General features: G+C 43.2%; 3 protein-coding genes across 4 annotated transcripts; 1 reads left to right on the top strand and 2 right to left on the bottom strand.

Annotated features, from left to right (window-relative positions):
* Positions 1-8,420: 8,420 nt before the first annotated feature.
* Positions 8,421-98,788, bottom strand: LOC120029072 (multidrug resistance-associated protein 5-like). The gene is made up of 28 exons (XM_038974377.1): positions 98,623-98,788; positions 62,586-62,731; positions 59,882-60,037; positions 59,333-59,477; positions 54,386-54,619; positions 52,431-52,604; positions 44,688-44,835; positions 32,254-32,402; positions 31,635-31,742; positions 30,650-30,976; positions 28,502-28,573; positions 27,168-27,292; positions 26,771-26,843; positions 24,994-25,197; positions 24,611-24,754; positions 24,324-24,420; positions 23,337-23,521; positions 21,972-22,118; positions 21,661-21,790; positions 16,918-17,200; positions 12,595-12,781; positions 11,059-11,148; positions 10,605-10,794; positions 10,091-10,250; positions 9,820-9,898; positions 9,503-9,616; positions 9,179-9,343; positions 8,421-8,787 (listed from the first exon to the last, which is right to left on the bottom strand). Exons 1-28 carry the CDS (start codon positions 98,740-98,742, stop codon positions 8,686-8,688), a joined length of 4,254 nt encoding a protein of 1,417 aa, XP_038830305.1. The 5' UTR covers positions 98,743-98,788; the 3' UTR covers positions 8,421-8,685.
* Positions 98,789-105,121: 6,333 nt separating this feature from the next.
* Positions 105,122-109,694, bottom strand: LOC120028598 (60S ribosomal protein L35a). 2 transcript variants are annotated; one of them, XM_038973807.1, is made up of 5 exons: positions 109,658-109,694; positions 109,079-109,118; positions 108,600-108,752; positions 105,990-106,134; positions 105,122-105,189 (listed from the first exon to the last, which is right to left on the bottom strand). In XM_038973807.1, the coding sequence occupies exons 2-5, from the start codon at positions 109,087-109,089 to the stop codon at positions 105,166-105,168; spliced, it is 333 nt and encodes a 110-aa protein (XP_038829735.1). In that variant the 5' UTR covers positions 109,090-109,118; positions 109,658-109,694; the 3' UTR covers positions 105,122-105,165. The 2 variants fall into 2 exon arrangements, with proteins under 2 accessions (XP_038829735.1, XP_038829736.1); XM_038973808.1 differs by lacking the exon at positions 109,658-109,694 and adding an exon at positions 109,460-109,651.
* A 5,222-nt stretch (positions 109,695-114,916) lies between these two features.
* On the top strand, positions 114,917-124,877 carry LOC120029114 (transport and Golgi organization protein 1 homolog). The gene is made up of 6 exons (XM_038974427.1): positions 114,917-114,932; positions 115,209-115,381; positions 120,840-120,896; positions 121,482-123,648; positions 123,930-123,995; positions 124,086-124,877. Exons 1-6 carry the CDS (start codon positions 114,917-114,919, stop codon positions 124,271-124,273), a joined length of 2,667 nt encoding a protein of 888 aa, XP_038830355.1. The 3' UTR covers positions 124,274-124,877.
* The last annotated feature ends 2,853 nt before the right edge of the window (positions 124,878-127,730 follow it).

The following is a 127,730-nucleotide window of genomic DNA, read 5'->3' as shown; positions in this document are numbered from 1 at the left end:
ACTATAGACGTCTTAGTGATTCCAGGGAGTAAGCTATACTCTAAGGTCAATGGAGAGGGGTGTTGACCGGGTAGGGAGAGTAGGTGTGGATTGATTAGAGACAGGTACTCTTCTGATAACATTCACCGTCTTTTTGATATTATTGATAAAGTAAACACACAGAAGACCCCTGTCCTGCTGGATGCTGAGAAGGCGTTCGACAGGATGGAGTGGAGCTTTCTGTTCTCAATCTTAGAAAAGTTCAATATAGGCCCAAACTTTATTAAATGGATTAAGTCCCTATACTCTCATCCAACTGCGATGGTGACTACTAACGGTCTGAACTCTGACAGATTCCCTTTGGGACGGGGCACAAGACAAGGGTGCTCGCTGTCCCCCTTGCTCTAGTTGTTGGGGGCGGAGCCTTTGGCAGAGTTGCTAAGGAGCCATCAAGTATTATGGGTGTTTCTGCAGGCGGCCTGCAGCACAAGATTTCACTCTACGCGGACAATGTCTTGCTCTACATATCCAACCCTGAGAAATCCCTTCCATTTTAGACACAATTGCTCAATATGGCAAGTTTTCAGGATATAAGACCAATTTTAACAAATCCACTGTTTGCCCTCTCAATCTTACACTCACCAGCTCTATGAAGACACTCTGTCCGTTCCAATGGAAGACACAGGGGTTACAATACCTTGGGATCTTCGTAACTCCAGATCTGAATTGCCTTTTCAAGGAAAATGATCTACCACTCCTGGAACAAATCAAGAACAATCTCCAAACCTGGATCTCCCTCCCAATTAGCTAAGTCGAAAGAATTAATGTCATCCGTATGAACATCCTCCCTAGATTGAACTATTTATATCAGATGCTCCCATGCTATCTCCCAGTTTCCTTTTTCAAAACAACTAACCAAGCATCACCAAATTTATATGGAAAATAATATGGGAAAAGGACCTTTTGACTATCAGTGATGAGTTATGGGCGTAGGTTTGCGACAGGGTATACTGCTCCTCTACTAATGTAAAAATGAAAGAATCTAATTACAAATTTTTGTACAAATTTAATTACACCCCAATGAGACTCCTTAGAATGAAAACAGACATTTATCCTAACTGTAAAAGATGTACCTCTGAAAGTGGAACCTATATGCATGTATTTTGGAGTTGTAGAGAGATTGCTAGATTTTGGCAATCTATACATACTGCTGCACAAAAAATACTAGATGTACAGTTTGATATGACCCCGTGTATCTATCTTCTTATTGCCCAGCAGGACTTTGTTCTTGATCCTGACAGGGAAAATGTGTTTATGACTATTACATACTTTGCTAAGAAATGTATTCTTCTATTGTGGGCCTCTAATACCTCTCCTACATTTAAAATGTGGATTGACCAGATTATTGACTTTCCTTCCTCTTGAAAAGCTCACTTATGACCTCCACAAGAGACAGCCCAAGTTTGATAGACTCTGGTCCTCACTACTCAACTATATTTCAAATTGGACAGAGTGAATGGGGTGATTAGGGAAATGAGCAGATACATGTTGTGTAAGGTGCTGTAAAAACAAATGATTTGCTCGTCGTCTCAGCTAAGGCTGGAAATAGCTAATAAGAACATTGATAGTGCTGCTGCAAGGTTATAAAAAAAATAAGTATTTTTTATTATTATTATTTTTTAATGTACGGATAGCCAGGGAGGACCACGTGATAAGAGCATTAATTTGACAATGTTCCTGTCCTGCTGAGCATTCAAAATGTAATGAGTACTTTCGGTTGTCAGGGAAAATGTACGGAGTAAAAAGTACCATATTTGCTTTAAGTATGTAGGGAAGTAAAAGTAGTCAAAAATATAAATAGTTAAGTACAGATACCCAAAAAACTACTAAGTACTTTACACCACTGACTATATGATTGCGATGTAACCAATTAGATCCCAGGAATCTCCAACTGCATTTAACCGTTCTGATTAGCAAGGAGACAACATAACCAACAAATCAAGTTACAGTTGAAGTCGGAAGTTTACATACACTTAGGTTGGAGTCATTAAAAGTTGTTTTAATGTTGTAAAACTTCAACCACTCCACAAATTTCTTGATAACAAACTATAGTTTTGGCAAGTCGGTTAGGACATCTACTTTGTGCATGACACAAGTCATTTTTCCAACAATTGTTAACAGACAGAATATTTCACTTATAATTCACTGTATCACAATTCCAGTGGGTCAGAAGTTTACATACACTAAGTTGACTGTGCCTTTAAACAGCGTGGAAAATTCCAGAAAATGATGTCATGGCTTTAGAAGCTTCTGATAGGCTAATTGACATAATTTTGAGTCAATTGGAGGTGTACCTGTGGATGTATTTCAAGGCCTACCTTCAAACTCCGTGCCTCTTTGCTTGAAATCATGGGAAAATCCAAATAAATCAGCCAAGACCTCATAAAACAAAATTGTAGACCTCCACAAGTCTAGTTCATCCTTGGGAGCAATTATTGGTACAGAAATCTTTGTTTGCAATTACAGAGATCATACGTTTCCTGTAGTTCTTGACCAGGTTTGTGCACACTGCAGCAGGGATTTTGGCCCACTCCTCCATACAGACCTTCTCCAGATCCTTCAGGTTTCGGGGCTGTCGCTGGGCAATACGGACTTATAAATATACGTATGATCTCTGTAATTGCAAAGAAAGATTTCTGTACCAAATATTAAGTTCTGCTTTTCTGATGTATCAAATACTTATGTCATGCAATAAAATGCAAATTAATTACTTAAAAATCATACAATGTGATTTTCTGGATTTTTGTTTTAGATTCCGTCTCTCACAGTTGAAGTGTACCTATGATAAAAATTACAGACCTCTACATGCTTTGTAAGTAGGAAAACCTGCAAAATCGGCAGTGTATCAAATACTTGTTCTCCCCACTGTATATATATATATATATATTTATATATATATACACACACACACACATACATACATATATACATGTATATATATAAAAATACATATATATTTTTTTTTAATTGACTGCCTGATTGGTTGGGGCATTATTCAATCTGGCAGGGCCGGTGACCCACCAGACCCAGCTGTGTCTTCGCCTCTGATTGTATAACATGTGTTTCATGTTCTCCTTTGAGAACAATCATAGCCTACCACCCCCTCTCCCACATCCCCCTTTTTTCACTTTCATTGCCAAGATCTTCTGTTTGTGTTTAAGTTAGTATTGCCAATTGTAATATTCAAATGTAAGTTGTTCTTCCAATTAAGCATGTTGCTGCCACTTGAAAAAATAAATTCTCCCTTTCTCCCTCACCCATCAACAACACTGACAAAGAACACACAGGTAAACCTGAAATAGTTTTATGACAGAATATTTCAAAGCGATCCCTTTCCACCTCATCCTACCCTGCTAACAAGGCAATAGTTGTCATGCTAAGGCTATAAAAAGTAATAGAGAAAGACACAGACTTGCCGAAGGTGATTCCTAATTACAGTATTATAGCATCACCTCAATACTGCAAAGACAGGATGCAGAGGTTCCCTACTTGCTACACCTAGTGCAGGAGTGTTATAATCTGTGTGGTTCTGGTCCAAACAGTGTCAATGAGTGGACCGACGACACACAATAAGATTCACTGGGTCAGGGCAAAGAGAATGCAATCTTGTTCAAATCACAGAGACCTAGTGCTCCACAAGCATCTTTTATGTTGCCATAATAATAACGTATGTAGAACAGTCGCAGGACCTCCCCTCCCCACCAGCAGATGGCACTGGCGACCCCCTGTAGCTTTACCATCAGTGTAAAGGAGCTGTGACAAACACCAACAACAAACTGAAGTTAACGGCAAGCAATATAATCATGGTAATAAAGTCTGAAATGTACTAAAGGAAGTAAGTGAGTTAAGAGGGACTACTAGGCTGTAGACATGAGGCCTTTAAGCAGGTGTGATATCCTCTACCTTTAAGCAGGGTTCTTTCTATCTTTAAGCAGGTGTGATACCCTCTACCTTTAAGCAGGGTTCTTTCTATCTTTAAGCAGGTGTGATATCCTCTATCTTTAAGCAGGTGTGATACCCTCTACCTTTAAGCAGGTGTGATACCCTCTACCTTTAAGCAGGTGTGATACCCTCTACCTTTAAGCAGGTGTGATATCCTCTACCTTTAAGCAGGCGCGATACCCTCTACCTTTAAGCAGGTGTGATACCCTCTACCTTTAAGCAGGTGTGATACCCTCTACCTTTAAGCAGGTGTGATACCCTCTACCTTTAAGCAGGTGTGATACCCTCTACCTTTAAGCAGGTGTGATACCCTCTACCTTTAAGCAGGTGTGATACCCTCTACCTTTAAGCAGGTGTGATACCCTCTACCTTTAAGCAGGTGTGATACCCTCTACCTTTAAGCAGGGTTCTTTCTATCTTTAAGCAGGCGTGATACCCTCTACCTTTAAGCAGGTGTGATACCCTCTACCTTTAAGCAGGTGTGATACCCTCTACCTTTAAGCAGGTGTGATACCCTCTACCTTTAAGCAGGTGTGATACCCTCTACCTTTAAGCAGGGTTCTTTCTATCTTTAAGCAGGTGTGATACCCTCTACCTTTAAGCAGGTGTGATACCCTCTACCTTTAAGCAGGCGTGATACCCTCTACCTTTAAGCAGGCGTGATACCCTCTACCTTTAAGCAGGGTTCTTTCTACCTTTAAGCAGGTGTGATACCCTCTACCTTTAAGCAGGCGTGATACCCTCTACCTTTAAGCAGGTGTGATACCCTCTACCTTTAAGCAGGCGTGATACCCTCTACCTTTAAGCAGGGTTCTTTCTACCTTTAAGCAGGTGTGATACCCTCTACCTTTAAGCAGGCGTGATACCCTCTACCTTTAAGCAGGTGTGATACCCTCTACCTTTAAGCAGGTGTGATACCCTCTACCTTTAAGCAGGTGTGATACCCTCTACCTTTAAGCAGGTGTGATATCCTCTACCTTTAAGCAGGTGTGATACCCTTTACCTTTAAGCAGGGTTCTTTCTATCTTTAAGCAGGTGTGATATCCTCTACCTTTTAAGCAGGGTTCTTTCTATCTTTAAGCAGGTGTGATATCCTCTACCTTTAAGCAGGTGTGATACCCTCTACCTTTAAGCAGGGTTCTTTCTACCTTTAAGCAGGTGTGATATCCTCTATCTTTAAGCAGGTGTGATATCCTCTACCTTTAAGCAGGGTTCTTTCTATCTTTAAGCAGGGTTCTTTCTATCTTTAAGCAGGTGTGATACCCTCTACCTTTAAGCAGGTGTGATACCCTCTACCTTTAAGCAGGTGTGATATCCTCTACCTTTAAGCAGGTGTGATACCCTCTACCTTTAAGCAGGTGTGATACCCTCTACCTTTAAGCAGGGTTCTTTCTATCTTTAAGCAGGCGTGATACCCTCTATCTTTAAGCAGGTGTGATACCCTCTACCTTTAAGCAGGTGTGATACCCTCTACCTTTAAGCAGGGTTCTTTCTATCTTTAAGCAGGGTTCTTTCTATCTTTAAGCAGGTGTGATACCCTCTACCTTTAAGCAGGTGTGATACCCTCTACCTTTAAGCAGGTGTGATACCCTCTACCTTTAAGCAGGTGTGATACCCTCTACCTTTAAGCAGGTGTGATACCCTCTACCTTTAAGCAGGTGTGATACCCTCTACCTTTAAGCAGGGTTCTTTCTATCTTTAAGCAGGTGTGATACCCTCTACCTTTAAGCAGGTGTGATACCCTCTACCTTTAAGCAGGTGTGATACCCTCTACCTTTAAGCAGGCGTGATACCCTCTACCTTTAAGCAGGCGTGATACCCTCTACCTTTAAGCAGGGTTCTTTCTACCTTTAAGCAGGCGTGATACCCTCTACCTTTAAGCAGGTGTGATACCCTCTACCTTTAAGCAGGCGTGATACCCTCTACCTTTAAGCAGGCGTGATACCCTCTACCTTTAAGCAGGGTTCTTTCTACCTTTAAGCAGGTGTGATACCCTCTACCTTTAAGCAGGTGTGATACCCTCTACCTTTAAGCAGGCGTGATATCCTCTACCTTTAAGCAGGCGTGATACCCTCTACCTTTAAGCAGGTGTGATACCCTTTACCTTTAAGCAGGGTTCTTTCTATCTTTAAGCAGGGTTCTTTCTATCTTTAAGCAGGTGTGATATCCTCTACCTTTAAGCAGGGTTCTTTCTACCTTTAAGCAGGGTTCTTTCTATCTTTAAGCAGGTGTGATATCCTCTATCTTTAAGCAGGTGTGATACCCTCTACCTTTAAGCAGGGTTCTTTCTATCTTTAAGCAGGTGTGATATCCTCTACCTTTAAGCAGGGTTCTTTCTATCTTTAAGCAGGTGTGATATCCTCTACCTTTAAGCAGGTGTGATACCCTCTACCTTTAAGCAGGGTTCTTTCTACCTTTAAGCAGGTGTGATATCCTCTACCTTTAAGCAGGTGTGATACCCTCTACCTTTAAGCATGGTTCTTTCTACCTTTAAGCAGGTGTGATACCCTCCACCTTTAAGCAGGCGTGATACCCTCTACCTTTAAGCAGGCGTGATACCCTCTACCTTTAAGCAGGCGTGATACCCTCTACCTTTAAGCAGGGTTCTTTCTACCTTTAAGCAGGTGTGATACCCTCTACCTTTAAGCAGGCGTGATACCCTTTACCTTTAACCAGGGTTCGTTCTACCTTTAAGCAGGTGTGATACCCTTTACCTTTAAGCAGGCGCGATACCCTCTACCTTTAAGCAGGGGTGATACCCTCTACCTTTAAGCAGGTGTGATACCCTCTACCTTTAAGCAGGTGTGATACCCTCTACCTTTAAGCAGGTGTGATACCCTCTACCTTTAAGCAGGTGTGATATCCTCTACCTTTAAGCAGTGTTCTTTCTACCTTTAAGCAGGGGTGATACCCTCTACCTTTAAGCAGGGTTCTTTCTACCTTTAAGCAGGGGTGATACCCTCTACCTTTAAGCAGGGTTCTTTCTACCTTTAAGCAGGCGTGATACCCTCTACCTTTAAGCAGGGTTCTTTCTACCTTTAAGCAGGTGTGATACCCTCTACCTTTAAGCAGGTGTGATTCCCTCTACCTTTAAGCAGGTGTGATACCCTCTACCTTTAAGCAGGTGTGATACCCTCTAACTTTAAGCAGGTGTGATATCCTCTACCTTTAAGCAGTGTTCTTTCTACCTTTAAGCAGGTGTGATATCCTCTACCTTTAAGCAGGTGTGATATCCTCTACCTTTAAGCAGGGTTCTTTCTACCTTTAAGCAGGTGTGATACCCTCTACCTTTAAGCAGGGTTCTTTCTATCTTTAAGCAGGCGTGATACCCTCTACCTTTAAGCAGGGTTCTTTCTATCTTTAAGCAGGCGTGATACCCTCTACCTTTAAGCAGGGTTCTTTCTATCTTTAAGCAGGTGTGATACCCTCTACCTTTAAGCATGGTTCTTTCTATCTTTAAGCAGGTGTGATATCCTCTACCTTTAAGCAGGTGTGATACCCTCTACCTTTAAGCAGGGTTCTTTCTATCTTTAAGCAGGTGTGATACCCTCTACCTTTAAGCAGGTGTGATACCCTCTACCTTTAAGCAGGGTTCTTTCTACCTTTAAGCAGGTGTGATACCCTCTACCTTTAAGCATGGTTCTAAGCAGGGTTCTTTCTACCTTTAAGCAGGATTCTTTCTACCTTTAAGCAGGTGTGATACCCTCTACCTTTAAGCAGGGTTCAATTCTATCTTTAAGCAGGTGTGATATCCTCTACCTTTAAGCAGGTGTGATACCCTCTACCTTTAAGCAGGCTTGATATCCTCCATCTTTAAGCAGGTGTGATACCCTCTACCTTTAAGCAGGCTTGATATCCTCCATCTTTAAGCAGGCTTGATACCCTCTATCTTTAAGCAGGCTTGATACCCTCTATCTTTAAGCAGGCTTGATACCCTCTACCTTTAAGCAGGTGTGATACCCTCTACCTTTAAGCAGGTGTGATACCCTCTACCTTTAAGCAGGTGTGATACCCTCTACCTTTAAGCAGGGTTCTTTCTACCTTTAAGCAGGGTTCTTTCTATCTTTAAGCACGCCCTTTTGATTGCCCAGTGAAAACGCTAAGGACAAGCAGCACCAATTCCCCACAGATCCACCACTTGTGCCAGGGTTTAAGGGCTCATGGGTTCAAGTCACAAGACAAAGGATTACAGATGTTTCAAGTCGCAAATAATCAACAGCAAAGTTAAACTGCAATGATGGTAACAAATGAGTGAATATACAATGATACATTTTGTACAACTACGTACAGAGTCAGTAGAAAATAAAGTATATTTTACCACTGTAAATATATGTATATATAGATATATCCTATAAAACAGACCAGTTATGCTATGAATATAGCTACATGTAAAGCTTTATTTCTTATATATTACTAAAGACAGTACAGTATCAGTGGTTCCCTGACCATTCCAGCTGAAATGGCTTCTGACCAAGCATCTCCTCAGGGCAGCCCTTGCCTTATACCAAGGACCTGATGCAACCGTAGAATTATAATTCCATGGTCCGATGCGGCACCCCTCCACAGGCTGAGCGGTAAGCTCAGGGTGGGTACGAGGAGGAGGGGGGTGAGACCACGGAGGGAGCTGTCGGATGGCTGGACCCCTTTGGGAGCGTCCTCCCCTCTCCTCATCTCCAGGGCATGTCTGTGCCTCCTGTGTCGATTTTAGCCTTTCACAGAGATCTTGTTCTCCACGGCAGCAAGCATGGAACAGAATCGAGAGTTCTCATTGGTCAGCAGTTTGGACGGCTCATCAAACTCCACCACCTAAATGAAATGGAGGATGGGGAAAACAAAAAAAAAACAAGTCTTTAGGGATTCCTTGGAGCATAGATTTGGGGGAGTATCACTACATAAATGACGATTTAGTCAGACCTAAAAGCCTTCCAAGCCCATTAGCCAGTTGTAGAGACAGGAAATGTGAAAGTATGTAACCTCACGTTCCGCCTCCGTATGACCGACCCGGGATGCAAACCCTTGTTTAAAACAACTCTCTGTGACCACAAAGCAGCTTCCTGCCCTACCAAAACCGTGGCTTAGGTTGAGCTACAGGGCAACACAGCTTCAGGACTCACTAGCTAGCTAGTTCTGCTACATAGTACTAATCTTTCGTAAAAGGCGAGCAAATGTACAGTAGATGAGCTTGTGTTGTGTGTACCTGTCCCTGGTTGAGCACCATAATGCGGTCACAGTTGAGTACGGTGTGCAGCCGGTGGGCTATGGTCAGGGTGGTGCAGTCCTGAAAGGCATTGCGGATTGTCTCCTGGATCAGAGAATCCGTCTCCGAGTCCATTGCTGCCGTTGCCTCGTCCAAGATCAGGACCTGAGAGGGGAGGGGTCACCGAGAGCTAAGTCAGAAAGGTGCTGTGACCATAGAAGATTAAAGTTATCCTTCTACCCACAAGGTTGGCTACCTGGAATACCATTGGACGTCAACACACATGAAAATTACAATTCTCTCAATTCCCATTTTGTAGGGTACCTTGCACTGTCTGAGCAGGACTCTAGCAACACAGAGCAGCTGTCTCTCTCCCACGGAGAAGTTCTCTCCGTTCTCCACCACCTCTGACTCCAGCTTCAGGGGCAGCTGAGACACCTGGATGGATGGATGGAGAGAGGAAGAGAGAGAGAGTACTGAATCAAAGACAGGAAATTGAACATGGGTCTAATTTCTCAGTCCTGTGTTACCAATGCCGTTGTGAGCCTCTGTGCCTCTAACTCTATCCCACAAGCATCTTTCTAAAAACCAGTCATCTAGTGTAGTCTCTTACTCTGGACGCCCGAGTCCCGGATACTCACACACTCCTTCATGTGTGTCCGCTCCAGAGCGTCCCAGATCAGCTCCTCTGCGTATTGGTTAAAGGGGTCCAGGTTTGACCTGGGGGTGGATAGAGGACAAGGACAACTTCAAGACAATGCATCGGCAGTCACCAGATTACATTTGGACGAAAGGGAAAACCCCATGTGCCAACTCAGCAAGACCACACAACCACATCCGGAACGACCAGGCTCGTGACAGTGTTCGTTTACAGTCACAATAGTACAGTGAGAGTTTGAGTGGCGTGCCCACCTGACTGTGCCGCTGAACAGCACAGGCTCCTGAGGGATAATGGACAGCTTGCTGCGGAGGTCGGCCAGGCCGATGTCACAGATGTTGATGCCGTCTATCTTGATGGAGCCGCCACAGGGCTCCACCAGACGGAACAGAACTACCCCCAGAGAAGACTTCCCTGTGGACAGAGCAGGACAGGGAGGACATACTCTGTAGAATTAGAATGATGTAACAGTCACAAGCCATAAAACACATCCGGAGCTAGCCACCTCAGCTCAGGAATATCCTTCGAGAGACCAGAATGGCATTGACTTGAATGGCATTGTCTGTTCTAGTCATTCAAGTCATTTGCATACTTTCAGTGATTTTAAATTACATTTAAAAAGATAAATGTTTCAATAGGAATGAAGTGAAATTGACCTTGTTCCTGGATATAAAACAGATGATATGATATTATATGGGTAGGATTTTCAGATACATGATCAAACAGGGCACTGCTTCGAGAGATGCTTCCCTGACTGTTTCCACTGACCTGAGCCCGTCCGGCCCACTATGCCAATCTTCTCCTTGGGCCGGATGGTGCAGGACAAGTTCTTGAGAACCAGTGGCAAATTGTCTCTGTACCTCATCTCAGTCCCATCAAACACCACCTCACCCTCCTGGGGCCAGTCTGGTGGGGGCGCCTTGTTCTTGATGCGGGCCGGGGCCTCCAGCGCTAGAGACTGGGGGAAAGCAGGGGAGACCGCTCTGGGGTTCATCATAATAATAAAACTGCACTTCAATTGTTTAGCACCTTTCAAACACATACATTGCAGCCCAAAATGCTTAAAATGTGCAGTTAAAGTAACTCTGAAAAACGTCTAGGACATCTGTCTTCTTAGGGTTTCCTAGTTTTAGAATGATGAAAACACGCTGTAGGTCACGGTGGTAGCGAGACAACATATGCAGTGAGAGTGTGCAGTGCCATGTATTAGTAGTGCAGTAACCTCAATGTAGTGGTGAATTCTCTCCACAGAAGTGAAGCGAGCCTCAGTTTCAGAGGCTAGTCTGACTGTGAACTGGAACAGCCCTGTGAGCTGAAAGAGAGTGAGGGAGAGTGAGAGAGAGAGGGATAAGACATTATTTTAATGGGTTCTAAACTTGAAATATGAAATATCCTTTTTCATGTTACTGAGGGAGAGAAGGGAAATGCAGAACATTTACGTTCCATCAGAACATGTTATTGTTAGACATTAGGTATCCTATGGAAAGGAGAAGGGCCACAGTCTGGTACAAGTCAACAGGACAGCCAGGAGTTGGGTGAGGAATGTGGGCCGAGGTCAAGTCAGATGAAGTGAGAAAGAACAGACATCACTAAAGAAGTCTAGCAACAGAGTTGTAGTGGCTGTCCAGATGTGTACGGAGAAGACTCAGCATAGGAGGAAGGTTTAAATACCAGTGCTTGTGTAAATATGGCTGTCTTATGCAGCTGTGTGACCCAGTGGGTGAATAAACTTGGTTTGAGCTTTACTAGTCGTCCGTGAGTTTAGTTACAACCTAACAATTTATACAATTATATGTATTAATGTCATCTATAATGCTGTAACCATGTCCTCTTTTAATCAAGTTTCTAATAGTATCTAGATGTTTTGTCATTCAATAATGGATCCAGACAGCTCTGTTTAGATATATAACAACCAACCAAGGGAAAGATGAGTGACCGAAACAGAGGATAGAGGAAGTAAGAGAGAGTAAAGGGGGGACAGACTAGGGGAGTAATACTGCTAAGTGAAGAGAAAGTGACAGAAACAGAGGAGAAGGTAGAGGAAGTAACAGAGAGTAAAGGGGGGACAGACTAGGGGAGTAATACTGCTAAGTGAAGAGAAAGTGACAGAAACAGAGGAGAAGATAGAGGAAGTAACAGAGAGTAAAGGGGGGACAGACTAGGGGAGTAATACTGCTAAGTGACGAGAAACGTAAGGGGAAGAAGGCAGAGGAGAGCTGTGGTGGTAAGAGAAAAGCATGTATTTTATAATATATCTGCCACTTAAGCAGACACTTTTATCGTGAACCATTTACAGTACAGTGAGTGTACTGCATACTGTAAGTAAATGTGATCCCTGCGGGAATGGAACCTAAAACCTAGTCATTGCTGGCACCAAGCTCTTACCAACTGAGTCACACCATGTGTGTAAAAAACATAGGGGCAAATCCTAACAACAACTTTGAATGTTCACTTAGTCATCCATTGACATCGATGCATAAATAGGTGAAAATTAGTAAGATGTATCCTCAACCTGAAAGTCGTCTATGGGCCAGGAGAAACTATAATCCATGGTCCGGTTTTCTTAAAAACAGCCACTACAAACTTGTGCTGTTGCACAAGTGTGATAGGGGCATCAGTGCAATGTAAAAAAGAAAAGGCCATGACATTTACAGATGCCCCCATGATTCCTCATGGATTTTTAGCAAGCTAACCCATTTAAGTAGAAGTTAAGATTCCCCCCCGTAGCGAGGAATTTCTTCAAAGTAGAGGCACTGACCTGCACAGCGTAGGAGATGGCCAGGCCGGCATAGGCCGGGGGGATCTGGCCATGCATGAGGACTATCATGAGCGCTGTGATGCTGATCAGAGACACACTGATGACGTCCAGCCGCACGGCCAGCCAGCGCATGGCACAGCTGAACAGGTAGAAAGGAGCCTGGTTCTGATCCAGGAGCTCCTGATACCTGGAGACCACAACAGACGGGAAGCTTGAGGAAAAAGTACAACTTTTGAATCCTTGGTTTCTTGCTTTAGCCATCAACGAACTAGGATACTTGAAAGGGGCTATATGGAACTTTGTCTCTGGGGGTGCTCCCCTAAATGGACAGAATAGACAGACATGACCTCACTGTAAAGAAAGTTAATGCCTTCCCACACTCATGAACAAAGGTATGTTGCTTGCCTATAACTGAGGATTTGTGTGATTTCATGAGATAATACATGGATTAATATGACATCATATATAAACCATAGAGGCAACATTCAAGCGAACATATGACGTAAACAATTATAGACTACACTTCCATAGTGCATCTTTAACGAGACTGATCCGAGGGGTTTGGAGGAGCACATTTTCCAGTACAGATCTGGGATTAGCTTCCCCTCACCGCATACTAAACTTAAAGGGATAGTTTGGGATTTTGGCAATGAAGCCCTTTATCTACTTCCAAATAGTCAGATGAACTCGTGGATACCATTTTTATGTCTCTACGTCCAGTATGAAACAGAGATGGGACCAAGTCACAATTTTGCTAGTCCTAAGCAAGTCTCAAGTCTTAACCTTCGAGTCTCGATTCAAGTCCCAAGTAATAATGGGCAAGTCTCAAGTAAAGTCCCAAGTTCCACAGCTCAAGTCAAGTCAAGTCAAAAGTCCATAATACTGAGTTTCCAGTCCTCAAGTCAATGGTTTTATGCAAATGTAAATGCAATTCTTTACACTACTAGTACACTACATAAACTTGAGTCAAAGATCATATTATACATGTATTTTATTACTAAACTCAGCAAAAAAAGAAACGTCCTCTCACTGTCAAATGTGTTTATTTTCAGCAAACTTAACATGTGTAAATATTTGTATGAACATAACAAGATTCAACAACTGAGACAAACTGAACAAGTTCCACAGATATGTGACTAACAGAAGTTGAATAACGTGTCTCTGAACAAATGGGGGGGTGTCAAAATCAAAAGTATCAGTCAGTATCTGGTGTGGCCACCAGCTGCATTAAGTACTGCAGTGCATCTCCTCCTCATGGACTGCACCAGATTTGCCAGTTCTTGCTGTGAGATGTTACCCCACTCTTCCACCAAGGCACCTGCAAGTTCCCGGATATTTCTGGGGGGGAATGGCCCTAGCCCTCACCCTCCAAACCAACAGGTCCCAGACGTACTCAATGGGATTGAGATCCGGGCTCTTCGCTGGCCATGGCAGAACACTGACATTCCTGTCTTGCAGGAAATCACGCACAGAACGAGCAGTATGGCTGGTGGTATTGTCAGGCTGGAGGGTCATGTTAGGATGAGCCTGCAGAAAGGGTACCACATGAGGGAGGAGGATGTCTTCCCTGTAACGCACAGCGTTGAGATTGCCTGCAATAACAACAAGCTCAGTCCGATGATGCTGTGACACACCGCCCCAGACCATGATGGACCCACTACCTCCGAATTGATCCCGCTCCAGAGTACAGGCCTCGGTGTAACGCTCATTCCTTCGACGATAAACACGAATCCGACCATCACCCCTGGTGAGACAAAACCGCGACTCGACAGTGAAGAGCACTTTTTGCCAGTCCTGTCTGGTCCAGCGACGGTGGGTTTGTGCCCATAGGCGACGTTGTTGCCGGTGATGTCTGGTGAGGACCTGCCTTACAACAGGCCTACAAGCCCTCAGCCCAGCCTCTCTCAGCCTATTGCGGACAGTCTGAGCACTGATGGAGGGATTGTGCTTTCCTGGTGTAACTCGGGCAGTTGTTGTTGCCATCCTGTACCTGTCCCGCAGGTGTGATGTTCGGATGTACCGATCCTGTGCAGGTGTTGTTACACGTGGTCTACCACTGCGAGGACGATCAGCTGTCTGTCCTGTCACACTGTAGCACTGTCTTAGGCATCTCACAGTACGGACATTGCAATTTATTGCCCTGGCCACATCTGCAGTCCTCATGCCTCCTTGCAGCATGCCTAAGGCACGTTCACGCAGATGAGCAGGGACCCCGGGCATCTTTCTTTTGGTGTTTTTCAGAGTCAGTAGAAAGGCCTCTTTAGTGTCCTTAGTTTTCATAACTGTGACCTTAATTGCCTACCGTCTGTAAGCTGTTAGTGTCTTAATGACCGTTCCACAGGTGCATGTTCATTAATTGTTTATGGGTCATTGAACAAGCATGGGAAACCGTGTTTAAACCCTTTACAATGAAGATCTGTGAAGTTATTTGGATTTTTACGAATTATCTTGGATTATCTAAGGACTTTTATGCTACATTATCATCATTCATTCCCTCGCTATTGCAATGTATCGCTTTTGCAAAATATCAAAATTGGCCAAGAGTCTATCACCCATTTGTGAGGTATGGGGCCGCGGTATAATTCCCCCATGGCTGAACACACGCTCCACATTATGCTGGCATTGCAAAAGGCTGGAGAATATCGCCAACTCTTTCAGTAGTTTCCACACTCTCAATGAAAATATAAATTCCTTATGCCCCCTTTTCCAGCATCCGACAACTTCAGGTAGTTGCAATGAAGCACTGCTCTCACCTGCCTCAGACTGCGTTTTTACCCAAAGTAGTGTTGATGGTCTCCTGTTCTTCAACTTCCAGGTTATTCCATATGTCTGGATCCTCTAGGTGGTAATCATCATGGAAAGCCTCTTCCTCTTCACTTGGGAAGCACACTGAACACCTATTTCATGTTAGCTGCAATGTCACATAATGTCATCAACTTATGTTTGATCCCATACTAGTCACAGATGCCTGCAAACTGCTCGCATATTCGCTCCCATGTGTGTGATCCTCTAAAGCGGTTACCACCCAGCAGATTGCACTTTCGGTCCAGTGGGCGGTGACTCCAAGGAATTCTCTCCTCTTTCTGTCAGACCATATGTCTACTATGACAAAGATGCGGTCAGCTTGTGTCATCTGGTCTTTGAGTTGTGCTTCCCTGTCGGGCAACCAGGTTGTCAATCTTGGAGGTTATGGCTCTGCAACACACTCGGGAGTATTTGCTATCAACCACTGACAAAAAGTGATGAAAGCTCGTGTTCAACGATAGACAGGGGCATGTTACAATCCATAATCAGGTCTGACATTATGGAATTGGTGATAGCTTTCTGCTGTGGATGGTTTGTGTTGTACAGATTTGGAAAATGTGAGGCTGCTGATCATCTCGCTCTTCTGGTATTCATCAAAGCTATAAAATACGATTAAAAAAATAAATTTAAACATTTTCCTATATGATGGAGATGACAAAATCTCGATGTCACCATATTTTTTGTTTGAATTCATGAATGCGCATATTTAAGGAACCTGCTATTATACAGTCTGTAATTATCTATTTATTTAGATACATTTCCGTTTAAAAATGTTTTAATAGTAGGCCTACATAGGGATGTTAAAAACTCCGTACCCAAATGGTAGGGGGGAACCATTGCAAGCTAGTAAGTTCGAGAACATTACCTCACTTTAGCTAGAAATGTCCAATTAGAGTCGAGTGTTGTTGTCCCCACCCCACTCCCGCCCACTGGATGCGAGTTGCGGTCTGTGGAGGTTGGTTGGCTAATAACAGAAGGTGTTGCAAGAGGAGAGGAGGTGAGAGGATGAGAGGATGGTGATGCCCTTTTGGGATGGGGAAATCTAAACAAGTCTCCCTCATCTCTTGACTCATACAGCTCAAGTTACATCCCAAGTCATAGACGCTCAAGTCAAAGTCGAGTGGCAAATGCATATTCTTTCCGCCAAGTCAAGTCGCAAAATTTGCGACTCGAGTAGTACTTGAGTCCAAGTCACGTGACCCGACATCTCTGGTATGAAGGAAGTTAGTTTAGCGAACCAACGTGAACTAGCATTAGCGCTATCAATGCTAGCTGTACCCAAAGACTTCCAGTTTTTTGCACTAAGCTAGTTAGCATTGGCTTGTGAAACTACCTCAAACTTCATACTGGACGCAGAGACATAAAAATGGTATCCACATCATCTCACTCTGGGGAAGTTGATAAAGGGCATCATTGCCAAAATCCCAAAGTATCCCTTTAGACATTGATCTTGGGTCAGTTTGACATTTTCCCCACTAATGGTTAGAGGCAACTTCACCCTACACCTCAACGGCTCACCTGTCCAGGAACTCGTGGCCCCTGTTGTAGGCGTGGATGGTGGAGAGGCCCTGGATGCTGGAGGTGATGTGCGAGACGAAGGGCGACTGGGTGACGTTGTCTAGGCGCTTGAGCTCGCGGATGAACACGCGCGACACCATGTAGAGCATGGTGAAGAGCAGCACCAGGGGGCCCACAGCCACTAAGAACCAGGGGAAGATGCTGCCGATCACGCCCAGACAGAAGAAGACCAGGATGACATTCTGGATGAACATCTCTACCTGGAACGGCAGCCGTGTGTCCACTGGGAGGGAGGAAGAGGGGCGAGAGAGAAAAAAACATAGTTCAGTGACTATTACTTATTCCACTTGTGTAATCACCAAAAATGCTCAACTTTATTGCTATCATTACAGTTACAAAGACATTATGAAATTGCTCTGTACGGAACAACATTGTTGTTACAGTGCTTAGTGTAACACACAAGTACAAAAGCAGCTTCATGTTAAAAGGATATTTCAGTATTTTGGCAATGAAGACCTTTCTCTACTTCCCCAGAGTCAGATTAACTCATGGATATAATTTTTATGTCTCTGAGTTCAGTTTGAAGGAAGTTGCCAATTAGCGAAAATTATATTGCTAACTAGCGTTAGCGCAATGACTGGCAGTTTATGGGACCGTCCTGTAGACCAGGGGACTTCAAACTTTTCTTGCCCAGGGACAAAATAAATAAATAAAATGTCTTATCTTATCATGATAATGGCAAGGAGAAGTAAATGAACAGATGTGGTAGATTTTCATTATTCTGACCTCCCCACATTATAATTGGAAGAGGAAGTGTAAACTCTAACATAGCCTATTAGCTAGAAAGTTAACTCCAAACACATTTTCCCTAAGAGCGACTGTTAGCCATATGTCCAAGTCAAGAAAGCTTAACAGCAGCCAGCGGCACTTGTGCAAAAGTAGCCTATTCACGGGTGCTTTTTCAAAGCCTATGTCAGATATTTCAGTGAGTGTAATTGGGTCTTTCCACCAATTCGGTGCCTTTTGAGATGTGTACGTTTGTATGTATTTTTTATTTCCCACCTGATTTTAACATTCTCATAAAAAGCACATGTTCAACTTAATAAAAAGCATGTTTTCTCATCAAGAGGTTAAATAAAAAAATTACTATAGTAAGTGCCTATTAAGTACCAAATAAAGTAACATGGTTGACCGTAACAGGGTTGACGATTTCATCTTAAATCAGCCATCGATCCCCTTGTGAATGAGGAAATGGAAGCCTGTGGTGTGCAACAGGGACGGGCAATTGAATGCAAGCTTCACAAAAAACTATTTCAATTCTTAAAACATTTCTAACCTGTCTATCAAGGAGTAACAGGATTGACGTGTTAAGCTCGACCCACTCAGTTTTCCACCACCACCACAAAAAAAATGAAAAAACACCAGCTCCCTGCTTGATTTGACTATTAGACGTTCAATGTTTCATTTGAAAAACAATATTTATTTTTAAACCATATTAAAATGACAGTTCACGTAACAGGGTTGACCTTAAAATGAGGGACAGGGTTGACTTTTTTACCTTAAAATGAATCACTAGTCACATGAAATTCATAATAATCTTCAGAAATTACTTTGTCAAAGTAACTAAATAAATAGGGCTTTACAATGGTGGTGACAACTTGGGAGAAATATTGGGGTTAAGTGGGTTAAAATCTTTCTGGAAGTCACAGAGGGCGCACAGACGTATCATGTCAAAATGCTGAATTTTGGCACTTTAGCAGCTTCATTAAATAGTACCCGCAAAACACCAGTCTCAACGTCAACAGTGAAGAGGCGATTCCGGGATGCTGGCCTTCTAGGCAGAGTTCCTCTGTCCAGTGTCTGTTATTTTGCCCATCTTTTATTGTTAATGGCCAGTCTGAGATATGGCTTTTTCTTTGCAACTCTGCCTAGAAGGCCAGCATCCCGGAGACGCCTCTTCACTGTTGACGTTGAGACTGGTGTTTTGTGGGTACTATTTAATGAAGCTGTCAGTTGAGGACTTGTGAGGCGTCTGTTTCTCAAACTAGACACTCTAATGGACTTGTGAGGCTTCTTGCACAGTTGTGCACCGGGGCCTCCCACTCCTCTTTCTATTCTGGTTAGAGACCGTTTGCTCTGTTCTGTGAAGGGAGTAGTACACCGTGTTGTACGAGATTTTCAGTTTCTTGGCAATTTCTCGCATGGAATAGCCTTCATTTCTCAGAACAAGAATAGACTGACCAGTTTCAGAAGAAACTATTTGTTTCTGGCCATTTTGAGACTTATCGAACCCACAAATGCTGACGCTCCAGATACTCAACTAGTCCAAATGAGGCCAGTTTTAATGCTTCTTTAATCAGAACGACAGTTTTCAGCTGTGCTAACATAATTGTAAAAATGTTTTCTAATGATCAATTAGCCTTGTAAAATGATCAACTTGGATTAGCTAACACACCGTGCCGTTGGATTGCTGATAATGGGCCTCTGCACGCCTATGTAGATATTCCATAAAAAAATCTGCCGTTTCCAGCTACAATAGTTATTTATGGACAAAAAAATGTGCTTTTCTTTCAAAATCAAAGACATTTCTAAGTGACCCCAAACTTTTGAACGGTAGTGTGAATATATATACACACACACTACATTCGGAAAGTATTCAGACCCCTTGACCCCTTGACTCCACATTTTGTTACATTACAGACTTTTTCTAAAATGGATTAAATCGTTTTTTCCCCTCATCAATCAACACACAACACCACATAATGACAAAGGAAAAACAGTTGGTTTTTTTGGGCAAGTTTATAAAATAAAACTACTGAAATATCACATTTACATAAGTATTCAGACCCTTTACTCAGCACCTTTGGCAGCAATTTCAGCCGTGAGTCTTCTTGGGTATGACGCTACAAACTTCTCTGTAGATCCTCTCAAGCTCCGTCAGGTTCGACGGGGAGCATCGCTGCACAGCTATTTTCAGGTCTCTCCAGAGATGTTCAATCGGGTTCAAGTCCGGGCTCTGGCTGGGCAACTCAAGGACATTCAGAGACTTGTTCCGAAGCCACTCCTGTATTGTGTTGGCTGTGTGCTTAGGGTCGTTGTCCTCTTGGAAGTTGAACCCAGTCTGAGGTCCTGAGCGCTCTGCAGCAGATTTTCATCAAGGATCTCTGTACTTTGCTCCGTTCATCTTTCCCTCAATTCTGACTAGTCTCCCAGTCTCTGCCACTGAAAAACATCCCCACAGCATGATGCTGCCACCACCATGCTTCACCGTAGGGATGGTGCCAGATTTCCTCCAGACGAGACGCATGGCATTTAGGCTAAAGAGTTCAATCTTGGTTTCATCAGACCAGAGAATATTGTTTATTTTGGCAAACTCCAAGCGGGCTGTCGTGTGGCTTCCATCTGGTCACTCTACCATAAAGGCCTCACTGGTCGAGTGTTGCAGAGATGGTTGTCCTTCTGTAAGGTTCTCCCATCTCCACAGAGGAACGCTGGAGGTCTGTCAGAGTGACCATAGGGTTCTTGGTAACCTCCCTGACCAAGGCCTTTCTCCCCCGATTGCTCAGCTCGGCTGGGTGGCCAGCTCTAGGACGAGTCTTGGTGGTTACAAACTTCTTCCATTTAAGAATGATGTGGGCCACTGTGTTCTTGGGGACCTTTAATGCTGCAGAAATGTTTTGGTACCCTTCCACAGATCTGTTCCTCGACACAATCCTGTCTCGGAGCTCTCTATTCCTTTGACCTCATTGCTAGGTTTTTGCTCTAACATGCACTGTCAACTGTGTATTTAATATTTTCACACTTGAGTTCTAAAGGTCGCCACAGCATGAGTTGTTTTATGCACATGATTTCAGAAGGCACTCACTGTTCCAGAATGTGATTGTTATGTAACAGGACAGTTAACACACACGCTGCCAGCTAATTATCGATTGGCTGCTTCAACTGGTCAATTTGTAATTATTTTCTAACAAGTTGTATTTTCTAACAACAATTTGTTCCGCCTCATTAATTCACATAGAAGTAGCCCATTTCAGTGTTGCGGACAATTTATGTTTGAGGCTTTACTGAACCGAGCAAACTTCCCTCTTGGAGAGGGAAGAGTGTGCAAAGCTGTCATCAAGGCAAAGGGTGGCTACTTTGAAGAATCTCAAATATAAAATACATTTTGATTTGTTTAAAACTTTTTTTGGTTACGACTTGATTCCATATGTGCTATTTCATAGTTTATGTCTTCACTATTATTCTACAATGTAGAAAATAATAACAAATAAAGAAAAACCCTTGAATGAGTAGGTGTGTCCAAACTTTTGACTGGTACTGTATATATATTTTATTTTCCGCAGACCCCCTGCAGTAGCCCCGGTTGAATAACCCTGCTGTAGACTTCCAGTCATTGAGCTAACACTAGTTAGTATTGGCTCAAGTAACTACCTCTAACTTCCGTTATATTGGACACAGAGACATAAAAATGGTAAACCACAAGTCCATCTGACTGCCAAAATCCCGAATTATCCCTTTAAGTGTAATCCTTTTTAATTTGCTGTTTGTAGATTCGTACAGTACAACAGGGTTGTGTTCATTAGGCAATGTGCCAGAAAGCAGTTTGAAACGTTTTGTAACGGAAAACGAAAATGAGTGACCTCCAGGTAGTCCCTTCCTGTTTCAGTCGGTTTTCTTCCATTTGATGCCTAATGAACACAACCCAGGTACATGTGTCAGAGGACTGCTCCAGTTGGTCCATACCCTCGTCCATGTCTTTAGAGAAGCGGTTGAGGATACGTCCAGTGGGCGTGGTGTCAAAGAACTTCATGGGGCTGCGGAGAATCTTCCGGAAGAGCTCCTCGTGAAGCCTGGACGAAGCCTGCAAAGTGCCCTGAGGGTACAATAATAGTAGTCACTTTATTTTGGGATTTTTACTTCATACATTATCTATTTTAGTTTAGTAGTTTAGTTTATTAAGATTCACCCATCAGTCCATTGGAGAAATCTCCCTGGGGTCATACGCAAACACATAGTACCAGACAAAACACACATACAACAATCTGATCTTTTACCTTGACAAATATGATGCCGCGCAGCAGTTTTAGCAGCAGCATGACACCCATAGACGAGGCGTAGACTCCAGCGTAGCGCTGCATCAGGGGGTTGTCCCTCATGCTTTCACTCACAACCGAACTGTTCCCCACCAACACCGTGGTATTCTACACACAGGACAGCATATTCAATACTCAGAACACTCAGATATGGCAGTATTCTGGGGGGTGGTCGCTGGTTCAAATCCCAGGTCGGTCAGTAAAGGTGAGACGACCTGGCGACAAGAAGGCTAATGGTTTTTGACCCCAGGTATCTTCTGATGTCGTGCCTTTGTGCAAGGAGCTTAATAACTCCTTAAAGCACTCGATGACAAGATGCTTCAAGGAGCATCTGGAAAATAACTATATGAAACAAATTAATTGTTGTAACTGAGCTTTTCTCTCCGGAAGGTGAATGCATGGGGAGGGGCTGTGAGAGGCCTTGGGAAGTCCTTGGAAGAGCAGTTTGTCTACTGACCCTTATGTTGCCCATCAAGTGTGCATGCTGCTATTCGGTTCAAAGGGCAAGGGAAACAGTCAGTCTCCTCAGAAATACACATACGGATATACTAAACCTTACCCCCCCTCACACGCGCACAGACATATTGACATCAAGGTCACATGTACACATTTAATATTTAAGTACACCTCTCCCCTTACACCTGCTCTCACCACTGATTAGTTGATTAGTGTCTGTCCATATCTCAACACACCAACACTAGTGTGGGAAAACTGACCCATTCAGTTAATAGTGTTGGGGAGTTTAGTGACTACTATTCCCAAGTTATTGTTGTTACAGTTTCTAACAAAGGCACATTTACTTCTTCTCCAAAGAGAAGTTCAGTTTGTATGTCTGGCAGCTTTCAGGACATCCAGAATGTTGACCTAATCCCTCCAAAAGTTTAGGCCTAAACAAAGCCTAAAAAAACGAATCTCAGTAAGTAAATAAGGCTGTCTCTTGGAGATTTGATTTTGAGAAAGAAAATGACAATTCCAATTCATCTCCTGAATTGACTGAATAGATAAGAGATTGACCCACAACCCTGGGCATTGGGGCAAAGTGTGATCAGGAACAGACTTTCACATCACTACCGTGTCTGCATATTGATTTAAAATCTAAACTAAAAAAAGACGGATCAACGGCAACACCGTTGTAAACAGTAACGTTTATTTTCCAAATCAACAGTTACGTTAACATTCTCCAACTCCAATGCCCAGGGTATATGAAATGGATGAATTGAAATCCAAAAAGTGCCATTCCCTTTCGAGGCAGACTTTTCTACTCTCAAATCCAATTCGCTTCCAGAATCGACCAGTACAATGAAACCTGTCACCTGTGCCACTCACCCCGCTGCCCTGCTTGATCCAGTAGCTGAGCCACCAGTTGCTGAAGGCCGTGCTGCCCACGTTGAGGACGAAGAGGGCCAGGATTAGGAGGAAGGCCAGCGCTCCACCCGAGGCCTGGATGTAGACGCCGTACACAGACCAGGGGACCGAGCCCCCCCTGCGCTCCTCCACCTGCATCAGCTGGCCTGGGGGACGAGGAGAGAGGAAGGTTGAGGTTGAGGTTTAGTAAGGGACAGAGGCTGTGCTGGGTGTAATCTAATTCCCAGACACTTCCGCCCACCTAGCAGCTGGGGACGAGGTTATTTTCTATTAGCACTGAACTCTGGGAAAAGTAGTTAATACCGGTACTAATTGTGGAAAGAATTATGAACTTCACTCATAATATGTTCATGAGAGGACCGCAATAATTTACATTCTTGTGTATTGTGTATCCTTGTGAGTTGTGTATAAAATGCCGTCACGTGTGTTATAAGTGTGATGGTTATTTTAGTAAACTTTGCTCATGGCTTTTTGAGGACTGTTTTGCAGACATGTTACTTTATCCTCGGTCTCAATACTCTTTAACAGTCTCCTTTTCTATCAAAGCACTAGAAGATATAAAGGATGGATAACATTCCACCACATGGCTCTCATTCATCAAGTGCTTTATGGTTATGACTGAGGGAAAGGAGCTGAGGACAATTACATTTACCTTTATTTGACCTTTATTTGACCTTTATTTGACCTTTATTTGACCTTTATTTGACGAGGCAAGTCAGTTAAGGACAAATTCTCATTTACAATGACGGCCTACACCGGCCAAACCCGGACGACGTTGGGCCAATTGTGCGGCGCCATATGGGACTCCCAATCACGGCCGGTTGTGATACAGTCTGGAATCGAACCAGGGTCTGTAGTGACGCCTCAAGCACTGCAATGCTGTGCCACTCGGGAGCCCCAATAGTCCGCATGCACGCACATTCTGTAGCTAGTACAATTGTTCCATACCGCTGTCTTTGCTAACAGGCTTGTCCTTCTTTATAGATCCAGACTTCGTGTTCTCTGGGGGTTTCTTTAGGGAGTTCCGAGACTTCTTAGTTGGCACCTTTTGAGGAACAGTGACATGTTATATGCTAACCACAATACAACCACAATATAGACCACACTCAATTTACATGACATATGCAAACTACATTTAAACAAGACATCAATGATGGACATCTGAAATAAATTGTACTCGAAAACATATTTTTTTAGCTTAACTGTCTATACACACACACACCTGTCCCGCTCACCTCTATGAAGGACGTCTCTCCCAGCTGTAGGTTGTTGAACATGGCTGCGTAGTCTCTATTGAGACGCATCAGGTCCTCATGGCTGCCCTGCTCCGTGATGCTGCCCTCCCTCATGAAGATGACATCATCGCAGTCCACCAGGTACTACACACACAGTGAGATTTAATTCCCCCTCCCTGGAGCCCAACCTAGCAATGAGAAAATGCTGTTGTGCAGGAAATTTGGCATTCACCCAGGTCCTACCAAACAAATGTTATAACAAATAATTGCTTCTTAAGGTTAATAAAATACCTTCTGTAGCTTATCTAAACCTTATGCACATGTATCTTATGTAGATCTTATGTAGTGCTTTGCAAACCATATAAAATGTATAAAGTATTCACCTGCAGCTGGTGAGTGACAAAGATGATCGTCTTGTGGCGGAGCTGCTTTTTGATGGCGTTGTTGAAGATGTGGTTGCCCACGTGGGCATCCAGTGCGCTGAGCGGGTCGTCCAGGATGTAGATGGCTCGGTCACTGTACAGGGCACGTGCCAAGCTGATCCGCTGGCGCTGCCCGCCACTCAGGTTGGCGCCACGCTCTCCGATCTGAAGAGACATAATGGACTCATTGATTGATTAATATAATAACAATACATATGAAGGTGCAGGGGCAGATTAGGCATTTGGCAATTCTGGCAAATGCCAGATGGGCTGGACCATTTTTTAGTTGAGTAGGCTGGATGATTTTTTTTTTTTTTTTATACAAATAAAAATGAATAAAGAAATTGATATGGCCGGCGGCCCATGATCCTGTTGAGATTTGTCACACCAGATGTGTCACACCAGATACTGACTGGTTTTCTGATCCACACCCCTAGGTATCTGTGACCAACAGATGCATATCTGTATTCCCAGTCATGTGAAATCCATAGATTAGGACCTAATGAATTCATTTCAATTGACTGATTTCCTTATATGAACTGTAACTCAGTAAAATATTTGAAATTGTTGCGTTTATAATTTTGTTCAGTATGAAATAGTAACACAAAATAACAATAACGAGGCTATGTACAAGAGTACTGGTACCGAGTCAATGTGCAGGGGTACGAGGCAGTTGAGGTAATTATGTACATATAGGTAGGGGTAAAAGTGACTAGGCAATCAGGATAGACAAACAGAGTAGCAGCAGTGTTGGTAGTTGAGGTAATATGTACATATAGGTAGGGGTAAAAGAATAGAAAGAGTGGGAATCCCCGGTGCACAACTGAGCAAGAGAGCAAGTCCTCAACTGGCAGCTTCATTAAATAGTACCCGCAAAACAAAAAAATGAAAAAATAAATAAATAAATGAAAATGTCTAAAAACCTGTTTTCGCTTTGTCATTATGGGGTATTGTGTGTAGATTGATGGGGAAAATGTATTTTATCCATTTCAGAATAAGGCTGTAACATAACAAAATGTGGGGTCTGAATACTTTCCGAATGCACGTTATGTTTTGATTTCTAAGACATTCTAAGGTTTGTATCATTCACAACTAAAGTTGCCAAATAACTCTAAATATAGCGCAAAGGATCTGTTTCAAATTATCGATTTTATTCTTAACATAGCCACTTCATATGCGAACTTGCTCCGGGAATGGGAAAAATATCCTTTCTATTTTATTCAGAGAAGTTCAATTATATTCTTCTTACTCTAAAATCATAAAATATAAAATAATGGCACGGGACTTATATGTAAATCTTGTCTGCTACATGAACTAGCCTTCAAGCCTATGGCATGGCGCATAGCCAGATAACATACAGTACAGTCAGCCCAACTCATATTCTGTTCTTCTGAAATACTTCATATCGTTATGTTTCTTTAGACCTGCCTAAAATAAATCATGGATTTATTGTGATGGTGTATAGTAAATGGTATTTATTAAACTTTTTTAAATGTAGATGTTCCAAAGGCCCACATCAGTGGCTTGTATGAACGGAGGCCTTGAGATGCTAAACGTGTTCATGTTAATTCATGGTGAATTACTGTGATACCGGCAGTCATTTGCATGACACATACCGGCTGACAAAATGTAATGACCGCCACAGCCCTAGTGCGGACCTAGAACATTTTTGCTCATCTAGACACAATAAGGCCCAAAGTCTTATTTTCATGGTGGATAAACAGTTCATAATGCTCACCTCAGTCAGATCGGCGTTGGGCAGGATAGCCAGGTCAGGTCTCAGACAGCATGCACTCAGAGCAGCCTGGAACCTGGAAAATACACAGTGGAATTATACTTCAGAGCTATATTGGGTAATGGAGGAGCACCTTAGAAATCGCTATGCACATTAATCCAATCGATTCTCACAGTAGTATCATTCCTGTGGCCTGTGTGCTCCAGTGGTTAGTGCTGTGGACCCCAGCACACATGTACAGGCAGCCTAGGCTACCAGTGTCGGCATGGGTTTGAATACGACCCTCTGCCCTTTTGACTCGCAATCTCACCGAGCTTTCTGGTCTCCTCTTCACTGTCCTACCTCAAAAAAATTAAGATATATAAAAAAGTTTAAAAAATCAGTAGTTTCATTCCGTTACCTCTCCTCCTCGTACTCTTTCCCAAAGAGGATGTTGTCCCTGAGCGTGGCATTGAGGATCCAGGCCTGCTGGGCCACATAGGCAAAGTCCCCGTTCACTGCCACCTTGCCCTCCAGCAGGGTCATCTTAAGGTCATAAAGGTCACAGGTCACTACAGGTCATCCTACAAATCACTCACATGCTCCGCGGTGAAGTGTGTCCCTAGGTACAGATCTGGGATCAGCTTCCACTCCCCTACTTCTAACCTTAACCATTAGTGGGGGAAATGCTAAACTGACGCCAGATCAGCGTCTAGGGGCATCTTCACCATAAAACCATCCACACCATGTATTGAGTGAAGTAAAAACGTTCAGATAGAATTGTAAAGGATAAAGCCAACACGATTCCCCATTCTACCTGACAAGGAAATCATGTTATATCTGAACGTACAGTAAAGGTGCACCCTCTCCAACAGGCCCCTGGGCTTCATGCATCTTAGTCAACAGTTGTCTATAGAGTGTGGCAGACCAGGGGGTTGGGTCAAAACATTTACACAGATCAGACACGGACAGAGTTTATTAAAATAATAGTCCAAAAGAAAATAATAGGTCTCCCCCAAGAGACCCTCTCCGGGATACCGTCTTCTGGGCTCCGGGTCTTGCTGTATCCTGTGGGGATCAAAAACTGAACTCCCTCCTGTTACCTCTGGTACCATCCCCTACTATACAGGAGTCCTTCTCTCCCCCACGTGTACTGCCCTTCTGACAGCTTTATGGGACTTGTACAGCTGGTGAGCAATCAGCACTTGATTACTCACCAATCCCCAATCAGCCCTAATTAGCCCTGGCCGGAGAGCCCGTCGAGACCTGGCACGTCCATCAGATGGAGCCATCGCCTCGTGATGTATACTCCATCTGTCACCAGGCCTCGACGAGTCTCCCCCGGGTGGCTAACGACCTGCTGTACGCCACAAGAGTAAGGGAGGGCCACAGGAACTGCAGTGAGTGCCTGTTATTGAAGTGGTGTACTCATGGGCCAACAAGAGTTTCCACCATATTTGTATATTTCTTATTAGACTAATTAGGGAGCTATACGCAGGGCTGTTGGTAAAACAGTACGTTTTTCTACACTGGACATGTATCGTTTGCCGTGTGAGCAGAGTGCAAATCACTTTATCAAGTTCTCTCAGGCGTGAGCCGCACATCGGATTCTTAAGAATTTTATGCTGAGCAGCGCAAGCCTCTCACAGAGCTGTCCTGCTTACGGCCGGGTTTCATTTCAATGAACAGGAGTGCCTCACACTCTGCAAAAGAAATGACACGTCCAGTGTAGCAGGCCTGTTAGACATATCTTACCTGTCCAAGGATGGCAGAGATCAAAGAGGTCTTCCCACTGCCCACGCTTCCACAGATCCCAGTCAGCTTCCCCTGGAGACACAGGGTAGTATGGTGTGTCTTTGAGTGCCATTTATTCATGTTGTACAATGTACACATTGGCAGTGAAAAGATGAATCACAGTGCAAAATAAAACTAACGAAAGATTCTGATGGTTTTCTTATCTCTAGTTTTAGCCCTGCATTTCCCCTGGTCAGTTAACCACGATAACTCCTCAAACTTTACAGCCCATTGCACCTTTCAACCATACATACAGTTGAAGTCAGAAGTTTACATACACCTTAGCCAAATACATTTAAACTCAGTTTCACAATTCCTGACATTTAATCGTAGTAAAAATTCCCTGTCTTAGCTCAGTTAGGATCACCACTTTATTTTAACAATGTGAAATGTCAGAATAATAGTAGAGAGAATGATTTATTTCAGCTTGTATTTCTTTCATCACATTCCCAGTGGTTCAGAAGTTTACATACACTCAATTAGTATTTGGTAGCATTGCCTTTAAATTGGGTCAAACGTTTCGGGTAGCCTTCCACAAGCTTCCCACAATAAATTGGGTGCATTTTGGCCCATTCCTATTGACAGAGCTGGTGTAACTGAGTCAGGTTTGTAGGCCTCCTTGCTCGCACACGCTTTTTCAGTTCTGCCCACAAATTTTTTATAGGATTGAGGTCAGGGCTTTGTGACGGCCACTCCAATACCTTGACTTTGATGTCCTTAAGCCATTTTGCCACAACTTTGGAAGTGTGCTTGGGGTCATTGTCCATTTGGAAGACCCATTTGCGACCAAGCTTTAACTTCCTGACTGATGTCGTGAGATGTTGCTTCAATATATCCACATCTTTTTCCTGCCTCATGATGCCATCTATTTTGTGAAGAGCACCAGTCCCTCCTGTAGCAAAGCACCCCCACAACATGATGCTGCCACCCCCGTGCTTCACGGTTGGGATGGTGTTCTTCGGCTTGCAAGCCTCCCCCTTTTTCCTCCAAACATGACGATGGTCATTATGGCCAAGCAGTTCTATTTTTGTTTCATCAGACCCGAGGACATTTCTCCAAAAAGTACGATCTTTGTCCCCATGTACAGTTGCAAACCGTAGTCTGGCTTTTAAATGGCGGTTTTGGAGCAGTGGCTTCTTCCTTGCGGAGTGGCCTTTCAGGTTATGTCAATATAGGACTCATTTTACTGTGGATATAGATACTTTTGTACCAGTTTCCTCCAGCATCTTCACAAGGTCCATTGCTGTTGTTCTGGGATTGATTTGCACTTTTCGCACCAAAGTACGTTCATCTCTAGGAGACAGAACGCATCTCCTTCCTGAGCGGTATGACGGCTGCGTGGTCCCACGGTGTTTATACCTGTGTACTATTGTTTGTACAGATGAACGTGGTAACTTCAGGCGTTTGGAAATTGCTCCCAAGGATGAACCAGACCAGAACCAGAATTTTTGGCTGATTTCTTTTGATTTACCCATGATGTCAAGCAAAGAGGCACTGAGTTTGAAGGTAGGCCTTGAAATACATCCACAGGTACACCTCCAATTGACTCAAATTATGTCAATTATTCTATCAGAAGCTTCTAAAGCCATGAAATAATTTTCTGGAATTTTCCAAGCTGTTTAAAGGCACAGTCAACTTAGTGGATATAAACTTCTGACCCACCGGAATTGGGATCCAATGAATTATAAGTGAAATAATCTGTCTGTAAACAATTGTTGAAAAAATTACATGTGCATTGCACAAAGTAGATGTCCTAACCGACTTGCCAAAACTATAGTTTGTTAACAAGAAATTTGTGGAGTGGATGAAAAACAAGTTTTAATGACTCCAACCTAAGTGTATGTAAACTTCCGACTTCAACTGTACAGTAGATAGGAAGACCGCAGTCTATTTGACTTTTTGCTTAACATGAGTCCCAAATGGCGCACTATCCCCATCTAGTGGTCAAAAGAAGTGCACTATATACGGTACCATTTGGGAAGCAGCAATATTCTTTGACCTCCACTACCTGCTTCAAACCACTGGATGTGTGCACTGTGTACTACTGTATGTGAAATGTTTTCTGTCCTTTCACAAACAAACACTTCCATCCCGTGCCTAGTTAGCTACCTGCTGAACGGTGAGGTCCACACAGTGCAGGGTCCTCTGCAGCCGCTGGCTGACGGAGGGGATGGGAGGGGAGTTGCCCTCGGGGCTGGACAGGATCTCCCCCTCTTTCAGCAGACGCCCTGCCTGCTCCCCTGCCTTGTCCTTCTGGGCGGGCCTCCGCCGCCCGTGCCTCAGCGTGGCGCCAACCAAGGGGGTGCCACGGGGCGTGGGCTGGGTACTGTGACCCGCCGTCTCCCAGGCTAGGCTGGCGCCCGTCATTTCCACAGCAACCTGAGGGTTCTGGGGCTTGTCCCGGATCATCTCCACCTCCGCCATCAGGAACAGACTCTAGTAGGCCAGGGAGAGCGGTGTCAGAAATCACACGCACACACGCCGCCCCCCTCTGGTATGGTGCGGAAGAGAGGAGAGGCGTATCAGAACACAAACGCACACACAAATCAGGCTCTGATACGGCAGCTACGCGAGGACAGGGCATCAAGAGGTGAACTCGGAGCATGTAGGAGTCATGATGACAATGTCAAGGTTTCAGCAGTTCAAACTTCTCTATTTGGTTTCAAAAGACCCCATTAATGTAAAGCTCTTTCTTTCCACTGCATCTAGAGCCGCTTGGCACCGCATCGCCCCCTGCCCATTGTTTCGGGAGGTGCTGAAGTGGTGTGCATGTCTGTTCTGAAGTAACATGGGTGAGTGTCTCTCAGAGAACAGAGAGGGGGATTAGGAGAAACAGAACCAGGACAAACACTGATGTCCTGCCAACATACCCAGACTCAAACATATCCCACAGAGAGCCAGCAAGACCAACGGACAGGCAGACCCAGCACATCCCACTCACATGCCACAGAGAGCCAGCCAAACCAACGGACAGGCAGAACCAACACATCCCACTCACATACCACACAGCGCCAGAAGAGCAGACAGCGCCAGCCGAACAGACAGCGCAAGCCGAAAAGACAGCCAGAAAGAAAGAAAAAGGGAGAGATCTTACCTTGAACCTCTCCATGGCTACTGATGCTTCGGACAGGGACTTGACAGAGAAAGGGGTGACCTTTAGGGCAAAGGTCATGGCGTTGAAAACAGTCACCACTGTAAATGCCTGCGAGGGGAAGGAAGATCCAACACCGTCCATGATTTGTTTCAGAGGGACAGACCTGGGCGACCAGCTTCTGTCAGTCAAATCATCCATCAAATCCTGTCCTGGAGAACCCCCCCCCCCCACTGGCATACCAGATTCAACAACCCAATTAGCAAGGAACATACCCCCGCCCACCTCAGGATTTCCCCCCTTCTGTTGAAAACGCTCGCTGCATCAAGCAATATGCTCATTGCCTCAACATGCCTTTCTTCTGATTGGCAGGGTTGAAAATATTGCTTACACATATTCAAACCTCTCTGATCTACTGGAGTGTCTATGAAATAAACCTTAAGTTAGTTGAAATCAAATAAAACAATTTAAATACAGTAACACAGTAACACCAACATCCAATAACACCTTATTCCTTATTTTAGTGCACCATAGTAGGACCCTGGTCAAGTGTAGTGCACTAAATAGGGAATGGGGTACCATTTGGGAGGCAGACTGGGATTGGAGCAGATAGCTGAGATACCTGAGCAGCTGTGAGGTCGTAGCCCAGAAGCATGTGAGTGGAAAAGGTGGCAACGCTGGCGATCACCACAACGATGGGAGCCACGCCCACTGTGATGCTCTGGAAGTAGCCGGTCCTCTCTAGGATGATGCGCTCCTCCTCTCGAATCCCTGCAAGGGCAAATATATCAGTCAGTCAAACAATGAATCAGTAAGTCAGTCAAACAATGAGTCAGTCAGTCAGTTATCCAACTAGCCAGTCAGGCTGCCAGCCAGCCAGTCAAACAATGAATCAGTCTGTCAGTCAGTAAAACACTGGTCGTATTCAAGTTTAGGCTAATGCTGACGACTACAGATGGAAGTCGACAGGAGAGGTGCATTTCGCGACAACCCTGTACGCGTGTGTGAAACAAAAACACCCTAGGGATTGATTGACAATAGCCTCCCACAATGCAGGCGATGGCTGAAGTCGGTGAAGAGCAACTGCAGAAACTTGCAGTTGAAACTTCATGACCTTCGATCACCATGTTTTTGTAAAAAAAACATCAGTCGACATGTAGGCACAAGTTGGAATTGTTTATACCCATAAGCAGTGTCCGGAATTAACTTTGACTCACCTGCCAAGGGTACTGGTAGATGAAAAAGAATCCACCAGCCAAGCGTATTTTTTACCAGCCAAAATAATAAATTGCCTTTTTGTGTCACATATACATTCATTTCAGTACATTTAATTGAGATAAGGTATGATGTTGAATACAAACTTAAAGATGAGGCCAGAGCAATAATTGAAACAAAATTATTTTAATATATTGATCAAATCAAGTGTATTTCTAGTACACATTTAGAAACAACTTTAGTTGACCAAAAGTGCTGTACAGAGTGCAAAAATGCCAAATAGTGGGCACACAATGAAATAAACCAAACATATCAGATACAATGAATAAGAGTACATAGAAGTCAAAACAGGGCAACAACAATGGTAAGATACTATTATGAGAAGTGCAGTGTACATAGAACTGGTGCTCTCTTGATACAAAGTGGAAACATGGGAAGCAGGTCTACAAATCCTTTACTTTGAGTAGAAATACCCTGATAAAATACAGGTAAAATAGAGACTTATCAGATTCTGGTTAATTTTGGCTGTGGCTAGATTTAATTTCCCAGCCTGAATACAACTGAAGTAGTCTTGAACTCAACATTCTACTGAAGTATGTTCTATTAAATGTACTTAAGGATCAAACATAAAAGTAAATTTGAAGGTTTTGTAAACCTATCAGATGCTTAATCATTTTAATCAACTTAAACCTCATCAGACTCCTCACTCTCTACCCCAATCACCCTCTTTGCATGGTCCATGAAGTCTGGCCTCCTGCTCCTGACAGAGTCCTGGTGCCACAGCTTTTATCGGATCATACTCCCTGATCTCTGGAGAGGACAGCTGGACCATAAGGAGATCTGACAGTGTATCAGACTTTAGGTTGGACCGCCAATCGGTTTTCACCTGTTTCATGGTGTTAAAACCTCTTTCACATTCAGCTGTGGAGGCAGGGAAGGACAGGAGCAGGTCAACCAATGCCAGCAAATCAGGGCAGGAACGCTGATGGCTCCTGTTGACACAGAACCAGGACATCTTCTGCAGGGACTGGGGCTCTTGGTACATCAGCACCTTCAGGACAGTCCACTGGTCAGGGATCCTTTCAACATGGATGCCAGAGGTCTCCAGGACAGGCTTGAAGTGGTCCACCAGGGTTTCCAGTTCAGTGTCACCAAAATCTAGAATAATTGTATACATTACAACAAGCATCATGCAGTTTTAATTCTCAAACTATAAAAATATGATAATGAACCTAACCTGACTGCCCTGTAATACAAAACATAAAGTAACCTGCTGCTGCATCTCCTGACTCTGGCCAGTTGGTGAAGCTGACCAGCTTGGTGGCACACAGGACCTCTACATTGGGGTCCTGGAACCTGTCAGTCATACTCTCGACTAGCCTGTCAAGCATTTTGTCCTGTGAGGTGACGAGGGTCTTGCTGTCTCCTCTGGTCAGCGAAATTCCCTCATATCTGTTGGCCACTGTGGCCTTCATCACGGGCCCTTCTCTGATGATAACAGGTTCATTTTACCATGCTTTCAGAATTTTCCTTTACAACACTCTCACTCACACTCTCTCTCCCTCTCTTATTGACGTAATCCTGTCTCTTAATTCTCTTAAGGTACAGTAAGTATTTCTTATTGCAGTTTAAATAAACATACCTGGTGTTGTACTTCTTAAGTACTGCCTGTGTTGAGCACAAGGAGCTGTGGGCTTCTGCTATGGTGATGGTGGACCTCTGCAGACAAGCGGACAGGTTGCTCAGGTGTGTTAGTGTCGTGCAGGAAGCCACAGAAGCGGATAACAACAGCCTCCCTCGCAGTACTGTAGTATTTCCTGGCCTGCTGGACACCTCAGACATTTTGGGCATCAGCAGATTAAATCTGAAATACATAAAGAAAAAATAAATACAAATAGACAATTAATTGTTGTCCAAAAAAAAAACAGTATTAGATATGACACATTTTATCAGTGCATAAAGCATTGAACATTATGTTGTTATTTACTGGACATTGCATATTGATGATGACTTTTGGAGTACTTAGCATGGCAATCTAGAGCCATTACCTGTTCCAGGTGCTGGACAAGCCCCTGGTAACCTCGCAGGAAGTGGTCTAGTGCAAGCAATAGGTGTCCTACCCATTCTGGTGTGCACCAGTGGTGTGTGTCCAAGAGCCTGGAAGCTGTTTACCAGGTTAGCCCTGTTCAGTGGACTGGTGTGGTAGAAGGTGTAGAGCCCACTGAGGAGGTCTTCTACATTCTGAAACATCACGTTGGACCGGATGGCAGTGTGCCATACAGTGGATGCCGATGATGTAGGCCCTGTCCCCCTTCAGCCGGCTGACCACACCATTCTTGGCTCCGGTCATCACAGCAGCTTCATCTGTTCTCAGAGCGACCAACTTGCTCCCACACTCATCACACACTCCCTCCATGATGGCACTGATGGAGTTCCTTGTGTGTGCCACCTTCTCCACCAACTTGATGCCAACAAACTTCGAATCGATCTTGCCCTCGTGACATAATCTGACATAAACTAACTAACTCCTCTTTCACAGAACTGTCTGTGGAGCCATCTGACATGACAAAGAGAAATTTGATGTTTTTTCAGATTCTCTCTGATGTTGGTTCTCTCCACCTCTGCAATATGGTGCATACATTCTTTGGCCTGCTTCTCATTTCTATAAATTGAGCCCACAGCGATTCCTTTTTTTTCATCCAAACTGCAAAAATCAAACATCAAATTAATTCAATAATAATTAAATATACAAATCATGTTATCCAATATAGCTGGCAGTTGATTGTGCTAAATTAGCCTTCTACCCTTTGTTTACTTAAGGATCAACACTATAAGGCTGGTAAAGTCAATTGTGTCGCAATGCTTTGAAATGTAAACAGCATCTGGAGACAAACATTAAAATAGAACGTTACAGAGCCATAGGACAGCATGGAGATCCATGTCAGCATCAGTAGGCCTGTTATTTTATGGTATTTATACACTATTTTGAGGTGAACCAAAGCTTATCAAGAGCTGAGAAATAACATACAATACTGGACCGCGTCTGATAAATAGACTTGAAAAAAATAGTTAGAAGTACTAGTCTAGCTACAAGACCAACAACATTTTCACTTACTCACACATTCACTCCAAGTCAGAAAGTGGTCTCACCTTCTTGCCAATGGCATGTACAGTCCTAACAGTATCTTCATCTTTGTGCTGGTCTGCTCTGACATTTCCATTAGCGTCGTCACAGAGGGTGTCAAGAGGAGAGGCTCCGATGGAGCCCGGGACACAGACACGCAGGCAATGTGACACTTGCTGTGTTCATGGTCACAAATGTTCTCCAGCGTCATCGTTTTATTTCCGATGACAAATGAGTTGTTTCTGCTTTTACCTTTAGCAGCATTTAGCATAACTCATCACCACAGACTCCGCATCATACTGTAGCCAGCCTCTTGAAACTCCTTTATCGCCAAACCTCCATTTCTCACAGAACATTCTTTTTTGATGTGATCCGTCCTCCTTTCCTCGTGGGTTTTCGTTTCAAAGGTTGGCTTACTCCAGGTAAATGTCGCCACATAACAGCTATTTAATGAACGCTAGCTACCAACAGACCCGTGGCAAGTGAGCGGTGTCGAGTAGCTGATGTCCCGTCGGTAAACAGTGCCACGAAACTAGGAGCACTAGAGAAGGTCTGTGGCTGGCAAACATGAGTAATTTCCTCCGAGCCATTATGCTAGATATTTTATTACATGACTATTTTGGTGCAAACATTTACCCGCCAGTGTTGGGGATAGCCTTCTGAGATTTACTCGCCAAACAGAAAATCTACCCGCATTTGGCGCTTGTTAATTTTGGACCCTGCCCATAAGAAAACACAACTTTGCAAGGCGGTGACCAACGATGGTCACAGACTTCTGTCATGACGTGGCCCTTTTTGGGTATAGCTAGTGGCTTCCCCCTCTCTCTCTCCTACACCCAGGTTCTGTTATCTCAGGTCGTAAATTCCTGGCGGAGACTATCTCCCCCTGGCCATGCAGAAAGAGAGACACAGAGAGAAAAAAGGATTTCACATGGGCAACTCCCCAAAATGGGAATTTGAAACAAAATGTTCACTTGTGAGAAGGTGGGAATGGTCTGTAGACACTTAAAGGATGGGTCTGACGAGTGTGTTTCATTTGGTGACCTTAGAGAGGACAGGAAACACACATAACTATATCTCTGAATGTGTACATTTCTCAATTATGGGGTTTGCATCTAATTCTCGTATAAAATGAATGAGTAAAGATGAAACTATTTGTGAAATTATGTAATGTGATGTTAAACCTTTAATGTGAGAGAATTGTATTCCCTTTAAAGTTTAACTAAGTCATTGGCCCGCCCCCGTGAGCACAGGCATGATCTGGCGTCAGAGAACCGCCTCTTCTATTGTTACGAATAAACTCCCCCCCCTGAGGAAATCCTCTTCAGACCATGCGTACCTCAGTGGACCCTGTGGTTGCAATGGTTGTTGAATTCCTAACCATACCACGTGGAGCATTGGCTACACGGTGGGAAATGGTTCAACTCTGAGACTATCGAGCCTGACAGAATAAGAGCAAATCTTAGATACTAATTACTATTCTGCAGCTAGAAATTGTGAACCTGGGATTGCGAATACCGACAACCGCCAAAACACCTATTCTATGAGAACATTTCTGAATGGTACTCTGAAGAATCCGTTCTAACCACAAAATACTTTGATCTTCAGGGAAGCAGAGAGAGAGACGCTCATGAACTGACTCTCCGCAGACAGACGATTCCAACAGAAATCATGACGACACACTGGGCGTAAATATATATTGATTGAAATTATTCCAGAATGAGTGAGAGTTCATGTCCAAAGAATTAGCATTTCAATTAATATAATTATCAACTGTGTAGTGATTCCTTTTTGTCTTTCCCGCATCTTCTCAGTCCACACTAGAGGTCGACCGATTAATCGGAATGACCGATTAATTAGGGCCGATTTCAAGTTTTCATAACAATCGGTAATCGGCATTTTTGGACACCGATTATGGCCGCTTACATTGCACTCCACGAGGAGACTGCGTGGCAGGCTGGCTACCTGTTATGCAAGTGCAGAAAGGAGCCAAGGTAAGGTGCTAGCTAGCATTAAACTTATCTTATAAAGAACAATCAATCTTAACATAATCACTAGTTAACTACACATGGTTGATGATATTACTAGTTTATCTAGTTTGTCCTGCGTTGCATATAATCGATGCGGTGCCTGTTAATTTATCATTGAATCACAGCCTACTCAGCCAAACGTGTGATTTAACAAGCGCATTCGCGAAAAAAGCACTGTCGTTGCACCAATGTGTACCTAACCATAAACATCAATGACTTTCTTAAAACTGCATATTCAGTTAATATTGCCCCCATAACATGAATTTCCATAAACTAGGAAATTGTGTCTCTTCTCTTGCGTTCTGTGCAAGCAGAGTCAGGGTATATGCAGCAATTTGAGCTGCCTGGCTCATTGCGAACTGTGTGAAGACCATTTCTTCCAAACAAAGACCGTAATTAATTTGCCAGAATTGTACATAATTATGTCATAACACTGAAGGTTGTGCAATGTAACAGCAATATTTAGACTTAGGGATGCCACCCGTTAGATAAAATACGGAACGGTTCCGTATCTCACTGAAAGAATAAACGTTTGTTTTCAAAATGATAGTTTCCGGATTTGACCATATTAATGACCTAAGGCTCGTATTTCTGTGTGTTATTATATTATAAGTAAGTCTATGATTTGATAGAGCAGTCTGACTGAGCGGTGGTAGGCAGCAACAGGCTCGTAAGCCTTCATTCAAACAGCACTTTCCTGCATTTTCCAGCAGCTCTTCGCTGTGCTTCAAGCATTGCGCTGTTTATGACTTCAAGCCTATCAACTCCCGAGATTAGGCTGGCAATACTAAAGTACCTATTAGAACATCCAATAGTCAAAGGTATATGAAATACAAATGGTATAGAGAGAAATAGTCCTATAATAACTACAACCTAAAACTTCTTATCTGGGAATATTGAAGACTCATGTTAAAAGGAACCACCAGCTTTCATATGTTCTGAGCAAGGAACTTAAACATTAGCTTTTTTACATGGCACATATTGCACTTTTACTTTCTTCTCCAACACTTTGTTTTTGCATTATTTAAACATGTTTCATTATTTATTTGAGACAACATTTATTTTATTGATGTATTATTATAAGTATTTTAAGTTAAAATAAGTGTTCATTCAGTATTGTAATTGTCATTATTACAAATATATATATATATATAAAAAAAATTAATAATAAATCGTCTGATTAATCGGTATCGGCTTTTTTGGGTCCTCCAATAATCGGTATCGGCGTTGAAAAATCATAATCGGTCGACCTCTAGTCCACACCCACTTCCCTTTGTCCACCAAGCCGTCATATTGGCTTAGCCCACTAGGGAACCTCCCCTATAATTTCCTTGTAACCATATCTACTGTTTGAGTGTTTATGCATGTCCGTGATTATTTAGTTAGTAAATCAATTATTAAGACAATTGGTGTATGGATGATTCATTGTAAAGGCTGTGCAGTGTTTGTGCAGATAACCAACAATTTACGATGTTTAGACTGAGACTAACGTGAGTAAGGGAACTCCCCCCCCAATTGTACAAAATAACATGGCAAGTTATTGGCACCGAGCGGAGCATATACACGATGGACAAATACACTACTTCTGGCGGTGTTTCATCCAAAGTTGATGGCAAATGCCATGTTGCAAATGAGCTGTGTAACACTCCAAAAATCCTATAGTGGGCGAGTGCGTTCTATCCTAATTTTTCATAGGCCTATTGTAACGCAAGTCAAGACCCAAGAGTAAAATTTTGAAAGTTTTGGCAAAAACTTATCACCCCCTTAAAAAAGTGCTTTCTGGACCGTTTTTCGAAATTCTTTCGATTTTTAGGTCAATTACACATGTATAAGAACTGTATGAAAATACTTTAGTCACATTTTATTATCATAATTTATTTTGAAATGTTTACTTGTACTTAAGGAATATGTTTTGTGCATTTGCAATGTGATTTAATATGAAGTCAAAAATGTGAATAAATTAGAAAAACTTATCAACCCCTTTAAAAAAGTGCTTTTTGGATTTCATAGTCGAAAAAATAATAAAAAATTTAAAGGTCAAAATGAAGCATTTAAAACTGTATTGAAAATCGTGCGTGGTAACCCAAAACATGAAACATAGAATATTTTCTGACTTTTTTTGAAAACCTCCATAAATCACTCAGGCCAGCACCCATTGATTTTTGGCCGTAGAATAGTGCTCCCAGAGCGGGTATGGAAGTCTGGATGCCCCCTAAAAGCAATTTCAACCGTCTTGAAAAATGGCACCTGGTAAGCCAAAAACAATACCAGGTGCACGAAAAGTTTGGACTTAGAATATTTTTTAAGTTTTTTGGAAAAACTCCATAAATCACTCAGGCCATTGACTCGAGAAGAAAAAACATAAAATATTTTCCAGAAAAAAAAACAGAATATTTTTTGACTTTTTTGGAAAACCTCCATAAATCACTCAGGCCAGCACCCATTGATTTTTGCCCGTAGTATAGTGCTCCCAGAGCGGGTATGGAAGTCTGGATCCCCCCTAAAAGCATTTAAGGCTCTGTGTGTCTTTAAGCACCATACTTTTTCATTCCATCCTTGCTGTGTGTGTGTGTGAGCTTTTCTTTGACATCTGTTTAGAGAAATGACTGATTTACACTTCATGAGGGTTGCCTAATCACACACTTAAAGTTTTGGAAAGATCTGACTTTTTTAACCCTTTGAAACAGCACCTATGACCCCATGTTAAGGCACTTCCGGTTGGCACAGGAAGCTATAAGTAAATACCTATCCTGATCGGGGTATGCTTTTACAGAATCCTGAGTTTTAAGTCTATACGTTAAGAACTGACTGATTTACACAGGGTTGAATGCACTATACAGTAATCCCTCGTTTATCGCGGGGGTTACGTTCCGAAAATGACCCGCGATAAGTGAAATCCGCGAAATAGAAAACTTTTTTTTTTTTTTTACAATTAGCAACTATTACATGTATACAAATACAGTGACTCACGTGTAGGCCGTTTCACTGATCTTCAGACTGGGCCGCTGCATCCTGACTGCGCTCTGCAGTGTTCTCTTCTTCTGAAGCCCGCAGTGCAGGTGTGTTTGTTCGGGAGAAGAACATAGTGATAGGCAGCTGTTGTCGCTCTTTTTTCTTCTTTGCAAAAAGATCCTTGTACACCGACATGCCACCATCGATTACGTTGGAGAACTGTAATGAACGGCTCATCAAAGGGTCCCATTCCTCAGCTACTCGCTTAAGTTCAGTGGCCATTCGCACCATGGTTGCTAAGCGACCAAGCGTTAGTCCTTCCTCCTCATCTCTCGTGTCCTCTTCTCCCTCTTCTCTTTCATCGTCGCTTTGTGGCTTTGTCATTTCTGCCAGCTCTGCATCGGTCAGCGGCTGTGCGTCTCCATCAATCATCAATCATTAATGTAAATTTGCCAAGCTGTTTTATGTACGTACACATAACTGCACGAGACGACAAAATGATAGCACAATTCGTAGCATGTTTTGATACAAGAAGCGGGAGTGAGTTTTTAGCGAATCAGAATGCAGAGCACAATGCACCAAAAAAAAAAAAAAAATGCATTATGAAAATCCGCGAAATAGCGAATCCGCGATAAGTGAACCGCGAAGTGGCGAGGGATCACTGTATATCACAAACTGCTGGTTGGGTATGGCAAAACACTTTTAGGGTGATTTTATCACTTCCGGTTGCTCCAGGAAGCTTAGAATCAACACAGGTAGACCTCATAGTGGCTTGATGGATTGTCATTGAAGACAGGTTCATAAGACATTCATAACCCACATAGGCTTCAGGTTGAATTTAGAGGTGCAGGCAATGTGTTCCTATGGGAGAGATGTCATTGTAAACTGTTTGATGTAAACACCTTCTTTTAACTGTTAAGGGTTAATGCCACATGGTCAATGTTAGGCTTGCACAGATCGGGAGGACCTTAAGAACCTTCCTGAGGTCAAATTGTGCTTCTAACCTTAATAGTTCTCTCTCTGTCTCCCAAAAGCAAATAAAATTGACATTGAGGTCAAAGGGTCATTTGGGTCCGTCTTCTTGTAACGGTCGCTGCGCTCAGACCGAGCGAGCTACGGTTAAGCGGGGCATCTCGTTGAACTCGGCACGGCCTGGAGATAATGGTAATGCCATTGCAGGCTTTGTGTGTCTTTAAGCACCGTACTTTTTCACTCCATCCTTGTGTGTGTGTGTGTGTGTGAGAGCTTTTCTTTGACATCTGTTGGGAGAAATGACTGCTTTACAGTTCATGAGGCTTGTCTAATCACATATATGAAGTTTTGAAAAGTTCTGACCTTTTAACCCTTCAAAACAGCATCTATGACACCATCTTAAGGCACTTCCGGTTGCTCCAGGAAGCTTAGAATCGACACAGGTAGACCTCATAGTGGCTTGATGAATTGTCATTGAAGACTGGTTCATAAGACATTCATAACCCACATAGGGTTTATTTAAAGAATGCACGTTACATTTGCAATATGATGTGATGTTTTTCACTGTTGAATCATATTGCAAATGTAACATGCATTCTTTAAATACTTTAGAAATACAAAATTGAACGGCCTGATGACCATCAGGATGGCCGGGCAGTGATAGTGGTTCCTCTCCATCGCTCGTTGTGTAATTTCATCATGTCGATTTTGGTGATGGCCTCACTGTTGAATCATATTGCAAACATAACACACACTGTTACGTTTGCAATATGATGTGTTGAATCATATTGCAAATGTAACGTGCATTCTTTAAATACTTTACAAATACAAAATTGAACGGCCTGATGACCTCAGGATGGCCGGGCAGTGATAGTGGTTCCTCTCCATCGCTCGTTGTGTTAAATTTCATCATGTCGCTTTTTGTGATGGTACCCCCCTGTTGAAACATATTGCAAATTTAGAGGTGCAGGCAATGTGTTCCTATGGGAGAGATGTCATTGTAAACTGTTTGATGTAAACACCTTCTTTTAACTGTTAAGGGTTAATGCCACATGGTCAATGTTAGGCTTGCACAGATCGGGAGGACCTTAAGAACCTTCCTGAGGTCAAATTGTGCTTCTAACCTTAACGGTTCTCTCTCTGTCTCCCAAAAGCAAATATAATTGATATTGAGGTCAAAGGGTAATTTGTGTCCGTCTTCTTGTAACGGTCGCTGCGCTCAGACCGAGCGAGCTACGGTCAAGCGGGGCATCTCGTTGAACTCGGCACGGCCTGGAGATAATAGTAATGCCATTGCAGGCTTTGTGTGTCTTTAAGCACCGTACTTTTTCACTCCTTTTTGTGTGTGTGTGTTTGTGTGAGAGAGCTTTTCTTTGACATCTGTTGGGAAAAATGACTGATTACAGTTCATGAGGGTTGTCTAATCACACAAGTGAAGTTTTGAAAAGATCTGACCTTTATTACCCTTCAAACCTGACCCTTTGGCACCATTTTAAGGTACTTCCAGTTGACATAGGAAGCTGAAAGTGAACACATACCCTCCTTGGGGTAGGCTCTTATATAATATTGAGGTTTAAGTCTTTATGTTAAGAACTGACTTATTTAAAGAGGGTTAAATGAGTGTGTGTTATTTCATAAAATCACATAAAATCACAGAATTCTCGCAGAGCTTCGAGACCCACTTTAAAAATGTACGTCTGAACACACTGCAACTGGATCTGTGAGTTTTTTGGAGAAAAAAAATCCTCTTTGTGAACATGACCAAATGGACAATGTACGATTTCTCTTAAATTACGATAGATAAATGGCTGGTTCTTTTTTTCCTGACACCGTATGCTTATGTACTTTGACGTGAAGCGGTCAAATTAGCACCCTACTTTGCGTTTTTGACCTTTAATCCCAGAAAAATGGCCATAACTCAAAAAGCGCTGAGGCCTCGACGCCTTCTTGTTCGGGGCCAACTGCCCATTACTCCAAACCTACGCTCGCCGAGTTTCGTCTTCGAAATATTTTCCGTTTAGGAGAAAAGGCCGCGCGCGTTTGCCACGTGCTCGTGCGCTTGCAATATGATTTATTTTCCCTCGTGGGAATTTTCGAGAATGCGGAAAAAAGTCAAAAATTTCTCATTTTTATAAAACGGAAACCGAACGTCCAAGACGTTTTCTTCGATGACTTCCCGAAAGAGCTCTCCCCCGCCCGCGGCCCAACGCCGTCCGCGATTTTTAGAAACGTCGCCGGACGTCAGGTAGGGGACCGTACATTTGCAATGGGACTATTTTCACTAACCATACGGCTCCCATAAAATAAGTCCCTTAAGGTATGGTAAAGAATAAATCATTAAGAAGAAGACTAATTGATCAGATATTAAAATATCTGAAGATTTATATTAGGAAAATTATAACTTTGTAATGTGAAGATTTTCCTTGGTGCCCGAACTTCCTAGTTAATTCCATTTAATGATTAGTTAAAACACGTAATAATAATTGCAGAGAATAGATTTGATAAAATAGTCTTCAGTTTAAATAATGCCGAAGACACGACACTTCACAGAACTGATCTGCTCGAACGCGTGCAATGAGTCAGTCAGCCAGCCACTCAGTCCGTCAGTCACTGGTCTTCATCTAAGATTGCCATGATATTGATGTGGTTCCTAAGATTAAAACACCAGACCAAAATCTGTTTACATGAAAAGTCACCAGTCATTCAGTCAGTCAGACAGTCAACCAGCTAATTGATCAATTAAATCTCACACTCAGCACTTACTGCGCACATCCTGGGAGAAGGCCTTGACCCAGGCATACATCTTGATGAACTTGATGTAGTTGAGGATCTCGTTCATCTTCTGCACCCGTCGGTCCGTCACGGCCACGCCCTTCCTCCTGAAGTAGGCCGTCAGCCTTGAGCTGAACATCTGAAGCAGGGAACACACAGTGAAATGTTGTTATATAATGTATTTTCATCGGTCGGTTGCTCTGTATGTGTATATATATATATATATTAACGTCTGTATGCATGTACAGTACCAGTCAAAAGTTTGGACACACCTACTCATTCAAGGGTCTTTCTTGATTTTTACTATTTTCTACATTGTAGAACAATAGTGAAGACAGCAAAACTATGAAATAACACATATGGAATCATGTAGCAACCAAAAAAAGTGTTCAACAAATCAAAATATATTTGAGATTTGAGATTCGTCAAAGTAGTCACCCTTTGCCTTAATGACAGCTTTGCACACAGCTTTGCACATTCTCTCAACCAGCTTCAAGAGGTAGTCACCTGGAATGCCTTGTTAAAAGTACATTTATGGAATTTCTTTCCTCTTAATGTGTTTGAGCCAATCAGTTCTGTTGTGACAAGGTATGGAAATATGGCTGCCGTCTTATCGGATCTTAACCAACCATGCTATTTTGTTTGTTTTTTCGCGTTGTTCGTAACTTGTTTTGTACATAATGTTTCCACAAACGTCTCTTATGACCGAAAAGAGCTTCTGGAATCAGAACTGGGATTATTCAACTCAAATTGGACGAGGAGTTCTTCTTCAATGAGTCGGACGCGAGGAATATGCCTCAGACACCCGACCAGGCCCAGATCCCCGTGATTTGCTGGAAAAGGAAATGTAGGTTTTGTGGAAAGAGATCAGGATGCCTTGTGAGGATCAGGCGACGAGTGGCTAATCTTCCCTTGCCTTCCGTTCTGCTAGCTAACGTTCAATCGCTGGAATATAAATGGGCCGAACTGAAAGCATGTATATCCTACCAACAGGACATTAAAAACTGTAATATCTTATGTTTCACCGAGTCGTGGCTGAACGATGACATTAAGAACATACAGCTGGTGGGTTATACACTCTATCGGCAGGACAGAACAGCAGCCTCTGGTAAGATACGGGGCGGGGGCCTATGCATATTTGTAAACAATAGCTGGTGCATGATATCTAAGGAAGTCTCGGGATTTTGCTCGCCTGAGGTAGAGTATCTCATGATAAGCTGTAGACCACACAATCCAACTAGAGAGTTTTCTTCTGTATTTTTTGTAGCTGTCTACATACCACCACAGACCAGAGGATTGCACTAAAACCACACTCAATGAGCTGTATTCCGCCATAAGCAAACAGGAAAATGCTCATCCAGAGGCGGCGCTCCTAGTGGCCGGTGACTTTAATGCAGGGAAACTTTCATCAGTTTTACCTACAGTCGTGGCCAAAAGTTTTGAGAATGACACAAATATAAATTTTCACAAAGTCTGCTGCCTCAGTTTGTATGATGGCAATTTGCATACACTCCAGAATGTTATGAAGAGTGATCAGATGAATTGCAAAGTCCCTCTTTGCCATGCAAATGAACTGAATCCCCCAAAAACATTTCCACTGCATTTCAGCCCTGCCACAAAAGGACCAGCTGACATCATGTCAGTGATTCTCTCGTTAACAGAGGTGCGAGTGTTGACGAGGACAAGGCTGGAGATCACTCTGTCATGCTGATTGAGTTCGAATAACAGACTGGAACCTTCAAAAGGAGGATGGTGCTTGGAATCATTGTTCTTCCTCTGTCAACCATGGTTACCTGCAAGGAAACACGTGCCGTCATCATTGCTTTGCACAAAAAGGGCTTCACAGACAAGGATATTGGTGCCAGTAAGATTGCACCTAAATCAACCATTTATCGGATCATCAAGAACTTCTAGGAAAGCGGTTCAATTTTTGTGAAGAAGGCTTCAGGGCGCCCAAGAAAGTCCAGCAAGCGCCAGGACCGTCTCCTAAAGTTGATTCAGCTGCGGGATCGGGGCACCACCAGTACAGAGCTTGCTCAGGAATGGCAGCAGGCAGGTGTGAGTGCATCTGCACGCACAGTGAGGCGAAGACTTTTGGAGGATGGCCTGGTGTCAAGAAGGGCAGCAAAGAAGCCACTTCTCTCCAGGAAAAACATCAGGGACAGACTGATATTCTGCAAAAGGTACAGGGATTGGACTGCTGAGGACTGGGGTAAAGCCATTTTTTCTGATGAATCCCCTTTCCGATTGTTTGGGGCATCCAGAAAAAAGCTTGTCCGGAGAAGACAAGGTGAGCGCTACCATCAGTCCTGTGTCATGCCAACAGTAAAGCATCCTGAGACCATTCATGTGTGGGGTTGCTTCTCAGCCAAGGGAGTGCTCACTCACAATTTTGCCTAAGAACACAGCCATGAATAAAGAATGGTACCAACACATCCTCCGAGAGCAACTTCTCCCAACCATCCAGAAACAGTTTGGTGACAAACAATGACTTTTTCCAGCATGATGAAGCACCTTGCCATAAGGCAAAAGTGATAACTAAGTGCCTCGGGGGGCAAAACATCGATATTGTGGGTCCATGGCCAGGAAACTCCCCAGACCTTAATCTCGTTGAGAACTTGTGGTCAATCCTCAAGAGGCGGGTGGACAAACAAAAACCCACAAATTCTCCAAACTCCAAGCTTTGGTTATGCAAGAATGGCCTGCCGTCAGTCAGAATGTGGCCCAGAAGTTAATTGACAGCATGCCAGGGTGGATTGCAGAGGTCTTGAAAAAGAAGGGTCAACACTGCAAATATTGACTCTTTGTATCAACTTCATGTAATTGTCAATAAAAGCCTTTGACACTTATGAAATGCTTGTAATTATACTTCAGTATTCCATAGTAACATCTGACAAAGATGTTTGTGAAAATTTATATTTGTGTCATTCTCAAAACTTTTGGCCACGAATGTAATTTCTATCAGCATGTTAAATGTGCAAACCGAGGGGAAAAAATTTGACCACATTTACTCCACACACAGAGATGCATACAAAGCTCTCCCTCACCCTCCATTTGGCAAATCTAACCATAACTCTATCCTCCTGATTCCTGCTTACAAGCAAAAATTAAAGCAGGAAGCACCAGTGACTCGGTCTTAAAAAAAGTGGTTAGATGAAGCAGATGCTAAACTACAGAACTGTTTTGCTAGCACAGACTGGAATATGTTCCGGGATTCTTCCAATGGCATTGAGGAGTACACCACACCAGTCACTGGCTTTATCAATAAGTGCATTGAGGACATCGTCCCCACAGTGACCGTACCTACATACCCCAACCAGAAGCCATGGATTACAGGCAACATTCGCACTGAGCTGCTGCTTTCAAGGAGCGGGACTCTAACCTGGAAGCTTATAAGAAATCCCGCTATGCCCTCCAATGAACCATCAAACAGGCAAAGTGTCAATACAGGACAAAAATCGGATCGTACTACACCGGCTCTGACACTCGTCGGATGTGGCAGAGCTTGCAAACTATTACAGACTACAAAGGGAAGCACAGCCGAGAGCTGCCCAATGACACGAGCCTACCAGACGAGCTAAATAACTTCTATGCTCGCTTCGAGGCAAGTAACACTGAAACATGCATGAGAGCATCAGCTGTTCCGGACAACTGTGTGATCACGCTCTCCGCAGCCGATGTGAGTAAGACCTTTAAACAGGTCAACATTCACAAGGCCGCTGGGCCAGATGGATTACCAGGACGTGTACTCTGAGCATGTGCTGACCAACTGGTAAGTGTCTTCACTGACATTTTCAACCTCTCCCTGTCTGAGTCTGTAATACCAACATGTTTCAAGCAGACCGCCATAGTCCCTGTGCCCAAGAACACAAAGGTAACCTGCCTAAATGACTACCGACCCGTAGCACTCACATCTGTAGCCATGAAATGCTTTGAAAGGCTGATCATGGCGCACGTCAATACCATTATCCCAGAAACCCTAGACCAGTGGTCTCCAACCGGTCGATCACGATCGACTTGTCGATCTCCAAGGCTTTTCTAGTCGATTGCCAAACACTTCTGTAAAAAACCCAACGATAAAGCCTTGGTGGTAGGTGCAGCTAATTCAGCTGCCCTGCTCGCTGGTTAGAAAAACTGTTGCCATTTCATGTGTCTGAAGGTACAAACTCTGCTTTCCCGGTGGGCCTGGAGAGGAAATCAAGAGCACTATGCCACCGCTGGCAAATCAGATTGCTCAGATGACCGAGTCTGCAGTAACGTAGCAGGCATAAAAAAATGCTACGGCAAAATTGATACTGTGAGATTTCAAAACGTTTAAAACCATGACTCGAGAGAGACTGTCAACGAATACAGCAAAGAGCTGAGTTCATGTTTAAGTTCTTACTCAGCACTGTCAATACTTTGTATTCATACTTTTATAACCCATAAAATGTGCATTCTTCCAATTTTCACTCAGCGCTACAACAAGCAGTGCAGCAGTAATGAATGAGTAGGAAAGTGTATCTACAGGCTTGCATTGTTATTATTAGCGACTTGGGCCTTTTTTAATATCAAGGAATATTTCACTTTCTCTGTTCATAGGAGTAACAACAACAACAGAAATAATGCGGTGCGAGTCGAGTTTCGCCATCAGCTGGAAGACGGTGTCCCTTTTTGGTCAGTGTCAATGGGGGACAGGGAGAACGGAGGGATGTTGAGAGACAGACCCCTCAGTCTGCTGCTCTCTCCCTCCGCTGAGACTGACCATCAGATGCAGGCATCATCAGCCCAGTAAAATAAAAAGTGAATTATTTAAATGTATGCTCACGCAGCTGTGCCTCACAAGTAATACAACAATGGATCTATTACTGGTGTGATTATATAGCCTACCTCAAATTTTGAAATAATAAAAAAATATGTCCCAAACAATGCATTGGCAGGTAAATTCAAGCAAAGCCAGTATGCTGTGATAATGTATTGGGCATATAGCTTACTGCACTAACCTCATTGCTACATTACTGTTTTTAATTGGCTATTGTTGGATAGGCTTACATTTTTTAAGTCATGATAATAAAAAAAAATCAGAGCAGTACATCTCTGCATGCATTTTGACTCAGAAAGTGATCTTGACTCAGAAAAGGTTGGTGACCACTGCCCTAGAACCACTCCAATTTGCATACCGCACCAACAGATCCATAGATGATGCAATCTCTATTGCACTCCACACTGCCCTTTCCCACCTGGAGAAAAGGAACACCTATGTGAGAATGCTATTCATTGACTACAGCTCGGCGTTCAAAACCATAGTACACGCAAAGCTCATCACTAAGCTAAGGACCCTGGGACTAAACACCTCCCTCTGCAACTGGATCCTGGACTTCCTGACGGGCCGCCCCCAGGTGGTAAGGGTAGGCAACAACACATCTGCCACACTGATCCTCAACACGGGGGCCCCTCAGGGGTGCGTGCTCAGTCCCCTCTACTCCCTGTTCACTCATGACTGCACGGCCAGGCACGACTCCAACACCATCATTAAGTTAGCTGATGACAACAGTGGTAGCCTGATCACCGACAACGATGAGATAGCCTATAGGGAGGAGGTCAGAGACCTGATCGTGTGGTGCCAGGACAACAACCTCTCCCTCAACGTGATCAAGACAAATGAGATGATTGTGGACTACAGGAAAAAGAGGACCGAGCACGCCCCATTCTCATCGACGGGGCTGTAGTGGAGCAGGTTGAGAGGTACAAGTTCCTTGGCGTTCACATCACCAACATACTAACATGGTCCAAGCACACCAAGACAGTCGTGAAGAGGGCATGCCAAAACCTATTCCCCCTCAGGAGACTGAAAAGATTTGGCATGGGTCTTCAGATCTTCAAAAGGTTTTACAGCTGCACCATCAAGAGCATCATGACGGGTTGCATCACTGCCTGGTATGGCAACTGCTCGGCCTCCGACCGCAAGGCACTACAGAGGGTAGTGCGTACGGCCCAGTACGTCACTGGGGCTAAGCTTCCTGCCATCCAGCACCTCTATACCAGGCGATGTCAGAGGAAGGCCCTAAAAATTGTCAAAGACTCCAGCCACCCTAGTCATAGACTGTTCTCTCTGCTACCGCACGGCAAGCGGTAGCGGAGCGCCAAGTCTAGGTCCAAGAGGCGTCTAAACAGCTTCTACCCCCAAGCCATAAGACTCCTGAATAGCTAATCAAATGGCTACCCAGCCTATTTGCATTGCCCCACCCCCAACCCCCCTACGCTGCTGCTACTCTGTTATTATCTATGCATAGTCACTTTAACCAATAATGTAGTTTTAAGAAAATCCCTAAAAAAGTAAGAGATAAGAATAACAAATCATTGAAGAGCAGCAGTAAATAACAATAGCTGGGCTGTATACAGGGGGTACTGGTAAAGAGTCAATGTGTCAATGTGAGGGGGGCACCGGTGTAGAGGTAATGGAGGTAATTATGTACATGTAGGTCGAGTTAAGGGCTTGTAAGTAAGCATTTCACTGCATTTGGCGCATGTGACAAATAACATTTGATTTGATTTACAGAAGATAACCCTTTTAGGTAAAAGACCTAAAAGTCCATATTCTGGCAAGAACAGCTCAAATAAGCAAAGAGAAACGACAGCCCATCATTACTTTAAAGACAGTCAATGCGGGAAATGTCAAGAACTTTTCTTCAAATGCAGTCGCAAAAACCATCAAGGGCTGTGATGAAACTGGCTCTCATGAGGGCCGCCACAGGAATGGAAGACCCAGAGTTACCTCTGCTGCAGAGGATAAGTTCATTAGAGTTACCAGCCTCAGAAATTGCAGCCCAAATAAATGCTTCACAGAGTTCAAGTAACAGACACCTCAACATCAACTGTTTAGAGGAGACTGAAGGAATCAGGTCATCAAAGAAACCACTACTAATGAACACCAATAAGAATAAGAGACTTATTTGGGCCTAGAAACACGAGCAAGGGACATTAGACAGGCGGAAATCTGTCCTTTGGTCTGATGAGTCCAAATTTGAGATTTTTGGATCCAACCGCCATGTCTTTGTGAGACGCAGAGTAGGTGAACGAATAATCTCTGCATGTGTGTTTCCCACCGTGAAGCATGGAGGAGGTGGTGTGATGGTGCTTTGCTGGTGACACTGTCTGTGATTTATTTAGAATTCAAAGCACACTTAACCAGCATGGCTACCAGAGCATTCTGCAGCGATACGCCATCCCATCTGGTTTGCGCTTAGTGGGACTATCATTTGTTTTTCAACAGGACAATGACCCAACACACCTCTAGGCTGTGTAAGGGCTATTTGACCAAGAAGGAGAGTGATGGAGTGCTGCATCAGATGACCTGGCCTCCACAATCACCTGACCTCAACCCAATTGAGATGGCTTGGGATGAGTTGGACGCAGAGTGAAGGAAAAGCAGCCAAGTGCTCAGCATATGTGGAAACTTCAAGACTGTTGGAAAAGCATTCCAGGTGAAGCTGGTTGAGAGAATGCCAAGAGTGTGCAAAGCTGTCATCAAGGCAAAGGGTGGCTACTTTGAAGAATCTCACGTATAAAATGTATTTTGAACTGTTTAACACTTTTTTGGTTACTACATGATTCCACATGTGTTATTTCATAGTTTTGATGTCTTCACTATTATTCAACAATGTAGAAAATAGTCAAAATAAAGAAAAACCCTGGAATGAGTAGGTGTGTCCAAACATTTGTCTGGTACTGTATGTATGCATGTGGGCTCCTCACCATAGCAGGGTAGAAGAGGATGAAGACTGCAGAGCCCAGTAAGGAGGTGGGCCCCAGTATAGCCAGGTTGAAGCCCATCCCCAGCACAGCAATAAGAGGCCCGCCTGCCAGCAGACTGCCCACAGCCGCCGCCTCAAACATCCGCTGGCCGTCGTTAGAACACATGTTGATCAACTGCAGAGAGAGAGAGTGCGATAGACACTTACATCAGTACAGAACTACACCATCTCTATCTCTTACTCTGCATGCACATTGTATTGCATTGCAAATCATGTGTTTCTGAAACAATAGCAAACTGTTTTGCAATGCTAGTACTGTATTAAAGGTGGGTTTCTCGTTCAGACTAATGATAAGCAACATCTGAAAAGGTTGAGCCTAAATGAGAGCTAGCATTATTGTGAGGCTAACCATTATCTCACCCCAGTCCCCCCAACCCCATCTCACCAGCCCAGTTCTCTTAAAACTTCTTATGGCTGGGGGCAGTATTGAGTAGCTTGGATGAATAAGGTGCCCAGAGTAAACTGCCTGCTACTCAGTCCCAGAAGCTAAGATATGCATATTATTAATATATTTGGATAGAAAACACTCTGAAGTTTCTAAAACTGTTTGAATGATGTCTGAGTATAACATAACTCATATGGCAGGCAAAAACCTGAGAAAAAATCCAACCAGGAAGTGGGAAATCTGAGGTTTGTAGTTTTTCAACTCATTGCCTATCGAATATATAGTGGGATATTGGTCATATTGCACTTCCTACGGCTTCCACTAGATGTCAACAGTCTTTAGAACCTTGTTTGATGCTTCTACTGTGAAGGAGGGAGGAATGAGGGCTCTGAGTCAGGGGTCTGGCAGAGTGCCATGAGCTGACCACGTGTGTTCACGTGAGAGTTCGCTTGCGTTCCGTTGCATTTCTGAAGACAAAGGAATTCTCCGGTTGAAACATTATTGAAGATTTATGATAAAAACATCCGAAAGATTGATTCTATACATCGTTTGACATGTTTCTACGGACTGTAACGGAACTTTTGGACTTTGTCTTCTCGTGCCTCATGAATTTGGATTACTGGGCTAAACGCGCAAACAAAAAGGAGGTATTTGGACATAAATTATGTACTTTATCGAACAAATCAAACATTTATTGTTGAACTGGGATTCCTGGGAGTGCATTCTGATGAAGATCAAAGGTAAGTGAATATTTATAATGCTATTTCTGGCTTCTGTTGACTCCACAACCTGGCGGATATCTGTATGGCTTGGTTTTGTGTCTGAGCGCTGTACTCAGATTATTGCATGGTTTGCTTTTTCCGTAAAGTTTTTTTTAAATCTGACACAGCGGTTGCATTAAGGAGAAGAATATCTCTAATTCTGTGTATAACACTTGTATCTTATATTAAAGTTTATGATGACTATTTCTGTAAATTGATGTGGCTCTCTGCAAAATCATCGGATGTTTGGAAGCAAAACATTACTAAACGTAACGCGCCAATGTAAACTGAGATTTTTGGATATAAATATGCACTTTATCAAACACAACATATATGTATTGTGTAACATGAAGTCCTATGAGTGTCATCTGATGAAGATCATCAAAGGTTAGTGATTAATTTGATCTCTATTTCTGCTTTTTGTGACTCCTCTCTTTGGCTGGAAAAATGGCTGTGTTTTTCTGTGAATAGATGCTGACCTAACATAATGATATGTTGTGCTTTCGTCGTAAAGCCTTTTTGAAATTGGACACTGTGGTGGGATTAACAACAAGTTTATCTTTAAAATGGTGTAAAATACTTCTATGTTTGAGGAATTTTAATTATGAGATTTCTGTTGTCTTGAATTTGGCACACTGAACTTTCACTGGCTGTTGTCATATCGATCCCGTTAACGGAATCTTAGCCGATCTCAGCCATAAGAGGTTAAATAAAAAACATTTGCGTGAAGCCTCTGTCTGGTGGTCCCACCTGTCCCATGGATTTGTCTCGGATGCTGCGGAGCCGCAGGATCTTGTGGAAGGCCATGGTGAGGATGGCTCCCCGCAGGCGGGTGCCTGTGCGGTAGTTGAGGGCCCAGGTGAGCGCCAGTGACCAGGAGCGGACCAGCTCGGTGCACAGCAGCCCCACGACCAGCAGCAGGCCGTATGGAAGATCGGGCTCTGCCTGCTCTGTGTACTCCAACAGACGCTTCACCACAAAGGCCTAGCAGGAGTGGAGAGGGCAGGGATGAGGAGGGGGAAAGATGAGAGCACAGGACACGTGATTGACAGAAGCACCATGTCCAAGAGACATCTACACAAGTGCCATCATCATCATGGACATCTACTAATTCAAGACTAGCTAAAGCCGTCATGCCATGACTACCAATAATCATCTGAAGAGGGAAGTTGAACAGACTCTACTGATTAGAGATAGAATACTTTTTCTTTAGTTTCAGCTCTCACCCTTTGCTAAGATTTTGTTAAGATCCTTTAAAAAGAGAATAAGAGAAACAGTGAACTGAGAAACCCATTCCAACATGACATTTCCTATTGTTTGCATCATCAGGTAAACCGATTCAGACATTCATTGATGATACCTTCAGACATTATACCTACAGTCACATTGAGTGGGGGGGCCGTGCAGTTACACTACCGTTAAAAATTTGGGGGTCACTTAGAAATGTCCTTGTTGAGTATCTGGAGCGTCAGCATTTGTCAGCACCCTTTTGCAATTATGTTAGCACAGCTGAAAACTGTCGTCCTGATTAAAGAAGCAATAAAATTGGCCTTCTTTAGAGTAGTTGAGTATCTGGAGCGTCAGCATTTGTGGGTTTGATTACAGGCTCAAAATGGCCAGAAACAAAGAACTTTCTTGAATTTGTCAGTCTATTCTTGTTCTGAGAAATGAAGGCTATTCCATGTGAGAAATTGCCAAGAAACTGAAGATCACGTACAACGCTGTGTAATACTCCCTTCACAGAACAGCGCAAACTGTCTCTAAACAGAATAGAAAGAGGAGTGGGAGGCCCCGGTGCACAACTGAGCAATTTCTCGCATAGAACAGCTTTCATTTCTCAGAACAAGAATAGACTGACGAGTTTCAGAAGAAAGTGCTTTGTTTCTGGCCATTTTGGGACTGTAATCGAACCCATAGATGCTGATGCTCCAGATACTCAACTAGTCTAAAGAAGGCCAATTTTATTGCTTCTTTAAATCAGGATGACAGTTTTCAGCTGTGCTAACATAATTGCAAAAGGGTTTTCTAATGATCAATTAGCCTTTTAAAATGATAAATTTGGATTAGCTAACACAACGTGCCATTGGAACACAGGAGTGATGGTTGCTGATAATGGGCCTCTGTACGCCTATGTAGATATTCCATTTTTGTTAAAGTCTGCAGTTTCCAGCTACAATAGTCATTAACAAAATTAACAATGTCAACACTGTATTTCTGATCAATTTGATGTTATTTTAATGGACTAGTTTCTAAGTGACCCCAAACTTTTGAACGGTAGTGTATGTCTAATAGGCCTGGAAGCAGATTATACAATTGAGAAAGACTGAGCAAGGCGAATAGGAAAAAAAAGTCTGGATTCCACACACACACATACTGACGATATACCAACAATCAATTCTACATTCAAGTTAATCAGTCCACAACCAGGGAGTGTCAGCAAACCTAAATTGTTGATAAATGCACGTTTTATTGAAATAGGCAAATAGAAACCGTGAAACCATGTGTAAACTATTTTAAAAAATTGCACAAACAGCACACATGTAATTAAATCATAAACAGGTCAACAACAACAAAAAACAGCTGATCAGATCCAGCAGGAAAGAGTAACAAATGCATTTCACATCAGAGGCACACGATCAGGTCAACAGAGTTTTGAAAGGTTTAGCCTCAGTCTTTGAGTTTGTTTTGTTTACGTTTCTAGTCCTCTTGGTTGAGATGTGTGACATCTCATATTTAGTTGTGTTAGGTCATTGTCCAAAGATCCAAAGAGGGGGAAGAGGGTGGGCAATAATAAGAATAGAACCGAAAGCCCCTCTGCCCTGCCCCACTGGCACTGATTCTACAGAAATGGTTTTCCACCAGCGGACCAGGTCAACCTGGCTTTTAGTGAGGGGGGGATTATGAGGCCCCAAAAAGGAAGAGTCTGTAGATACAAGCCTAGTATTTTGTATCTCCCCCCTCTAGCCTGAACAGTCCAACAACACCTCGCATTTAGGGGGACACTAATATGAAAGTCTGACTGAGCATTTGGGTGGAACTGTGTTTATAACAGCAGATCGTTATCAGTGTTAATTCAAGAAAAACAAAACAGCATTGAACATTGCATACAAACATAAAAACAAAAACAATGTTAATGACATCGAACAGCATTTTACAGTGCTTTGTGGTAACCCATCAGTTATTTTTATGAAGAGATGTTTTATATGAGAGAGAGAAAGAGAGAGAGAGAGAGAGAGAGAGAGAGAGAGAGAGAAAGAAACATTTCAGAGAAAGAACTTTGATCCATCCCTGCATGAGAAACATGCCCTTACCTCTCCGGCTTTCTTCCCCCAGGGTCTCTGCCCGCTTCATTCTCTATTTCTCGCCGAGGGGTTTAAACGGACACCCTGTGGAATCTGAAGAACAGCCTCTGTCACACGCCACCTTGCATGGGGGGGAGCAGTGAGCACAAACACTTGTATGCCATGCCCTCAGCCCGTCCCAAACTGCCCATCTATAATAATGGGGGTGATACAATAATCTTCCCAGCTAACACATTTTGGTTAACGTTCTGGGGAAAAAACATTAGGTTGTGGGAAGGTTCCTGAACCAACATAACGTTCTCAGAACATTGTAAGCAAATTATTTTTCAAATTCCCAAAGGAGAACCACTAGGAAACATTAAAGAACATTCTGTGCTAGCTGGGTTGCTTTAACCTGGGTGAGAGACACAGGTGTGTTGCTGTGCTGCTATACTAAGAGCAGATGACACAGTACTTGGGTTGCAAAATTACTAAAACTTTCTCAAAGTTTCTGGGTTTTCCGGAAAATTCACAAAACCTAGGAATTGTGGAAAGGTTTCGGGAATTTTGTAACCCTTCACAGCACAGAGGTAGAGACGGCTTACTGTGGTCCCTGTGGAAGAGAGGAGGATGACAGAGGCTATCCTAGGAAAAATGGGACCGATTAACCCTAACACCTGGGTCGTGTTCATTAGGACACGCAACAGAAAACGCTTTGCATCGCATAACAAAAATGTGTCCAGGTAGTTCCTCCCTGTTTCAGTCCGTTTTTTTTCCATTTGGTGCCTAACGAACACAACCCTTCCCTCTAAAGCACCTGTTCTTACCTAGGAGGCCTACAAACACCTGAATAGCATAAAGAACAGCTGTAGGATGGACAATTGCAACAGGTGTCATTTATCTAGTCACAGAGACCATCTAGGGGGCGACAGACAGGAGTATGGTTTCTGACTAGGTGTTGTTAACTAAAGAACGAGGATTCACAATTTCCATAACCCATTACATTGTAGTCTCCTCAAAAAAGCCTGACACAATGGATCCAAGATGACAACATTGAATAGAAAAGAAAAACAGATTTGAGTTGGATTGGTAAAAACCCCAAAACAACCCATTCCATAAACCTCCGGTAGTATCCAGTTAATTTGTTTAGAATGAGTGGTCAGTAAGGCACATTTCAGACCACAGTGTCGCCCTTTACACTCGTACCCGTAAACCGGTTGAAAATGGCAGATTTGGGCACTGATAAGCACCTAAATTGGAACACAGCGGCTGTACAGTAACATGCTAAAAATTAGGTTAGAGCTCAGGCTCTACGCTTCATAGCACTGTATCGGTTTTCACTGACAGCCGTCCTGAACTTGACTAGAAGTTGCGCTCATCCCTCCTGCCTATTGGGCAACTTTGTTGTCTGAGGAGAAATGCTGTAAATTAAGAGGACTCGATGCATTTTGAAAGATGAGACGTTAAGGATTATCATAAATACCACATTGATGTCATACAAGCAAGCCAAACACCTGTGAGTCCAAATGTGCACTTCACATTTCAATATCATAAAACTCATATTTAGTGTCAACGTTTTTGATCGACAGTTAGATGACATGGCGTCATAGGCTCATTCTGTTCAAAAATTCCCTGCAGAATACTCACCTGAATGCACTCATGTATCCAAACCTATTTCTATGCAACCCAAAATGACCATCTGTTTCTCTGAACTGCCTAGTGAAGCCTAGCACTAATATCATATTTTAGAACTTAGCTGGTCATTTGGCAATAGAACACGCTTCAAATGATTCCCACCTGAACTAGATCGCCATTTATAAAATGGGCCATTTTTGGATTGTGTAAACAACAGTAATTGTGTGATGGCAGAGATGCAGGGTTGGGTTCCAAACAAAACAAATACAATTGTGCTTGCTCTAGTTCCTCAACGGCACAGCTAGGAAAACTAAAAAAGACTAGTTGAGTCATAAACCGTGAAATTTCTTATCATGTTACTGAATGAATCCAGAGTTTTTTCAAATTTCATTATAAACAAATGCGACGAAAAGTACAGTAAATGTAAAATGCACATAAAATCAACAGTGTAATGTTTGGAGTCAGTCTTGTGTCAGGTGAACGGTTGTGTCCTCAATTTAGGTCTCATCATTTTCCCATAATCTCCAAACTGTTCCCTTTCAATTGCTACCATGCTTATGCTTTTCATATTTCTTCTGTAAGAAACATTTCAATTTCGCCCTATCCATATAGGCCAATTCCCACGAGTGTAAAGGGTTAACATTGAGACAGAAGAAACTTAACACATGTAACACTCACCTGTAGGCCTCAGCCTTGATGGAGGGAAGGGGACAGAGGCAGGGGGAGAGAGCGCTACTGAAAGAAAGCCTCCACAGGGGAAGGATGAGATTACATTACTTACTGGGCCACTGAAGCCGGCTAGCTGGGTGACCATGAGGCAGAGGATGGAGAGAAGGAGTCGCGTCCGACAGAACACCCAGACCACACCGCACAGGGAAGCCTCGTCCCCTTTCACCCTGCGCTCCTCCTCCCACAGGCCGGCCAGCCTGCGCACACACAGGTGATCAAACCAAAGTCGACCAACAATCACTCACTCTATTCTCCCTCCACTAAGAGTCAAGACTGGAATTGTCGTGCCAGAGTCAGGCACCACATATGGGTACAAATCCAGTCTCAGCCTTTTCTCTGTATTCCTCTGAAACTATCCCCCCTCTACATTCTGATTATCACAGTCCATAAAACAATAAAACACGTTTTCTTAAGGGGAAAAAACTACAACTGTTGAGAACTCCGACCCAAACCTCTTGAGATCCAGACCAAGACCAGTTAAAATGTTGACAGATAAGACAGAGGCCGAGACCCAGGCCAAGCGGGTTCTTGGTATCTTTCAATTACCTATCCTTGGAAGGGTGACCTTTGTGACCCCATATGTGCAGCAATCAGTACTGACCTGTGGCGGTTGACCTTGCAGCTTTCAAACTGGGACACAGCCCACACATCCTCCAGCTGCAGTTGGCCTTTGCGGTGGGCGAGAACGGCCAACGGGGTCAGCCAGTTGAAGGTCATGAAGGAGAAGAGGCCCGCATTGTCCACCGGGTGCTCGTGCCTGTGGGGGGAGTGGGGTGGAGTTGTGGGGGACCGATAAAGTTAGAGGAACTTCTAATTGTGTACAGCAAAAGGAGTCTCTCTCTCAAGATTTCCTCCTTAGTTATTCCTTGCCACCATGTTGCCAGAGAGCACCTACAGATAAAGTCGGAAGTTTACATACACCTTAGCCAAATACATTTAAACTCAGTTCTTCACAATTCTTCAAAATTCCCTGTCTTAGGTCAGTTAGGATCACCACTTTATTTTAAGAATGTGAAATGTCAGAATAATAGTAGAGAATGATTTATTTCAGATTTGATTTCTTTCATCACATTTCTGGTGGGTCAGAAGTTTACATACTCAATTAGTATTTGGTAGCATTGCCTTTAAATTGTTCAACTTGGGTCAAACATTTCGGGTAGCCTTCCACAAGCTTCCCACAATAAGTTGGGTGAATTTTGGCCCATTCCTCCTGACAGAGCTGGTGTAACTGAGTCAGGTTTGTAGGCCTCCTTGCTCGCACACTGTTACGTTCCCCAGTTTCTGTGTTGTGGGTTTGTGTATAGGTATGTGTATTTCAGGAAATGGCTTCCTGGATTCCCCCAAGCAGCTGATTGGTCGGCCCGATGAACGATTGGAGCTGACCCCGCCCTCTCGTCAGCTACAGCTGTCTGCATTTACAAACTCCTTTTCCAGCTGGATAAAAGCCAGTGTTCCTTTGTTAGGGGAGAGAGCTTCTTGGTATGTCCTGTGTTGCTCAGAGAGAGCTTCTTGGTATGTCCTGTGTGTCGTTGTTGGTCTGTATGACTTTTTGTAAAGTATTGTGTAGCCGGTCCTGCTGACGTTTGTGTACGCCATAGGACTGTGTTTTTGATAAGTGAAATTGGTCACTTTAAGTTTGTATTATTCTGCTTTGTTTGTTCCCAGGGGGGGAAGGGAAAGGCACCTTGGAAGTGCTTAGGAAAGAGGCCTGCGGGTATACATATACCTGTAGTATGTACTATGTCTATGCACACTAGGAAAGACCTGGGCGGACCATCCCCTGTATTTTACTGTGCCAGGTTGTGCTAGTTAGGTAAGTTGTAGGAGAGGGGACTTTAACTTTCTTTGCTTTAACTATTACTTTCTTGGTCCAGCCCCTTTTCCCCAAATTACCGTGTGACGGAAATAAATTCCCTGTAAACGGTAATATATTCTGCCTCTGTCATCCTTACCTGCACCTACAGTCACATACCTCTTTCACTCCACTGGGAGTTGCGTGTAGCAGGGTGTTGCGTTCCCTCCAAAAGGCGTGCCTAACACACATGCCTTTTCAGTTCTGCCCACACATTTTCTATGGGATTGAGGTCAGGGCTTTGATGTCCACTCCAATACCTTGACTTTGTTGTCCTTAAGCCATTTTCCCACAATTTTGGAAGTATGCTTGGGGTCATTGTCCATTTGAGACCAAGCTTTAACTTCCATACTGATGTCTTGAGATGTTGCTTCAAACAAATCCACAATTTTCATTTCACATGATGCCATCTATTTTGTGAAGAGCACCAGTCCCTCCTGCAGCAAAGCACCCCCACAACATGATGCTGCCACCCCTGTGCTTCACGCTTGGGATGGTGTTCTTCTGCTTGCAAATCTCCCCCTTTTTTCCTCCAAACATAACAATGGTCATTATGGCCAAACAGTTCTATTTTTGTTTCATCAGACCAGAGGACAGTTTTTCAAAAAGTAAGATCTTTGTCCCCATGTGCAGTTGCAAACCGTAGTCTTTTTATGGCGGTTTTGGAGCAGTGGTTTCTTCCTTGCTGAGTGGCCTTTCAGGTTATGATATCTCGTTTTACTGTGGATATAGATACTTTTGTAACCTGTTTCCTACAGCATCTTCACAAGGTCATTTGCTGTTCTGAAATTGATTTGCACTTTTCGCACCAAGTATGTTCATCTCTAGGAGACAGAACGCGTCTCCTTCCTGAGCGGTATGACTGCGTGGTCCCATGGTGTTTATACTTGTGTACTATTGTTTGTACAGATGAACGTGGTACCTTCAGGCGTTTGGAAAATGCCCCCAAGGATGAACCAGACTTGTGGAGGTCTACAATTATTTTTCTGTGTTGATTTCTTTTGATTTTCCCATGATGTCAAGCAAAGAGGCACTGAGTTTGAAGGTAGGTCTTGAAATGCATCCACAGGTACACCTCCAATTGACTCAAAATTATGTCAATTAGCCTAACAGAAGCTTCTAAAGCCATGACATCATTTTCTGGAATTTTCAAAGCTGTTTAAAGGCACAGTCAACTTAGTATGTAGACTTGTGACCCACTGGAATTGTGATTACACTGAATGATAAGTGAAGTAATCTGTCTGTAAACAATTGTTGGAAAAATGACTTGTGACATGCACAAAGTAGATGTCCTAACAGACTTGCCAAAACTATAGTTAACAAGAAATTTGTGGAGTGGTTGAAACACTTAGGTTGGAGTCATTAAAACTAGGTTATGTAATCACAAGGAAAAACTCGAGGTCCTACAGATATGCACCTGTAACAGTGTTCGGTGGTGGTGGTGCTTGCTTACTTGCTGGTGGAGCGGATAGGTTTGAGGACGCCGATGCTGTGTTGGTATTTGCTCCGCACTGCTTCCTCCTCCAGCTCTTTCATGTAGGGAGCGCCACCGTCCAGGGACAAACCACCCTCTGCCCTTGCCGCCGTTTCCAGTGCATCCTGGAATTGATGGAGATGAATATTGTCAATAAGAGCAGATACATTTTAAACAATGACGTATTGGAAGCATTTAGCTTGTGGCGGACGTCACAGTGCGGACGTTAGAGGTAGCCGTACCACCTACTACAGCTCACACCGAGACTAGACCCTGGGACCTTGTCCTAGCAAACACACGTGACCACCCTCCTAAAATGTACTTAGCCAGTCACGCCACCAAAAAGGATTCAAATTGGCAACAAGTGGATACATCTCAGGTTCAGGAGTGCGTTTACAAATCCCCATCCGTTACACTTAATAATTTTTGTAGTATCTGTCCCTACTAGTTTGATGACAGTACATTTGAGAAGTTCACTCAGACATGACTCGAGAGAAATACTTGTTGCCAGTCAAGTATTAGGTAATCATCTGGCCTCCATTTGCCAGAGGGCAAAAAAAGCATAACCTTGTAGTATATGTCCCAAATGGCACCCTATTCCCTAAGTAGTACACTAGGTTCTAGTCTTGGTGTGAGCGTTCTTTAAGAGCAACACTCACAGATTAAACACGAGAGCCGCGATGCATCCACATACGCCCCCCTCCTATCATTGACCTCTCTCCTTAACCAGGATCTTGAAGATGCGTTCACGCTAAGCTGAATGCTACATCCTCCACTGCCGCTTACATAATGAACGAGGTTGGTTAATCCAGAATTCTTTACCACTTCTTAACCTACAAAACCTTTAGCTTTGAAAAGAGCATTCTATATATAATAAATCATGGCATTGTTGAATACTCGTTTCTGATTGGCTTGAAGGGCATTCTAAAGCGTGTATTATTTCTCTTTTACGCACGGTATATTTGCACAGTATTCAATGGCTGTAGTTCCATCTTACATGTTTTATGTTTGAGCTGATTTGGAAAGCAAAAGTCGAATTGAAAACAGGGCATTGTTGAATTCGATTTTCATAATAGCAAGCTGGAACTGATGGTTTGGTTAGCTAAACTAGCAAGTCTGTTTGGTTACCAAGGCAACTACTGTCGCCATCTAGTAAACTTGCTAGCTACTAAAGTGGATGAACACATTTCTAGTGGCAAATGTGTTAAATTATAGCCCTGGTATAAAAGGGATAATCAACTCGTGGCTCTTTGCGTTCTCTGGAACATAATGCAACTCCAATAGCGTGTCGTGGACCACCTTTCACGTTCATTATTTTCCATAGAACGCATAGCCTCTTGTTGATTTTCCCTTACAAAATAAATTATAAACCCAGCAAAAAATAAACGTCCTCTCACTGTCAACTGCGTTTATTTTCAGTAAACTTAACATGTGTAAATATTTGTATGAACATAAGATTCAACCACTGATATATAAACTGAACAAGTTCCACAGACATGTGACTAACAGAAATTTAATAATTTGTCCCTGAACAAAGGGGGGTCAAACTCCAAAGTAACAGTCAGTATCTTGTGTGGTCACCAGCTGCATTAAGTACTGCAGTGCATCTCCTCATTGACTGCACCAGATTTGCCAGTTCTTGCTGTGAGAGGTTACCCCACTCTTCCACCAAGGCACCTGCAATTTCCCGGACATTTCTGGGGGGAATGGCTCTAGCCCTCACCCTCCAACAGGTCCCAGGCGTGCTCAATGGGATTGAGATCCGGGCTCTTCGCTGGCCATGGCAGAACACTGACATTCCTGTCTTGCAGGAAATCACACACAGAATGAGCAGTATGGCAGGTGGCATTGTCATGCTGGAGGGTCATGTCTGGATGAGCCTGCAGGAAGGGTACCACATGAGGGAGGATGTCTTCCCTGTAACGCACAGCGTTGAGATTGCCTGCAATGACAACAAGCTCAGTCCAATGATGCTGTGACACCGCCCCAGACCATGACGGACCATCCATCTCAAAATCGATCCCGCTCCAGAGTACAGGCCTCTGTGTAACGCTCATTCCTTCGACGATAAATGTGAATCCGACCATCAGTGAAGAGCACTTTTTGCCAGTCCTGTCTGGTCCAGCGACGGTGGGTTTGTGCACATAGGCGACGTTGTTGCCGGTGATGTCTTATGAGGACCTGCCTTACAATAAGCCTACAAGCACTCAGTCCAGCCTCTCTCAGCCTATTGCGGACAGTCTGAGCACTGACTGAGGGATTGTGCGTTCCTGGTGTAACTCGGGCAGTTGTTGCCATCCTGTACCTGTCCCGCAGGTGTGATGCCTATTTAAACTTGGAGCTGATACCAAGACTAGCCTGGTCTCAGACTAGACATAACATAGTAAATGTAAATCCAGGATACTCAAATTAGCATGATATGTTACATTTGGTATAGTTACATAATACCAATGGTTCCTTAAGGCGAAAAGTAGGGTGGTTGGTCAGACTAGAGCAATGTAGTGTGCAGGCCATTGTTTATGCTGACTGATTTAAGTGAAATGTTAAGTGTGTATGGAGATGTTTCTTTCCACTATTAACCATTCCCTTTTACTCTGCTCAGACTTAATACCCATTCTGTCATACACCACAGAGCTGACGGTTTAATTAGTATAGTTACAAAATTGTATTATCATTTTTACATAGTGATTGCTTTGCATTGCATACAGGTAGGTAGTAATGACGGAGCATTTTTGTGATTAGACATGGGAATAGGAACAATCCTAATCTACTTGGGTAATAACAAAAATATCTCTACTTGGTTACGATTGTACTGCGTTACAATATTTTTCCTTGAGTAATTGGTATCATTACACAAGTATAAGAGCAACCTTGCTGTATTAAGTAAACTACCTACAACAATGGGTGGCAGCAGTGAGGCGTGATGCCTTGTTGGAGAGATGACTGGACGAGGGCATTGCCAGTTTGACTAGTGACCTTGTCTGATGCTTATTTTCAGTCAGTAACCCAGTTTAACCTACTAGAGGAATTGGTGTTAGGATCTGTTTGACACATTATTATGATCATTAAATGTTATATACTGTATATATGTAATGATTTCAACAATTTAGCAATAATTTTGTTTGACTAGATTTGTGGAAAATCTTTGGAATATTTCAAATATCTTTCATAAACCTAAATCATCTGCAAGTAGTTTTATATTTGTATGTTTTCCACCGAGGCTTAAAATAATTTGTGGAAAATAAGCTGCTGTTTTATACACTGACTGTGACTATGTACCTATTTCATTTACGACAGTACTCCAAAAAATGTTAAACCATGGAATTTTATTCATCTACCACAGATATACAGTGGGGAGAACAAGTATTGCAAATGCAAATTTAATTACTTAAAAATCATTCAATGTGATTTTCTGGATTTTTGTTTTAGATCCCGTCTCTCACAGTTGAAATGTACCTATGATAAAAAATTACAGACCTCTACATGCTTTGTAAGTAGGAAACACTGCCGATTTTGCAGGTTATCAAATACTTGTTCTCCCCACTGTATATCGTTGTCATAGGGCTATTTGCAGGTGGAATTATTACATGGAGCACCTCAACGTGTAGGTTGGGAGACCAACTGGCAGAACTAGTCTTGCGTCGCTAATGGCCCTTAACCGATCTGCTATGTCTATTTTATATATACACAGTGCTTTCGTTAAGTATTCAGACCCCTTGACTTTTTAAACCTTTTCTTACGTTACACCCTTATTCTAAAATAGATTTTCCCCTCATCTACACAATACCCCACAATGACAAAGCAAAAACAGGTTTTTAGAAATGTTAGCAGATTTTAATTTTTTATATATTTGCTATCACATTTACATAAGTATTCAGACCCTTTAGATTTTTGTAGTCATTCCAGTCATTGGCAGCAGAGAACTGGAAGGAGAGGTGGCCAAAGGAGGAATTGGCTTTGGGGGTGACCAGAGAGATGTGCTACAGGTGGGTGCTGCTATGGTGACCAGCGAGCTGAGATAAGGGGGAACTTTACCTAGCAGGGTCTTGTAGATGACCTGGAGCCAGTGGGTTTGGCAACGAGTATGAAGCGAGGGCCAGCCAACGAGAGCATACAGGTCGCAGTGGTGGGTAGTATATGGGGCTATGGTGACAAAATGGATAGCACTGTGATAGACTGCATCCAATTTATTGAGTAAGGTATTGATGAGTGATTGAAAAATAACAATTTAATCAATTTTAGAATAAGGCTATAACCTAACAAAATGTGGAAAGAGTCAAGGGGTCTGAATACTTAACGAAAGCACTGTGTGTATATGTATAAACTCAGCAAAAAAGAAACGTCCCTTTTTCAGGACCCTGTCTTTCAAAAATAATTGGATTTTTATTAATTAACTTCACAGATCTTCATAGTAAAGGGTTTAAACACTGTTTCCCATGCTTGTTCAATGACCCATAAACAATTAAAGAACATGCACCTGTGGAACGGTCGTTAAGAAACTAACAGCTTACAAACGGTAGGCAATTAAGGTCACAGTTATGAAAACTTAGGACACTAAAGAGGCCTTTCTACTGACTCTGAAAAACACCAAAAGAAAGATGCCGAGGGTCCCTGCTCATCTGCGTGAACGTGCCTTATGCATGCTTCCAGGAGGCCTGAGGACTGCAGATGTGGCCAGGGCAATAAATTACAATTTCCGTACTGTGAGATGCCTAAGACAGCGCTACAGGGAGACAGGACGGACAGCTGCTCATCCTCGCAGTGGTAGACCATGTAACAACACCTGTACAGGATCGGTACATGCGAACATCACACCTGCGGGACAGGTACAGGATGGCAACAACAACTGCCTGAGTTACACCAGGAACGCACAATCCCTCCATCAGTGCTCAGACTGTCCGCAATAGGCTGAGAGGCTGGGCTGAGGGCTTGTAGGCCTGTTGTCTGGTGAGGACCTGCCTTACATCACCTGCAACAACGTCACCTATGGGCACAAACTCACCGTCGCTGGACCAGACAGGAATAGCAAAAAGTGCTCTTCACTGTCGAGTCGCGGTTTTGTTTCACCAGGGGTGATGGTCGGATTTGTGTTTATCGTCGAAGGAATTAGCGTTACACCGAGGCATGTACTCTGGAGCGGGATCAATTTGGAGGTGGATGGTCCGTCATGGTCTGGGGCGGTGTGTCACAGCATCATCGGACTGAGCTTGTTGTTATTGCAGGCAATCTCAACGCTGTGCGTTACAGGGAAGACATCCTCCCTCATGTGGTGTCCTTCCTGCAGGCTCATCCTGACATGACCCTCCAGTATGACAATGCCAGCAGCCATACTGCTTGTTCTGTGCGTGAATTCCTGCAAGACAGGAATGTCAGTGTTCTGCCATGGCCAGCGAAGAGCCCGGATCTCAATCCCATTGAGCACGTCTGAGACCTGTTGGATCGGAGGGTGAGGGCTAGGGCCATTCCCCACAGAAATGTCCGGGAACTTGCAGGTGCCTTGGTGGAAGAGTGGGGTAACCTCTCACAGCAAGAACAGGCAAATCTGGTGCAATCCATGAGGAGAAGATGCACTGCAGTACTTAATGCAGCTGGTGGCCACTTTTGATTCAGGGACACATTATTCAATTTCTGTTAGTCACATGTCTGTGGAACTTGTTCAGTTTGCCTCAGTTGATGAATCTTGTTATGTTCATACAAATATTTACACATGTTAAGTTTGCTGAAAATAAGTGCAGTTGACAGTGAGGACGTTTTTTTTTTGCTGAGTTTATAACTAGTAATCTAACTACCTAATACACACATCTAAGTAAAGGAATGGACTAAGAATATATGGATGAGCAATGACCGAGCGGCATAGGCAAGATGCCATAGAGGGTAAAAAATACAGTATATACACATGACATGAGTAATGCAAGATATGTAAACAAAGTGACCAGTGATCTATTTATTAAAGTGGCCAATGATTTCAAGTCTGTATGTAGGCAGCAACCTCTGTGTTAGTGATTGCTGTTTAACAGTTTGATGGCCTTGAGATTGAATAATAGCTTCTGTCTTTCAGTCCCAGCTTTGATGCACCTGTACTGACCTCGCCTTCTGGATGGTACCGGGGTGAACAGGCAGTTGCTCGTGTGGTTGTTGTCCTTGATGATCTTTTTTGGCCTTCCTGTGACATCGGGTGCTGTAGGTGTCCTGGAGGGCAGGTAGTTTGCCTCAGGTGATGCATTGTGCAGACCGCCCCGCCCTCTGGAGAGCCCTGCCGTTGTGGGCGGTGCAGATGCTGTACCAGGCGGTGATACAGCCCGACAGGATGCTTTCAACTGTGCATCTGTAAAAGTTTGTGGGTTTTAGGTGACAAGCCAAATTTCATCAGCCTCCTGAGGTTGAAGAGGCGCTGTTGTTTCTTCTTCACCACACCGTCTGTGTGGGTGGACCATTTCAGTTTATCCGTGATGTGTACGCCGAGGAACTTAACTTTCCACCTTCTCCACTGCTGTCCCATCGATGTGGATTGGGGGGTGCCCCTATGCTGTTTCCTGAAGTCCACGATCATCTCCTTTGTTTTGTTGACGTTTGAGTGAGAGGTTTTCCTGACACCACTCTGTCCTCACCTCTTACCTATAGGCTGTCTCGTCGTTGTTGGTAATCAAGCTTACTACTGTACAGGAGGGGGCTGAGCCTGCACTCTTGTGGGGTCCCAGTGTTGAGGATCAGCAAAGTGGAGATGTTGTTTCCTACCTTCACCACCTGGGGGCGGTCCGTCAGGAAGTCCAGGACCCAATTGCACAGGGCAGGGTTGACACCCAGGGCCTCAAACTTAATGCTGAGTTTTGAGGGTACTATGGTGTTGAATGCTGAGCTTTAGTCAATGAACAGAATTCTTACATAGGTATTCCTCTTGTCCAGATGGGATAGGGCAGTGTGATGGCGATTGCATCGCCTGTGGACCTATTGGGGCGGTATGCAAACTTAAGTGGGTCTAGAGTGACAGGTAAGGTGGAGGTGATGATCCTTGACTAGTCTCTCAAAGCACTTCATGATGACAGAAGTGAGTGCTACGGGGCGATAGTCATTTTGTTCAGTTACAGTTAACGTGACTGGTACTATGCATGGGACGTACAGGATATTGATGGGCCACATTATGACCCTATTGACAAAATCTTCTCAACTGCTCGCGGTTGTTGGAAACAGCAAGGCAGTTTTATGTCACAGAATGGCTTACATTGCTTTGCGCATTTCTCACCATTGACATAATATTTACATGATGAACACAATTGTCTGACAGGGACCATACCCCAAGAGAGCTGACTGTGCAGTGCCATGTATAGTGGCCCCAATTTTGTGCTTTAAGTGTTAAATTTACTAAAGAACAGGCTTTGTTGTATTTATTTAGTGACAGGGTGCTGGAAGTTTGGGTTCCTTGTTTATGAAAGAAAAGTAAAAACTTTGTCCATTTAAAATAACATCAAATTGATCAGAAATACAGTGTTGACATTGTTAATTTTGCAAATGACTACTGTACCTGGAAACGGCAGATTAATTTTAATGGAATATCTACGTTGGCGTACAGAGGCCCATTATCAGCAACCCTCACTCCTGTGATCCAACGGCACATTGTGTTAGCTAATACAAGTTTATCATTTTAAAAAGCTAATCATTAGAAAACCCTTTTGCAATTATGTTAGCACAGCTGAAAAGTGTTGTCCGGATTTTAAAGAAGCAATAAAACTGTCCTTTTAGACTAGTTGAGTATCTGGAGCATCAGCATCTGTGGGTTCGATTACAGGCTCAAAATGGCCAGAAACAAAGAACTTTCTTCTGAAACTCGTCAGTCTATTCTTGTTCTGAGAAATGAAGGCTATTCCATGCGAGAAATTGCCAAGAAACTGAAGATCTCATACAACGCTGTGTACTACTCACTTCACAGCACAGCGCAAACTGGGCTAACCAGAATAGAAAGAGTGGAAGCACCGATGCATAACTGAGCAAGAGACAAGTACATTAGTCTCTAGTTTGAGAAACAGATGCCTCACATGTCCTCAACTGGCAGCTTCATTAAATAGTACCCACAAAACACCAGTCTCAACGTCAACAGTGACGAGGTGACTCCGGGATGCTGGCCTTCTAGGCAGAGTTCCTCTGTCCAGTGTCTGTTCTTTTGCCCATCTTTTCTTTTTAATGGCCAGTCTGAGATATGGCTTTTTCTTTGCAACTCTGCCTAGAAGGCCAGCATCCCGGAGACGCCTCCTCACTGTTGACGCTGGTGTTTTGCGGGTACTATTTAATGAAGCTGCCAGTAATGGGCCTCTGTACGCCTATGTAGATATTCATTTTTTAAATTAATTTTTTTATCAGCCATTTCCAGCTACAATAGGAATTTTCAATTTTAGAATAACTTGTTGAAAAAGGACTGGGGGGGCAAAATATTTTTCACCCATGGGCAAAGAAATTAAAAAGTGATAAAAAAAAAAAATGTTATTTTAATGTACAAAGAAATGTGATTTTCTTTCAAAGCACATGGTTTGCTCTTGGATTTTCTGTTTTTGCGGAGCAATTTTGTGATGAGAGCATGATTTGTATGACTAACAATGAAGGCAGAGGCATTCCGATGCCTATGTCAGCGTACCTAAGGCCTGAAGGACCTTTTGAGCAGATAATGATGGACTTCATTGAGCTTACTCCATGCCAGGGGTATAAGTACTGCCTGGTTGATGCCTTCTCTAAATGTGTAGAAGCATTTCCTTGTAAGCATGCCACAGTAATGGCTGTAGCAAAGAACCTACTAAGAGAAATCATTCCTAGGTAGGGTCTGATGTTCAAATTATCAGACAACGGCTCTCATTTTGTCAATACTGTCATTCAGAACTTCTTTGACAGTTTGCGGATTGACCTGCGAACACATTGTAGTTATCATCCGTCCAGTGGGTCTCGTAGAGAGGTCTACGTGGGTTCACGCCAGCCACAGCAGGAAGGTTCCCCACAACCCAGATGAAGATGTACCAGCCGATGTCGCATCGTAAGCAACCCCAGTGGCCATGGGAGGACCAGGACCGAAATCAACACATCATGTTTGTTGTTTTCATGGTCAGCCTTCTCAATGCCGCTGACGTATGGGCCCTGGGAGTAGCAGAACAACCAAGAGTGAGAAGTGGCCACAATGCAACTGAAGTATACAACACCAGCATAGTCCCACGGCAGGACTTAAACAACAGCCGCTCCAGCTTGAGCCAACGGCAGGCTCAGGACGGGAGCCCAGTAAACAATAGCCGCCCTTATACCAGAAGAAACAGGAGGTCGATGCATCCACTTGACGAGCATCACAGCCGGAATCACGAGGGGAACACTTGGTGGTCACTGCTTAATCATACAGAAAAAACTGAACCGATGGTAGAAGACACCTCCTGCTATGCGTGTAGTCTTTTTCCACACTCAGCGATCTCACCATTCCTACAGTATTCAGTAGAGGCCAGTATTAATGACACTATGTGCACTGGAGGTGCTCTTATCAGATGAAACTTCATGGGGTAAAACTTTGAGGGACAAATGCATTAATGATTTGTCATCGATAAAGAATATGAGAGGCGGATTTGACTGTGCACAAATTATTTTACAACCTAGACACCTTGTACCAGAACCTATTCTAATCCAACCCCGGCGAACCCCATTCCGAACCTTCTATTGGCACAACCCAAGTAATATCTCCGTACCACAATTAAATTAATTCGAAATGGGAATGTCAACATAATTAGTGTCTTCCCAATAGGATGTGGCTGGATAAACGGAACATGCACTTCTAGCATTCCTGTTAAACTGAATGTGGGGTACACTACTATTCAGACAAACAGACATTCGCTCTCCACATCAATATGGCTCAGCCACATTTACAGATCATTATTGGATCTGTGGTGATAAGGCATCTTTATTTACCAACAAATTTGACAGGGTGCTTTGTTTCTGGTAAACATTGTTGTAATGCATAAAACCAACTGCTCCATTCCAAGCAGATTAAGACGGGTTAGAAGGAGCATTTCACAACTGAATGACGTTCCAATTGAGTCACGACGATCCTCGAAACTTAGTTTTGGTGCGGGTTAATTCCTTGGTATGGGGCATCGGAAAATGGCGGGCGTTCACGGCGGGGGTTCTGTTAATGGTGCACCTAAGGTGGAGTTAACGGCCTACCATCATGGTGACCCTGTGGAAATGTCGACAATCTCAACGAAGTGATTACCTTGTGTGTGGTGATAAAGTATGTACTGTTTAAATTCATAGATAATTTTGTACCTGTTTCCTCCAGCATCTTCACAAGGTCATTTGCTGTTGTTCTGGGATCGATTTGCACTTTTCGCACCAAAGTACGTTCATCTCTAGTAGACAGAACGCGTCTCCTTCCTGAGCGGTATGACGGCTGCGTGGTCCCATGGTGTTTATACTTGCGTACTATTGTTTGTACAGATGAACGTGGTACCTTCAGGCGTTTGGAAATTGCTCCCAAGGATGAACCAGACTTGTGGAGGTCTACAATTATTTTTCTGATGTCTTGATTGATTTCTTTTGATTTTCCCATGATGTCAAGCAAAGAGGCACTGAGTTTGAAGGTAGGCCTTGAAATACATCCACAGGTACACCTCCAATTGACTCAAATTATGTAAATTAGCCTAACAGAAGCTTCTGAAGCCATGACACAATTTTCTGGAATTTTCCAAGCTGTTTAAAGGCACAGTCAACTTAGTGTATGTAAACTTCTGACTCACTGGAATTGTGATAGTGAATTAATCTGTCTGTAAACAAGTGTTGGAAAAATTACTTGTCATGCACAAAGTAGATATCCTAACCGACTTGCCAAAACTATAGTTTGTTAACAAGAAATTTGTGGAGTGGTTGAAAAACGAGTTTTAATGACTCCAACCTAAGTGTATGTAAACTTCCGACTTCAACTGTACATTTTCCAGACCGAGTATATTTCACATTTGTTATCTTGTTGTTATTAGCCGCACCCTTCAGCTCCATTCAACCCCTTTCCATCTCTCTTAACACCATCCATATTGCATTTGCCATTTATTTATCAACTGTGCTGTGATGCTTCACAAATTCTGAACATTTCTATTCTCATAGTTTCTATAGATTGTAATTTAAAGAGTTTTTTGCTAAAATAATTATATTATTGATCGATTTGACTATGACTTTTCAAATCATCCAGTATTGCTATCTACAGCGTTAGCTCCAGGTAAATGTTGCCATTCCTGGACCTGTAACCAAAAACGAGCTACATATGGACAGTACCACAAATGATCTAATGTGTCTGCGTCCTCACAGCAAAATCTGCAGAGCTGTGGAGGTTGTCTGCCATATAGATAGCATTCTATTGATTGCAAGAATTTTGTATGATCATTTAAGTTGAAAAATTCAAAGTTTTGAATCCGGCGTCATTTTGCGTGTGAATTCATAAACCATGTGCCATGGAATCGGTACATCGAAAATCTCTTAACTATTTTGCAATCTATATGGCACAACTGTCAATTTTTTGGTCCTTGGTATAACTCTTTTTATTTATCACAATTTGCTTTTACCAATTTTGGTCTTTAATGCTGGGCCGACAGACAAGTTACTTACTTTCCCCCCTTTCCACTTGCCTCTTCCATTTTTGTGGTAATGCACTATTAGTTGTTTGTAATTTTGGGTAGAGCAGACATTTCCATATATTTGTGTTAGCTGCATGTGTAACAACTCCACCAGTCTGATTTATGATATCAATTACAAAGATAATTTTTCGATAAAAATGTTACGATTTTTTTAATCAATTAGTATATTTGAGTTTAACCACTATTTGTTCTGTCTTTTCTGGTGGATTAAACTGAAATTGCAACCATGGCTTGTTAAAAAATTAGGATCTTTTTGAGATTATTTTGTTTTCAAATAACGGAATATGACAGGTTGTAATCTGAATAAAGGGAAAAGGCCATTCTTGAACATAGGGTGACATAATTTGCTAGAGAACCAGTTTGGATTTAAGTATAATTTTTATATTGCTGACCCCTTTAGTGAAAGGTCTAATGCTTTAATATTTAATCATTTCTGCCCTCCAAAATCATATTCATTATATAAATAGGCCTTTTTAATGTTGCCTGGCTTGCCATTCCAAATGGGATATTGTTTTCTCATGTAATTTAAAAAGCAGGTCGCTAGGTGTAGGCAAGACCATAAGCAAATAGGTAAACTGTGATGGACTAAAGTTAATGAAGGTGATTTTTTCCCAAAAATATACAGATATTTTCCTTTCCATGGTAGCAAGATATTATCTATTTTGCTAACTTTCTATAAAAATGTATTGGAGTGAGATCATTTTTTTCCCATTCGGAATATGTATACCGAGTATGTCCACATCCCCCGTCAGACCATTTTATTGGTAAAGTATTTTTTGTGATACAATACGTAATATACAGTGGTTCCTCCTTTAAAAGTTGCATCATACTGCGGCACACCCTGTGTGCTGCTGCAGCATTCTGTGGCACGTTATTTAATTCTCAGTTATTGCTAGTTTGACCACCAGAGGGCATCTTTGAGAAACATCTGATTTGAGAAGCATTATTACATATTGGCATTACCAGAGAACGTAAAACCTTTTTGTAATAACATAGCAAATGGGATTGATTTTAATAAATGTGGCTTAATTAATTTGATTTAATGTTATGTTTCCATTCAGAGAAATTGTCAGTTTGTAAATTCAGACCGTTTCGCTCTCGGAGCGAACACTAGATGTTTCCACACCTAGCTCAGCTCTTAGACTATTCTTTAGTAAAGACTATTCTTTTGAATAGTCTATTCAGCTATTAGCCCTCCTCCCCAACTTGCAACAAATTGCTGTTCCCATCTCATTCCTTTCCCTCTTCCATGCGTCATCATTCTGCCCCTGAGAGGCTCGCTTGTGGGCGTGCTGGCAGGATATGGCAGCAGCTTTGGTTGCGTGTCAAGAATTCTGAATACAGTAGCACGTTTTATGAAGGTGTGGTTATTCACAGGCAAATTGTTATATGCTATGGAGGTACATGTGTCTTTGTCAAGAGAACTTTTTTTATTTTCAATCAAAAATAATTGTTCTGAAAGCAACTTTTTTCCGACACAAAGGAAGTCAAAGGAGACACCTACGAAGATGGCATCTCAGGTAAGCAGCACATTGACGTATCCTAAAAATGGCATCTGCTGCTTTAGATTGAACGGTCATATATATATATATAAAAAAATAAGCTATGTTCTTTACTTTCAGAGAGCGAGCTGACCAAGGGGTCAAATGTAGATATTGCCAGATGTTCACTGTCCGAGGAACAGGCCGTGGAAGCTTTATTGCTGGCAAAAGTGTCCATAACCAGAGATAATTAAACTGTTCTGTGTTCTTTTTCTCCATCGCTGCCTGTCTTGTTTTACATGGAACCTGTCTCACATGCATTAATTAAAAAAAACTTAAAATGTCAGCTGTTAATTTTCAGATTTACACCACAAACAGTCATTTTCACTGTGCTATCTGTTGCTGCCAAGTCATGATTTCCTTGCAATAGGTATTGTTTCAGGTACACTCCGATAGGTGTCTGCGTCACATAGTCTTCTATTGACATTATCTTCTATTGTTTGTCCTCATGTCTGTTTTTCAGAATAAAGTACTCTGTAGCCACTTAGTGTGGACACCAGGTGAGACCACACACACTAACGGTTTTGACTTGAGGTTATTTATAGGGGTGCCAGGTAGGTTGTGCCTACCAGAGAAAGCATTGGTTTCTCCTTTGTTTGGGAGGGAATGAGTCCCATATGGTCCGTCAAGTCACACCAATACAAAGGACTTATGTAAAAGTCAGGATGGAAATATACTTTTCATAAACCCCTTAAAACATTGGAAAGAACTTCAAACAAGTGTATTCTTTTGCGTGGTTGTATTAACAACATAAATGATCACACACACACACACACACACACACAACAATATAACAATTAATGCACTTATGTTCATTTAGAAATGTCCTGTACCTCGGGCATAAAAAGAGTCCAGCCCGGTAAATAAGTTCAGTGACTCAAGTGACCTTAGTCACGCAACGTTTGTCCGTAGTGTAAACCCAGTATATTCATACTCAAAATAACACTTATTTTGCAACACAACTATAAAGCGTATCAAAGACTAATCAAAGAATAATACGTCCTCACAACTACATAAATCACAGTATACATCACCCCAAACAAATGAAATACCGTGTACAAAAAGTTGTAGTCAGTCGGTCAGTCAGACAATCCGCCAACAGATCTCCAGCGGAGAAAAGGCCACGAAAACCAACGGAGAGTTGTAGTCCACAGACGCACAGAGTGGATCCAATCCTGGGTAAACTCGCTTTAAGGCTACAAAACACACTGTAAGGCAACAAAACAAATGGAATAGCGAAGCTTCATGAACTGAAGGTAGTACACATCCTCATTCATGTCTCAATCACAACTTCACCTTTGCGCAGCTGATGCTGGCTATTTAATGGGGAATTAAAGGGGAAGCGCCCTATTAGAAGGAGAAGCACTGAGACGGTTCAGAAAAATTCAGGGCCGTCACAACACACACACACAATAACAGTCTTTCTTCTGAACTTCATCCCTCTCTCCCTTCTCTAAATCCGCTAGGTTATATCAGCTGTTTTGGTGAACCCCTCCCGCATCTGAACTGGCTGACAGAGGGCACAGCATGATCATAGGTGAGATGTCACTTGGTCGGGTCAACAGGAAGTATTATTAAAGAGATGCTTCACATTGAAATACAGACAGATGTAGTAGTCCCAGAGTTAATGATCCAAGGTCAGTTTTTCATTTCACCTCCTGATGATGATTATGACTGACTGTGGTAGAATTTTAAAAAACAAGGCTTAATCATGCTCTCTGTCACTCGTCTGCAGGTATGTTTTGATGTGAGAGAGGAAGCCAGTCTCGTCATAGCCACCTCACCCGCTCTTAAGAACCTTCGAGCCAACTGAGGGCCCAAGGATCGGTTAGGAGACACCGCAATTGTGATGAACTGAGAGAATATTAGGGTAGCACTGGAATTCATTAATCATATGCTGTCTGCCGCTGTTCTTACCACTTTCCCTTTCTGTCTTCTACACCTCCCCACCTCGTCTTTCTTCCTCATTTTATAATGCACACCATATGTTCATTGAAGTATAGACTGAACTTGTAATATTATAATTATAATGCATTTATAACACCTGGATAATGAACTTTCAATAAAGCGTTTCACATTCTCCACTGGTTGAAATTAAGTATCTCATTGAAATACTATCCTATGTCCTCAGATTAATGCAGATGAAGGGAGTGAGATATGCATAGTATTTTTTCTGTATATATGAATTACAAATCAGCCTTTACTTAAATCATGTTTCTAGTCTGAACATCCGGCGCCGACAGAGATGGTCGCTTCGCGTTCTCAGGAAACTATGCAGTATTTAGTTTTTTATGCAAGAAATAATACATTGTTACCCCAGGAAATCTTAGTTCCTCCCGGCTGTATGTAATAAAACCTATCGGATATAAGAGCAACGTCAACTTACTGTAACGTCAGGAGAATGATGGGTGTAGAGTCAGGCGCAGAGAGCAGAAGTTTCACGGGAACAAACAGGAACCGGTACAAAAGGGGTGACGCCAAAACACAGGCGCAAACACAACCCAAAGACCACTGTGAAATAAACTGGACAGCGAAAACCCCAAATCAATAATACACCTCCTACGTACAATGACAACCAATAAGCCCGCACAAACACTAGCGGGCGAAACGAACCTAAATAGTACACCTCCCAAAACCCCAACAAGGAACAGGTGAAAACAATTAGACAGACATAAACGAAAAGGAAAAAGGGATCGGTGGCAGCTAGTAGACGGGCGACGACGACCGCCGAGCGCCACCCGAACGGGAAGGGGAGCCACCTTCGGTAGTATTCGTGACACTTACCAACATTACGACTTTCCCGAAGCGGATCCTCTGTTTGATCCACCACCCAGGACAATCGATCGGATCCCAGCCGGCGACCCAAAACAACAGTGCCGCAGGAGGGGCAGAAGGCTCTGTAGACAGGCACATCACGCACCGCTCCCGAGTTTACTACTCTCCAACGTCCAGTCTCTTGACAACAAGGTAGACGAAATCCGAGCAAGGGTTGCCTTCCAGAGAGACAAAGATTGTAACGTTCTTTGTTTCACGGAAACGTGGCTCACTCGAGACACGCTATCGGAGTCGGTACAGCCACCTGGTTTCTTCACGCATTGTGCCGACAGAAACAAACATCTCTCTCGTAAGAAGGGCAGGGGGGGTATGCCTTATGATTAACGAGACGTGGTGTGATCATAACAACATACAGGAACTCAAGTCCTTTAGCTCACCTGACCTAGAATTCCTTACAATCAAATGTCGACCGCATCATCTACCAAGAGAATTCTCTTTGATTATAATCACAGCCGTATATATCCCCCCCCAAGCAGACACATCAATGGCCTTGAATGAACTTCATTATACTCCATGTAAACTGGAAGCCACATATCCTGAGGCTGCATTCACTGTAGCTGGGGATTTTAACAAGGCTAATCTGAAAACGAGACTCCCTAAATTTTATCAGCATATCGAATGCGCTACCTGGGTGGAAAAAATCATGGACCATTGTTACTCTAACTTCCGTGACGCATACAAAGCCCTGCCCCGCCCTCCTTTCGGAAAATCTGACCACGAGTCCATTTTGTTGCTCCCAGCCTATAGACAGAAAATAAAACAGGAAACGCCCGTGCTCAGGTCCGTTCAACGCTGGTCCAACCAGATTCCACGCTTCAATATTGCGTCGATCACGTGGACTGGGATATGTTCCGCATAGCGTCGGACAATAACATTGATGAATACACTGATTCGGTGAGCGAGTTAATTAGCAAGTGCATCGGTGATGTTGTACCCACAGCAACGATTAAAACCTTCCCCAACCAGAAACCGTGGATTGATGGCAGCATTCGTGCAAAACTGAAAGCGCGAACCACTGCTTTTAATCAGGGCAAGGCGACCGGAAACATGACCGAATACAAACAGTGTAGCTATTCCCTCCGCAAGGCAATCAAACAAGCTAAGCGTCAGTATAGAAACAAAGTAGAGTCGCAATTCAACGGTTCAGACATGAGAGGTATGTGACAGGGTCTACAGTCAATCACGGACTACAAAAAGAAAACCAGCCCCGTCGCGGACCACGATGTCCTGCTCCCAGACAAACTAAACAACTTCTTTGCTCGCTTTGAGTACAATACAGTGCCAACGACACGGTCCGCTACCAAAACCTGCGGGCTCTCCTTCACCGCAGCCAACGTGAGTAAAGCATTTAAACGTGTTAACCCTCGCAAGGCTGCCGGCCCAGACGGCGTCCCTAGCTGCGTCCTCAGAGCATGCGCAGACCAGCTGGCTGGTGTGTTTACGGACATATTCAATCAATCCTTATCCCAGTCTGCTGTTCCCACATGCTTCAAGAGGGCCACCATTGTTCCAGTTCCCAAGAAAGCTATCGCCCCGTAGCACTCACCTCCGTCATCATGAAGTGCTTTGAGAGACTAGTCAAGGATCATATCACCTCCACCCTACCTGACACCCAAGACCCACTCCAATTTGCTTACCGCCCCAATAGGTCCACAGACGACGCAATCGCAATCACACTGCCCTAACCCATCTGGACAAGAGGAATACCTATGTAAGAATGCTGTTCATCGACTACAGCTCAGCATTTAACACAATAGTACCCTCAACTCGTCATTAAGCTCGAGACCCTGGGTCTCGACCCGGTCCTGTGCAACTGGGTCCTGGACATCCTGACGGGCCGCCCCCAGGTGGTGAGGGTAGGAAACAACATCTCCACCTCGCTGATCCTCAACACTGGGGCCCCACAAGGGTGCGTTCTCAGCCCTCTCGTGTGCTCCCTGTTAACCCATGACTGTGTGGCCATGCACGCCTCCAACTCAATCTACAGATGAAAAATTGAAAGCATCCTGTCGGGCTGTATCACCGCCTGGTACGGCAACTGCTCTCCCCACCACCGCAAGGCTCTCCAGAGGGTAGTGAGGTCTGCACAACGCATCACCGGGGGCAAACTACCTGCCCTCCAGGACACCTACACCACTCGATGTCACAGGAAGGCCATAAAGATCATCAAGGACAACAACCACCCGAGCCACTGCCTGTTCACCCCGCTATCATCCAGAAGGCGAGGTTAGTACAGGTGCATCAAAGCGGGGACCGAGAGACTGAAAAACAGCTTCTATCTCAAGGCCATCAGACTGTTATAAAGCCATCACTAACATTAAGGGGCTGCTGCCAACATACTGACTCAACTCCAGCCACTTTAATAATGGAAAATGTATAATAAATGTATCACTAGCCACTTTAAACAATGCCACTTTAAATAAATGTTTACATACCCTACATTACTCCTCTCATATGTATATACTGTACTCGATACCATCTACTGCATCTTGCCTATGCCGTTCGGCCATCACTCATTCATATATATTTATGTACATATTCTTATACACACAAGTGTAAAGGAATGAATAAGGTAGTTGTTGTGAAATTGTTAGGTTAAATTACTTGTTAGATATTACTGCATGGTCGGAACTAAAAGCACAAGCATTTCGCTACACTCGCATTAACATCTGCTAACCATGTGTATTTGATTTAGTCTATTGCATAGTTACAATGTGTAATCATTGATGTCCCAGGAGCAGGAGTGGTAAACACTGTTGAAGTGTATCATTGTAATACATGCATACACAGCATTTTGATTTGACTGAAAAATAATGTCTCTGAGATTCATACCTGAACCGCACCTTTATTTGCCAAAGAAGAGTACATGATCAGTGAATATATTCAATTTACATGCTACAATGTGGGAATCTCATGTGTGGTAATAACTACAGTACGTGTATATAGGACTTACATCCTTGGCACAATAAAAAAATATTATATTCTACTCTATCCATAGGCTTGAAGTTGATACAAGAACTATGATAGCTGAGGTTCATAGATTGGAATAAATATTAGTTCAGAACCTAACATTTTAGGGTCCACACACAAATCGGCTACATACTGTAGCTAGCTACACATCCATAGGCATACAGTTATTGTTATCCTCCACTACACAATAAACAAGTACATAGTTAGCTAGCTATGTTACTTCAGCTGCAAGGCAAGCTTACACAATTATACATTCAATTTGCAGTAAATGCTTTAGCTAGCTAGATTCTTTACATCCACTTTTTCACAAGACGACAGCCTGGTTTGCTGGTTTTCTCAGGAGACCCTAAAACATTAAAAACAAATTACAAATTCATTCTCCTAACACTAGCTAGCTGGCTAATGTTAGCTAGTCAGATAACTTGCTAAATAGCGATTTTCGTAAATTAAGTTATGGACAAAAAAATATGCACAAACATTTGTCTCTACATTAACTAACATATTCCTCTCAATTCTAATTTTTTTGCTTAACTCGTTATGACGTTATAACAACTTACATCTGGTTCCACCATAATGTTTTGTCAGCCATCTTTGTTGAAGAACGACAAGGCAAAGGGTGGCTCGCGTCAAAATTCGTCATTGGAATCACTCGATATGATTAGTCATAAAAACCTTGCGACTCAAATGCATAATGAGTGCTCTAACTCCCCCTTGTGGTCTGGAGCAATGAAGCCATGACGCTAGGTACCTCTAAGTCCAGCGGTGCAAGTTCGCAACTTTTAAAGGAGGAACCACTGTAGTACACTCATAATTTGGTTTTAATCCAGGGAGGTTAGAAAAAGTATATAGATCCTCATCCTCTGAGGATTAAAAAAATAAACAACCATCAGCGTACAATGAAACCTAAGCCCTGTATTTCTAATCCCTAAATATTATTGTTGGATCTGATTTTAACAGCTAACTTTGATGGCAATAATAAATAGATATGCCGATAGTGGACAACCTTGTTTTATTCCTCTTGACAGTTTAAAACTTTCTGCGATGTATTCATTATTTACTATTTTACACCTAGGGTTGCTATACATAACTTTAACCCATTTTATAAGAGATTATCCAAAATTGAAATATTCCAGGCATTTATATATAAACTCCAGTACTTATATTATCTCCAATGTATCGTCCATGTAAAAAACCTGTCTGATTAGGATGAATAATATCCGACAATACCTTTTAAATTCTATGAGCTAAGCATTTTTGCTAGAATTTAAGTGAATTGAACTGAGGTGTAAGAGGCCTCCAATGTTTTTAAAATGGACTGGATCTTTATAATTACCCCTTGGATCCTGTTTCAGTAATAATGAAATCAGACTTTCTTGTTGAGTGTCCGATAATCTACCATTTATATAGGAGAGGTTAAAACATGGTAATAACGGTCCTCTGAGTATATCAAAAAAAGTTTGGTATACTTACACTTGTATGCCATCCAGCCCTGGAGTTTTCCCGAACTTAAAGGCTTTAATTGCGTCAAGAAGTTGTAAATTGGCCTTCACATGAGTGTCTTTCTGTACAGCTGTTAATTTTACATTATTAATAGAAAAAAAATCATATGCTTAAAGTACTTTACTTCCTCTTTCAAAATATTGTTTGGTCAATCATGGGTGACTCCATTTGTAACAAGTTTCAGTAAATCATTTTTCGTAGGATTTCTATGTTGAAGATAAAAAAAAATATTTGGTGCATTTTTCCCCATATTTCATCCAGTTCGCTTTATTTAAAAAATATTTTACACTTGATCTTTCTTGAATAAGTTCCTCCATTTATTTTTGTTTTTCCTCTAACTTATTCTGAGCCTCTATGGTACCGTTTTTATTGCTATCTATCTGTACTGTTAGTCCTTCCATTTCCTTTGTTAATATGGACTCTTTTGACCGAAATTGCTTTCGTTTTAGAGATGAGTTGCATGGCCTCTAAAGGCACAATTAAAAGTGTCCCATACAATAAGGGGATCTGCTGTACCTATGTTATGTCAGAAAAAGTAAATAATACATACTTCTGTCCTAGTTAAAAACAAGTTATCATCCAATAGGCTTTGATTCAATTTCAATATCCTTGCCCAAGTGGAAAATCTGTAATATATATGCCAATTATGTGATGGTCTGACCGCATTATGTCCCCTATCAACACTAACTTTTTGTGCCAGAGAGAATGACATAAGAAAGTAGTCAAGGTCAGGATATTTAAGCCTCCATATACAGTGGGGAGAACAACTATTTGATTTTGCAGGTTTTCCTACTTACAAAGCATGTAGAGGTCTGTCATTTTTATCATATGTACACTTCAACTGTGAGAGACGGAATCTAAAACAAAAATCCAGAAAATCACATTGTATGATTTTTAAGTAATTAATTTGCATTTTATTGCATGACATAAGTATTTGATCACCTACCAACCAGTAAGAATTCCGGCTCTCACAGACCTGTTAGTTTTTCTTTTAGAAGCCCTCCTGTTCTCCACTCATTACCTGTATTAACTGCACCCGTTTGAACTCGTTACCTGTATAAAAGACACCTGTCCACACACTCAATCAAACAGACTCCAACCTCTCCACAATGGCCAAGAGCAGAGAGCTGTGTAAGGACATCAGGGATAAAATATCCACTTGTTTCCAATATATCAATGACATTCGGGAATTCCTTAAGTGCATGAGGGTGATAAGTTTGTAGTGTGATTTCCTTTACGGTCCATAGAGGTATTTAAGACCATATTATGATCTCCCACTATGAAGTCTTGTATTGCTTGTATGGTTGATAAATTAATATACACTACCGTTCAAAAGTTTGGGGTCACTTAGGAATTTCATTGTTTTTTAAAGAAAAGCAATTTTTTTCGTCCATTAAAATAACATCAAATTGATCAGAAATACAGTTTAGACATTGTTAATGTTACAATGTCAAAATAATTTTTTATATCACCACTTTTGAATTTCTTTGCCCATGGGAGAAATATACACTGCTCAAAAAAATAAAGGGAACACTTAAACAACACAATGTAACTCCAAGTCAATCACACTTCTGTGAAATCAAACTGTCCACTTAGGAAGCAACACTGATTGACAATACATTTCACATGCTGTTGTGCAAATGGAATAGACAACAGGTGGAAATTATAGGCAATTAGCAAGACACCCCCAATAAAGGAGTGGTTCTGCAGGTGGTGACCACAGACCATTTCTCAGTTCCTATGCTTCCTGGCTGATGTTTTGGTCACTTTTGAATGCTGGTGGTGCTTTCACTCGAGTGGTAGCATGAGACGGAGTCTACAACCCACACAAGTGGCTCAGGTAGTGCAGCTCATCCAGGATGGCACATCAATGCGAGCTGTGGCAAGAAGGTTTGCTGTGTCTGTCAGCGTAGTGTCCAGAGCATGGAGGCGCTACCAGGAGACAGGCCAGTACATCAGGAGACGTGGAGGAGGCCGTAGGAGGGCAACAACCCAGCAGCAGGACCGCTACCTCCGCCTTTGTGCAAGGAGGAGCAGGAGGAGCACTGCCAGAGCCCTGCAAAATGACCTCCAGCAGGCCACAAATGTGCATGTGTCTGCTCAAAGGGTCAGAAACAGACTCCATGAGGGTGGTATGAGGGCCCGACGTCCACAGGTGGGGGTTGTGCTTACAGCCCAACACCGTGCAGGACGTTTGGCATTTGCCAGAGAACACCAAGATTGGCAAATTCGCCACTGGCGCCCTGTGCTCTTCACAAATGAAAGCAGGTTCACACTGAGCACGTGACAGACGTGACAGAGTCTGGAGACGCCGTGGAGAACGTTCTGCTGTCTGCAACATCCTCCAGCATGACCGGTTTGGCGGTGGGTCAGTCATGGTGTGGGGTGGCATTTCTTTGGGGGGCCGCACAGCCCTCCATGTGCTCGCCAGAGGTAGCCTGACTGCCATTAGGTACCGAGATGAGATCCTCAGACCCCTTGTGAGACCATATGCTGGTGCGGTTGGCCCTGGGTTCCTCCTAATGCAAGACAATGCTAGACCTCATGTGGCTGGAGTGTGTCAGCAGTTCCTGCAAGAGGAAGGCATTGATACTATGGACTGGCCCGCCCGTTCCCCAGACCTGAATCCAATTGAGCACATCTGGGACATCATGTCTCGCTCCATCCACCAACGCCATGTTGCACCACAGACTGTCCAGGAGTTGGCGGATGCTTTAGTCCAGGTCTGGGAGGAGATCCCTCAGGAGACCATCCGCCACCTCATCAGGAGCATGCCCAGGCGTTGTAGGGAGGTCATACAGGCACGTGGAGGCCACACACACTACTGAGCCTCATTTTGACTTGTTTTAAGGACATTACATCAAAGTTGGATCAGCCTGTAGTGTGGTTTTCCACTTTAATTTTGAGTGTGACTCCAAATCCAGACCTCCATGGGTTGATAAATTTGATTTCCATTGATAATTTTTGTGTGATTTTGTTGTCAGCACATTCAACTATGTAAAGAAAAAAGTATTTAATAAGAATAGTTCATTCATTCAGATCTAGGATGTGTTATTTTAGTGTTCCCTTAATTTTTTTGAGCAGTGTATATATAAAAATCGGCCGATTTAATCGGTATCAGCTTTTTTTGGTCCTCCAATAATCGGTATCGGCGTTGAAAAATCATAATCGGTCGACCTCTAATACCTATGTTTTGTCGGAAATAGTCAGTTATAAATACTTCTGTCCTAGTTAAAAACAAGTTGTCATCCATTAGGCTTTAACTACATTTTCAATATCCTCGCCCACGTGGAAATTCTGTAAGAGTAATATATATGCCAATTATTTGACCCTCCGACTGCAATCTGTCCCCTATCAACACTAACTTTTGGTGCCAGAGAGAAAGTAGTCAAGACGACTAAATTGATTGAGCCTCTGCCATGTATATCTCACTAGGTCAGGATATTTAAGCCTCCATATATCCACTAGTTCCAATATATCCATGATATTCGGGATTTCCTTAAGTGTATGAAGGGGATAGTTTGTAGTGTCATTTCCTTTACGGTCCATAGCGGTATTTAAAACCGTAATATAATCTCCCACCATGATAATACAGTCTTGTATAGCTTGTATGGTTGATAAACTATTATATATATTTTCAAAGAAGCGTGGATCATCATAATTTGGTCCGTAAAGGTTAATGAGCCATATCTGTTTATGGTCCAATAACATATTTACATTCACCCATCTACCTTGATGATCTGTTTGGACAATTTGCACATTCGGATCAAAATTACTGTTAAAAAATATCATTACCCCTTTCGAGTTTCTTTGCCCATGGGAGAAATATATTTCGCCTCCCTAGTCATTTTTCCACACAACTTCATCTAAAATAGTTGAATGAGTTTCCTGTAAACAATATATATTAAACTTCTTCTCTTTTAGGCAGGTAAATACTGATCGTCTTTTCTTATTATCTGCTAAGCCATTAATTATAACTGGCTATACTTATTTCACCATATTGAGATACAAGTTTCAAATCTATTTATCATAATATATGTTTGTAAACTCACCATTAAAAAGGACCACAGTGATTGAGTGTCCATATAGCTAAATCATTATATTTGCATTGCTATTAAGTAAACCTCCAAATGTTCCCCACTATTCCACCTGCTAAAACCCCTCCCGATCCCAAATTGGGTTGTCATCCCAGCGACTGGCAGACCACCCGTCTCCCAGGGCCCCCGAGAGACTGGAACCCGTCCATTGAAAAGAGCACACAGTGCCACCCACAGAACAGAAGCAGATCAGCCGCCAAAATAATTTCCATAGCCCTCACCTCAATTTGCTTGATATATACACCGATTGAAAAATTTTAACTCATCAAAAAAAGAAACGTTCCTTTTCAGGACCCTGTCTTTCAAAGATAATTCGTAAAAATCCAAATAACTTCACAGATCTTCATTGTTAAGGGTTTAAAAACTGTTTCCCATGCTTGTTCAATGATCCATAAACAATTCATGAACATGCACCTGTGGAACGGTCGTTAAGACACAACAGCTTACAGACGGTAGGAAATTAAGGTCACAGTTCTGAAAACTTAGGACACTAAAGAGGCCTTTCTACTGACTCTGAAAAACACCAAAAGAAAGTTCATCTGCGTGAACGTCTTAGGCATGCTGCAAGGAGGCATGAGGACTGCAGATGTGGCCAGGGCAATGAATTGCAATGTCCGTACTGTGAGACGCCTAAGACAGCGCTACAGGGAGACAGGACGGACAGCTGATCGTCCTTGCAGTGGCAGACCACGTGTAACACCTGCACAGGATCGGTACATACGAACATCACACCTGCGGGACAGGTACAGGATGGCAACAACAACTGCCCGAGTTACACCAGGAACGCACAATCCCTCCATCAGTGCTCAGACTGCCCGCATTAGGCTGAGAGAAGATGGACTGAGGGCTTGTAGGCCTGTTGTAAGGCAGGTCCTCACCAGACAACAACGTCGCCTATGGGCACAAACCCACCGTCACTGGACCAGACAGGACTAGCAAAAAGTACTCTTCACTGACGAGTTTGTGGTTTTGTCTCACCAGGGGTGATGGTCGGATTCGCGTTTATCGTCGAAGGAATGAGCATTACACCGAGGCCTGTACTCTGGAGCGGGATCGATTTGGAGGCGGAGTGTCCATCATGGTCTGGGGCGGTGTGTAACAGCATCATCGGACTGAGCTTGTTGTCAATGCAGGCAATCTCAACACTGTGCGTTACAGGGAATCAATCCTCCTCCCTCATGTGGTACCCTTCCTGCAGGCTCATCCTAACATGTCCCTCCAGCATGACAATGCCAGCACTGCTCGTTCTGTGTGTGATTTCCTGCAAGACAGGAATGTCAGTGTTCTGCCATGGCCAGCGAAGAGCCTGGATCTCAATCCCATTGAGCATGTCTGGGACCTGTTGGATCAAAGGGTGAGGGCTAGGGCCATTCCCCCCCAGAAATGTCCGGGAACTTGCAGGTGCCTTGGTGGAAGAGTGGGGTAACATCTCACGGCAAGAACTGGCAAATCTGGTGCAGTCCATGAGGAGGAGATGCACTGCAGTACTTAATGTAGCTGGTGGCCAGACCAGATACTGACTGATACTTTTGATTTTGACCCGCCCTTTGTTCAGGGACACATTATTCCATTTCTGTTAGTCACATGTCTGTGGAACTTGTTCAGTTTATGTCTCAGTTGTTGAATCTTGTTATGTTCATACAAATATTTACACATGTTAAGTTTGCTGAAAATAAACGCAGTTGACAAGAAGAGGACGTTTCTTTTTTTCTGAGTTTATATATTTAAAAGAATCCTGCCTATCTTCATTTCCATAATTAACATTTGTAATAATGTAGGTAGTTCATGCAAAGGATTGTTACCTCTTACCAGGATTGCCATTACAAAAATTACACTTTGGCATGGCAAGCAACTATATTTTAGAAAACATTTGTGATTCATCCTATATTGTCCCTTATATCTTTACTCCCTAGTAACAGTTGTGGGACACACACACACACCTTTCCCCCACAAACAACCATTCACTCAGATGCTCCATCCCAGAGTCCAACTGAAGAAAGAACTTGATTTACGAATGCATACACAGACATGAAAAATTGAGCAAAAACGGGTCCCCCGTTGTGACCATATTCCCAAGCATCTCTGTGCAGTCAGACCTTTGATGATTTTGTGCCACCAGGGCCACAATAATATGGCCCCTCTCTGAATGTCCGAGTGTGACCCCCTCCCCATTGGTTACTGCAGCTAGTGTTGCCAGCACTGCCACTGCCTGGGTGGGGACTCCCCACCGGAATCTCCACCAGCTAGGTACAAGGTCTTCAAGCTTCTCATTAGCAGCTTTGAGAATTTCCTTGTATATTATGCTCTCCCATCAGGGGGATTTGGCTTTGTAGGACCAACCCTGCCAGGCAGGCTCAGAATCTTGAGTGTGGTGCTGCTTTAGTAGGTCTCAGACCACATTCATCTTTCTGATTTGGCTGCGTATAGGCTACTTACGGTAGGTCCATAAAACAGATAAGGACTTCTCCTTAGCGTATGGGTCGCTCCGGTATAGGGTTGGGGATAGGCCAATAAATAAATCAACTACATGTATAATATATTTTAAAATGTATATCCCACATCTGCACAAAATTGAAAGCTCTCATATCCCCTGCTCACAAGCACACATGGGCTCTGGGATTTGCAACCACCATCCTTTTTCACTCACTCAACTCCACACTTTTCCAAACACAAAAACCCCACCTTCCATCACAATACTCCTGCACATACCCACATACTGTGTCCTCTGTGTTTTATCTCTTCCATGTTGATTCAGTACTTTTGTGTTCCAGTTCCTTGTATTTGAAGATGTATAATTTAGTTAATTATCCTACTAATGCTGTCTTATCAATTCATAAAATACTATAAATGGAAAATCTAATACTAATTATTTTCCAACATTCCCTACCTAGAATGGTATAGTGTAGTTGTAGTTTATTTATTTAAATTGTGTATTTTATTGCTTTTCTATATATATTTTTTTATTACAATCCCGACCATGGCTAATATTGAGTGTTCCATTAATAGAATCCTCTATGTGAACTTTAATATTTAGAATAGCCATGGAGTCTCGGAGCATTTGGTTATCAATATACAGTTTATCGACTATGAGAGCTACACATTTCCCTTTTAATGTCTTATCATTGAAGATTGGGTACAGAACTTTGCGCAGTTCTGCAATTCCCTTTGGGAAATGCCTATTATCATGCCAGCAAGTCTTTTAACCATTATTTTATCATTAAAGAAATGATACGCTGTACACGTTCAAGTTGGATTTTGTTGACAGTTTCGCGTGGGATCTAAAGTGCTGTAAGGAGGAACTAACTATACCGCCGGGAACTTCTTGTCTTGGATACCAGTAAGTACCAGATTTTCTCTCATGGATCTAGATTGTATGTCATTTTTTATTTATGTAACCTTTATTTAACTAAGCAAGTCAGTTAAGAACAAATTCTTATTTACAATGACGCCCTACCGCGGCAAATTGTGCGCCACCCTATGGTACCCCCAAGCCTGAATTCGAACCAGGTACTGTAGTGACGCCTCTTGCACTGAGATGCAGTACCTTAGACCGCTGCACCACTTAGGAGCCCCAAGTAAGGCTTCTCTCAGAAAGATGTTCTCCTGTTTAAGTTCATTAACGTCCATTTCAATCTTATAGCTAGACATCCCTTTTAGCGTGTTTGTTTCTTTCTCCATTGTCGCAGCTTTTTCGTCATTCATCTCGAGGCTCGCCTTCAACTCCTTTATATCCTTACTGACTAGTTCAAGTATGTCCAGTTTGTCATTTATCGATTTTAACAGATCGGTTTCCACCCTTACCATTCCCGGTGGTGAAAAGCTTAAATCGTCTGTGTCCTTAGAGTCGCGATACACACTACTTTTGAGTTGGGGTAAGAACCGCCTCCAAAAGTGGCCAAGCAGAGATGCAGAGGTCGTTCAGGCAGGCAGAGAGCAAGAGAACAACAAAGAGCTTGGCCGAGCGTGAGGCACACGCGCTGGAGTCAGCCATACAAGGACAGTACATCATCTCACAAACACACAATCACTAAAACACATGTCATGTACCAAATGTGATGAGGCAGTATGTAACTCTTGCACAACTGTTCTTTTTACCAGCAGACAAACGGGTCATTTCTTGCGTCAGCTGAGGTATGACTCAGCCCTGATTGAGTAATTCTGTCACAGAGGAGGCCTGGGGAACGACTGAGGCACAGCAAAGACGTCAGCACACACTGCTCCAGAGGAGGGAGCAAGAAAACAGATAGAGGTCATTTTTAAGATTAGGATAAAGTATTGTTGAATATGGATTGTTTGGAAGATTTTACTCGAGTTTCCCTTTACAAACACTGTAGTCTGGAAATTCCTTTAATTAGTCAATTACATTAGTAATAATACATGGCAGTGTTTCCCCTATATGCATTTAGCAGTGATGCACCGCCACTGCAATAAATAAATAAATATATATTAATAATATACACACAAACACACAGTGCCTTTGGAAAGTACAGTTGAAATCGGAAGTTTACATACACTTAGGTTGGAGTCATTAAAACTCGTTGTTCAACCACGCCACATTTCTTGTTGACAAACTATAGTTTTGGGAAGTCGGTTAGGACATCTACTTTGTGCATGTCACAAGTCATTTTTCCAACAATTGTTTACTGACAGATTATTTCGCTTATAATTCACTGTATCACAATTCCAGTGGGTCAGAAGTTTACATACACTAAGTTGACTGTGCCTTTAACCTTTCTGAACCACCCATCCCGGATAATTGTCATCAGAAACGCTGACTAGCATAGCCTAGCCTAGCGCCACAGGTATATAATATAATATAATTTCATGAAATCACAAGTGCAATATTGCAAAACACAGCTTAGCCTTTTGTTAATCCATCTGTCGTCTCAGATTTTGAAATTATGCTTTACAGCGAAAGCAATACAAGCGTTTGTGTAAGTTTATCGATCGCTCAACAAAACAATAAGTACACCTAGCATCAGGTAACTTGGTCACGAAAATCAGAAAAGCAATCAAATTAATCGTTTACCTTTGATGATCTTTGGATGTTTTCACTCACGAGACTCCCAGTTAGACAACAAATGTTCCTTTTGTTCCACAAAGATATTTTTTTTATCCAAATACCTCCGTTAGTTTGATGCGTTATGCCCAGGAATCCACCGGAAAGAGCGCTCGCGACAACGCCGACAAAAATCCCAAATTATATCCATGATGTCCACAGAAACATGTCAAATGTTTTTTATAATCCATCTTCAGGGTGTTTTTCAAATATCTATTCGATAATATATCAACCGGGACAGTTGGCTTTTCACTAGGACAGGGAGGAACAATGGCCGCCTTTCTCTGTTACGCAGAACTCACTCTGAGAGCCCCCACCTATCCACTTACGTAATGTGCCCTTTCACGCTCATTCTTCAAAATAAAAGCCTGAAACTATGTCTAAAGGCTGTTGACACCTCAGGGAAGACATAGGAAAAAAGTCTGGTTGATATCCCTTTCAATGGGCAATAGGGATGCTTAGGAACAGAGAGGTTTCAAAAACAGGGTCACTTCCTGACTGGATTTTCCCCAGGTTTTAGCCTGCAATATCAGTTCTGTTTAACTCAGACAAAATTTTTACAGTTTTGGAACCTTCAGAGTGTTTTCTATCCTAATCTGACACTTATATGCATATTCTAGTTTCGGGGGCTGAGAAATAGGCAGTTTCAAATGGGTACGTTTTTTAGCCAAAAACAAAAATGTCGCCCCCTAGTCTTAAGAAGTTTTAAACAGCTTGGGAAATTCCAGAAAATGATGTCATGGCTTTAGAAGCTTCTGATAGGCTAATTGACATCATTTAAGTCAATTGGAGGTGTACCTGTGGATGTATTTCAAGGCCTACCTTCAAACTCAGTGCCTCTTTGCTTGACATCATGGGAAAATCAAAAGAAATCAGCCAAGACCTCAGAAAAAAAATTGTAGACCTCCATATGTCTGGTTCATCCTTGGGAGCCATTTCCAAATGCCTGAAGGTACCACGTTCATCTGTACAAACAATAGTGCGCAAGTATAAACACCATGGGACCACGCAGCCGTCATACCGCTCAGGAAGGAGAAGCGTTCTGTCTCCTAGAGATGGACGTACTTTGGTGCAAAAAGTGCAAATCGATCCCAGAACAACAGCAAAGAACCTTGTGAAGATGCTGGAGGAAACAGGTACAAAAGTATCTATATCTACAGTAAAATGAGTCCTATCGACATAACCTGAAAGGCCGCTCAGCAAGGAAGAAGCCACTGCTCCAAACCCGCCATAAAAAAGCCTGATTACGGTTTTCAACTGCACATGGGGACAAAGATTGTACTTTTTGGAGAAATGTTCTCTGGTCTGATTAAACAAAAATAGAACTATTTGGCCATAATGACCAAAATTATGTTTGGAGGAAAAAGGGGATGCTTGCAAGCCGAAAAACACCATCCCAACCGTGAAGCACGGGGGTCGCAGCATCGTGTTGTGGGGTGCTTTGCTGAAGGAGGGACTGGTGCACTTCACAAAATAGATGACTTCATGAGGGAGGAAAAGTATGTGGATATATTGAAGCAACATCTCAAGACATCAGTCAGGAAGTTAAATATTGGTCGCAAATGAGTCTTCCAAATGGAAAATGACCCCAAGCACACTTCCAAAGTTGTGGCAAAATGGCTTAAGGACAACAAAGTCAAGGTATTGGAGTGGCCATCACAAAGCCCTGACCTCAATCCTATAGAAATGTTGTGGCCAGAACTGAAAAAGCATGTGCGAGCAAGGAGGCCTACAAACCTGACTCAGTTACACCAGCTCTGTCAGGAGGAATAGGCCAAAATTCACCCAACTTATTGTGGGAAGCTTGTGGAAGGCTACCCGAAACGTTTGACCCAAGTTAAACAATTTAAAGGCAATGCTACCAAATACTAATTCAGTGTATGTAAACTTCTGACCCACTGGGAATGTGATGAAATAAATTAAAGCTGAAATAAATCATTCTCTTTACTATTATTCAGACATTTCACTTGCTTAAAATAAAGTGGTGATCCTGACCTAAGACAGGGAATTTTTACTCTGATTAAATGTTGGGAATTGTGAAAAAATTGAGTTGAAATGTATTTGACTTCAACTGTATTCAGACTCATTTACTTTTCCCACATTTTGTTACGTTACCAGCTTTATTCTAAAATGGATTCAATAAAACAATCCTCATCCATCTACATAGAATACCCCATAATGACACAGCAAAAAACAAGTTAAGAAATGTTTGCACATTTATTTAAAACAAAAAACTGAAATATATTTACATACAGTGGGGCAAAAAAGTATTTAGTCAGCCACCAATTGTGCAAGTTCTCCCACTTAAAAAGATGAGATATGATGAAAATTACAGACCTAGGTACACTTCAACTATGACAAACAAAATGAGAATTTTTTTTCTCCAGAAAATCACATTGTAGGATTTTTAATACATTTATTTGCAAATTATGGTGGAAAATAAGTATTTGGTCAATAACAAAAGTTTATCTCAATACTTTGTTATATACCCTTTGTTGGCAATGACAGAGGTCAAACGTTTTCTGTAAGTCTTCACAAGGTTTTCACACACTGTTGCTGGTATTTTGGCCCATTCCTCCATGCAGATCTCCTCTAGAGCAGTGATGTTTTGGGGCTGTTGCTGGGCAACACGGACTTTCAACTCCCTCCAAAGATTTTCTATGGGGTTGAGATCTGGAGACTGGCTAGGCCACTCCAGGACCTTGAAATGCTTCTTGCGAAGCCACTCCTTCGTTGCCCGGGCGGTGTGTTTGGGATCATTGTCATGCTGAAAGACCCAGCCACGTTTCATCTTCAATGCCCTTGCTGATGGTAGGCTTTGTTACTTTGGTCCCAGCTCTCTGCAGGTCATTCACTAGGTCCCCCCGTGTGGTTCTGGGATTTTTGCTCACCGTTCTTGTGATCATTTTGACCCCACGGGGTGAGATCTTGCGTGGAGCCCCAGATCGAGGGAGATTATCAGTGGTCTTGTATGTCTTCCATTTACTAATAATTGCTCCCACTGTTGATTTCTTCAAACCAAGCTGCTTACCTATTGCAGATTCAGTCTTCCCAGCCTGGTGCAGGTCTACAATTTTGTTTCTGGTGTCCTTTGACAGCTCTTTGGTCTTGGCCATAGTGGAGTTTGGAGTGTGACTGTTTGAGGTTGTGAACAGGTGTCTTTTATACTGATAACAAGTTCAAACAGGTGCCATTAATACAGGTAACGAGTGGAGGACAGAGGAGCCTCTTAAAGAAGAAGTTACAGGTCTGTGAGAGCCAGAAATCTTGCTTGTTTGTAGGTGACCAAATACTTATTTTCCACCATAATTTGCAAATAAATTCATTAAAAATCCTACAATGTGATTTTCTGGATTTTTTTTCTCATTTTGTCTGTCATAGTTGAAGTGTACCTATGATGAAAATTGCAGGCCTCTCATCTTTTTAAGTGGGAGAACTTGCACAATTGGTGGCTGACTAAATACTTTTTTGCCCCACTGTAAGTAGTCAGACCAGTTGCGATGAGACTCGAAATTGAGCTCAAGTGCATCCTGTTTCCATCAATCATCCTTGAGATGTTTCTACAACTTGATTGGAGTCCACCTGTGGTAAATTCAATTGATTGGACATGATTCGGAAAGGCACACACCTGTCTATACAAGGTCCCACAGTTGACAGTGCATGTCAAAGCAAAAACCAAGTCATGAGGTCGAAGGAATTGTCTGTAGAGCTCAGAGACAGGATTGTGTCAAGGCACAGATCTGGGGAAGGGTACCAAAACATTTTTGCAGCATTGAAGGTCTCCAAGAACACAGTGGCCTGCATCATTCTTAAATGGAAGAAGTTTGGAACCACCAAGACTCTTCTTAGAGCTGGCCACCAGTCCAAACTGAGCAATCAGGGGAAAAGGGCCTTGGTCAGGGAGGTGACTCTGACGGAGCTTCAGAGTTCCTCTGTGGAGATGGGAGAACCATCCAGACTGACAACCATCTCTGCAGCACTCCACCAATTAGGCCTTTATGGTAGAGTAGCCAGACAGAAGCCACTCCTCCGTAAAAGGCACGACAGCCTGCTTGGAGTTTGCCAAAAGGCATCTGAAGGATCTCAGACCATGAGAAAATATTCTCTGGTCTGATGAAACCAAGATTGAACTCTTTGGCCTGAATGCCAAGCTTCACGTCTGGAGGAAACCTGGCACCATCCCTACAGTGAAGCATGGTGATGGCAGCATCATGCTGTGGTGATGTTTTTCAGCAGCAGGGACTAGGAGACTAGTCAGGATCGAGGCAAAGATGAACGGAACAAAGCACAGAGGGATCCTTGATGAAAACCTTCTCCGGAGCGCTCAGGACATTAGACTGGGGCGAAGGTTCACCTTCAAACACAACAACGCCCCTGAGCACACAACCAAGACAACACAAGAGTGGCTTCGGGACAAGTCTCTGAATGACCTTGAGTGGCCCAGTGAAAGACCGGACTTGAACCCGATCGAACATCTCTGGAGAGACCTGAAAATAGCTGTGCAGCAACGCTCCCGATCCAACATGACAGAGCAGATCTGCAGATAAGAATGGAAGAAACTCCCCAAATAAAGGTGCGCCAAGCTTGTTGCATCATACCCAAGAAGACTCGAGGCTGTAATCGCTGCCAAAGGTGCTTTAACAAAGTACTGAGTAAAGGGTATGAATACTTATGTAAATGTAATATTTCAGCAAAAATGTATCAAAACCAGTTTTTGCTTTTTCATTAGGAGGTATTGTGTGTAGATTGATGAGGGAAAACAAACAATTTAATACATTTTCAAGTAAGGCTGTAACCTAACAAAATGTGTTGAAAGTCAAGGGGTCTGAATACTTTCCAAAGGCACTGTATATGGGGTTTATATAGCACTTTTAATGGACCCAAGACACTTTACAATAGTAATAACAAAAATACAACAAAAAAATTACTAAATGGTATAAAATAGGAACAGGGTTGAAGAATGTTGCTGAAGCAGTGGAGGAACTGTCTAGGGCCCATTAGCCAAGGAAATACCTACCCAGTACCCACTCTTGTAAATCTGATAACATACGCCTAACATGAAGTGCACAAGGAGATCTAGAAAGAGGGGGCATGGCCAGCTTAAATAACCTCAATGTCCAGAGGCATACTGAAGTGCAGACAATGGCCGGTCAGGAAAAAAACTGTACCTTGTAAGAGAGGCTGTATATAAATCTGTCTGAATGAAGGTGGCACATTGCCTGTTTCTGATATTCTCCACAGCGCTTCTCAGCACGTGTGTGCCTGCCCCTCCCCTTCTCAATCACCCCCTGCTCACGTTTCTATTCTCACATTGCACAAACACAGCCATCAAGCCAATACGGTGCCTATTAGTCCCCCGCATCACAGGAAGCAAACGTGCTATAGGCTGTCACTGCCAGTGAGGCTGTAAGTGGGAGGGTCAAAGTTATGTAAACAATTGAAGCCAGGCAGCAGGAGGATGTGGGGTCTGCTAGAGATGGAAAATAACAAATAATATACTGGTAAACATGTTGAGGGGTCTAGTGTGGTTGAGGAAATTAGGTTTAGAAGAAAAAAAGGACTGGGAACAAAAAATATATTTTCATGATAAACAAAAAAATAAGAGAAACCCCTCTCCTATCCTGCTGACTAACGCTGACAGGGAAAGAGGGAGGGGGTGACAAAAACACACAAATACAAAGGGTTGAGCACTTGGAGCAACAAAACAGCTGTTCCTCTATTTTAACAGGGAACTGCCATAGGTCCTTGTCACAGTGGTCCACTCTGCAAAGAGCGAGAAGAGCCACTGGCCCCACTAAATGTTTCCAACATTAAAAAAAAAAAAATAGGATGACTATGAATAACAGTTCATGACATGACAATAAAATGCAATAATGAATCATTTTCTCGAGTAGGGTGGAACTTGTGCCACAGACTTGTGACAGAACTAGGCTTGAGAAAGGACTACGTTCTTAATAGGATCAATCCAACCGCCAATACTTGTGATATTTGAAGAATGGGAGGATATTTAGCTGACTCAGCACAATTCTACAGCTCTCCCAGTCCCGCAACTATTTCAACGTCAGGCCCATTACCCTTATGCCATACAAAAGACAGTGGGTGCTTGACAACTTGGATGCTGAAACCAAATTAGCAAAATAGCTGTGAAAAATGGCATGTGCTTATCAAACTAATCAATCATCTTTTATTGCAATTACTCAAACACACCCAGACTGAGTTATGCAGAGGAAGAAACCTGCACACAGAGAAAGCAAGAATATACAGGCATAGGATCTAATGAGAAAGAAACTGAACATGACATTCAACCTGGCCATTATGATAATAGATCATCACAAACATTAAAATACCACCACACAAATAGTTTACCAGACTCACCTGGACCTTGGCGAGATCGTATGGGGTGACCTCTGTGCCTGGTAAAGTGTCTCTGCTCTGCACGGCCCGGTACACAGGCCCAGGTACCAGGTAGTTCTTTCCCAAATCATGCTCTTTCATCTTCTTTCACCAACATAGGAGCTGGCTGGCGTTTCCTCGCTATGCTTTGTTTTCAACTAATTGATATGGAACAACAGGACAAGGGGTGTCATGTATGAAAACATGGACGACTACAGACAATCAGCATTGTTGTTAACACTAAAAGTTCCGTTTGGTTGCTTGGAGGCACGTGTCCGGTTTTTGTTGAAATTGTCAGCACCTCATCATCAAATAAGGTATTTTCCAATTAAGGACAGGAACAATGATCCCATCCTATACATTAGCCTTCTAGGCTGCCTGGTATGTGGTGAGGGAGTGGAGAAGGATGACTCAGAAATGCTCAAATGTATTGCATAGCACAGTAATGAAACTGGTGATGCAGAGTGCATTTTGGGCAGTGGCAATACCTGTTACAGATGTTGCAGAGGGGCCAATTGTAAACTAGGAGAGGGGGGAATTATTTTTCAAAGGGTTATCTATTTCCAAACCTTTTTACAGCGCATGTGCCATATTCCCTGCTGCTTCCTCTTCCAAAATAGTACAAAAACAGTAGGGTACAGGGAGTTGTGGATTATTTCAAAAAAAAAATTAAATAGGGTTGGGGGGGATAATGAACATTATCGGAGGATTCAATATAATGCAGATGTGGCCATTTTAATTTAAACATTATTTGAGGACATTATGAAGGCCAACTTCATGGTGACGTCACACGATTTATCAATTAGTCCTACTCTGTATTTATATGGAAACTCGACAACCCTGTTATAAACGGGAAAACAACCATTTCATCACGAGCCCCGTGTCATAGTACACTGCTTCGGGCTGAGAGCTATACAGCCTGAGCATCGTTGCACAACAAGCATCCTCAAATATCTTAATTAAAATCATATAATAGTGTATGGCCGCTATGGCGAAACATGATTAAGGCAATTAACAAATCAACATTTCAGTACTAGGCTACTATACGCAAAACGTTTAGGTTTTCTAAAACGTCAGTATGCAAAATGTCGATCTATAAAATATTAACATAGTCCCCCGATTATAAAATATTGTATGTATAAACATTTGAAAAAATAAGTGAGAAAAAAAAGATAATCTCGTTGACAAATACCTGGGTCTCCTTGTCAGCCAGCCGAGCCCGATCAGTGGCCACGACAAAACAATTTATTTATAAAGCTGCTCTTTAAGGCAGCCGCTGTGTTACTGGAACGGGAAATGTAGTTCAAGAAAAATAACTAATCATTTACGGGAAGCGGTGGCTACAACGCATGAGACTACAGCTCCCAAGCGCGCCTAATGGCGATCGCAGATATTTTAGGTGGAGTTTATGCATTCTCATTCTGCCACTGTGGTCTGGATGCTGCATTGGCACAATCAAGAAGCCTATTCATTCAACAAATGTTACTTTTTTTGTCCGGGATTGCCAATTAATTTCCATCGGTTGGTCGCCTTGGCACAAAATGTGGATCCTTGTGCGCTGCATAATTACGCAGTGGTTCGCGCGTATTTGGCCTTGAACACAAAATTTGTGTGCGAGACACACTCACCATGCAGCATATTCCAATTTAATAGTCATGGGAATCCATTGAAACATTTATATTAGCTCGCTATGTAGCCATTGTATATCATTGTTGCGTGTTCCTTTTGACTCACCTTATGTCCTACCAACTCAGAGCATTTAATATTATTATGTAGGTAAATCACACTGCTGCGGTCTCATTCAGCTATTTGCCCCTTACGGGTTGTGGTTGTTGTGGATGGCTGTTCACAAATCTAAAATGTGGTTTTAAACCCAATAATGGTTGAATTCAAGAAGTTTAAGCTGCCTATCAATCATTGTTTTTGAAACCAGTGAAAAATACGCTTTTGCAACAGCTGCATAGTGCGGATCCCAGTCTACGGAATAAAATTGGGGCTTTTATCACTCAATCTAATCTCTAGCCACCAGCAAAGCACCATCACAACTCCATGCTTCACGGTGGGAACTACACACAGAGATAATCCATTCACCTACTCTGCATCTCACAAAGACAAGGCAGTTGAAACCAAAAATCTCAAATTTGGACTAATCAGACCAAAATACAGATTTCCACCGGTCTAATGTCCATTGCTCGTGTTTCTTGGCCCAAGGAAGTCTCTTCTTATTGTCATCCTTTAGTAGTGGTTTCTTTGCAGCAATTCGACCATGAAGGCCTGATTCACACAGTCTCCTCTGAACAGTTGATGTTGAGATGTGTCTGTTACTTGAACTCTGTGAAGCATTTATTTGGGCTGCAATTTCTGAGGCTGGAAAATAACTTATCCTCTGCAGCAGAAGTACATTTGAGTCTTCCTTTCCTGTGGCGGTCCTCATGAGAGCCAGTTTCAGCATAGCGCGTAATGGTTTTTGGGACTGCACTTGAAGAAACATTCAAAGTTCTTGAAATTTTCCGTATTGACTGACCTTCATGTCTTAAAGTAATGTACTGTCATTTCTCTTTGCATATTTGAGCTGTTCTTGCCATAATATGGACTTGATCTTTTACCAAATAGGGCAATCTCTTGTATACCCCCCCTACCTTGTCACAACACAACTGTTTGGCTCAAACGCATTAAGGAAAGAAATTCCACAAATTAACTTTTAACAAGGCACACCTGTTAATTGAAATGCATTCCAGGTGACTACCTCATGAAGCTGGTTGAGAGAATGCAAAGTGTGAGTGTAACGGATGTGAAATGGCTAGCTAGTTAGCGGTGGTCCGCGCTAATAGCGTTTCAATCGGTTACGTCACTCGCTTTGAGACCTTGAAGTAGTGGTTCCCCTTGCTCTGCAAGGGCCGCGGCTTTTGTGGAGCGATGGGTAACGACGCTTCGTGGGTGACTGTTGTTGATGTGTGCAGAAGGTCCTTGGTTCGCGCCCGAGTCGGGGCGAAGGGACGGCCGTAAAGTTATACTGTTACATGTGCAAAGCAGTCATCAAGACAAAGGGTGGATACTTTGAAGATTTCAGCAAATTCTAAAAACCTGTTTTTGCTTTGTCATTATGGGGTAGTGTGTAGATTGATGGGAGAGAAAAAAATCATACATTTTAGAATAAGGCTGTAGCGTACCAACATGTGGAAAAAGTCAAGTGGTCTGAATACTTTCCGAATGCACTGTAGCCTAGGCAGGCTGGGCTGAAACTTAAAAATGAGTCAGAGCAAAAACCAAGCCATGAGTTTGGTTACTACATGATTCCATGTGTTTTCATAGTTTTGATGTCTTCACTAAATAGTAAAAATAGTACAAATAAAAAACCCTTGAATGAGGTGTCCAAATTTTGACTGGTACTGTACATTTTTGTATTCTAATGCCTCTTAAGGGGAAGTAATCTAAAAGTAACTGAATGTAATCAGATCACGTTACTGAGTTTGGGTAATCCAAAAGTTATGTTACTGTTAATTTGACAGGTAAATAGTAACTCATGGATTACATTTAGAAAGTAACCTACCCAACCCTGGCTAGGGGTAAGTTTAGCAGTTAGCATGTTAGCTAACCCTAACCTAAGTAGTTACAAAGTATCTAACAGAGCTTGAGAGTTACAAAGTATCTAATAGCAAGTAGTTGAAAAATTGCTTATTAGCTAAAATTGCAAGAAGTAGTCTGATGAGATTCAAACGTATCCTTTGGGTTGCTAGAGCTTTGCGTTACACGCCCGCCCATCGACCCCGACCATACACACGTTCTGACCAACCACCCTCATTTCATTTTTTTGCCAAATGTAACATATGTAACCATACCAAATGTAACATATACTAAAAGGAGTTTCTTGGATTTACTAACAGAATACAAAATGCTCTGAGACCAGGTTGGCCCTATGGTAGCCACAGTGCCTACCTGCACTAAACAGTTCATGTATTCGGAAAGTATTCAGACCTTGACTTTTCCCACATTTTGTTACGTTACAGCCTTATTCTTTAACGGATTAAATCGTTTTTCCCCCTAATCAATCTACACACACACAAACAATACCCCAAAATGACAAAGCAAAAACAGGTTTAGAAATGTTTGCTAATTTATATACAACTGAAATATCACATTTACATAAGTATTCAGACCCTTTACTCAGTACTTTATTAAAGCACCTTTGGCATCGATTACAGCCTCGAGTCTTCTTGGGTAGGATGCTACAAGCTTGGCAAACCTGTATTTGGGGAGTTTCTCCCATTATTCTCTAAAGATCCTCTCAAGCTCTGTCAGATTGCATAGGGAGCGTTGCTGCACAGCTATTTTCAGGTCACACCAGAGATGTTCGATCGGGTTCAAGTCAGGGCTCTGGCTGGGCCACAAGGACATTCAGAGACTTGTCCCGAAGCAACTCCTGCGTTGTCTTGGCTGTGTGCTTAGGGTCGTTGTCCTGTTGGAAGGTGAACCTTCACTCCAGTCTGAGGTCCTGAGCGCTTGGCAGCAGGCTTTCATCAATGATCTGAGAACTTTGCTCTGTTCATCTTTCCCTTGATAATGATTGGTCTTCCAATCCCTTCCACTGAAAAACATCCCAAGAGTCCTTTAGGTGCCTTTTGGCAAACTCCAAGTCGGCTGTCATGTGACTTTTACAGAGGAGTGGCTTCCGTCTGGCCACTACCATAAAAGCCTGATTGGTAGAGTGCTGCAGAGATGGTTGTCCTTCTGGATGGTTCTCCCATCTCCACAGAGGAACTCTGGAGCTCGGTCAGAGTGACCATCGGGTTCTTTGTCACCTCCCTGACCAAGGCCCTTTTCCCCCGATTGCTCAGTTTGGACTAGCGGCCAGCTCTAGGAAGAGTCTTGGTGGTTCCAAGCTTCTTCCATTTAAGAATGACGGAGGCCAGTGTTCTTGGGGACCTTCAATGCTGCAGAAATGTTTTGGTACCCTTCCCCAGATCTGTGCCTCAACACAATCCTGTGTTGGAGCTATACGGACAATACCTTCAACATCATAGCTTGGATTTTGCTCTCACATGCACTGTCAACTGTTGGACCTTATATAGACAGGTGTGTACTTTCCTAAATCATGTCCAATCATTGAATTTACTACAGTTGTACTCCAATCAAGTTGTAGAAACATCAAGGATGAGCAATGCAAACAGGATTCACCTGAGCTCAATTGAGTCTCATACAGTAGCAATGAGCCTGAAAACTTAAATAAGGTTTGTTTTTCATAAAATTGCTAACAATTCCAAAAACATGTTTTCGCTTTCTCATTTTTGGTTGTGTTTAGACGAGGAAAATGTTTAATTTAATCCATTTTAGAATAAGGCTATAACCTAACAGTGTGGAAAAAGGGGTCTGAATACTTTCCGAATGCACTGTATATGCAATCAAAAACAGGTAGGCTGCAATTGTTTAACATATAGCCTATTTGACTGAAAGCTTAGACTAATCCATTTAAAAATACATATTTAGCTAGTCTACTTGGCATAAGATCATAATCTCAAATATCTTTGCTACAAACGACTCACGCCATTTATATGCTTATTTTACCGGCATTGCTCCGCATAGACTCAAGAAAAATAGACTTACCTAGTTTGACGCATTAAGCCGTTGATGCTCGCTGCAAGTCTTCTCTTGGTCACTTCCATGCATTCTAATTCCAGTGTTCACATACACATGGAAATACACTTGTAGTTTGATTTTATGCACTGGTTTTCTCCTCATAATAATTTCATATGTATACCTTTTGAACATGTCGTTTGACTTAGTTGCTGGACTTTTTGCTAAGAACGCCATCATAAAGCTGGTCAGTGCATGTGGATTGCAATAGTGCATTTAAAATTAAAGTGTGTGCCAAGTCAATTGTAGGAGTGAAGATACGTCAAATACTGAAATGTCTTGCACAGCAACGTAGGCAGTGCAATAAGGCAGTGAAAAAAAAGGTTGCTATTGAATTGTCATATTGAAACAATTAAGCACAGGGGCCAATTGCAAACTAGAGGTTTGAGGTAGGGGGGTTAGGCACCCCCATAAAGAATCTTGGACATCCATGTTTTTGGTCAATATATTTTGTAGGTTTTTGACAATCTTTGAAACACTGAGGAACATAATTTCAATCTGTGCAATAAAGAGTTCTTGTCAGGCTTAAAACATTTGAGGGTTTGAACTAATACTGTGAAGCAGCAATCCCAGAGGTTAAGAAATGAGATCCTGTTACCCAACTGTACATATGAATAACTTATTTGCAATATAAAATGATTTCCCTTGCTTAAAAACAAGGAGTTGTACCCTCAAATTCCATCACAATTCAGAAAGCACAATAGTACTATAACATTTCACTGGTCAAGAAAGAAGGTTAACAAAACAATAAATATTGTAAATTCCTGAAAATAACATACTTTGTCATTCTACTGTAGAGACCAGTGATGATTCCCACCCTCCAACTGCCAAGAAAACACAAAACACTAAATTGTGGAACTGAGTTGTTTATTGTATGTACACAAAAACAGTAAATTACACACGAGACGGGTACAGCATCTGAAAGACAAAAGCAGAGAGCAGTGAGGTCATAGGCACCAAATCGATACAAACCACAAACATACATTGAGTGGGGAATTGGCACTTCCAGATGTTTTTTTCATATGGGCACTTGCCCAATATGTAGTGGTCACGAGGGGGAAGCTAAGTACTAAAATAGGGCCTACATTCTTATCACTAAAAACAATCCATTAAGTAGATTAAAAATATATAACTTATGAAAGGTTTGTGATTTTTTAGCATCAACTTAAGAAAAACAAATGTTTCATTTTTCAGCAGTAAGTTTCCTAAAAGCCTTTGTAGCTTCAGTAGTACCATTTCTTGGATTTTCCATCCAAAGATCAAACCACCGAACAGAATGCCTTTTCCCTCTCACAAAATCAGTTTCAAGAGGTGATCACACAGAATTACATGGATGTTCCCTGAACTAACAAAAGTTCAAGTTACTCCAAATTCAGACAAACTCCTTCCTAAAGTACCTCTAAAATTAGACATTGCTGTTCAAGCCCTAAAAATCACACTTGAATCAACTAATCAAAAGTCTTTGGAGTTGCTGAGTAAGTTAATCAGGTGCGCTTGTGCAGGGATAAAACATTGTTCTATACGGTTGGTTTGCAGCAAATTCCTTTGCGCTGTATTTGCTTTGGCTGGAACCTTGCACAGTGCAAAAAAGCAGTGCTTCCACAACCACCCCTGGGGGACCACTACTAGACAGTGAAGGGCTATAACAAACTGGACTATCTGCAGGTCCAGGAAGAAACTGTGCTAATCAGGGAATAGCAGCTGAAGGTACTACTCACCACTCTGATTCTGTGTCCCATGGCCTTTGCGGGGAGGTTACTGCTGAACTTGGCCCGCACCATTCCACTGTTGCCGTGAGCGCGCATGACTTTGCCCCAGATTACACGCGTCTTGTTGGGCTTGCCACCAGGCGTCACTGTGTTCCTGATGAGATTGAAGAGTGAGCAGAATCAGTCTCCTGTCACGGAACTACATTAAAACAAGGACAACGTTCCGCCAAAAAAGTGTCTCTTCTATAAAAACATCCATTTGAAATTGGGCCAGACAAGGGAGAAGCATCTTAGAGTAAGGCATAATAACCATTTTATAATACAGTAATAGAGTTATGGGAAGAATACACTGTCCTACAAATCCCTAAAAGCCGGCCACAGCACAAGACTATAGAGAAAACAGTAGCTTTGTGTTTCGACGGGTGACGTCAACCACAAAAAATGTGTCTGTTGGTAAACACCTCACCCGTCTATACGGTAAACTGGCAACACTAGTCTAGGTTAAAAGAATATAACCCACACATTTAACATCCACTATCAAACATGTCAGATGACACTATAGATTACTACCCTAGCAGTGTTAAATCAAAATATATTTTATATTTGAGATTCTTTAAAGCCACCCTTTGCCTTGACAGCTTTGCACACTCTTGGCATTCTCTCAACCAGCTTCACGAGGTAGTCACCAGCATTGCATTTCAATTAACCGGTGTGCCTTGTTAAAAGTTCATTTGTGGAATTTATTTTATGCATTTGAGCCAATCACTTGTGTTGTGACAAGGTAGGTGTGGTATACAGAAGATGGTCTTTTAACATATGGGCTAAGTGCATATTACAGCAAGAACAGCTCAAATAAGCAAAGAGAAACAGCAGTCCATCATTACTTTAAGACATGAAGGTCAGTCAATGTGGAAAATTAAGAACTGAAAGTTTCTTCAAGTGCAGTCGCAATAACCATCAAGCACTATGATGAAACTGGCTCTCATGAAACTGGCTCTCATGAGGACCGCCACAGCAAAGGAAGACCCAGGGTTACCTCTGCTGCAGAGGATAAGTTCAGAGTTTCAAGCCTCAGAAATTGCAGCCCAATTAACCTCACTAGGGTAGGGGGCACTATTTTCACCTCTGGATGAAAAGCATGCCCAAAGTAAACTGCCTGCTACTCAGGCCCAGAACCTATGATATGCATATAATAGGTGGATTTGGATAGAAAACACTAAAGTTTCCAAAACTGTCTGAGTATAACAGAACAGATATGGCAGGCGAAAACCTGAGAAAAATCCATCCAGGAAGTGGGATTATTTTTTTGTTTGTAGTTTTCTATTGAATGCCATTACAGTATCCATTGACTTAGAACTCAAATTGCACTTCATATGGCTTCCACTAGATGTCAACAGTCTTTAGAAATTGTTTCAGGTTTTTATTCTGAAAAACCCTTGAATGAGTAGGGGTGTACCGGTACCGAGCCAATGTGCAGGGGTACAGGTTAGTCAAGGTAATTTGTACATGTAGATGGGGGGGGGGGGTGATTGTGATACAGCCTGGAATCGAACCAGTGCCTTAGATCGCTGCGCCAGTCCAGAGCCCAACAGAGTATGCTGTCATAAAAAATAAAAAAAAGCTCACTTAATTACTCAAAATGCCAGCGCCAAAGCAGACACGACTTTTCACTGTGACAGAGGCAGTATCTCTATGTTGGTTGGAGATAAGGATTCGGACACGTCCTTTAACTTGGCAAATGTCGAGGTGTGAAATAAGTTAACACCAGATTTGTTTAGTGTTGTCGATGTCTGATGCTGTGAAACAGCTAATATTAGCAGGTCTTGTCATGATAACTTGGTTGGTACAGACGAGCACATCAGCGGTGGAGATCGAATGATTGCTCTCTCTCATGGAAATAATCTTCTGGTCACATTTATATGTAATTATAAACAGGGTGGTTTCAAGCTCTGAATGCTGATGGGCTAACAGCTATGGTGTATCAGACCGTACACCATGCGTATGACAAAACATTTATTTGTATTGCTCTAATTACATTGGTAACCAGTTTACAATAGAATTAAAGCACCACAGGGGTTTATGGCGAAGCGTCGTGCCTATTAGCAGCCCTTAGCCGTGGTATATTGGCCATATACCTGGTCTTACTGCTTAAATAATAATCATAAGTATAATATATTATACTAGGTACATTGAGTGAGTAATTAAGTCAAATTAACAACTGTCATTAAAGAGGTAATGCACTTTAAAACTAAGTTCCCTTGTAATTTCTTAATTGTTCTTGAGCCATGTATGTTTGAAATGTGTAAGAAAATGAGCTTTATCTTACATTTTAAGTAATCTACAGCAGCATTCTAGAATTGTGTTGGGGTCTAAATTAATATAAAAAATCCTGTGTTATTTTTGGGTAACTGTGCTTCCATAGTAATTTAAATGTTATGTAAATGCAAGCTGAAAAGTACCAGTGGCCACAAGTCAGAGCAGGTCCACTGAGGCCATGGCCCAGTGATGCACTTGAGGCGGGCCATGGGGGCAAAAACCCAAAAGTCCACCTTTTTGCTAAAACACTGTGGTAAATCATTAGTGTGAATTAGCCATGAGACAGAAGATGGAGAAACTTACTTCTTAGCCTTGTAGACATAAGCACAGCGCTTGCCCAGGTAGAAGTCAACCTCCTCCCTTGTGTAAACTCCCTCCACCTTGAGCAGGGCGGTGTGCTCCCGCTGGTTCCTCAGGCCACGCTTGTACCCGGCAAAGATAGCCTTGCTCCACAGTCTGCGAAAATGAAAAGACTGCATAAACCAGAGCACTCAACCTGTGCATCATCAGTGCCACATGCTGGTGCCAGAGTTATCCAGTCAGCAGTCGATCAACTGCATACCCTAAATACTCAACAGAATCAACCAATGCACAGAAGTACTTCCTACTTTGTACAAACACATTTCAAATTCAGTATTAACTACCTCCAAAAAAGTACCATACTAAAGAGAGTTAAGTACAGCCTTGCAAATGTGTCTAGTATCTAAAACAAAACGGTATTGTTAACCGTGGCAGATGGCAACAACGCCAACTAAGTTAGCTGGCTAACATTGACTACTCACCTTCCTGGCATCTCGAGTCTTCTTCCAGGCACGGAAAAACCTGATGAAAAACAATTTAATACATTATGGTCTCGATATGAACGTGCCTGTAGGTTTGACTTGCCATGTGGTCTAGTGTACGAGTTAGTAACTTAGATGAAAACTTACAACGCTAACGTATGTGGCTAACGTTAGCTAGATACACATACTTCATGAATTCAGTACATTAACGAGATAGCGTCCTCATTGGATCTTTCATGGCTAACTAGCCACTGTGGTAGGGTTTGTCCGTTTAGCCACTAACACACAAAATAAGGGAATACTGTTGTATCCTAGTTAGCGTTTATACGCTATTATGCTAAACAGAGATGCATTTTGGTGTATACATCTGAACGGCCTCACCCCTGCAGTCCAGCGCTTGTCAACTTCGTAAAACTATCCAAGTGATATTTTTCTCATCACAGCCTCTTGGACTCAAAAAATAGACTGTATGGAAAGTTTAACTCTATTTCTCTTCGAAAACATATGCATTTATGCCAAATGTAGACTTAATAACATAGAAATTTCGATTTTATAAAAGTGGCCTTTTGTAATTCTCACCTTCACTGTAAGAAAAATGGCGGAAAAGGAAGTTGGAATGGAATGCTGGGAAATTCACGTAGTCGGTTACGACAGAAACGCATAATCAAAACATGTATTTATTTGTATCTAACTATTCAGCTGTCACTTTATTTCATTCTCGTACGTTTCACACAACATAATAATCAAAGTAGATAAGAATTTGTCATTTTTTGAAAACAATAATCAAATGTTGTGCGTTACCAGGGTAACCGGGGTAAACTACCAAGTGTGCTGCTAGACTAGCTAAACTATGCTCTAGTTAAACTACTGGCCTTTTATTGTCCATAAATATAGCTAGTAAACTTCAACACGTTCCGTGAAGACACGTAAGAAATATACCTAGCTACGAATCTGTTGATTGTGTTATTGAGCATTTTGCCCAGGATATTTTCTAACACAAAAATGTCACAGTTAGAAAATGGTATCGTTAGTAGCTAGCTAGATAGGTGATGTTGTAAATTGCTTGGCTAATTTCGCTCGAATTCAGTGTTCACAGACCATCAGGATGCCGGTTCCTTTGTCTGGGGTAGAGCTGCTCAGAGTGTGTACAGTTCTCCAGGACTGTGCTGCAGAGCTGTCAGTGCTGGGTCACATCATGCCCGACACCTACAGGGGTCGTCCAGAAGCTGATAAGGTATTGTGGCGAAATCCTGCACTTAAGTGCGCTGCCACTTTAAGAGCGCATGAGCAGTAGGAAGGAGGAGATAACAGAACTCGTTAAGCTCTATTGGGGAGGAGCTATTGATTGGCGCGACAGTTTTGGTTGTGTGTGTTATGCTGCAGAGTTTGTTTGTTTATCTTCAGCGTATGTGGTTGTACAGTTTTTGGAACAATCCTCGGTGTGATCGCTCGACGACGTGGTTGTTCTCATTTGGGACCGCGACTGTTATGGATCAAAGGGATTAGTAGCAACATTGTTGCGAAGCGTTCAACTACAACCCAACACTCCATCGGACAGTCAGACCGTACACCTGCAACCTCAAGACCACAGCTAAGCCCTCTCTTGTTCCCTTTCTCTCTTTTCTCTTCCCGCTATGGTCCAGTGCTTTACACTGCAACCGACTCTATTTTCATAAATGCATTGAAGTTTCATTGGAGCTGGACTAGTGTGTATATGAACACCACACATTCATACCCTCTGCACTCCTTCCCTGGAAGAGAATACAAACTCTTGCAAATCCTCTGTGTGATGACTGGGTTCATTTGTTATTGTATGAAGTTGCTGTTTATTTGCTCTGCCATTATTGTTATATGAGGTATGCTTGGTGGGGTTACCAAGAATTGTGGAAGGACTGTGATGTGATGTGGGATCTATAGGGTGTGTATTCTTTTTTTCTATCCGCTGGCTATCTGGTCAACAGGCTACACTCTAGGCAGTCTCTTCTGTTGATGTGTATGGGTCTGGTAGTGGTACTCTCGCTGTTCTACTATTTTCCTTTCGGCAGGGTTAATACCTGCCTGGCGCCCGAACAAAATCTTCTTTACCTTTCTCTAATTAATACCGCTACAGTATTATCTGATTATCCTCAGCTAACATTATACGCGGAGCTAATGTCAGTTGGCTTTTTCAAGCGATGATGCGTCTTTAGCAAATTAATGGTATGCTTGCTATCTAAGCTGTAATTTTCTCCTATTCAGCCCGTATTCATATGTTTTTGTGGAAGTTTGTGTCAGCCGACATTGGACAGGTCCTTGAACAGCAGAAAGGGGCAGAGCAGAACCTGAAAGCAGCCCGTCAGTTTGAGAGAGAGTCTGGGAGACTGTCAGATGCCACCCGTGAGCTGCACAGATCCCAGAAGGAACTGAACCGCACACTAGAGGAGAACCCACTGTCCCCTGACAACCTGGCCAAGGTGCAGAGAGACGGGTGGGTTCCAGATAGCTCTTGTTCGGGCTTTAGTGCACGTTCCGACTTGGACCAGAGCTAGGTTCCAGACAATTTAATAAAATAGAAGCCCACAACTCTGTGCTTCAAACAGAGATGTATTATGATTTATTATGCACACGAGACAACTTTTCAACTACTTAGCCAAGTTCGCACCCAGCCTCTCCAATGCTAATGCACCCCTGCATCAACTGCTAAAGCAGTCCAGTGAGTTTCTCTGGGACAAGCAACACGACATTGCTTTCCAGAAATGTGAAAGACTTGGTCACGAGAGAACCAGGACCAATCCTTGCCTACTACGACCCCGACAAAGAGCTCAGACTCCAAGTAGACGCGTGGAAGTATGGACTAGGTGCAGTGCTACTGCAAGATGGAAAGCCCATCGGCTACGCTTCCAAATCTCTCACAGACTGTGAAATCAACTACGCTCAAATTGAAAAGGAGCTCTACGCCATTCTGTTCGGATGTTTCCATCAGTACATATATGGACGACAAGTCATTGTGGAATCCGACCACAAGCCCCTTGAGTCAATCATGAGGAAACCACTAGCCGCAGCCCCGCCAAGGCTACAGAGAATGATTCTTCAACTACAAAAATACGACTTCACAATCACTCACCGTCCAGGCAAAGACATCCCTGTCGCAGACACGCTCTCCAGGAAGTTTCTTACCTATAAGGGCAGCAGCCTCAGTGAAGGCATGGACATGCAAGTGCACACTGTGTACAGCAACTTACCAGTTAGTGACACAAAACTGAAGGAGATCCAAGCAGAAACAGAAAAGGACTCACAACTCGCACAGCTGAGGAAAGTCATACAGGATGGACGGCCTGAGGAGAGGAGAAAATGCCCTCAGAGCGTCTCAGAATTCTGGAACCATCCTGATGAACTATCACAGATCAACGGAATAGTTTTCAAAGGAGAGAAAATCATCATTCCTACCAGTCTCAGGAAGAGATTTTGACAAAGATCCATGCTGGACACATGGGCATGGAAAAGTGCAAACAGAGAGCTAGGGACATTTTGTTTTGGCCCGGAATGTGCAAACAGAGGACATTGTTGGTAAATGCGCCATATGTCTTGAACGACGCCCCTCAAACACCAAAGAGCCAATGTTACCTCACTGTATCCCAGACCGACCCTGGCAGGTCGTGGCAACCGATCTGTTCACCTGGAACAACGAGAACTACATCGTAACAGTTGACTACTACAGCAGATACTTCGAACTCGACAAGCTTCACAGCACCACATCTGCAGCTGTGATACACAAGCTGAAAGCAGCCTTTGCCAGGCATGGCATTGTAGAGACTTTAATATCTGACAATGGGCCCTGTTACAAATCAAATGAGTTTGAATCCTTCACAAAAGCATGGGAGTTTACACGTCACCACAAGCCCACATTACCCTCAAAGTAATGGCCTTGCTGAAAAATCAGTGCAGATTGCTAAATCACTGATGGACAAAGCAAAAGCAGACAAGAGACCCCTACCTCAGCCTCCTTGAATACCGCAACACTCCAGTTGACAACTTCAAATCACCAGCCCAGCTGTTGATGAGCCGCAGACCTTGCCCCAGCCTTCCCAGCCCCAGCCTTCCCAGCACCAACCAGCAGCTGCAACCTGAGGTCGTCAGCTACAAGGAAATGCATGAAAAACGTGCACAGAGACAACAACAACAAAAGCGATACTACAACAGGTCAGCTAGACCACTGCCACCACTGATCGACGGAGAGTCAGTTTGAATCCAGGAGCATGGCCTCTGGAAGCCAGCAGTCGTCATCCAGCCAGCTGACACTGAACGTTCATAGCACTTCCTCACCGCAGAAGGAGCGGTGTACCGCCGCAATCGTCGTCACCTACTGAACACAAAAGAACAACACACTGATGAGATGAACTGTTCCCCTGAAAGAGAACGTGATGGACTAAACTCACACACACACACACACACACACACACACACACACACATCACAACATACACCATACTTACCTGCAACACCACAAGAACTGTTGACTGACACAGAAGCATGCTCAGCATCATATCGCACAAGGTCAGGAAGAGAGGTCAAGCCCAGAGCTGTCCTAGAACTGTGAAATGTCAAAGGGTGTAAGCGGATCGCTGCCCTAAAAGAGTTCCACACTGTAAACTTGTTATTGAAAGTTCACTTGAAATATTTTGGTATTGTATTTGTTTGAAATGTTAAGATGTATTTCTACTGTGAAAGCTGAGTTGCTGAGAATCCCTTGTTTGAAAAGTAACAGTATGTTGGATCATTGTTTCAGAGTCTATGTTGATTCAGTTGGTGTAGTATGCAATATAAATGGTTACTTACCTTGAGTTCAAACTGCAGAGCATGTTTTCAAAAGAAACGCTTAGAATATGTAAACATTTTTCTTTTGTTTTAAAAGGGGGATGTAATATTCATATGTGTAGACATACTGAATTATAATTGGATGCATTTTACCGCCATATCATACTGTGCTATGATTGGTTAAGACCACCCAAATGGTTAGGTCATGGTCAGTTTGATCCTGGTTGGCGATACGTGAACATGCCAGTTATAGCTAGCTAATAAAGAGCTATGTTAAGAAACATCCTGTAGTACTGCATTTTATTATTTTGTACAAAGTGTGCAAAACAAGACAGTGCAGACGAGGAATGCATTAGTAAGTACTTGGCGCTAAACTCAAGCGAACTTTCAGGATGCTTCCATCTTTCCATAGCTAGCTAGCTTGACCGGCGTTGTCATTTCAAGGGGATGAACTTGGCTAACCTAGCGCAACTATCGTTAACGTTAGTTGTAAATACTGTAATGAAACAGGCAGGGAGCAGGTCTCGAACCCTCGACCTTCTAGCCCGAAGTCCAGCACGCTATCGACTGTGCCGCAAAAGCATGCTCGTGCGGCAGAGTCGATTTCCACGCTTATAAACCCAAGGTCGTTACACTACCAATGCATAATAACCTAAGCTTGCTTAGTTGTAGCCGAAGCGAAGTCTCAGCCTGTGTTGGCTACTGCCTGACTAGTTGCCAAATTCTGGAACTATAATAACTGTGTTTCTGTAGTAACTACATTAGTAGCTTGCACCATGTAAACAAGCTTTTGGCCTATATATTTTCTTGAACCCAAAGGCAAAGCTACACAAGGGCCCATAGCTAATCCAAACTTGTGAACATTGACTAACTAACTACATGACAACTTGCCAATTGATCTGACAGTCTTCTTAGTTAACTAACTAGCTAGCTACACACAATAATAGAGATGTGAGCTTAATTGTAATCAACTACTATAGTTACTTACTAAACTGACCATAAATATATCATACTTCTGTGTTGGCTTAGGAAGCAAATTGCAAGATGGATTATAGGCCTGGTTAGCTATAAAGCTAGCTATTGTTGACATAAAATACTGGCATGTCATTAACCCCTCTGCTTGCAAGTTCTTCTCTTTTTACATCTACCTTATCAAGACAAAAACAATATTCTATTTACCCTTAATGCTTGGCTTTCCTTTTGGATACTCTGGCTCTGTAAAAAGAGAAGCAGATAAAACAAGGCGTACTTTAGTGATGTGTATTCTATTCACGCCCTGATTGTGCATGGGGCACATAGGGTGGACGCTGAGGTAATGGTCTGGAATCTTTGGTAGGCGTGAAACAACTGATCTTTGAATCATTCCTCTCCACAGTGCTCCTGTGCCGGGGCAAAGCTTTCAGCGATTTCACCGGACCAGACTGTCGGTTTCTGTCATTTAAAAAAGGAGAGACTATATATGTCTACTATAAACTCTCAGGCCAAAGGACAAATATATGTGCAGGGAGTGTAAGTATGAGTTAATATTAAATTACAGTACCTGTCAAAAGTTTGGACACACCTACTCATTCAAGGGTTTTACTTCACTATTATTCTACAATGTAGAAAATAGTAAAGACATCAAAACTTTGGAAAACACATGGAATCATGTATCAACCAAAAAAGTGTTAAACAAATCAAATATATTTTAGATTCTTCAAAGTAGCCCCCCCTTGTCTTGATGACTGCTTTGCACAGACTTGGCATTCTGTCAACCAGCTTCATGAGGTAGTCACCTGGAATGCATTTCAATTAACAGGTGTGCCTTATTAAAATGTTATTTGTGGAATTTATTACCTTCTTAATGCGTTTGAGCCAGTTGTGTTGTGACAAGGTTGGGGTGGTACACAGAAGATTTGGTAAAAGACCAAGTCCCTATTATGGCAAGAACAGTGCAGTCGCAAAAACCATCAAGCGCTATGATGAAACTGGCTCTTATGAGGACGGCCACACGAAAGGAAGACCCAGCGCTACCTCTGCTGCGAGTTAACTGCACCTCATATTGAAGCCCAAGTAAATGCTTCACAGAGTTCAAGTAACAGACATAGCCCAACATCAACTGATCAGAGGAGACTGCGTGAATCAGGCCCTGAATCAGGCCACTACTGAAGGACCCTAATAAGAAGAAGACACTTGCTTGGGCCTAGACACACGAGCAATGGACATTAGACTGGTGGAAATCTGTCCTTTGGTCTGATGAGTACAAATTTGAGAGTTTTGGTTCCAACCTTCGTGTCTTTCTGAGATGCAGAGTAGGTGAACAAATTATCTCCGCATGGGTGGTTCCCACCGTGAAGCATGGAAGAGGTGTGGGGGTGCTTTGCTGGTGACACTGTGATTTATTTAGAATTCAAGGCTCACTTAACCGGCATGGCTACCACAGCATTCTGCAGTGATCTGCCATCCCATGTGGTTTGAGCTTAGTGGGACAATTATTTGTTTTTCAGCAGGACAATGACCCAACACACCTCCAGGCTGTGTAAGGGCTTTTTCACCACATTTACCCGACCTCAATCCAATTGAGATGGTTTGGGATGGAGTGGAACACAGAGTGAAGGAAAAGCAGCCAACAAGAGCTCAACATATGTGGGAACTCCTTCAAGACTGTTGGAAAAGCATTCCTGTTTCAACAACATGCATTTTGCATAAATACGTGTATGTGACCAATAAAATGTTATTTGATTTGGGCTTCTTTGAAGAATATAAAATATATTTAGATATTTTTTTGTACACTTTTTTGGGGTTACTACATGATTCCATATCTGTTATTTCATAGTTTTGATGTCTTCACTATTATTCTACAATGTAGAAAATAAAGAAAAACCCTTGAATGAGTCGGTGTGTCCATACTTTTTACTGGTACTGTATGTGATAACATTGCAGTCTAGAAGTGTCACGATCGTCAAAGGGACTGAGAGAGGACCAAGGCGCAGCGCGTGGAAAGTACATCTTCTTTTATTTTAGAAGAGCAACGAACAAAACAACAAACTGACGACCGTGAAGCTATACAAACATAAGTGCTGACACAAAACACTTCGACATAGACAATTCCCCACAAACAGCTAAAGCCTATGGTTGCCTTAAATATGGCTCCCAATCAGAGACAACAATAACCAGCTGTCTCTAATTGAGACCCAATTCAGGCAACCATAGACTTTCCTAGATACCTACACTCAACCATAGACACAGCTAGACTTCTATACTAAACATAAACCCAACTACTCTAATAAACCCCCTAAACCTTACAACCACCCTAGACACTACAAAAAACACATACATTCCCCATGTCACACCCTGACCTAACTAAAATAATTAAGAAAACAAAGAATACTAAGGCCAGGGCGTGACATAACCCCCCCCTTAAGGTGCGAACTCCGGGCGCACCAGCACATAGTCTAGGGGAGGGTCTGGGTGGGCTTCCCTCCACGGCGGTGGCTCCGGCACTGGTCGTGGTCCCCACCCCAACATAGTCACTACCCGCTTACGTAGCCTCCTCCAAATGGCCACCCTCCACATTAACCCCACTGGATTAAGGGGCAGCACCGGACTAAGGGGCAGCACCGGACTAAGGGGCAGCACCGGACTAAGGGGCAGCACCGGACTAAGGGGCAGCACCGGACTAAGGGGCAGCACCGGACTAAGGGGCAGCACCGGACTAAGGGGCAGCACCGGACTAAGGGGCAGCACCAGGATAAGGGGCAGCACCAGGATAAGGGGCAGCTCCGGACTGAGGGACGGCAGCTCCGGACTGAGGGACGGCAGCTCCGGACTGAGGGACGGCAGCTCCGGACTGAGGGACGGCAGCTCCGGACTGAGGGACGGATCCTGGCTGGATGACTGCTCTGGCGGATCTTGGCTGGACGGCTCTGGCGGATCCTGGCTGGACGGCTCATGGCTGGCTGACGGATCTGGCTGCTCATGGCTGGCTGACGGATCTGGCTGCTCATGGCTGGCTGACGGATCTGGCTGCTCATGGCTGGCTGACGGATCTGGCTGCTCATGGCTGGCTGACGGATGGCTCCGGCACTGGCTCCGGCACTGGTCGTGGTCCCCACCCCACCATAGTCACTACCCGCTTACGTAGCCTCCTCCAAATGGCCACCCTCCACATTAACCCCACTGGATTAAGGGGCAGCACCGGACTAAGGGGCAGCACCGGACTAAGGGGCAGCACCGGACTAAGGGGCAGCACCGGACTAAGGGGCAGCACCGGACTAAGGGGCAGCACCAGACTAAGGGGCAGCACCAGGATAAGGGGCAGCTCCGGACTGAGGGACGGCAGCTCCGGACTGAGGGACGGCAGCTCCGGACTGAGGGACGGCAGCTCCGGACTGAGGGACGGCAGCTCCGGACTGAGGGACGGCAGCTCCGGACTGAGGGACGGCAGCTCCGGACTGAGGGACGGATCCTGGCTGGATGACTGCTCTGGCGGATCTTGGCTGGACGGCTCTGGCGGATCCTGGCTGGACGGCTCATGGCTGGCTGACGGATCTGGCTGCTCATGGCTGGCTGACGGATCTGGCTGCTCATGGCTGGCTGACGGATCTGGCTGCTCATGGCTGGCTGACGGATCTGGCTGCTCATGGCTGGCTGACGGATCTGGCTGCTCATGGCTGGCTGACGGATCTGGCTGCTCATGGCTGGCTGACGGATCTGGCTGCTCATGGCTGGCTGACGGATCTGGCTGCTCATGGCTGGCTGACGGATCTGGACGCTCATGGCTGGCTGACGGATCTGGACGCTCATGGCTGGCTGACGGCTCTGGCAGATCCTGTCTGGTTGGCGGCTCTGGCAGATCCTGTCTGGTTGGCGGCTCTGGCAGATCCTGTCTGGTTGGCGGCTCTGGCAGATCCTGTCTGGTTGGCGGCTCTGGCAGATCCTGTCTGGTTGGCGGCTCTGGCAGATCCTGTCTGGTTGGCGGCTCTGGCAGATCCTGTCTGGTTGGCGGCTCTGGCAGATCCTGACTGACGAATGGCTCTAGCGGCTCCTGACTGACTAACGGCTCTGACGGCTCGGGACAGACGGGCGGCTCTAATGGCTCGGGACAGACGGATGGCTCAGACGGCACTGGGCAGACGGATGGCTCAGACGGCGCTGGGGAGACGGATGGCTCAGATGGCGCTGGGGAGACGGATGGCTCAGATGGCGCTGGGGAGACGGATGGCTCAGATGGCGCTGGGGAGACGGATGGCTCAGATGGCGCTGGGGAGACGGATGGCTCAGATGGCGCTGGGGAGACGGATGGCTCAGATGGCGCTGGGGAGACGGATGGCTCAGATGGCACTGGGCAGACGGATGGCTCTGGCCGGAATAGGCGCACTGTAGGCCTGGTGCGTGGTGCCGGAACTGGAGGCACCGGGCTAAGGACACGCACCTTCAGGCTAGTGCGGGGAGAAGGAACAGGGCATACTGGACCCTGGGGACGCACATTAGGCCTAGTGCGTGGTGCCGGAACTGGTGGTACCGGGCTGGGGACACGCATCTCAGGGCTAATGCGGGGAGCAGCAACAGGATGCACAGGACTCTGGAGACGCACAGGAGGCTTGGTGCGTGGTGCCGGAATTGGTGGTACCGGGCTGGAGACACGCACCATAGGACGAGTGCGTGGAGGAGGAACAGGGCTCTGGAGACACACTGGAAGCCTGGTGCGTGGTGTAGGCACTGGTGGAACTGGACTGGGGCGGGGAGGTGGCGCCGGAAATACCGGACCATGCAGGCGTACTGGTTCCCTTGAGCACCGAGCCTGCCCAACCTTACCTGGTTGAATGCTCCCCATCGCCCTACCCGTGCGGGGAGGTGGAATAACCCGCACCGGGCTATGTAGGCAAACCGGGGACACCATGCGTAAGGCTGGTGCCATGTATGCCGGCCCGAGGAGACGCACTGGAGACCAGACGCGTTGAGCCGGCTTCATGACACCTGGCTCAATGCCCAATCTAGCCCTACCAGTGCGGGGAGGTAGAATAACCCGCACCGGGCTATGAACACGTACAGGAGACACCGTGCGCTCTACTGCGTAACACGGTGTTCGCCCGTACTCCCGCTCTCCACGGTTAGCCTGGGAAGTGGGCGCAGGTCTCCTACCTGCCCTCGGCCCACTACCTCTAAGCCCCCCCCCAAGAAATTTTTTGGGCTGACTCACAGGCTTCCTACCGCGTCGTCGTGCTGCCTCCATTCGCCGGTATCCCTCCTCACACTGCGCCAGAGAATCCCAGGCTGGCTCCGGCACTCGCCCTGGGTCGATCGCCCACCTGTCGATCTCCTCCCACGTAGTGTAGTCCATATTACGCTCCCATTTCCATTCCTCCTTGCGCTGCTCCTGTTGCCGCTTTTCACGCTGCTTGATCCCGCATTGGTGGGGAATTCTGTCACGATCATCAAAGGGACTGAGAGAGGACCAAGGCGCAGCGCGTGGAAAGTACATCTTCTTTTATTTTAGAAGAGCAACGAACAAAACAACAAACTGACGACCGTGAAGCTATACAAACATAAGTGCTGACACAAAACACTTCGACATAGACAATTCCCCACAAACAGCTAAAGCCTATGGTTGCCTTAAATATGGCTCCCAATCAGAGACAACAATAACCAGCTGTCTCTAATTGAGACCCAATTCAGGCAACCATAGACTTTCCTAGATACCTACACTCAACCATAGACACAGCTAGACTTCTATACTAAACATAAACCCAACTACTCTAATAAACCCCCTAAACCTTACAACCACCCTAGACACTACAAAAAACACATACATTCCCCATGTCACACCCTGACCTAACTAAAATAATTAAGAAAACAAAGAATACTAAGGCCAGGGCGTGACAAGAAGGAATGTTGAAGCTTTTTCTGTTTTGTTAACATGTTTCATTCTCTGTTTTGTTTCCATTTCTTACAATAGGTTGGTAACCGCTTTGGTTACTTCAATAAGGACCAACTCGTAATCAATCACATATACACTGAAAAAGAATTGGAGATTCCTGCTGAGGTAAGTCAATAAATAGATGTAGGCCTAGTTCACTACTGCCAATGCATCATCGCTTAAAACATTGTCTGGAATGACTGAACTTCTTTCTGAAATAGGTAGTGTAACGTTCGTTCTCCTCCTCTTCTGAGGAGGAGCAAGGATCGGACCAATATGCAGCGAGGTATGAAGACATAATGATTTATTTAAAGAAAGACGAACACGAAAAAACTCTTAACAAACTACAAAACAATAAACGACGTAAACAGACCTGAACATGAGAACTTACAGACAACGAAGAACGCACGAACAGGAACAAACTCACAAACGAAACAGTCCTGTGTGGCATAAACACTAACACAGGAACCACAAACAAACAGTGTGAATAGCCTACCTAAATATGGTTCTCAATCAGAGGAAACGTAAAACACCTGCCTCTGATTGAGAACCATATCAGGCTAGTTAACCAACCTAAACATAGAAACAAATAACATAGAATGCCCACCCAGCTCACGTCCTGACCATACTAAACAAAGACAAAATAAAGGAAATAAGGTCAGGAACATGACAGGTAGTATGACTCAAACAATGTTTTCTTTTTCTTTTCAGGAAACCGACATTGTTTGCTTTGACACTGGACACGATAAGTTTGACAGTTATGCCATTGATTCACTGTTAGGTTCCTCTTTATTGTTAACAGACAAGGAGGAATCTGTGCAAGTAACCACAGAGACTTTGTACCTAAACAAAAGTGCTGAGAGCACCACGGTGGAAGTGGATGAGCCTTCACCTGAAGTGACACTGTTAGAAAATGATGAGATTGATAGGGATGTACCTGAGGACATTGATAAGGTTGTAGAGGTTCCAGATAATGATGATCTGAGACATTTTGAGGCTTTAGAGTCCTCTCTGCCTCAGCCTGAAACTCTTGACACAAAGGGAGTGGAATCTAACACTGTACTTGAGACCACAGCTGAGAGGATCAAAGATTACCTTCAGAAAGATCAGCAGAGGACAGAGGACTCTGTGCCGTACAGTGTTGTTGAACCAGAGGAAGGTGAGATCAAAGAAACCCCCTCAGAACCTGAATCCAAAGATGATCCTGAGTTAGAAAATGCACCTGATGGTTTTTCAGAAGGCAGACCTATTCCTGAGTTAAAAATCACACTTGGAATAACTTTTGATGCTGTCACTTCCAATGATGAGGACACTTTGAAGGTGACTCCATATGACAAGGAAAGTGACAAGACTGAATATCAGCAGGATGAGGAAAGTGATCATCATCTCAGGGAAACTCCATTGCTGGCTTTTTCTGAAGAAAGTTCTAATTTGGAACACGAGAACATTCCGGAATCTGATCAGACAGATGAGGAAGACAGTCTATCAGAGGTACCTCATACACAGAAACAGGACTCCAAGGACAATAACCTGTGGTCTGCATTTGGTGATACCGTTTTTAACATTGTCAGTGGTGGGGAAAGAATAGCTTATGTTGCCGGTTCAGAGGAAGATGACGAGGAGGATGATGACGAAGGTGAGATTACACCAGAGGAGCCTCCCAAAATTGAAGAACCCAAGGAGTCATTTGGCTGTTCTACTTCCTCTGAGCTAATCTTTGAGGAACCTGGGCACTCTAATTTCAGTGAGGATGCTGTCAAAGTACCTGATGAGGATTCTCAAACGTTGAAGTTTGAGGATGAATCTGAAGAAGGTGACATCGAACCTTCAACACCTCCTGCTGATGAGGCGAGTGAACACACTGAGGCTTTAGCAGAGAATCTTACAGAAGATGACAGCCCAGTCCCTAAACAGCTCTCACAGACAGACATGCTCTCAGACTTTGATAGTAAAATTAACGAATCAGAGCAGAAACAAGCTGTTGAAGAACTCCCCATACAAAAAGAGGAGTCAGTAGATTTCTCACAAGTAGAGAATAGTTTTAAACAGGGTGGTACAGAGCTTTTCAGACTATTTCAAGAACCATACCAGAAGGTCCCAGATCCAAGCAGAAACACAATGGTGAAAGAGAGCCATCAAGAACTCCCCATAGAGGAGGAGGATTCAATACACCTAGAGGGGGAAGAGATTGAGGAAGAGTTGCTAGAGGATGAAAATGCAGTATTATCTTCATCCAAAACTGAGCACACTGATGAAAATGACACAGAAAATCTATCTGAATTTGGGTCAGAGCAACCCAATAATTATACACAAACCGATGTTGTATCCAGTGATGTGTTGGATGTGGTCCAACACGACGAGGCTATTGACATAGAACCTGAGGTGCATGAGACTGAAAATGATGCTGAAAGCCACACACCCTCACTTAAAGATAAAGTTCTGGATCCCCTTCCAAACAAAGAGACGGAATACAGTGACAATGTGTTGAGGCTGACACTATTGCGAGACCGCTGCAAGGAGGAGGATATGGAGCGCCTCCAAAAGATTCTAGGTCCCGTGAACCTCTTTAGGTTGGAGTTCCTGTTTTTTGACCTGGAGCTGAAGGCTGCCCGGCTGTCCCAGACAAACGCCCGTGAGGACATTGAAAAGGTGCTGGAAGCCATTTTGGAAGCCTCTGAAACCCCAATCCTGGATGAGATTGAGAGGATGCTGGATGCCCATGAGAACGCTGACCAGCAGCAGGAGTCTGGTGAGTTTGCTGAGGAAGCTTCCATCTTGGACGACTTCCAGGAATTTGTGTTCACCCTGCGTCAGAATTACTCGACGGCCAGAAACAGTGCTCCCATGGCAGTGGGCAGTCAACTACACCCTGACACAGGTAATAATGCTTTTTTTCAGTTTATGTTCATGTCAGAGTATAGGAGGATTAAAACCTTTTGTTAAATACATATTTGGAAAGTCTCATACATTGCTAATGACATGATAATACTGCCTGGAGATTTGGTTTGCAGAATAAGCTGTATTTAAGAAATGCCCAAGAAGTACAACAAAGTAAATAGTAATCTGTTGACAGAACAAATACACTTCCTGACAATGCCAGTTAGATTGCAATGCATGAACATTTACTCACTGTTTGAACCTCTCTGAACGGTTCAAAAGATGGGGATATGTCTGAAAACACCTTGGACATGGGACTTAGCGTAGACATGGATCACCCTCCCTCAGGTAGGTGTTCATTATACTTCCCTACTTTTGAAATTGTGGTGAGATGTAAACTGTATGCATTAACCTAATTTGCTTGTGCTGTATTTCCAGGATCTCTGGAGTCACCTCCTGTCACTGATTTCCATGAAGATGAGCAGAGTGGTTCATCATTCGTATCAGTGCTAATTTTATCTGGTCCTCTCGTCACCCTGTTTTATGAGTATCTTGGAATATATGGTGTTATGGTAAGTTACTTCATGTATTTCTCTCTTGTGAATGGGCTTTCCTTCCTATTGTAATTGACTAATTGCCTGCATGTAGTGCTTAGGACTCAAGTATTCATACTTATTTTATTATTGCTGGGACAATGCATGTATTATTTTTATTTGGGGGGCGGCATTTGCCATGCTGACAGCGTTACCCAACCCTTCCCCTTTTTTCAACTGGTAGTTGAGTACAGCACCGTTTCCGTTAAATTAAACGTTCCAGAACGTAAAAACGTACTAAATGCAGCCCAGGTTCAGTGATCCTTTCCCATTTTTTTGTTGACTTGTTCTAGTGAAGTGTAGACTGAAGTTAAGTGTCCACAGCCAGTGTTTTGCTTATTGAGTGGGATATAAATGATACCCCGCTCGTTTTACCAGGCTTTGTGCGTTTTGCTTAGAAAGTAATCACGTTCAGAACTCTAAAAGGAGGCTAGTAGACATGTTGTTGGCGAAGCAGAGCCAGCATTGGCAAGCTAACCTTCAAGCTTAGGTTATAGTAGCTAGAAAGATAGGTACATATTGTCCTCTCCTGGGTAAAGAGAACCACGATGAAGGATCCTCTCCAGTAGTCGACTGTCTTGTTTTGCACACTTTGTACAAAATAATAAAATGCAGTACTACAGGATATTTCTTAACGTAACTCTTTATTAGCTAGCTATAACTGGCATGTTCACGTATCGCCAACCAGGATCAAACTGACCATGACCTAACCATTTGGGTGGTCTTAACCAATCATAGCACAGTATGATATGGCGGTAAAATGCATCCAATTAGAATTCAGTATGTTTACACATATGATTATTACATCCCGCTTCTTTTAAAACAAAAGAAAAATGTTTACATATTCTAAGCGTTTAGAAAAAAAATACATGCTCTGCAGTTTGAACTCAAGGTAAGTAATATTGCATACTACACCAACTGAATCAACATAGACTCTGAAACAATGATCCAACATACTGTTACTTTTCGTACAAGGGATTCTCAGCAAATCAGCTATCACAGTAGAAATACATCTTAACATTTCAAACAAATACAATACCAAAGCATTTCAAGTGAACTTTCAATAACAAGTTTACAGTCTGGAACTCTTTTAGGGCAGCGATCCGCCTACACCCTTTGACATTTCACAGGTCTAGGACAGCTCTGGGCTTGACCTCTCTTCCTGACCTTGTGCGATATGATGCTGAGCATGCTTCTGTGTCAGTCAACAGCTCTTGTGATGTTGCAGGTAAGTATGGTGTATGTTGTGCTGTGTGTGTGTGTTTAGTCCATCACGCTCTCTTTCAGGGGAACAGTTCATCTCATCAGTGTGTTGTTCTTTTGTGTTCAGTAGGTGACGACGATTGCGGCGGTACACCGCTCCTTCTGCGGTGCGGACGTGATATGAACGTTCAGTGTTAGCTGGCTGGATGACGACTGCTGGCTTCCAGAGGCCATGCTCCTGGATTCTAACTGACTCTCCGTCGATCAGTGGTGGCAGTGGTCTAGCTGACCTGTTGTAGTATCGCTTTTGTTGTTGTTGTCTCTGTGCACGTTTTTCATGCATTTCCTTGTAGCTGACGACCTCAGGTTGCAGCTGCTGGTTGGTGCTGGGAAGGATTGAGCGAAGTCTGCGGCTCATCAACAGCTGGGCTGGTGATTTGAAGTTGTCAACTGGAGTGTTGCGGTATTCAAGGAGACTGAGGTAGGGGTCTCTCTTGTCTGCTTTTGCTTTATCCATGAGTGATTTAGCAATCTGCACAGATTTTTCAGCAAGGCCATTACTTTGAGGGTAATGCGGGCTTGTGGTGACATGTGTGAACTCCCATGCTTTTGTGAAGGATTCAAACTCATTTGATTTGTAACAGGGCCCATTGTCAGATATTAAAGTCTCTACAATTCCATGCCTGGATAAAGGCTGCTTTCAGCTTGTATATCACAGCTGCAGATGTAGTGCTGTGAAGGTTGTCGAGTTCGAAGTATCTGCTGTAGTAGTCCACTGTTACGATGTAGTCCTCGTTGTTCCAGGTAAACAGATCGGTTGCCACGACCTGCCAGGGTCGGTCTGGGATACAGTGAGGTAACATTGGCTCTTTGGTGTTTGAGGGGCGTCGTTCAAGACATATGGCGCATTTACCAACAATGTCCTCTATTTGTTTGCACATTCCAAGCCCATGTGTCCAGCATGGATCTTTGTCAAAATCTCTTCTCTGAAACTGGTAGGAATGAGGATTTTTCTCTCCTTTGAAAATTATTCCGTTGATCTGTGATAGTCATCACGATGGTTCCAGAATTCTGAGACGCTCTGAGGGCATTTTCTCCTCTCCTCAGGCCATCCATTCTGTATGACTTTCCTCAGCTGTGCAAGTTGCGAGTCCTTTTCTGTTTCTGCTTGGATCTCCTTCAGTTTTGTGTCACTAACTGGTAAGTTGCTGTACACAGTGTGCACTTGCATGTCCATGCCTTCACTGAGGCTGCTGTCCTTATAGGTAAGAAACTTCCTGGAGAGTGTGTCTGCGACAGGGATGTCTTTGCCTGGACGGTGAGTGATTGTGAAGTCGTATTTTTGTAGTTGAAGAATCATTCTCTGTAGCCTTGGCGGGGCTGCGGCTAGTGGTTTCCTCATGATTGACTCAAGGGGCTTGTGGTCGGATTCCACAATGACTTGTCGTCCATATATGTACTGATGGAAACATCCGAACAGAATGGCGTAGAGCTCCTTTTCAATTTGAGCGTAGTTGATTTCACAGTCTGTGAGACATTTGGACGTGTAGCCAATGGGCTTTCCTTCTTGCAGTAGCACTGAACCTAGTCCATACTTCGACGCGTCCACTTGGAGTCTGAGCTCTTTGTCAGGGTCGTAGTAGGCAAGGATTGGTCCTGGTTCTCTCATGATCAAGTCTTTCACATTCTGGAAAGCAATGTCGTGTTGCTTGTCCCAGAGAAACTCACTGGACTGCTTTAGCAGTTGACGCAGGGGTGCATTAGCATTGGAGAGGCTGGGTGCGAACTTGGCTAAGTAGTTGACCATGCCAACCACTGTTTCCAGCTCTGCACGGTTCTTTGGTGGCTCCATTTCTTTTATGGCTAAGATCTTCTGTGGATCTGGCTTGATTCTAGTCGCTGTAAGAACATGTCCGAAGTAGCTGACCTCTGTAGCGCCGACTGTGCTCTTCTTGGGGTTGAGCCGGACTCCTCTCTCGCGGGACCTTTGCAGCAGCATCGCGCAGGGGTTTCGGTCGTGCTCATCTTTGGTTCGACCATAGACAAGGATGTTGCCCACAATTGCCACAACTCCGTTGAGGCCTTCGTACACTTCGTCGATCTTTCGCTGAAACTCGTCTTGGGCTGAGATAATCCCAAAAGGCAGGCGACGGAACCTGTAGCGTCCAAACTATAAAGGATTTGCGTCAATTCAAATCTGGTATCAGGACAAAATGTGATTCAGAGTCCCCGAATATATTTTAAGTATTTTTCTTAAACTCAAGCGATAAATGGTAAATGCAATTTT

Source organism: Salvelinus namaycush, chromosome 34, assembly GCF_016432855.1.
Source record: "Salvelinus namaycush isolate Seneca chromosome 34, SaNama_1.0, whole genome shotgun sequence".
Taxonomy (NCBI): Eukaryota; Metazoa; Chordata; class Actinopteri; order Salmoniformes; family Salmonidae; genus Salvelinus; species Salvelinus namaycush.
Note: the sequence above shows the minus strand (reverse complement) of the source record. Positions and strands in the feature narration are given on the sequence as shown.

Bases quoted from the DNA above. Each gene is read 5' to 3' on its own strand.
- LOC120029072 (XM_038974377.1), bottom strand. From the start codon at position 98,742: ATGAAAGAGCATGATTTGGGAAAGAACTACCTGGTACCTGGGCCTGTG. The intron at 60,038-62,585 runs GTAAGCAAGCAC...CTCCCCCCACAG, and splicing joins CCTATCCGCTCCACCAGCAA to GCACGAGCACCCGGTGGACA. The intron at 17,201-21,660 runs GTATGGACCAAC...CCTCCCTCCCAG, and splicing joins CTCTAAAGACATGGACGAGG to TGGACACACGGCTGCCGTTC.
- LOC120028598 (XM_038973807.1), bottom strand. The intron at 106,135-108,599 runs GTAAGTTTCTCC...CAATCTCATCAG, and splicing joins TATGTCTACAAGGCTAAGAA to GAACACAGTGACGCCTGGTG. The intron at 105,190-105,989 runs GTGAGTAGTACC...TTTGTCTTTCAG, and splicing joins TGGGACACAGAATCAGAGTG to ATGCTGTACCCGTCTCGTGT.
- LOC120029114 (XM_038974427.1), top strand. The intron at 123,649-123,929 runs GTAATAATGCTT...ACGGTTCAAAAG, and splicing joins TCAACTACACCCTGACACAG to ATGGGGATATGTCTGAAAAC. The intron at 123,996-124,085 runs GTAGGTGTTCAT...CTGTATTTCCAG, and splicing joins CATGGATCACCCTCCCTCAG to GATCTCTGGAGTCACCTCCT.